Source organism: Cricetulus griseus, assembly GCF_003668045.3.
Source record: "Cricetulus griseus strain 17A/GY chromosome 1 unlocalized genomic scaffold, alternate assembly CriGri-PICRH-1.0 chr1_1, whole genome shotgun sequence".
In the NCBI taxonomy this organism is placed as follows: domain Eukaryota; kingdom Metazoa; phylum Chordata; class Mammalia; order Rodentia; family Cricetidae; genus Cricetulus; species Cricetulus griseus.
The window spans coordinates 40,091,371-40,235,549 of NW_023276807.1; the positions used below are offsets into that span (position 1 = coordinate 40,091,371).

The following is a 144,179-nucleotide window of genomic DNA, read 5'->3' on the forward strand; positions in this document are numbered from 1 at the left end:
ACTTTTTCCAGACCTAACCGGCACTGTGCCAGCCTACATGACTAAATTAGTCAGCCCAGCACCTCATGAGTTTGCAATCTCACGTGTTTCAAATTCCATTCCCAGCACCCTGAAGGGCTAGGAGGGACTGCTGATGGAACCGATGGAACAGTGGTGGAAGCAACTCCACCCAAATACAGGGTTTCTCTAGCCTCAGAATAGCCTACTCACTGGCTTGGGACCATTTTATTGAGAGACAGAGAGAGAAGGAGGGGGAGGGGGAGAGAGGGAGGGAGGGGGACAGGGAGGGGGAGGGGGAGAGGGGAGGAGGGGGAGGGAGAGAGGGAGAGGGAGGGGGAGGGAGAGAGGGAGAGGGAGAGGGAGAGAGAAGCAAAGAAAAATAAAGATAAAAACAAAGTCTCTACAGTAGAGGGGTCTCCACAGTGCTTCTGTAAACCATGGTCAGAACTTTCTGGGCTTGGGGATGTAGCTCACTAAGAAGGCATTTGCCTAGCATGTGCAAGCCGCAGCACTTTAAATCAAAACTTAGTAGGAAACAAAATATTTCACCTTTTCAATAACCTTGCTCATTTGGATATGACTTTTTGGTTAGCCTGAGAATATTCGCATTTGCAAAGCCAGCCTTGATTCAATGGTTCCTAGCAACTAACTGCCCTCAGTAGCTCTTTCTGCAGCCTGGCCTGGTGGTGCTCACCTGTAGAGCCAGCACCAGGAAGGCAGAGGCAGGCAGATCTCAGTGAGTTCTGGATCATTAAGAGCTATATCGTAGATCCTGTTTCAAACACAAACTGAACAAACCGAACAAACCAAACAACAACCCCGCCCTTTCTGCTCAGCTGAGAATGGGACTGGCAGGATAAGCCTAAGGTACAGTCAACAGAAAGTTTCCATCAGATGCCTTCCTGGTTGGCACAATACCCCTTTGTAAGATCTTCTATAAGATATAAGCCCCTCATAGCCAGCCCTCACAACCCTTTAACCTTGTTACTTAGTGTAAATCAAGATCACAAATGCTACAAGCATCACTTTCTCTGAGCTTGGAAAAGAGAGGCTTTGCTGGAGGAAGCGACACCTGAAATCCTGCTGAACTCATGAAGTAGGTGCCCGCTAGGCCAGGGGGAAAAGCATGGCATGTCCAAAGGGTGTGCAGGGAACAAAAGTGGGATGCATTTTGGGAACTGTTCAGTGTGGTTAGGACAGCACTGACCAGGTGGCAAAAAATGAGGCTAGAGAGAAACAAGTGTCCCCGACTTATTCCAAAGTGCAGGGCAGAGACTGGCATCATTATCACTGAATATCCACAGATGTGTAGAACTGTTGGCCCAACTCCTGTCTTTATGTGCCAGAGTCTTCAAGGTCAACACATGGTGTGGTGTGTTGTAAGGTCTCGAATGCCCTCCTCAAAGGACTTTAGGCAGCTCAGAGTGGAGCGCAATAGGCCTCTGAAAGATCTAACAGAAATCACATGAAACTAACGATTCTTGCTGCAGAGTGGGTCAGCAAAGACCCATAGAGGGGACAGAAGTTTTGCCATAGGCATGTCTTCTTTGTTAGGAAAACTTCCTAGGGCTGAAGAGTCGTTGGGGAACAGTATCGGTGGCTATGGGAACACAAGAGAATGAGAAGCCAGAGCCTTTTTTTGGCACATGTTGCCTAACTCAGAATGTAAGCAAACTGGTTTTGGTCTACGCTTTACACGTGTCACATGTGCATAGTGCCCACACACGCCTGTGGCAGGGCACCACTGCCAGGGTTACTCCCAGCACTCTTCCTTCTCCCTCCCTTCTGCACAGACTGCATGTAAAGCCGGAAGCCTGCAAGAGTTATCTGGAACCCCAGAAGCCCTGTGGTATTGAGCAAGGATGATGATCTGTCAAATTTGGCTGTCAGAAGTGTTTCCCTTCTCCTGTTCAAAACATCAATACAAGAGAGCTGCTAGGAACTTCTATGCAAGCCAGGGGTGGGGTCGCAGACCTTTAATCCCAGCACTCAGGAGGCAGAGGCAGGTGGATCTCTGTGAGTTTGAGGCCAGCCTGGTCTACAGAGTGAGTTCCAGGACAGCCAGAGCTACACAGAGAAACCCTGTCTCAAAAAAAAAAAAAATCTATGCAAAATTTCTTGGGGGGAAGGATTCTACTTTAGGCCAAGACCAGAACATTCCAAAACTCAAGACCATGATATAGAAACAAAATCCAACTGCCAAGGCTTCTCTGAGGGGCTGAGATAGATGGCTCAGTTGGTAAATGACTGCTGTGTAAGCATCAGGACCCGAAGCTGAGTTCAATTGCCAGCATCCCCATCAGAAGCTTGGCAGTTCTGATGGCATGTGTGTGTAATAATGTTGTGCTTATAATCTCAGCATGTTTGTAGCCCCACCGATCTGGGTTGTTGGAGACAAGTAGGCCTCCTGGACTTGCTGGCCAGGTATTCTACCCACTCAGTGTGCCCCAAGTCCCAATGAGAGACCCTGTCTCAAAGTGAATGGCTCGAGTTTGACCTTGGCCTCCACATGCATTGGTATACATTACACACACACACACACACACACACACACACACACACACACACACACACACACACTTCTTTTTAAGCAAGTCAAGGCACAAAGGGTTAAGAATCCAAAGTGGAAAGGATTTGGATTGCCCTTTAGCCCAAATATATGGATAGTTAATATGACAGGCCATTTTAGCAGAATTACCCCCTGCTGAAAGAGAAGTGAGTGTAATGGGAACCAGTATGGATTTTGGCACCTTGTCGGGGAAACAGTGGTGAACTGATAACTTGGGCAGGTTGGGGAAAATGACAGGTGGTCTTTTGGGATCACCCATTCTGTAGGTCCATGCTAATTTGGAGCCAAGGTTTCTAATCTGTGGCCACCTGGAGCCAACATTTGAAGAACCTGGAGCCAACACTGCAACAACCTGGAGCCCACACTGGAAGAATCATCTCTGCACTGAAACCTCAAGAGCAACCCCTGCAGCCAGACTCCTCACAGCAGAGGAGGGGGCTTCAGAATGAAGAATCTGAGGGATGCTCCAGGCCTGCGCAGTTTAGATCTGTCACCTTCACCAGCCAAGAAGGTAAAAGAATGTCTTCCCTCCACCTTCTGCTGTGCCAGGGGGCAGGCTGGTGGGCTTCCCTACTCATTCTGCTGTGAAATGAACCAACAGCCAGAAGAGCTCGTGAAAGACAAAAAAAGGAAATTCCAGACTCTATGGCATTTATGGTCCTTCAGCTGATGGCATCACTAATAAAACTGAAGAAAGATACACTGGCAGGAAGTGTTCATTCTTTCTGAATACCCGCTAATTCAGAAAAACACTGAGCTGTGACTAGGACATCAGGCTCTGGGCCTCACATCCCAGAGAACAACAAAGAGGTGAGATGGGTACAGAAAGGCCTCTCTCTAGACGTCTCCACGCTGGACTACTTAGCCAACCTCTCCCACTCTTACTTTCTCATGCAAAATTGTAATTTATCCATAACTGATCAGTAAAAGTACTCAGATGCACCCCCATCTTCCTATGCAGTCACCACACAGCTGCCATATATATAGCCAATGTTGCCTCACCCACAGCAGAGTCTTATTCCCTCCTAACTTGGGTTCTAGTCCATTCTTCTGAGCAGAGAGCTGATTTCCTCCATTCCACTTTCTTTCTTTCTTTCCTTCCTTCCTTCCTTCCTTCCTTCCTTCCTTCCCTTTTCCTTTTCCTTTTCTTTCTTCTTCCTTTCTTTTTTCTTTCTCTTTTTTTTTGTTTTTCAAGACAGGGTTTCTCTGTGGCTGGTCTCAAACTCACAGAGATCTGCCTGCCTCCACCTGGGATTAAAGGCATGCACCACCACCGCCTGGTTGGTTCTCTTTCTTAAAGCATGGCTTTCTTCTCTTTCTTGGGTGGTTCTCACACATGCCATTGTCCTCTAGTAGCTCCCACCCGAAGGCCAGCTACCACTTGCATGCAGAATCAGATCTCTTGCCTGCTTGGCTCTGCTCAGCCAGCATCAGTTTATCGTAAGTCCTTCATAGTAAAAAGACACCCACTGTTCTGCCCTGAGATCGTGCCTTAACTCACTCCCCAGACTCTGTCCTCCCAATTCCCCAAGCGATGTCCACAGCCTCTGCTGTTTTTCCTGTGTCCCTAACTTGTTCTGCCTCTCAACAGTATAGGATCAGTTGGAGACCCTTCTCTATTTTCTAGATATCCACCACCCCCAGGTTGTCTGGGATTATTCACAGCTCTAACTCCCTCCCTGGTTCCAGCTGTGGCTGCCAGATCCACAGTGGACCACAGACTCATTTGTATCTTCAACTGCTTAATAGAATCCTCAAGTGAGGAGAGTTCAAATCAAGGGACTGGAGAGATGGCTCAGGGGTTAAGAACACTGGCTGCTCTTCCAAAGGTCCTCAGTTCAATTCCCAGCAACCACATGGTGTGTCACAACCATCTATAGTGGGATTTGGTGCCCTCTTCTGGCATGTAGGCATATATGCAAGCAGAACATAAAAAAAATAAATCTTGGGAAAAAAAAAAAAAAGGAAAGAGTTCAAATCAAGGCTCAAAGTCCCCTCTCTAGATCTACGTGGCTCTGAGTCCTCTATAACTCAGTAAGCAGGCTCCACCCTCTAGATCACCTTGCATGCACCTATGCTCTGCTCTGATTATCCGAATATCCTCTCAACACTGACACCAGCTTGTTTGAGCGGCCACCTTAGTCTCTGTGGTTCTTTTGTTTGATTCGGTTTTCCAAGACAGGGTTTCTCTGTGCAGCCCTGGCTGTCCTGGAACCCACTCTGTAGACTAGGCTGGTCTCAAACGCACAGAGATCCTCTAGCCTCTGTCTCGAGTGCTGGGATTAAAGGTGTGCACCACCAGGCCCAGCTGACTCCCTGGTTCTTATCTGGTTCTTAGTCTTCTGTTTTCACTCCTCTGCAGCAATTGCTAGAACAGCCAGCTGTTCCTCAGGGAATATGGCTCTTTAGTTTTTAGGTTTCCTTCTGAACCTAGAGCACAATCAAGACCATTTGCACAGCATCACCTCAGGTAATCTGTTATACTTTGTTGCTTAGGATGCTGAAGGCACACTGGCTCCCTTCTGCTTCCTTGAACAAATCAGGCTTTCTCTCTCACCCCAAGGCCTTCACATTGTTTCTTCTATTTGAAACCTTCCCAGAAGCTATGGGAAGCTGTTTCCTGTCCACCAAGGTTATCACCTCCAGTGTCACCTCCTGACACAAACCTCTTCTGATAATGCAACAGTTCTCAACCTGTGGTTCTCAACCCTTTGCGGGGCTCAAACAACCCTTTTGCAGGGGTCTCCTAAGACCATCAGAAAACACATTTACTTACACTTCATAACAGTAGCAAATAAAGCTATGAAGTAGCCACCAAATAATTTTATGATTGGGGGTCCCTACAAAATGAACTATATTAAAGAGTCACAGCATTAGGATGGTTGAGAACCACTGTGAAAATGGAAAATCAAAGGGCAGACCAATACAACCATTTTTGCTTAGTCTATCACATCTGAATTACTGCTTTGCTTCCTTATCCATTGCCTGCCTCTCTGAAGAAGCTCCATGGAAGTATCTTGCTGGCAGGGAGGACTGTGTAACACTACAGAACTGATCCAGTCAGGAGCATGGCAATGGCAGATAAGTGGTTACAAGTTGGTCACTTGCCTTAGGGCTTTAAGGATATTAACTAAGAACACAAAGAGCACTGTATAGGATGGCCTATGGTTCCCAATAAGTGTGCTCATTGGTGATTTCTGGGGGTTCTGAGACATGTAATCTGTGACCCAGCTTCATGAATATTTCCCCCTCACATATGATGGTGGCTTCCATCAAGCTGTTGGCTCCCAATGGATTGGGGGTTACCAAAATTGTGCATACATAACTTTTGTCATCATGAAAACAGAATAAAACTCAAGCAGCATTAGCTGATGTATGATGCAGAAAACCCATTATGTAGAACCCAAGGCAACCTGTTCTCTAAGGTTCAGTCTATGGGCCCAGAATGCTAGCTAGCTCTGTCTAGAGTGGGACACTGCTCTAATTATTTTCACTTTAGTTGTACCTGTAACCTGGGGATAAAAGCAGAAACTGGCTAAAAAGATGAGCTAATCTGGCTTGGGTTACATTCCATACAGTCTAAAACACTCCACACAGTCTAATACACTCTGTACGATATGATCTAGTCATTAGTCTGTACAGATCTAAAGGTAGGAAGCAAGTCAAAATATTTACTAAAGACCAGCTATCCTTAAAAACAGACTGCCCCCCATTGGGGGTTTGGAGATTAAGTGAGGGTGTGTCCTGACTGGCCTGGAGGGAGGGGTTGGCCTGAGCTTCCAGGGCAGCAGGGTTGCATGCTGGACTGGCCTTCCCCGCAGACATGCTCTTCAGTTTCTGGCTCCTGGCCCCTGGCTCAGTGCCTATTACAAGACCAGCTGTCCTGGCAGTTGCTAAGATATTTAATATGCAGTGAGCCTGGAGGGAAGAAAGAACTGCCTTATGGTTGGGCCAAGACACCCTGAAGGCACTCATCTTTCTAGAGAGACAAGAGACAAAGCCCAATGGGCTTCTGAGGTACATCCTTTGTTTGTGGGGAAAAAGACCATGGTAGAGCCAGCACTGCTGTGCTAGGGCCCACCCTCAACAGAGCACAGTAAAAGAATTAAAAGTGATGCTCAGGGACTAATACCCTGAATATGTAAAGAACTCTCACAGTGCAATAACAAGAAAACCCCAAAGAACCCAATTTTTTTTAAAAAATACTTTTTATTCTATGCAATGCATGTTTGCCTGTGTGAATGTATGCACAGTACATGTGCACCTGTTTCCCAAAGGCCAAGGTGGAATTAGTAACTCCCAAAAGTGGAGTTACTGACCGTTGCGAGCCACCATGCAAGTGCTGGACACTGAACCTGGGTCCTCTATAAGAGCAACAAGTGTTGTTAACTTCAGCACTCCTCCCCAGCTTCATGAACTCAAATGTTTTAAAGGCAGAGGGTTTTCACTGACTTCTCCATATAAATGTCCTTGGAGCAGAGATGCTCAGTATCCATGGCTACCTAGGGAATGCAAACCCAAACCACACTCAGACTATTATGAAAAACAAATGATACTGCTCATAGAAATGTAAAATGGTGCAGCCACTGTGGGTAACATTGTTTTGGTTCAAAATAAATATAGATACACACACAATTATCATTCTGTCCAGCAATTCCACTACCAGGTACGCACAAAGAAGTGTTGAAAGCAGGGACTCAAACAAGGTCTCAAAGGTCTCCTTTGCCCAAGCTTTGCTCACTGTGACATTCAGCCCACTTCCTGTTTCAAGATGTAGAATTCTCAGCTCCTTCTCCAGCACCACATCTGCCTGCATGCTTCCATTTCCTACCTTGATGACAATGAATTGAACCTCTGAACTGTAAGCCACACCTAATTAAATGTTTTTCTTTATAAGAGATGCTGTGGTCACGGTGTCTCTTCTCAGCAATAGAAACCCTAAGACACATGCTAAGTGGAATAAGCCAGTCATGAAAGGGTCAGTGTTACCTGCTGCCACTTACAGGGGATACACTCGGAGTTCAGAGAGGAAGCAGGACAGTGGTCTCTAGGAGCTGAGGTGAAAGGAAGCATGGGAGCTATTGACTAACAGACACAAAGTTTGTACTCTGCAAGACAAACATTTCTGCAGGAAGGAAGACAGTCAGTGACACCACAGGAATGTGAATGTAAGGCTCCTCGGAGCTGGCCAGTTAAAACAGGTTGAGGGGAGGCTGTCTGAGCACAGGACAAACCCAACAACCTGTTTGTTAACCTCACAGCATTTGCTCTGAATTTCAAAGGCTTATTTGGTAAATATTCACTAGCTTATTTATTTATTTATTTATTTAAATTAGAAACAAGCTTCTTTTACATGTCAATCTCAGTTCCCTCTCCTTCCCCTCCTCCCCTGCTCCCCACGACCCCCCATACCAACCCCTTTCTGCTCTCCAGGGAGGGTGGGGCCTCCCTTGGGGGATCTTCAAAGTGTCATATTTGGAGCAGGGCCTAGACCCTCCCCAGTGTATCTAGGCTGAGAGAGTGTCCCTCTATGAGGAAGAGGGCTCCCAAAGTTCATTTGTGTGCTAGGGGTAAATACTACCAGTGGCCCCATAGATTGTCCAGCCCTCCAAACTGACTTCCTCTTTCAGGGGGTCTGGAACAGTCCTATGCTGGTTTCCCAGCTATCAGTCTGGGTTCCATGAGCAACCCCTTGTTCAGGACAGCTGTTTCTGTGGTTCTCTCCAGCCTGGTCTTGACCCCTTTGCTCATCACTCCTTCCTCTCTGCAACTGGATTCCAGAGTTCAGCTCAGTGTTTAGCTGTGGGTGTCTGCTCATGCTTCCATCAGCTACTGGATGAAGGCTCTAGCTGATGGCTCTAGGATGGCATATAAGGTAGTCATCAATCTCATTATCAGCGAAGGGCTTTTTTTTTTATCTGAAACTTTTTTTTAAAATTTATTTATTAGTTCTAGTTAGGGAACAAGCTTGTTTCAAGTCCCTTCTGCCCTCTCCCTCCCCTCACCCCTAACCCTTCCCCCCCACCCCAGCCTACCCCCACCCCATCCACCCACCACTCCCCAGGCAGGGTAGGGCCCTCAATGGGGGCTCTGCAAAGTCCACCAAATCTTCCTGTGCTGGGCCTGGGCCCTTCCCCATGTGTCCAGGGCCAGAGTGTAACCCTTCACGTGGGATGGGCTCTCAAAGTCCCTTCTTGCACCAGGGAAAAATACTAATCCACCACCAGAGGCTCCCTGGAGTGCAGAGGCCTCCTTATTGACATCCATGTTCAGGGATCTGGATCAGTCTTATACTGGCCTCCCCGACAGCATCTGGGGTCCATGTGCTCTCCCTTGTTCAGGTCAACTGTTCCTGTGGGTTCAGAGAAGGGTTTTTAAGGTAGCCTCTCGACTATTGCTTAGATTGTTAGTTGGACTTTTAAGTCCTAGGTTTGGTGCTGTAAGTAAAGCAATACCTGCTCTCAAGACCCTACACTTCAGTCAGGGCAAGAGAGGAAGACAGAGGCAAAATGGCATTTATAAAAAAAAGAAAGGCAGTCTGGACTAGGAGCCATGAATTCATTAGAAATGTAACTCCTAACACCCTATGTATTAGGAGAGTTGATTGGCTCTGTTGTCACTAATGGGTTAACCCATTTGCATAGCAACGAGTTGCTAGTTTTTACAGGTAGGTCTGTTAGAAAAGCAAGCTTGCAGGACTCAGATAGCTTGCTAAATGTTATGAGAACCAGAGTTCAATTCCCAGAACCCATATGGTGGCTAACAACAGTCTATAACTTCAGTTCTAGGGGATTCAGCACCCCTCTGGCCTCATCAAACACTGTGCTCATATGGTGATCTATGTAGGCAAAAGCACTCATACATATAAACTAATAAGATAATTTAATAAAAGCAAGCTTGGCCACCCCTCATAGGCCCCTTTGCCACATGATACCTACCTACACCACCTCAGGACTCTGCAGTGTCCCCATCAGTTAGATGACATCTGTTCAGATGGGTCCATGAATGGGAATGTCTTTAAACCCACAACTGTACACTTAAACATTAAGCTAAGATGGTGGCTGCTATGCTCTCAGGCTTCCCAGTCCCTAGAACTGTAAGCTAAATAACCTTTACTCTTTACAAATTACCGGATCTCTGATACTTTGTTATAGCAACGGAAAATGGAATAAAGCAAGCTGTGTCAGATATTTATATATCTGGCTTTAGAGGAAGAACACAAACTTAAAACAATAACCACATAAACCTGAAAGAACAGACTAGGCCTAATGTCACAAACCTGTATTCCCAGCTATTCAGGAGGCTGAAGCAGGAGGAGTTCAAGCCAGCCACTGGCTGCACAGTGAATTCAAGGCCAGCCTGGAGTGATTTAATGAGAACTCATAAAAAGAAGAGAGTACTAGGAACATAGCTCAGTGACAAAGCACTTGCCTAGCATCTATCAGGCCCTGGGTTCAAACCCCTATAAGACAGGCACTTTTTTGCTCTGGCTCTCTCTCCTTCCTCCCCTCCTAAAGCACCCTCCTCCCCAACCCTCACAAAGACAAACACAAACTTGAAGAGATTGGCATGGCAACAATGGCAGTAGAGGAATTAAAGAAATTGGAAGTAGGTTAACGCCTGTTAACACAGAGCAGGTCAGGAAAGGGAAAGAAAAAGGTTGCTGTAAACAAGAGACCTCTAAACTAGTCCTACAGAAAAAGAATTAGTCTAATATAGTCGAATTAAGCCCACCACTGCAGACCAACAGCAGCTTCCTGACACTGTTGCTTTCAAGCAAAGCAGCTAATAAGGCAGAGACCCTTGACATTTATCATATAGATTCTATACCATGGTGTTCTTCCCCCCAGGATGTGAGGACTGTAGCCAGGCTGGTGGAGGGGTGGGGGCAGTGTAAGAGTGTCACTGAATGGGCTGAAGAAAGACATCAGGGTTGGGAAGAAAGCAACGGGAGGGTTCCCAGAAGGAGGGCCATCCAAAGTCAGGGTGCACACCATGGGCTGTCTGTCCCGAATATTACACTGCACTTGAAAGACATTCTCCACTCACTCGAAATGCAGAAATATTTATTTTGGTTTCCTTCATTGTTTTTGGAAATTCTGTTTTGGTTTATAAAACATAGAAATAGCCAACACTGAAAGCAAACATTCAAAACCCCGTTGTGAAAATTATCGACTTCTTGTGCAATTAAGAATACAAGTATGAAGTTAGGCTACCAAATAGTGTTATTACAATGACGATTCTTTAGTGCAAACCCTGTTGTGCTTCAATAATGCACGCACTGTCACACAGCTAACAACAGTGGCTTCAAATGTATAAACAACAGCTTGACTAGGTCAAATGTGGCAAAGACTCTCAGTAGAGTGAAATGCTGCTATTTTCCCAAATTAACTTTGCCAAAAAAAAAAAAAAAGAAAAAAGAAAGAAAGAAAAAAGAAAAAGAAAAAAAATCCCTTGAGAAGTTAATCCCAGGATTTCCCCCAGATTTCTACATCCCAGAATTTTGGCTTGTCAAATGCATCTCACAGAAATCAGGTAGTTTTATATTTACTTACGACTGTCCATTTTAATAAGTACCCATATTTATCAACTCCCTTAATAGTTTTGAAGACATGCTTTGCCTGAGTTTAATTGGGAAGAAAAAAAAGCAAGTTGATCAGCATATCATCATTTGCTAGAAAAACCATGTTTGGAGCCCAGTGGCCCTCAAAGACATGAGCTGGTTCCACAAGGAGCAAGTGGACAGGGGTGGAGGCATCACAGTTGAGTATGGCCTATCCAGGTCATTCTCTGTAATACCATCTTCAATGCAGAGTCTAAGGCAGGATTTCTCATAACCCCTGGGAAGGGGGGGAAGGGACCAGATCTGGAGAAGAGTCTAAGAACATCCTGCTACGTGAGCCAGCGGGAGGCTGCTGGCTCTCAGGAGCCACCATGTTTTCTTTTCTTTCTTTTTTTTCTGAGACTGGGCACTCACATTGTTCTGAGGAGGATCTGTCCTTTAGTTTACTGGGAACCTTGTATCCCAGCAGGCACAACAGAGACCATTTGGAACCCTTACATATCAGATGGGTTGTATGAGTGCGTGTGTTGTATATGGGGTGGAGAAGTGCAGGGGGGAAGGTTTAAAAAGAGAAATCTGTGGTCCACCGTGACTTTCTTCAGCCTGGACACTTGTTCTTAGTCTTAAAGGGACAGCTTCCCTCCAGTGCACTGTACTCTTCAGAGCAGCAGACAGCTGCAGGCTGTGCAGCAAGTAGCAGACATACCAGAAAGAGTGAAGTCCTAACCCTCAGTTAGAAAGACAGAGTTTTCACACCCACCTTATTGGTTGAGGAAGTTTTAAATAACTTAGCACTTTTACGGGTTCTCCTTGACAATATTTAAGGCTCGTTTTGGAAATTGTGTATCACCAGGTATATGGGCTGCAACACAAGTGACTGTAAGGCAGTGTTCCGTGCCCTCTAATATCCCTACAGTGAGACCCTGTGGACAAGTCCGTGGCCATTTCCTTTCTTACACTTGCTGCAGGCAAAGTTACCAATGAGAAGGCCATTGGTACAAGGAGATTGTGGAGGTGTGCCGTTTCTTCCAAGTAGTCTTCCTCACGTTAAATCTTGATGGTGGAATACAGTTCATCTATCTGTGGCCTGAAATAGTTCCGTAGCTCTAGCCTTTTTGCCTTCATTGTTGGAGTCAGAAGGCCATTGTCAATAGAAAATAATTCCGTGTGCATAGCAATGCCTTTGACCTGCAAATAAACAAGGCTGTTAAAATGAGGGGAGAAGAGGGCAGACACTCAGACATAGCCTAATAAGTTCTCAAAGGGGATGAAGACCCTTAAGTCATCCCATCTACCCTCTCATTTCATTGTGCTGTCTCAACAGCGGACATGGGCCCCATTAGGACAGAATTTGGGAGTGTGTGCTAACCTCAGGGAAAAGAGCAGTCGCATACTAAGAAAAACCCTATCACTGGAGAGATGGCTCAGCAGTTAAGAGCACTTCCTGCTCTTCCAGAGGACCCAGGTTCAATTCTCAGAACCCAAGCTGGGCAGCTAATGACTACCTATAACTTCAGCCCCAGATCTGACATCTTTGGCCTCTTGGGGACCTGAATGCATGAGCATGCATACACACATAAAAATCTTTACAAAGAAAACCCTTCTGCATCAAACTATTTCTACTATTTCTTTAGATCTGATCTTCAATCTCTAAAATCTATTCATTAAAAAATCTTCAAGTCAGGTTCTGTTCTGTACTGAACTCCTGTACTTGGCTCAAAGTCACCTGTTCAAATGGCTTCAGGCCAGCTTCCTTCCCAAGTTTCACCATGTCTTCCAGGATAGCCTTGTGGACATCCTAATAATGCAAGAAAAACCAGGTAACTTTCTCTCATCCCTATAGATGCTGAGGATAGAGTGGTGAGGCAGAAGACACTGGGACACTTCAGAGTCTTACCTTGTTTCTGCACAGCTCCTCAAAGGTGCCATGAAACCCTCTCTTCGAGGCCCAGGAACCCAGGTTCTCCGCGTCTGGTACCACAACAGCTATGAGAAATGCCTACAACACACACAAGTGAGTCATTACCAGTTGATTTTTCTATACTGCAGGCCTATGGGATTATCTGATAATATTATGGGTTGTGGCTCAGAATGTATTCTTGCCACACCCCTTCCCAGGGCCACCTGAGCCCAGGTGAGGAACTACCAGCCATGAGATACAGACACCGCCAGTCACTGGAAATCAGAATCTAACAACAAAGCAATTTTTATTTACTTTGATACAGACTTTTTTACTTGCTTATTTTCTTGTTTTTGAGACCAGAGTCTCATGTAGCCTAGGCTACCTTTGAATTAGCTATATGGCTGAGTCTGGCCTTATACTATTGATTCTCTCATCTCTACCTTCCAAATGCTAGGACTACAAGTGTGCACCACCATGCACGACTGTGTATACTTCTGGAAATTTTTTTTTTTCCGAGACAGGGTTTCTCTGTGGCTTTGGAGGCTGTCCTGGAACTAGCTCTTGTAGACCAGGTTGGTCTCGGACTCACAGAGATCCGCTTGGCTCTGCCTCCAAGTGCTGGGTGGGATTAAAGGCATGCACCACCACTGCCCGGCTACTTCTGGAAATTTTATAAATAATTAGAATGCTAATTTTGGTTTTCACCAGTGAATATGCTTGACTTACAACATAATTTTCTCAAAAAGATATTTACAATATCATAAATAAGCAAGGCTTAGTAGTAAGTTTAAAAATGTAAAACTTTCCCCTGGGTCCTATCTGGCCTATCTGGTCACAGGTTCAAATACCATCACTGTATTAAAGGAATGCAGCAATAAAATGACTCTGGTGACATTCTGCTACACTCATAGATCAGTGCCTTGCTCAGCCATCATAAAAGAAGTTTCCTCCTGCAGCAGATGGGAAACCAAACACAGAGACCTACAGCTGAACAATGTATGGAGAATCAGAGACTGTGGAACACTCAGTCCTAAATGGGTGGTCTCCATCAAATCTCTCCCCTTAGGGTTCAGGGAACCCTGCAGAAGAGGAGGCAGAAAGAATGTAAGAGCCAGAGGGGATGAGGTACACCAAGGAAAGTAGGCCTTCTAGACATAGAAGGACCAGCACACATATGAACTCAGAGACTGGAAGCATGCATAGGGCCTGCATGGTTCCAAACCAGATAGGGTCCCAGCACTGACAGAGAAGTGGACACACACCCCCATCCTTAATCCAGAAGCTACCTCTAATTGATAACCACCCACAAAAGAAAACCTAGTTTTCTCCAAGGGATCTCCCTGGGGAAACAAACCATATTTAGGGTAGGCCCCATGCCCAGCAGTAGATGGTCACCACAAAACTCAGTGACATTTTTGGAGGTTCTTTAATAACATATTGTCAGAACCTTTTTTAAAACCATTTTTTTCCTGTTTGCTTGCTTGTTTTGTCCGATTCCAGTTTGTTTTATCTTATTTTATTATTATTGTTTAGATGCTTATGTGTTTTCTAACAAGAGATAGAAAAGGTATGAATTTAGATGGGAGGAGAGGTGGGGAGGATCTAGGGGATTTGGGGGAGGGGAAACTGTAATCAGAATATATTATATGAAAAAAATCTCTTCTTTTATTGTGTTTTTGTTGTTGTTGTTTGAGACAGGGTTTTTCTGTGTAGCCCTGGCTGTCCTGGAATTCACTCTGTAGACCAGGTTAGCCTTGTACTCAGAGACCCACCTGCCTCTGCCTCCCAAGTGCTGGGATTAAAGGCATGTACCACCATACCCAGTTTTTTCTTTGTTTGTTTGTTTTCATCAAAACACTATTTTCAGTAAAAGACAAATAGAAAAAAAAAAAAAGTAAAATGTGCCAGGGGTGATGGTGCACACCTTTAACTCCAGCACTCAGGAAGCTGAGGCAGGAGGATCTCTATGAGTTCAAGTCTGTCTAAAAGTGAGTTCCAGGAGAGCCAGGATGATAAAGAGAAACCCTATCTCAAAACAAAACTTTAAAACTTGGGGCTGGAGAGATGAAGTTATGAGCACTTGTTACTCCTACAGAGGACCTAGGTTTGGCTCCCAACTCCTACAAAGGGGCTTACAACAACCCATAACTCCAGCACCAGGGGAGTAATCCAATGCCTTCTGACCTCCAAAGGCACTAAGTGGTGCATATGTATGTGCACTCATACGTATAAAATGATATTTAAAAATGGAAAACTGTGTTATATTCCATAACTATTAATATTTTCATTCATAGTTAAGTTGGAAACTTACTATCAAACCCCTAGTATCCTTACCCAGTTACTATTGATACACAAGAGCAATTAACTAGAGTTAAAATTAAAATGAAAATTGAAGAGAAAACAACTTTTGGGGATAGTAAAGACCAGTGGAGCAAAACCCAAGAGTAAATCGGTGATAAAGCAGCCTACCATACATGAAGGTCAATGGCACAGATTCAAACTGTCAGTCACCTATCCACTTTGATTTTCTGAAACAAGGTGTCTAGAAGTAGTAGTCCAGGTTGGCCTCCAACTCATAATCCCTCACCCTCCCAAGTACTGGGATTGTAGGCGTGTCCCACCTGCCTGGCTGTCAATCACCTGTAGAGTCCCTGTAATCTTGCAGTGCTTAACTGTAGGGAGCCTTCCCTGCATTCTCCATTACAATGATGGTGCCTGCAGGCACTGAATGTAAATTATTTCGCAGGCGCTGGGTGATTTTCCATTCCTTTGATCTCTGCCTATCCCGTGGCTCATATGGCCTGAGGAGCTGAAGCCATTCATAGGGTGACACGTCCCAGGCGGCCGCTGCCAGCCTTTATTAGGGGACGGGATTCTTGGCTCGGGGTCTCCGCTCTGGTAAGCTTATGCTCTCCTCTCTCAAGATGCATTAAAGCTTTCCTGCAGAAGGATCCGAGTGTCCTGTGTGATTCTTGACGGCGAGAACATAGCGCGGGACACTTAACAATGAATGGTTCTCACCTAGAAAGAACATACCTGCAAGCTTTCTCCATGGACAAACACTTGGGCCAAGGCTTCGCTTCGCAGGTAGATATTTTCAATCTTTTCTGGTGCTATGTACTCTCCCTGGGCTAGTTTAAATATGTGCTTTTTCCTGTCAATGATCTTCAAGGTGCCATTCTGTATCAGAAAGGAAAGGACAACGGGTGAGTTCTAGGTTGGTTTTCCCACCATCAGTCACAGTACAGGGTATCTGAAATTGCCTAGGCTATTTATCCATGTGGAGAGAATTCAAGAGCCGATGTGATGTCTACTTCCCCACTTAGCAGCAGACTTACCACTCTACTTCACTTAGCCTCCTGTCTGAAGTGGGGACACACATATCCTGCTCACCAAACGAGGTGTGTTCCCTGACAGCCAGGGGAACAGCCTTACCCTTCCACAGCACTCTGCAGACAAAGGCTGAATTTGCATGGCCACCATATACAAACCTGTGGGGGTGGTAGCCAGCACCCAAATCAAGGTACAGACTCAAAGTTGTAAAAACCCAATGTTTTTTTTTTTTTTTCCAAGTCAAATGGGAGGCAGCAATCAACTGATTTAGGAAGAAAAAAAAAAAAGGCATTGTGCTGCAGTGAAAAATCAAGATTTTAATCAAGTACCCTGAGAATGTAGGCCTGTCTCCTGCAGGATACAAAGGATCTATAGTACATCATTCAACAAATAGAGGGGAAGGTACAAAAGCCACAGGCTGTGCAGCAGAGGTGGAGAGTGGGAGATTGGGGTTGGGGGGGGGGTGGATCCCTCTCTGCAGCTAGACAAATCTGTCTGTAAAGAGGACAGGTGACAACTTACTGGCAGCCATTTTCCAATGTCTCCTGTGTGTAACCAGCCATCTTTATCCAGGGCTTCTGCTGTTTTTGCTGGGTCCTTCAAGTAGCCTTTGAACACATTTGCCCCCTTCACACACACCTAAGAAGAGATGTCTATTAACACTGACTAGGGATTCTCCGAAGAATTCATGTTATGTGTGTTCCAACCTTTATCTGGAAGCCTTTGGATCCATGCTCTAGAACGAATTACCAAAGTCCCAGAAGGACCTTGGAGCCATTTCCAGTGTCCCCATTTCACTTGCTACAGACCCCAGGATAGTCAAGCCACAGGGGTAATGCAAGCCTCAGATGGAATGACATCACTTGTGTAATTAGATTTTCCAAACAGCACAGGCAGGGCCATTAGCAGACTGGAGACAAATCCCACTGGGGCTTCTGTAACATGCTCTTGGGCCCAAATCCCTAACTGTCCCTCAGAAGGAAGGACTAAAGGGTCCTGCCCCAACCCCAAGGGGGTCAAGCAGAAATGTAACTTTGACCTACTTGACTCCAAGATCCCAACAGACTCAAGCTTAACAGCCGTATTGAGCACTTTCCGGAACTGTGCTCCTAATAGCAGCTGTTACTGGAGATGCTACTCATCATTGACGGGCAGGTTTTCACTCACCTCACCCTCGCCCTTGGCAGCCATGTAGTTCATTTCTTCCACATCAACAAGCTTTACATAATTACAAGGCATGGGGGCACCAACATGGCCTACATATAAAACAGAGAATCACTTCAAAGTGCACTATAATGGCCCCTGTCCAAAGCATTGTCACAACCAGTAAGCCTCCTCATAGTGACAGCTGTTATAAATTTCTGGCTTTTGCAATTGCAGCCTGGTAAAGTAATTTAAGAGGGCTTCCTTCTCGAAGAGAGGTGAGAATACCCCAAGGTCTATTTAGAACCTTTCCCATTTCTGAGGCTTTGAATACATCTCCAAATTTCAACCCCAGCCACTGATTTGAAGGTGGGTCCAGATACTTGGAGGCATGCCTTCTAAATAAAACTGTTGCCTCAATTCCACGATCTGGCTGGATTGACCCTACCTACCCATATACAAACTTTTTTGCATCCAACTCCTTATATAGCTGAGGATGGCCTTGGTTTTCTGATCCTCCTGCCTATACCTCACCAGTGCTGGTACAGGCATGCAATACCACACCCAATTTCAAACTCTCAGAGAACACAGGTAGCCCTGTCCACCTTGGTGACACTCTGATGCATCCCTTGGTTGTGACTGACACAGCCGTTGTTTTTAGAGGAGCACGTTTTTACACTTAGGTCTATTAAGACATTTCCACAGTCAATTTAACTCTCTTGTATTAGGGATTGGATGTGTGCTGCTTAGTGTTTTTGACAACTTGACACAAACTAGGTCACCTAGGAAGAGGGACCTCAACTGAGAGGATGCATCCATAACATTGGCCTGTAGGCAACTCTGTGGGACATTTTCTTGATTAATGATTGAGGTAGGGAGGACCCAGACCACTGTGGGCAGTGCCACTCCCTGAGCAGGTGGTCCTGGGCTGTATAAGAAAGCAAGCTGAACAAGCCATGGATAGCAAGCCAGCAATATTCCTCTATGGCCTCTGCTTCGGTTCCTGCTTTGTCTCCTGCCTTGACCTCCCTTAGTGATGGATTATGACTCAAGCAAATAAACCCTTTCCTTCCTAAGTTACTTTTGATCCTGGTGATTTATCATGGCAACAGAAAGCAAACTAGGAAGGGCATCTTTTCTAAAACAAAAATAGGATGCATTTTAAGAGTCTCATAGATAATACTGCCTATGTTTTAATAATCTAATATTAGAGATTGTTGTTCCAAATTCTCTGGCAGTTAAGGAATATGGTGTTAAAAACTAAAGGTATAAAGACACTTTCAGAGTGTCAGAATTGGTGCCTACAGAACTACATTGTGAGACAGTGCTAGATGCTGGGGTCTATGTTGCTAGATTATAATACACCAAACAAGCTGGGGAAGTTCATCCATTGCTGTGCAGAATATCCTACATTCTCTACCTAATATTGTCCCTGTCCACATGTTATGTAAGGAATATTTATAGCTCATCTCCCCACAGTATCGATAGGAGAACACTCACATGGTGTCCACAATTCATCCTTCCTACAGAGCCGTATGCACTGCAGAGGCTCTTAGGATGTTGTCCTCCCTGTTAGCTTGAGACAAAGGGCTTGTGTGCATTTTCTACTGGCAGTAATTCTATCCTATAATTCGATAGGAATCAATGTTGACACTCTGGAAGCATCTTTATACCTTTAGTTTCTAACACCACATTCCTTCACAGCCAGAGAATTGAGAACAATTTCTACATTAGAATATTAAGAGTCTGTGAGACTCTTAAAATGCATCACCCTTCCTAGTTTGCATTCCAACAACTGGCAGAGCACACAGTATAACTGTGGTACCTACTTAGGGGTTAAAACCACCAGTAAATGAAGAGACCCTGTTTGATCACTGGCAAGTCTGTGGAGGCAGCATCTTCTCTGAGACGTCTCTGTTAGGATGTATCACAGTCTAATCACATTGGGTACAGGGGACATTTTCTACCCAGCTCACAGAACTGCAGGGCTATTTGCCTGAGTCCTAATTCCTTGAGACATGTTATGCACTGCTGTGCAAGAGTCTAACGAACCTATCAATGAGGAACCTATTTCCAGGCACCCCACCCTTGAACTCCAATGAGGAGACTCTGGAAATGGCTCTCCTGCCAACCATACCTGCTGTCCAGTCTCCAGGTAAGCTCAGGCAGCAACCAGCAGTGCACTCAGTCTGTCCGTAGCCTTCGTAGAACTTGGTCAAAGATAAACAAGACATTATTAATGTGGGACAGCTTTGTGTTTGCAGGAAATGCACAAGAAATTCAGTTTTACTAACTCCCGAGGAATCCCAGCCTCTGAAACCTTTTAACTTTTGGTTTAGTATGTTTACCCAAGAGCATGAAATGCACCCAAATTTCTTCACCCCCCATGTCAAAGACTGGCTGTAGTCCATGTTGCCTTCCTTCTCAACTTTCTGCAGACAGGCAATGGGGAGCTCCCACAGGATGGGTCAGTACCCATCCTGCTCTGCTAAGCCAGGATATCTATACATGACTGTCAGCATGAGCCTTGGCCTCCTCTGTAATAGCTTCTCAAGCATGGAGTGTGGGTAGGCTCATCATTGATGACCCATCCCACCCCTGCAGCCACACTCTAGAGGCATGGCTCACACATCTTGACTAGGGCCAAACACACACAGATTTATTTCCCTAGGAAATTTGGCACTAACCTATTCCAAGCAAAACCAAGACATACAAATGAGGGGCCTGGAGGCCTGGGAAGACTGAACATGTGAGTTCAAGGAGGAGTGAGCTCAAATGATCTAATGTATAGTGTGGTGAGTGAGCTCAGGGACAACTGCATGGAAAGCACCATCCGCTTGAAACTGTCTGAGTTGTTTCTAAGTGTTCTGACCACACACAACATTGATAAGTATGTGAAGTGATACAGTACTTTAGCCATTACTCAATGCATTCATACGTCATGCTGCATAATAACAATGCATATACATTTTTGTCAATCAAAACATGGGCCCACAGCATTACAATGCCTGGGATTATCAGGTGGTGTGATCGACCTCACCTGACAGCCGAGAGCTGTCCTCAGAAACGTCAACACTGTGGCGGACACCGGGGCCGCTCCTGTGATCATCAGCCGGACTTTCCCACCCAGGCTCGACTTGCAAGACAGAGAGAAGCAGGGTTACCTATGCAGAAGTCAGGGCTCCTCTGTCAGATACGTGCTTGGGACCCTGTGTCCCAGGTGACCAGCTGTCCTGTGTCCACAGCAGGACCCAGGACTAAGCTTATTCCTCCCTGAGCTGCCCACTTCCCCTTGCAGACCTGGCACTAAGCCAGCACTCTGCTGATGGCTGTCCTAGGGATGAGATTATGTCAACTACCACATTTTTGACATCTGGGCATTTGGCATTCCCAGGCTTAAAACATCACCACAGGAGTGGCAGACTTGTTCCAGAGAAGCTAAAGGAAGGCTAACACACCTCGAATTCTTCCACCTAGAACAACTGTAGCATTGACTGGATGTAGGTAGAGAATTGGGTTCACCTAAAAGTCATATCTCTTTCAGACAGGTGTCAGAAAGAACAGAAGTGTGTTGTTTTCTCTTGGCTTCATACCCTCCCAATCCTCAAGTGTGTGTGTGTGTGTGTGTGTCTGACTGATCTTTCAATGCTGTGAGATCATGTTAGCAAGCATTCCACCACTGATCTGTGTCTCTACAAGTTGCCCAGGCTAGCCTTGAACTTGTAATCTTCCCACCTAATTACAGACCTGCACCATTCAGCTCTCCTCTCTCTCTCTCTCTCTCTCTCTCTCTCTCTCTCTCTCACACACACACACACACACACACACACACAAACACGCACACGTGCTCCCATGACTTTACATGAGATATACATGAGGTGCAGTCTTTCTGCTACCTGTATCTTGTGAAAGATGAGTTTATCCCACAGGCTGTTGTTTCTGATGATGCCACTGCGAAGCTCGGCTTCTTTTCTTTTGGAGGCAAAGTCCAACAGCCATCGCTTCACTGCAGTGTTTGCTTGTCCAAAAATCTAATGAGGCAAGAGGTAAGGTTTGCACATCTTCCAAGATAGCTAAAATCAAAAGGGCAGACAACAGTGTGGTGGTGGAGCCTTGTAGCTGCTGGAGGGGTGGACACTGCTTTGGAAAAAATACTGACCAGGCCCCTCTAGCTATTAAGTATAAATCTGCCCCAAGACCCAACTTTACAAGAAAGGACATGTCCACAGAAACCTACACAGAAGTGTTATATTTACAGCAGGGTTATTTGAAGTAGTCAAAAGCTGAAACCACCCAAATGACTGTCAATAAAGGAATGGCTAAATAAAATGTGTATGACCACACAGGGGAATACTATCTGGCTTTAAAAAGTTAGGAAATACTGACATTTATATTTTGAAGGTATGATATTGATTTCTCAGGATCTAGCAGGTAGGAGGGTGGGAGGTGATAAAGAGCAGGTAATAGGTTCATTTCTGGGGTATTGAAAGTGACTGTGGTGTGCTTAGAAAACTCTGACTGCACTTGGGATCTTTGGAAGGCATCCATGCTCCCCACTGTAGACCCACAGTGACACCCTCAAAGACTTTTACTGCTGGGGTTGAACACATGTACTTCACTGGGAGCTCTACCCCCAGGCCCTGTCCTATACAATTCAAAAGGACAAATTGTATACTACATGAATTATATCTCAATGCAACCATATCAAAGTTTTTTTTTTTTTGAAAGGATGAATTTAAAAACTAACAAGGTTTTTTAGAGATGGCAAAAGAAAAGGGGAAAAGTATTCACTGTGCCAACTAGAAACTCAGTTTGAAGACTGGCCATGCCCAGCTGAGCAGTCTATGCTGAGATAGCAGATGCCACATCCTCTCAATTGGCACTGTGGCCTGGACACGTCTCTCAGCAAGGTGAAGTGATACTTCATGAATGCAAGGGTTGGTGGAACAATTAATAAAACCATCTCATGGTTATTTGTGTGTGATCCACTTAGCACCTTGATGAAACAGGGAGATGGTAATATAGTCTGTTTTGTAGATGAGGAATGAAGATCAAAGAGCAACTTAATAACTGACTTGCAGCTTACAGGTGAGCATCTACAGAGTGTGGTGTGTGTTCCCTTACCAACAGGTCTGTGCAGTAGCTGAGTGCAGTCTACACCTCTGCACAGGTGTAGACTGAAGAAGTTCTATGAGACTGTTGATGGCCGGAGAGGGATATGTGGCTGAACCCTGGTCAGACTGGCACCAGGCCACACAGCCCCACCTTCTCTCCCCCACACTTCATTGTTTGGGACTCACTCTGTCAAACATCCGGTTCAGCAGCCTTGGAACCACAGGGAAGATAGTGGGCTGAAGCACCTTGAGGTCATCCATCAGAAGCCTGATATCTCCTTGGAAAAATCCTATCTTAGCTCCATGACACAGCATTACACACTACGAATAAAAACAGACAAGCTTCAGCATGACAAGGAGGGCTCCACTGCACCCCAACTCACAGCAAACAAGCCTGCAGCATTAGTGTTTGAAACCAGCTTCCAGAAACCTTAACATTCCTGAATATGGGTGGTTTCTTTAAAACCGGGTCTGCATTTACTTGGCACTGGACAAACATGGAAACTGAGTGTTTCACCATCCCAATGACACAGAAGTCAGTATGAGTGGGGTGGGTGAGGAGGGCTTTCTAATGGTAATGAGATGGGTTATCTGGGGCTAACAAGCAACATCTATCTGTTGGATGAGTTATATGCTATTTTATAAACCCCCAATACTTTTTTAACCTTCCGGGAACTTGAAAGCTTATTTATTCTCAAAATAGAAAAATGTTGCCTCCAGACCATGCTTATTAAAATCTCATTTCTATTTTTGAATCTGAAAAGACACTGAATTTAGTTTGGGTCAGGATTCCAAGTGGCTGGCTACATGATTATCCCACATGATGCTTTCCCTCTGTCCTGCAAATGGTGCTGGTCACCCAGTCAGATTAGACAAACCATATACTTGCCTAATGAGATCAAAATAAAAAAGACTCACCGGGCAGTGGCCACACCAGTTGTGGTGGTGTGTGCATTAGTGAGTCCAGCATTGGTGAGGCAGGCGATCTCTGGACCTGGGACTTACTGATGAGACTAGGCTGGCTGACCAGAGAGTTCGAGAGCCTTTTCACATTGGTGTGGGAACCAAATTCAGGCCTTCATGCTTGCGGACCAATCACTTTACCAACTTTCCCTGCCTTGGTCAGGTTTTAAACTATGTGCCCAAGGAACCCAGGCAAAGGTCAATTAGACACCATCCTTCTTCCCCAAGGCATATTGAATGTTTGTGCAAAGATCCAGCTAATTTGTACATTATCGAGAAGCATAAACAAAGAGGGAGGCATCTTCCAAACAGGTACCTCGGAGACATCAGATTCAACGAATTAAAACATTTCCTTTAGAGACAGGAAAAATATGGAGACCCACAGCTGAACAATGTGCTGAGTATGAAAGACCTTGGAACACCCAGTCCTAAAAGTAATGTCTCCATCAAATCACCCCCTCAGCTCAGGGAGCTCTACGGAAGAGGAGGTAAAAGATTGCAACAGCCAATGGGGACAGAAGACTCCAAGGAAACAGTGTCTTCTAGACACAAAACATGACTAATGCACACATGAACTCAGAGACTGTGGCAGCATGCACAGCGCCTAACAGGTCTGAGCCTGATGGAGTCCTAGTACTGAGGGGAACTGGGAAAAAGCTCCCATCCCTAACCTAGAAGCTACCTCCAATTGACAAGTACTCCAAAGGAAAAATTAATTTTCTTCAGTGGATTTTAACTGGATATACAAATCACACACAAAGGAGGCCCCATTGCTCAGAAGCAGAGGGCCAACACACTACAAAACCAAAGGTACTTTCTGGAGACGTTTTGTCTCATAATTCTTTGGGATTATTATTTTTTTTAATTTTATTTGTCTTTTGCTTATCAATTATGATTTCCTATTTTGTGTTTTTATGGGTTTTGTTTGTTTTGTGTATGTGTGCCTGTGTATGTGTTTCTGGCACTTTTTTCCTCTCTGTGTGTATCTGTTTGCTTTATTTTTTATTTTTATTTTTTTTTAAACTGGAATGTTGGTTTTTTAAAGAGAGAGAAAGAAGGCATGGAGTTGGGTGGGTGGGGAAGATCTGGGAGGAGATGAGGAAGGTGAAACAGTGATCAGAATATATTGTATGGAAAAAAAGTTATTTCCAATTAAAAGAAAAAAAAGTTCCTTTAGTAATAGTTCATCTGCAAGTGTGTCCTATGTACATTCTTTGAATGTTCAAACTCTCAACTTTAAACTGCAGGGTTAAAGTTCAAATACCCAGTTTTGGACCTAGAATAAGAATTCATATTCTTCCCAATGATCTGCTGCTGCAAATGGGACCAAGTGAAGAATGTTGGGAGTGCGGATGGCGGCTGTGCACCACACTTACCTGTAGCAGCTGCTCATACATGTGTGCCAGTGGCAAATACGAAACGTGTGTGTCACTGGCATTCATGGTCAGTGCTTTCTGCAAGACAACAACAACTTAGCAGGGCACACACAGACAATCAGGGAAACACAGTAGATGCCTACCTCTACAATGGTCTCAAACATATGGGCAAGAGGCAAAAAAGATATCAGAATGTCATCTGGGGAAGCGTTGAATGAGTTCTGAAAGCAAGGACACCAGCAAGAAGAGAAGAGTTAAGACTTCCAGCACATCCCGTTTTCCTTCAGAGCAGGGCACATAGCCCCTCAACACTCAGCAGAGCCTTCTTCTAACTCGAGTCTGCAATTTTTTTTTCATGCCAAAGAATCAAAAGTAACTTTTTATAAAGTATTATTGGGAATAACACTAGAACACTGCACACGCTAGGCAAATGCTCTAACAGAACTACATCCCCCCTCTCAAAGCAACACCAGTCAGAGTGGAAGTCATTCCTCATGATTAGGCACAACCACTTCAGAGCTGTTTCCCCTCTGTAAAGAAAAATTTGCCCAAATTGGAGTGTTGAGGGATTATGTACTCTACTTGTTCCATCTTTCAGTTCCAACACCCCACCACCACATAGTTCCCACTGCCCCTCAAGCAGCGTTCAGACCCACTGCCTGTCAAGACCGCAGTGCTCTATTGCAAAGGGAAAGGAGAGAAAGGTTTCCCAGGTCCTTTTATTTCCAGTGTAAATGTTTCTGCTGGATAAGTTGGATCAATATTTTTACCTTAAAGCCTCTCTGAAGCTCAGGAAAACACTCAACAGTATTTAATGCAACCTCAAATCTGGCTTGAGAAAATTTGCTCTCCTGTAAGATCCTGACCAAGATGAGCCTACAGGCAGATTAAGAGTGGATGCCTAGTCTTCCTCAGAGGTTTTCCTCAGAGAGGGACTTCTTAGGGATGGGTGCAGTAAGGGCTGGCATGTAAGTGCCATGTTGTTAACACAAAGAAAGCTTGCCAACACAGCTGCAGCCATGTCAACCAGAAATGAGGAGTGCATGTGTGTGGGTGTGCGTGCATATTGTATGTGTGTGAGCTTGTGCAAGCGTGATCTGCAATAATTTCCAGTCATATACTTTTATCCCCAAAGCAACATCAGTCTTAGTAACAATGCAACCCTAAGTGGGGTCACTGCCTATGGGATGGACAGACTATAACTTAGGTTCAATCTAATAAAGTTATAAATGCATCTCAATTAGTATTTCTTACTGTGAAATTGTTACATAATGAGAATTCAGACCTGGTAATACCCATTTATGCACGTGTTTTTATATGTATGTACGTACATTTGTGTGTGTGTTAATGTGGACTGAACCTAGAGTTTCAAACATGGACAGCTTGCTTTCTGCTGCTGAGGTACAGTCCCAGCATTCATACTTTTAAATTTTCTGATATACCACACAAAAAAAATAACACCAGTGTCACTGTTAGAAGTTTTACAAGTTGAGTTTGCTTCTTGACAGTGTGACTATTTTCAGTGAAGTTCTGTCATCACTGCAAGTACACTAAGTTATCTCTGAAGGCTTACAGAAAAATTTAAATTTCATTTTTGGTGGGGCATTAAGTGTTGAGCTCTGTTTATAAGCAACCCACCCCCCAAAAAAGGGTAGGGACTGAGAATAAGAAAAGTGACAGTGGAGTAAAATTAAGTGAAGCACCCTCAAATATCAGTCTTCAACAGCCACCAAAGAAATATGTCCACTCCCCTAAACCATGAGGTACAGACAGCCTCCTGCCACAAAAAGTAGGGCTCCAGAATGCTCCCAAGAGGCTGCAATAGCACACCTTGTTAAATGGGAAAAGAAAATGCCTTTGCAAAGATAAGCATGCAATCTATTTTTGGAGTTACAGACTGAACTCCTTCCCAAATTCACACTCAACAGTCCTAAGCCCCATGTATCGGGAATAGGGCCTTGAGGTGACTGGATTTGGGAGCAGGCTCCGACCCAACAGCCTGGTGTCTCATTAGAAGAAGACACGCTGGCACACCCAGAAAGAGGCAGCCATCTTCCAGCCAGGGAGAAAAGCCCTCACCAGAACCAAACTTGCTGGCAGCTGGTCCTGGACTTTCAGCCTCCTAAACTGAGGGAAATAAACATCTGTTGTTTAAGCCACATGGGTTGTAGTGCTTTGTTAATGGCAACCGTGCAGACTATGACCTGTGAACAGAAGCCTTCAGATGACAGGAAGTTAACTAGAGTTTGAGACTTCAATCTTTCTCATACAACGGGAGTCAAACCAACCACAGGACAGAACAGTGATTTAAAACCTTCAGCTGTCACTAACATTCACTGGTAACTTAAAGAAATTAGGTTCCTAATGCTAAAGATGTTGAGGTCTCTCTTTTGTCTTTTCCTAAAAGTACTTATCGAGTGACATCCAAATATCACCCCCCCCCAAAAAAAAGCCACCATGAGTTCCATCTGGTGATTCATCCTAATGTCACAGTAAGGTTTTAAGGATTAGGTCCACAGGTAAACCATCTGAGAGAAGGGGACTTTGGGCCTTATTTATATTTCATTGCTCTTACATGCAGTGTGGACCTAATGGGGGAAGAGGAGAAGGGTTTTACTACTTACTCTCTTGGGGCCTAAAGCAATCAGTGAATACAAAGAACCATGATAATACTCTCAAGAATTACCTCTGTCGTTTTCACAAAAGCTGAGCAGTCGCTAATAATGTTTTGGTGAGTGATCATTGCTCCTTTGGGGTTGCCTGCAGAGCACACAGGAAGCAGAGCAAGGTTAGATACTCCACCAGAATAGCAGAAACCTCTACCATTGGGGCCTCTGACACCTCTGTTGGATACCCACTGGGGGGGGTCAAGCACTAAGTAATACTAAATTTCTGAGCAATCTACCATCCTTTCAAGGAAACTTGCTATCAGGAAATTACCTTAGATATTCTTCATTAATGTCTTTTTGTGTATCAGCAGGGGAAGAACTAGGAATTTTATTCTTCAGGGACCCTGATAGAGTGCACCTGAGGTCACTGTCTCATGGAGCAACAAGATGACCTCACTTGGTCCACTTCTGTCTCTTGCTTTCTTGCACCCATCTATAATTAGTCAATGCATTACCCAAAAGGGAGGCAGAGAGCAGAGACCTCCAGATACCACTTTGAAGAGGCTACATCTCAAAAGGTACCTGTAGTTCCACTTGTGAAACAAATTATTGCAAGGTCTTCAGGTGCTGGAGGCTGAAGAAAATTTTAAAAGAGATGGTATACATCAGAACAGAATATATCAAGCCTTAAGATATCACCCCTCATTCCCAACAGTCTCCAATATGACTCGGTATTGCAAAGAGCAAAAGGCTGCAACACCGAAGCTTACCTGGGGCTTCTTTCTGTTCACTTTTCCAAGGTCCTTAATTAGAGGAGAGAGAAAAAAGACCCTCAATATTAAGATTTTCTAACTTTATTTATTTATCATGTATACAGAGTTCTGTCTGCATGTATCCCTATAGGTCAGAAGAAGGAACCAGATCTCATTACAGATGGTTGTGAGCCATCATGTGGTTGCTGGGAACTGAACTCAGGACTGCTGAAAGAGCAGCTAATGTTCTTAGCCATCTCTCCAGCCTGATTGACTACTAAGAGTAAAGTCAGGAACTGTGGATATGGCCCAGTGGTTAAGAGCACTGACTGTTCTTCCAGAGGACCTAGACTGGATTCCCAGCACCCATATGGCAAAAACTGTAATTCCAGTTCTAGGGGATCTGATGTCTTTTCTGGACTCAGTTGGTGCATGCATGTGCTTCACTTGACATACATGCTGGGAAAACACTCAAACTCATTCAAGAAAAAAAAAAAAGAGTAAAGTCCCACAAGTTACTGCTTTTACTGCAGATCTTACTATCAACTGGCTGAAGTACCACCTTTTCACATTAAGTGAATTAGAGTAATGTTAATGAATAAAAGCCATAGTATTTATTGTTCTAGGAAGCCATTTTCCAGTTATCTCTCTCAAGTAAAACCACATAAATGGTCTTAGAAATAGGATGGATTCCAAAGACAGCAAAGTCCTCTGCATTGTATTCCATCCCTGCTTCCTTTTCCTAGGATGGCACTTAACAAAGCCCTACTCTTGACCTTCAGCAAAGACCTGCTAGTTCTCAGCACCCTCTCCCATCAGAGAATGCACTCCCTGACAGCCTGGCTCCGCCTCAACGACCTCTTCACAGGTACAAACACTCTTTGCCCGATTTAAACGCTAGTGGTGTTAGGGAGGCTCAGACATCTATGTTCCATGTGCAGGGGAAGGAGGACTTGGGCAACTCTGAACTGAAACAGGCTGCAAGGAGGATGGGAGGCTGCTTCAGGAATGGTCATCAAGTGGGATATAAGCTCTGTCCCTAGACACAGCTGTTCCCAGTGCAGACTTCTGCTACCAGGAATGTGCTTCAGTTTATCGCATTAAGTAGCCTTCCTACCTAGTCACAAAGAAAAAAGAACTTATACTCTTTTCCTAGGAGAAGTAAGCAGCCTGAGAATGTATGTGGAGTGAGCTGGCATTTACTTCAAAATGGAAATTAGATGGGCACGTACAGAGCTCTACCTAGCATACTTTTAAACAATTTTAACTACATACATCATAATCAAAGATTAAAAACAAGAACACTGATGTCTAATTAGAAGTCAACTAGGGTTGGGCACTGCAGCACACACCTATAATCTGAGGCAAGAGGATAGCTTGACCCAGGAGTTCCAGATCAGCCTGGGCAACATATAAAGCCATCAGCTTAAAACAAAACAAGACAACAACAAAAACCACTCCACGGTCAACAAGGAGCTGAAGCATAGTACTTCTACAAATTATTCTTCAAATAACCATTAATAACTTTATTGATTTCTTCTCATCTACTCAAAGTTTTCTCCATTCTGTTGTTGTTGTTGAGGAGCTCACTCGTGTAGGGCAGGCTGACCTCAAAATAGCTAGGTAGCTGAAGGTGACTTTGAAATGCTCCTCCTACTTCCACTTCCCTAGTGCTGGAACTATTGGCATGCACTGCCACGCCTAGATAATCTGTTCAAAATTCTTAAATGACCTCTAGAATCTTCAGGTGATGTTGAGTAAGATAAAGCCATAGTCATATATGACTTAGGAGAACAAACACAACCTCCATTGGTACATTATTTGGGGTTGCAGCTTCAGAGACTTAAGTCTGTCTGGTTATTTCTTAGACCAAAAATACAATGATTACTTTTAAAAGTAACCACTTTAGGTTAAAAGTGAATAAAACTGAATTCTAGTGAGTGACAGGCACATTTGGGTACTTATGAGTAATGAAATCTGTTACCTAAGAAAAGAATGGATGGGTAAGTGAATATAGGAGTAAATTAATGCTGAAGCAGATGTCTAACCATAGACTCTTTAGTAGGAAGATGGGAATGTGGCTTGTATGCTGTATTACTCAACAGTTTGTATGTTTCAAATGTTCATAATTAAAATATAGAAGAGGCAAACACTCCAAAAGCCTAGATTCTACAAATATATGTATTAAAATGTAAACATATATTTATGTAAATGAACTCACAATCAACCATATGTAAACTTTACATTCTTCTAATTTTTGTTCACAAACTGTCTAAAATGCATAAATCCCATTAAGCAGGTAAGTGTGAAACAAGATTTCAATATAAACTCCGTGCTACAATTGTCATTCATTCATCAGAGTAATGTTTTAACTTTAAAATTACCTCTTTATCATGCAGTGGTTAAAGAAAAGCAAAGAAAAAGAACAACGATGTGTGTGTATCTTGGAGGAGGGGAGAGAAAAGCAGGCAAGGGGGAGATGAGATTCCAATAGTATGAAAGGAGACCACAAGTTAAAAACAAAAGTTCCAGTGGAAAATGTAGTTAAAGCTAGGTAAACTGTAATTCAAAAATGAAGCCTAGGTAAAAGTGTGTATGGAGTTGTTCTGCATGCTGGGTGTGTGCACACAGTTTCGTGTCACTATTGGAATGAGTTTCCCTCTGACTGCAGATTCCTTGGGAAAGGTCCCACAGACCCTGCTCTGTAAGAGCCTCTAATTCTCTGTAGAAGGAAGAGAAGTAGACATTAAAAACCAAAATCTTATTTATAACAACTTTCTCAAAAAGATTAAATCTTCAGCTACAGTGCAGCTTCCTCTTGGAATGTACTACCTATGTTGCACATGTAAACAGGACCTCCTGCTGGATTCCATGCTTCCTAACCTAAGGCCAGTGTTGGGGTCAGATCATATACACCTGCTGATATTCCTAGAATGGTTACCGTTAACCTTGTGCTTAAGCTGAAAATAAACCAATATCGAAAATAAAAACAACAAAGAGATAAACAAATGAGTTGTGCCAGATAGTTTTATGTCAACATGACAGAAGCTAAAGTCATCAGAGAGGAGGGAACCTCAATTAAGAAAATGCCTCCATAAGATCAGACTGCAGGCAGGCCTGTAGGCATTTTCTTAATTACTGATTGATGGAGGAAGGCCCAGCCCATTGTGGGTGGGGCCATCCCTGTGCTGGTAGTCCTGGGTTCTGTACTGAACTAGCCATGGGAAGCAAGTCAGTAAGCAGTACTCTTCTATGGCCTCTGCATCAACATCTAACCGCAGGTTCTTGCCCTGACTTCCTTCAATAATGAACAGTGATGTGGAAGTATAAGCCAAATAAACCCAGCAGTAATAACCCTGATTAGAACAAAAATCAAACAAAAATCCATTCTGAAATTCACTAGAATCTATAGCAGAAAGTTGGAGGAAGAAATGACAAGGATGGGCGAGATGGCTCTGGTTAGTAAAGGCACTCGCTGTCAAGACTGACCACCTGAGGCTGATTTCCCACTGAGATGGAGGGAATCAACTCCAGAAAACTGTCCTCTGACCTCCACACATCTGTGCCATAACACACACACTCTCTCTCTCTCCTTTCTCTCTCTCTCTCTCTTTCCCTCTCTCTTCCTCTCTCTCTCCTTTCTTTCTCTCTCTCCTTTCTTTCTCTCTCTCTCCCTCTCTTTCTTTCTCTCTCTCTCCTTTCTTTCTCTCTCTCTCCCTCTCTTTCTTTCTCTCTCTCTCCTCTCTCTCTCTCTCTCTCTCTCTCTCTCTCTCTCTCACACACACACACACACACACACACACACACACACACACACACGGAGGGGGGCAGGGGGAGGGCGAATAACTGGCTTGGTTTCAGAAACCAATCCCTTTAATGGCAGCCAAGACCAACAAGAGCATACAAACTAGTTGAAAATCCCATGTTTACTGGCATGGTTCACTAGTGCCAAGGATAAACATGAGTACCACTTTCGTGAGACTTCTGCAGGTGATACATTAACACTGAGCACTCGTTATGCTAGCGTGCTGGTCAGTTAACTTGACAAAGCTAGGGTCATCCGGGAGGACAGAACTTCAGTTGAGAAAATGCCCCCATCAGATTGTCTATAGGCAAGTCTATGGGGCATTCACTTGATTAATGACTGATATGGGAGTGCCCAGCTCACTTCGGATGGTGCCCATCCCTGGGCAGGTTGTATAAACAAACCAATCGAGCAAGCCATGAGGAGCAAGCTAGTTGGCGGTTCCTAAGGCTCTCCTGTCCTGATGTCCCTTCATGATGGACTGTGATTGGGACATGCAAGCCAAATAAACTCTTTCCTCCCCAAGTTGCTCTTGGCCATGATTATTAACAAAGCAAATAACACACATTAATTAACACACATTAATAACTGGGACAAATGACGAATTCCTGTGATCCCAGCATTGGAAAAACTAAATCTGCTACAAGTTCAAGGCTAATCTGGGCTCCATAGTGACTTTTAGACCAGCCTCAGCTAATAGAGTGAGACCATCTTAAAAAAACAAGCCAGGTAAAACAGACAAATAACTTGGTATGTGATGTTGGTATCCTGGCATTATGCTGCCCCTGCCCCTGACAACTGGCAAGGCAAGCACTCATGCTGGCATTCAGGCAGATACTTAGTCAGCTTAAAGGGCCCTGTGTTTCATGGTTGACTAAGGGCTCAGGCATAAGCAAACTTTCCCTTTAAAGGGACCCCCCCCCCCGTTCACCCCTTCTTTCCCCTTCCTCCTTCTTCCTCCACTTTCCCCCTTCTTCCCCTTCTCTTCTCTTCCACCTCTGTTCCTGGTTGGCCAACACCTACCCCTCCCTTTGTTGAGTTTTGTGGTTCATGTTTCCTTGCCTGCAGCTGCAACTGAGCAAAATAACATGGGGGCCAAATCTTTGCCTAGTAGGACGATGGGAATTTTGCCCTGTATCTTTACCGTGGCTGACCAGCATGGGGATGACACAGTGTCTTTGGGTACCACATCCAGCCCTTCAGAGAAGTGGGCCATGAGGGAGAGCTCACCTCCAGATCTTTCAGGCTGATGATTTCCACCCCACACTTCTTGCCTTGTTCCACCAGATCACTGCCGTAGGAGTCCATGATGACTATGATTTTAAGGCAAGGGGTTAGCTTATTTTCTACACCTTCTAACAAGAGTTTGGCCTTGTCTGGCTTGTCAGCAAAAATCACAGGGAGTTCAGCTGTAAATGAAGAGGTGATAAGGAATGAGCCCTGGGATGTCAAAAGCTTGACTGTAATATATGACATACAGATACTAAGCATGCCGGAGTGATACAGATTTAATCATAACACACACACACCCCAGAAGCAGATATACGAATGTAAAGTCACTAAACCTAAACCCAGAACTAGGACAATGGTCATGCCAAGACCAAAGACATACCTTTGTTCACTATGTAGGTGATGGCATCGGTTCCAAGGGTATCATAGAGTGGAACAACCACCATCGAATAAGCAAAGCATCCCTGCTCGATGATCACCCACTAAACAATAAAAATCAGAGAAAGAAAATGGGATGTCTCACCAGAATCATTGCAAAGGGCAATATTCGGAAAGTCAAATCAAAGGCATCTACTGTAGCAAAATTAACATCCGTCTACCACTGTGCACCAGTTACCAGGAGAGTTCAAAACAAATACTTGTTCCTCCTTTTTATTTCTTCTATTCTTGCAATCTTCTCTTTCCTTTAAAATTACATTTTAAGTTATCATACAAAAATCTGCCCCTTCTTAAACCAAACTGCAATTTGCCTAAAGAAGAGAGACAAGTGTGTGGGGACAGGACCATTACAAGACAAGACAGTGACTGGCTTAGAGAGCAGGGACTTGCTGTAGATTCTAGATGGCTGCAGAGGCCTTGGTGGGGAGAAATAATTTGGAGCATGGGGGAGACAGGGAGAGAGAACAGCAAGGGACTTGCAATATCTAAGCCTGGGAGATCAGTGAGCAAGCAGGCTAGATAGAAGCCTGATGGTAGAGGAGGACTGGGGCGAGCCTGTGCCACAGGGTCTGGCTCTACTCCCCGGACCACCTGGAACTACTAAGGTATTCTGGGTAGCACAATGGCTGTGGTGTTTGAGGAATGTTAATCCCACAGCAGTGTGTAGTGTGGCCTGGGAACTGGGGAGGAAGAAAGCGGCCTTGAAAACAATCCTCCCTAAATATAGGGAAAGTCGGTGATACACACTTATCACATTTGAGAGAAAGCATCAGTAATTTTTCCCTTGAAGTAAGGGGTTTGTTTTGTAGTTGTATGTGGGTGATAAAAATCCTACGGAAGCAAAACTTTTTGATATATTTCTGAGATATGATAGAAAACCAAATCACTGCATGAGGCCAAGTGCAGGCCAGCTGTGGACCATGCTACTTCTTGGCAGAACATGACAGTCGGTCTCAGAAGACATTTTAACTTATGAAAACAGGACACACAACACAGGGAGAGCAGAATCAAGATGCCTCTCCAGACACAAGCAGATATAAAATAAATCTGATGCTTGGATTTTTCCAAGGCAGCTACTGCTGATATGACTAGCTAGCAGTGCTCTAAGAGGGACTTCCCATGTCAAACCACCTTATTTTCTTCAGTTATTGTGTGTGCACTCACACACATGCTCAGGGGTACCCATGGAGACAGAAGAGTTGGATTTCCCTGGAGTTGGAGTTATAAATGGTGGTGAGACACCTGATATGGGTGCTGGGAATCAAACTCAGGTCCTCTGGAAGAGCAGTGTGTGCTCGGAACCACTGAGCCACCTTTCCAGCCCCTCAGGTCACTTTTCTAAAGTACTAAGTGCAGGCCTCTATAGCCAATAACAGCTGTATACTGCCACCAAGGCCAGCTCAGAGTGGGTATTTTGCAGTTTGGAAATCTGAACAGAAGAAAGGCTCAGACCCTTCAGGAAGAAAAGTTCACTACTAACAAAATGTACCCACAAATTCTGTTCCAATTTATTATTATTAATAACTTATTAATGCCTTTTATCCAGTCATAGAGGTCGCCATCCCCTGATCTGACATTTTTATTAAGAGTTTTGTTTAACTAGCTGAAAAATGGGGAGGGGGGGCTATGATTTTCTTTTAAGAAATTCTCAGTTCAGGTTTTCATACCTATAACTTTCTAAGGAAGAACCACAAAGCCATATTCCCAGCAGAAAACAAGACAACAAAGTCTAGTCCCCATCGGCTGCAGGCATGAAACCACGGAGATGAGTAAATGGCTCATGGTTAATACCTCAGGTCTGTTTTGGGCAAAGATGCCGATGAACTGATCTGGGGAGGCCTTGAAACCCTTCTGGATCAGTGCGGAGCCTATGCACTCAGCCAGTTCTGCAACCTGCAGAAAGGGGAGGCAAGCATTAGCAAAGAACAGCATTCTCATGGCAAGGACTTTATAAAAACTCACCAGCTGACACTGTGTCTCAGCTGCAAGCAGAACTATTCAGAGAAGGGGAGCAATGCCTGTTAAAAAATGTTTGCACAACACAGGTTTTATTCACCAACTCAGCATTAATGGACCCGGCTATAGGACTCCTTCTGCAAAGCAAATTATTTTGTTTGCAGGTCCCAGGTGACTACAAATCAAGGCTTCCTATATATGTATGTTTCTATTTTATGTTACAAAATGACAAAGAATAAGGAGATACTGTTTTATTTTGGGGGGGTGGTGTTGCTTGTTTATAGTGCTTGGAGGGGAACCGAGGGCCATGAACAAGCTAGACAAGCATTCTAAAATGACCTGTCTCCAGTACTTGACTTCTCCAGCTGGTTCAGGCTGACCTCAAATTCACAAACCTACTGCTCCAGCTGCTGGGATAACAGGTATGTAGCAAGAGGCCTGGCTAGATTTTTTCTTTCATTTATAAAAACACTAGAAAAGTGACCAAACCCATCAAAATCTGTCATTAGAAACAGCTTTTTAAAAAAAGAAAGAAAGAAAAAAGACTAAGCTTTTATTTGTTTTTTGAGACTGAGTTTCTCAGTGTAACCCTGCCTGTCCTGGAGCTTGCTCTGTAGAACCAGGCTGGCCTTGAATTGGTAGAGCTCTGCCTGTCTCTGCCTCCCAAGTGCTGGGATTAAAGGCATTGACACCACACCCAGCTAATACTAAACTTTTACTCTACATTCCCATTCTTCAGAATTTCTTTTTGGTAAATAATACAATCTTAGGAGGAGATTTTTAAAGGCCTTATGTGCAAAGATACAAATTTCAAAATTACCTAAAGTTGAATAAGTCCAGGGGAAAAATAAAAAGAACAGCTGGGTGGTTAAGTAAATGGCGGTAATCCCCAGAAAATGACAGCAGGTAGCTGGCAAATAGTACAACTCTGAGAAATGCACAGAGCCTGGGGCAGTGTTGGTGATAATGATGAGTAGTAAAAGTAGATGAAAACCAACAGTACAATACTTAAGCAAAAACAGTCACAAAACTTAGGAAGACATATCCATGGCTACCGTCTCGACACTCCTACTCTAAATTAATTTTTAAAAATTTAAACCTTAAAGTGGTAGGCTAGGCAGTGGTAGCACACTCCTTTAATCCCAGCAGAGGCAGGGGATTTCTACAAATTCAAGGCCAGCCTCGTTTATAATGAATTCCAAGACAGCCAAGGCTAAACAGAGAAAACCCATCTCAAAACCAGCAAAACAACTTAAAAACAAAGAGTTCTTTATTCTCAATAGTACTTTTAAGGCATATCATGCCAATAGGAAAAGCAGCCATACTATCCTTGCCAGGAATCCCATCGGTTCTGGTACCTGACACTATCCCAGGCCTACCTAAGAGAATCAGAGTGGCACTGGCCCAGTGACAGCACAATGACACAGTATCTTCTATTCTTGACTAGTTCACAACTCTAAGTTGAATTTAAGGAATTGGAATTTAAGAAAGAAATGCCACAAAACTGTTTGCAGGCCTCACTGGGACAAGATACATACGTTTATATCTCTAGAAAGACCATCTATTTTGCTCTTGGGAAAAGAAAAAAGAAAAAAAAAAAAGCTCAAAGAGACTTATTTTCCTAAAAGTCAATCTTGTTAGCTGAGTAAAAAGTAAACTGAGATAAAGATCTCTACAAAGCCAAAGCTGGCTTCAGTTAAATTCAGCTCTGTGTCTTTGCCAAGCCTCTGGCTGAACTGTGCAAATCACCCAGCGACACCTTCAGACACTCCAGGGACTTTCAGTGTGCCCTGAACACCAGTCTGCATCAGATGCCTTTCTTTTTCTGGCCAACAAATCTAACAGAAATTATGCAGAGAGCACTAGGGGAGTCTGTGGGGCCTGGGGGCTGTCACACAGTGCCCTGTGCCCAACGCATAGTCTTGCTATAGAGACTCTGGAAGCAACTGTCTCAGTGGTTTGAGGTGGTCTCACTCTGAAGTCCAGAGTTGGACTCTGCCTCAATATGTATCCAAGGCCAGCCAGGAACTCACAGTGATTCTCTTGCTCCAACTTCCCCAGTGCTGGGTGTACCGATGGAGCCAACACCTACTGATGGGGGAGAAAAAAACAACCAACCAAACAAACAAAAAAATGGATAGAAACTGGTGTGGGCTTTGGTAAAACCAAATAGAAAGAGGGAAATCTCTCTGGTCACGTGAACTCCTGGCTTCTTCCACAGGCAAGGTATTATAAGCTGATCTCTCTTGTTTTTCTTGAGAGACACATACTACCCAAGCAGAGTGTTGGCCATTCTAGTCCACCCTCTGAGTAGGGAAGAGGACATATCTAGGGCTTCAATCCAAGAAGCTCTGACAGGTGCTACTCCCAGGCTGGGGTGTGCTGCTCCAAAGGACAACTCCCCCCATATCCACACCCTCAGACAAGCCAGCTACAAAAAACAAAGAGGGAGAAAGTCAGCTTGTGTTCATGAGCATCACAGGGTTACCTGGCCCCAGAACAAGCAGCAGTGGAGCGCAGGGACAGAAAGCCATTTCCTGGACAGCTGTGTAGGAAAAAGGAAGGCAGCTAAACTGCACTCACAGCTGCGCCTGCCCATCTTGAGGTCAGACCGGAAAAGCAACAACAACAGCTTGATTCTGTGTAATCATAATGAGAATAAAAGAAATAAAAAGGTGACGTCTTCCTGCTCTGCCACCCACTATTACTCACAAACTGTGCTCAGTTACAGCCACTAATGAGTGGAGATGACGGCATTAAGTGTTCGAATATCTGGGATCCTAGCTTTAGGTTTATGCAGACAGGCAGGGGTCTCCTCTGAACATCTGGGCTCTTCCCTATGGCTGCTGAGGGGATGAATGTCACACCCTGGAGAGCTGGCCAACGACAGTTTTGAGGATCAATGAACAGATGCCAACGGCTCACCCGGCTGTGGTCTGGTTTCTGCCACTCACATGTGTGCGCATGGGCAAGTTACACTGTTTCCTGGGACATGTTTTCCTCATCTATAAAATAGGCAGACACTCCAAACTGGGGTTTCTAAGTTTCCTAGCACTCCTCAGGCAAAGACAAGTGGGGTCTCGGTAGGGGGACCATTTGCTTCTGGAGACTTCTAAAATATCTAAAAAGTTATACTTCGCAATAATCCATATAGGTTAACAAGTGCTTTAAGTTATCCGTTGCTAGAGTTTCCCAGGATTTACTATGCTCTGTTTTTCCGTAGGTGATCTGGAGTTTCCAAAGTGCAGCATGTTTCCTGCTACAGCAATCTTTCACCAGGGTGCTGGACAATCTACAGAGCTGTTCTTATGGTTTGAGTTTGAAATGGATCTCACAGGCTCATGTGCTTAAACACTTGGCCCCTTCCTAGTGGAAGAACTCTGGGAAGAGGCAGAACCTTTTCGGACATTGGGTCTAGCTGGCAGACACAGGGTCACAGGGACTGGCCTTGGGTTTAGGCTAGCCCTGCTGCAGATCTGCCTTGACTTTCAGATCTGCTAAGATGTTAACAAGCTGTATAATCTACATACACAGCCAGGCACCAAGCAACCCCCACAATGGAGGACTGAATACCCCCAAACCCAAGCCCAAATCAACCTCTTCTCCATTTATGCTGATTATTTGGTTGAGTATTATGTTTAGCTTACATTGAGAATTTGGTCATAGATATGAAGAGAGCTATCAGAGCCAGGGAACTCACCTGTTTGTAGGAAATCCATTCATAGGGCTGGTTTGGCTTTCTAGAACCTAAACAAGGGCCGTTGTCTACAAAAAGAAAAAACAAAGATGAAGCAAAAGATGGTCTTGACCGTTAAATATTCCTGCATTTTGTTTGTTTCTTTATTCCTTAAAATATCAGGTAGACTCTAGTCTTGAAATTAGAAACAGTGAGTTCCTATTAGAAATGTTTTCTTCTCCTGGAGTCTGAAGTGGTTTTTATGTTTGTTTATTTGCTGTTTCTTAAACACAAGGGGATTGGAGATAGAAGAGAAAGGCAGATATTAATATGACTGACTCTTGTTGTTGGGCTTGGGTTTTTGGGACAAGGTCTCTCTATCAAGTGGCTCTGGCTGTCCTAGAACTTACTTTGTAGACCAAGCCAGCCTTGAACTCACTGAGATCCACCTGCCTCTGTCTCCTGAGTGTTAGGATTAAAGGTATGCACCCTCACCACCCAGTTAACATGATTTTCAAGAACATTTAACCTGTGACTTTCTCCTCATGCCAGTGGCTGAGTGTAGAGATACTACTGTGGGTTTTCAGAAGAGGTAGCCACCAGAATTTCTCATTCCAACTCAGAATTAAATGTCCCCCAAAGGTCATATGTTGGATGGAGGCTCAGGTGCCAGCTGACCGGCTTCTGAGAAGTGATGGAGTCCTGAAGGTTCTGACCCAATCACTGGGCTAATCCCTCGATGTGCTTGTAATATGATGGCAGCATTGGGTAAATATGCTTGAGGATAACATCTTGCCCTGGCTGCTTCCTGTATCCTGCCCCAGTCCTGCTAACTTTCTATCTCTCACCCCAAAGGGAGGAATGGAAGGAAAGTGAAGATGCTACAACATCTAGGTTCACCAGTCCAAGTCTGAACTGTAAAGGTGTTCTGATTGGGTATGGGGACATGGGGGAACTGGCAAGGAAGACAAAAGAATGGTTTCACCAGGGGCTGTGAGAAGCCTGGTTTATGACTAGAGCAGTGTGGCATGCAAGTGGATTGATTCAACTGCCAGTGAGTGGTAGGGAAAACGGGATGAAATGAGCTGTGCTAGCTGAGCGTTTCCTAAAACAGACCTGACAAAAAGAGTCCTTCTTCTAGACTCTTCAGTTTGCAGTACTGTAACCAAAACAGAGTTCACAAGAGGGTCAGCAGCTCTGCTTCTCAGATGGAAGACCCCTCAGCTACAGGAACGATGCCATTTTAATCCTCAAGAACTACGACAGGCAAATTGCAGCCAAGGGCCATAACGAGCCAATGGCTGTTTTTGTAAGCAGTGTTTTGTAAGCAGTAGAACACAGCTTTATTAAGTCATCCTCCTATATCTGAAGCTGCAGAGATTATATGGCCCCAAATGCCTTAAAGCCTAAAGTATTTACTGTTTGGCTCTTTATGGGCACAACACACCTATCCCTATCCCATCTCTAAAACTGTGGATAAGCAGCAGCTCACCTGCAAACTTGAAAACCATCCATCACCAGATTACCATACCCAGCTTTAGTACTTTTTAAAAAGCATCCCAAGGTGACATTAACATGCAGCTGGGTGCATCTTAAAGATAGTAGGTTTAAGGGGGCTAGAGAGATGGTTTGGCAATTAAAACCACTGGCTGCTCTTCCAGAGGACCCAGGCACCCAAAGTTCATCTCTAACTCCAGTTCCAGGAGGTCTGATGCCCTCTTCTGACTTCTGTGGGCACTTCATGTAAAGGGTGCACAGGCAAAAAGGATGCATAAAAATAATTTAAAAAATTAAAATTAGGTTTAAAAAGCTCTAGGCTAGCTTCTCCTTCCATTGAACAAACTTCTGATCATCTCCGCAAATGCGGGCTTTATTCTCTATCGTATTTCAATCCCGAGTGATCCTAAGAAAGTTAAAGTTTAGGGTAAAATGTCTCTTGGAGGAAAAAAGTTAACATCGACTTAAAAAGCAGCTGCCTTTAATCAATGCTATTAAGAAAACTTACATTCGAGTTTTCTGTGATTTACCGAAGACAACTCACTTTCCAATTAGACAAATAACAGAACAGAAAGATGCCTATGTGCCAGAAGTAGTGTAAGCCCCCAAATCCTTGATACACCCCACTTTCTGCTTATAGAGGAAAGGCTGTACGTAACTTACAATACATATATTTTCACATAGCTTGATGCTGGTCTGCTCTACCTCGGGGAGATTTACTGTCACAGATGAACTCAGACCTGGATGCTAACTTCAAAAGGTTCATGTGGTAAATGATACACAAGGAAGTTTGCTTTCTCTTTTCAACGGGCTAATGTGCCTTTATAGACATACTCTGCTGGATACAATGGGCTGAGTAATCAGACTACACTGGTGTCAGGCAATAAACAGCAGGTACTTCTTGAGTGCACACATGTCTTGTGGGGGCACAGAGAATGCAAGCTCCCCTGGTTCCTGACTGTAAGATCACAATCTAGCTGCCAGTGACAAAAAACGGAAGCTGACATACAGTATGTTAAGATCTATCTTTATAGAGGAATCTCAGAAAAGCAAAAATCACCCTTAAAAAGAGTGTTCCTTTATGAACAATGTATTGAGTACCCTGTGTCAGAGCTGTGGGGAGAGCGAATGGAAGGACATGGTCTCAAGCAGCACAGGCTGGAGGGCAAAAGGTAGGGCTTGGCAGGCTGTAGGCTAAGGGGTTACTGCAAAAGCAGATGTGAGATATGCTGAGAGGAAAAGGGGGAGATGCCCCTCTGAGATAGGACTGAAAATGACATGCCAGGAAGACATTTATAGAAGCAGTGAAATGCAGCAGGGGGTTAAAAGGGTACCAACGTGTCAAGAACGCTGTGAGGGTGGGAAGAGCAGGATTATGATCCGGAAAAGGGGAGTGCAGGAAGACATGAAGGGAGAAACCAGCAGTGGTCTCGCTTGAGGTCTGATTCAATGTGGGGAGATGGAGAGAGGCTGCAATGGAGGCAGGTGACTGGACAGCAACGGTTCTCTAGGGTGTTTCTGATGGGGCACAGCTTCCCTGGGAAGTCAGTATTTCTCTCAAAATATGCATGCTAATGGCTCAGTAAGCCTGAAAAATGATGGGCCGGGTCCAATTTTTTTTTAAACTATAGGAAACATTGGAGCCTAGTATGTGTTATTCTCCATCAAATATAGGACACATTTACTGACAGAGGACATCTGGAGGGCCCTATGAGTTTTGAGATTGGCTCTGACAAGTTACAGAAGGAGACAGGACATGAACACTCAATGCTGGGTATGTGAAAGACTGGCAGATGTGCCTTTTTGAAAGGAAGGCTGGTCATTCCTCATGAGAAACAAAAACAAAGTGTCAGTTACAACAATGCAGCTACGGGCTTACTTGACACATTAATGCCCCTCTGGAAGCCTTCATACAGTGTTCTGACATCATCGTAGAAGTATACCAGGAGATTGTCACTGTCGAGGAGCGCTGATCTTCGAGCACCATCAGTACCCTATTGGGAAGGACAGGGGCAAGCAGATTGTTAACAAGAAGCCCACAGCATCATGCCTTTATAGAGGTGCATGCTGTGGCCAAGGGAAGCTAATCAACATGTCTGTTTTTCCCGAGACTTGTCATTTGTCATACAAACACTTAAAATCTCCTGTCCTAGCCATTCTCAGGCAGATAATAAATACACTGTAATGAATGACGGCCATGATGCTGTAAAAGAGATCTGTGAGCCTATTTTACTTACTGTACACCATCAATATATGCAATTACTATTTGTCAGTTAGATGTAAGATAAATACAAACTGCTAGGCAGTGACTAGCAGCTGAATGAAGAAGTGCAGAATTTGTAAGTTCCCTTGAAGAACCATGGAAGACCACTCAATTTTATTTCCATGAATCACCTACATGAGGGTACTGCCAAAGCTCTCTCATTACCAACTGCAATACAGTCCACGAGACCCTTCAGTTCCTGAGTGGCACCTCAGGTATCAGCTACTAAATAAGTGTGAGCATATGCAAGTCTTTCCAGGTGTTTACGGGCAGCTTGGACAGGTGTGCATGTCGCTGTTGACCACTTTCTTCTAAGTTGTCTCCACCTGCTGGGGCCTAAATACCACTACCATGTACATCAGTCCTGATTGTGAACAGAATGTCAGTTCCTAGCTCCCCCTTGCCCCACCCACCCCCTCCCAAGTAGCAGGAGGAGCTATTGAGCTCTCTAGGACCACAAAGACACTACAGGGGGTCCAGAGAGCCACAGAAACCCCTCAGACATTCTCTCTACACTGGTAGGTAAGAGTAACCACTTGGTTAGAGCCTTCTTCCCATTTCACATTTCAGAGAGGGGCCCTTCACATTTACAACATCCAGGAAACCCTTGAGGGAAATCAGAACATAATAGAAGAACTTCCAGCACCACAAGAAAGGATTGGCCAAAAAAGTGGAAGAGATCACTTCTGGCTTGAGGTTTGGTGGAAGAAAACAGGAAACCACCCCAGTAAGCAGGGTCAAAGAGCAGTCAGAGTTGAATTTCAGGTACCCTGCTGTCCCATGCTGTCCTCAGGGAAGTCCTATGACATGGCATTCAGGATGGTACCTCTTATGCCACTCATCCACTCTTCTTATATATACCATATATATACATACATACACAAACACACCATCATATATGTATATTTGGCATGAAGGTAAACATGAAACTAGGAGAAGGCAGATGACTCAACTACATTTTATACTTGTGTGAGACGTGGTACCAAGTGCTGTGAATACACACCAACACTAAAGAACTGAGTTTAATGAAAAATAAAACCTCCTATGTCTAAACCGAAAAACTCACTTTAAAGACCATACTTTAAAAAAAAAGTTCTCTGTGAAACAGGGTGAGGGGGACATCTCACCCATTAGACAAAGAACTCAGGCAACTAAGGAATGCTAAGAGTAGAAAACATAGTCCGCCATTGGGAATTAGTCCCATAATTGATTATCCAATACCAAGTGGCCAACACTAAATTAACACTATATGGTCTGAGCAGGTTTTATTTATATATTTAGGTGTGTGTATGTGTGTAACAATAACAATGAGGAAAAGGGGGCCACAAGCCATGATTTTGAGAGGGAGGGATAAACAAGAGGGGTTGGAAAGGGAAGAAGGAAATTATATAATTATATTTTAATTAAAATAATTATACAAAGGCAATATATTTTTAAAGCTACATCACTTTGTAGATACATGGATTCCCTTGTGAATAAATGCAATTAAAATGATAGAGGATGCTAATGAAAAAAATGAGTAATATTCATTAAACTGTGACAACAATAAGTTTTCCTAGGGTGCTTGACTTACACAGAGCTACATAAGAAAGTGTTTTCCAAGGTTCTCCCTCTCCTGGAACTCAGAGGCAACTTCGACCACAGTGCAAGGGGGCACGGCTACTGCTCAGGCTGACAGCAGAAATGTTGTATTGTCCTCATGGTACTAGCTGTGTGGCCATACAAAATGCTAGGATTATGGAACCATGGCAGCATCACAAGATTTAAGGATATCTTGTGAACCAGGCAGGGAATATAAGCATCAGATTTGCTGCAGGGAGCCCCTGAGAGGTCTGCAGATGAAGCTATGGAGATGAAGACTAAGTTACAACAGAGTTTCAGGATGTTGGAGAGGACAAGAACATAGGCTGTCTGCCAAGGAAAGCTTTTGCACAGAATAGAGCCATCCCAGGATGGAGGCTGTGTGTGTAACTTAGGGCAAGGAGAGGGGCTTTCCTAGACCACTGGAATGCACATCATGGCAACATGTGCCTCTCATGCTAGGCCCAGGGCTACAGGATTTGATGCTGGCCCTGCTGGTTTTGGGCCTTGTTTTAGTCTTGCTCCCCTACCCCCCCCCCCACCTGCTATGCCACCATCCTTCCCTTTCAGAATGGAGGTGTTTACTCTGTGTATATGGGAAGTATATAGTTTCTGTATTTTCTAGGAGCTCTTAGCTAAAAGACTGCTTTGGGTCTCAGCAAAGATTCTGGATATAGACTTTTGGACAGTGACAGGACTGTAAAGGCTGTGGGACTCTTAAGTTGGACTAAATGTATATTATGTTTTGAGATGGTCATTAGCCTTCAGGGCCCAGGGGTAGAATGTTAGGGTTTGAACCTGGAATGTTACCCCACAGGCTCATGCTCTGACTTCATGTTCTCTAGCTAGTTACTCTATTAATAGAGGCTGTGGAACCTTTAAAAAGGTGGGGCCTAGTAGACAGATGTGGGTGGTGGTATAGGTGTTTTAAGGTATATCTGGTCCCTGGCTTCTCGCTGGCTCTCTGCTTCCTGTCTGTGGGAACACAAACACAAACTTCTTCAGCCACCATGAATGGAGTGATCCACAATGCCTTCCCTGCTGTGATGATGGAAACAGGTTGAAACTGTGAAGCTATAATCTTTCTTCCCTGAAGTAGTCAAGTCAGGTGATATGGCCACTGCGGTGCAGAAGTAAATAATACGTCTTGTCCTTGAGTGACCAAAGACTCCAAGGAATATTGCCTAATCAAAACAAAAAAAGGAAGTCAACAGGGACAGACAAGAGTAGGTCTGGACCCTGAGGGGCATGGACTTAACAGGTTTGTCTTTGTCAGAAATAAGTTCTGTGTCTCAAAGAAAGAGACCATCATTCTAACTGGACTATCTAGACAACGTAAACTTTACTCTTGACCAAGAGGTCAATCTTAGAAGAGAGACTGGAAATGCACCTGAGGGGTGGGGACTGTGTCCTTTCCCCATTGGTGGGAGTTGGACTTCATGGTCTCATTCCATTAGCTATTCTGTTTTAAGATTATAAAATTCCTGGAATGCCATGGGGGACGGGGTTAAACTTTTCCTGAAAGTTTTAAAAGGTGGAGAAGACAAAAGTTTTATAGTATTTAATAGAAAAGACTCATATTTAACATTTCTTAATCTTAGAAACAAGTCTATAAAATATAGACTGGGGAAGCAACTGACATGTGTTGAGAAACAGTAATGCAGGCTGAAACCTGAAACTCTGAGGGTGTGACCCAGCAATCAGGGTTTCAACAAGACTGTCAGGAGATCCTAGTCCTGCCCTATAGTCTGAGAAGCAGGATCCCAGGGACAAGTCCTAAGCAGGGAGTGGTGACAATCAGGGCAGCATTATAGAAAGAAACCTATCACAAGTATAGTGTATAGGAAAGGCTGTAGGAAGACGATGTCATGGACAACATGAAATCTGTCATTTAACATAGGAAAGGGAAGAATTAAGGTACAGAGAAACAGTTCCCAGTCCATAGGGAAGTCTGACAAACAGATGGGGTTTAGTGATGAGCATAAACCTCAAGACAAGACAACCCCAGCTCTCCAAAAACTGCCCAAAGCTTTATATAAACAATTCTTTAGTTAGGCTTAAGCTTTTGGTGTTACCTTGTCTTCAAGACTTGGGGAAAGATGGAGGTAAAACTATCAAACCAAACCTAAACAAGTTCATTTACTCCTAATAAAGCCATTATCTTGACAACATAACCCAAGGATAAGGCATTTATTATTAGTCTAATTATTAATTAAACTAATTAGCAAAGGCTTGAAAATAAAGGGAGAGATACTAACTACAAGGGACAGGTGAAACTGGGCAAAAGGTCCCACTGTCCTTCAGTTGTCAGGGAAACGCTATGACTTGGAGAAGGGGGCACTAGACAACAAGTGCCATGCTTTGAAATTTGTTCTATGAACAATCACAGATTCCCCTATAAGGATCGTCATCTTGGATGGGCAGGAGTGTTCCCATTCTTCCCAAATAGAAATGCAACATGTAAGTGGTGGGCACTCATTCCCTGAGTTATACAAACCTACAGCAAGGAGGACTGTACCCTGCAGTTTGACAGCTGGAGCCCAGAGTGCCCATATGTGCTACAAAGCAGAGCCTTTCATTACTGGGTTATCCAAGCCCACAGATAGATTTCTAGGAACAGCTGCTACTGAAATCAAATGTTTCAAGTGTGGCCTTCTAAGTTAACCTGCAGAAACAAGGTGGGGTGAGGAATGGGCTGTGCTCAGAAAATAGGTTCACATTGCAGAGCCTAATCAAGACTGGAAAGCAGGGAATTATGGGTCTGCTTCAGTGTGGATATGGTTTTCCAAGTTTAAAAAATGAAGGAAGGTGTGTCTAAAGCACAACAGTCAAGGCCCTTGCTACCAGCACATTCTCCAGCATCTACAGGGCGCTAAGGTCCCTCTGGGATCAGTTTCTCTATGCACCACATTGGTAAATACAGTTGAGGTTGACTTAGGCTAAATTAGAAAGAAAAACGCAATTCCCCTTGAGGGCAGGAATGAGGAAAGGCAGGAAATGGGAAACAGGGAGATTCTATGTCTTACATGGTCCTAGAGACTTAACACTCTTGCTAGTATTTGGCAGCAGGAACCCAGGGTGGTGAGTTATTCTAACCTACCTTGATATTTAAAGAATAGCAAATTATGTCCCTGAGGATTTCTGAGAAGTCAAGGGTCCAACTTCACATTGTAGCTTCACTAATCTCTTATCTATAAAATGGGTATCTACAGTAATATAAATAAAAAGCAACCCAAGGAAACCAGAGGGAAGAGAGAAGAAAAGGAAGGTGTGGGGGGCCAAGTAACTTCTCAGGAAACTACCAAGGCTCAGATTTTAATGCTCAATCAATCTATCCTAAGGGGAAAGGCAGCAAATGGAAGCACAATCCTGGCAGTGAAGGGGCTGCACTGCTGCTTCCAGAGTCCACCCCTCCCTTACACCTGACATTCGCCACTTGGCTGATTGGAGCTTCCCTGCTCAGCCCACCAACACACATCTTTTCAGAAACAGGATGAAACTGCTTTTCAGCAACACTGGGTCTTGACACAATGAGGTCTCTGAAAGGCCAGCCTGTGGGAGGCACCCACAGTCCAGTGACCTCTGAATGATAATGGACAAAGTATTTAAACAACACCCCTACACTGCCTCAGTAGGTGAAGGGCAGAGGCTACAGGGCAAGGGTCATGTTTACTGTTTAACTGGATAACAACCCTGGCTCTTTATTCCCAGAGGCAAAGACAGCAGTGTCATCCAACAGTCTGTGCTGGATTTCCACTAGCTGAGGGAGAATGTGTGGGGCCTCTCAAGGCCAGCCACCTCCCAGGAAAGACAGGCTTGCTGACTTGGTCCCTCCTCACTTCCCTGTTTACAAGGCAATGAAGCAGAGCTTCAAATCTAGCTAGCCCAGTGAAGAGTTCTGCAAGCAGGCTCCTCCAGACTTGCCTTCATGCTTGAGAAGACAGGGTCCAGAGAAACACTGCCTTCTAATCCTAAAAGCCCTCGGGCACTTTCCAAACCTAGTTAATTGTCTACTTGCTAGTTTCCTTCAATGTCCACTATACCAAACAGAGGATTTGTTTAGGAGAAATTCAGAGGAGGGGGAGGCACATGAAAAAATATCACTAGAAAAACTCAGCACATATTGCTCTGGCAAAAGAACACAGTCTATAGGGTTTTTACCTAGCCTTGTAGAGAACACACAAGGTGCCAGGCTTCACCTCTACCTGGTCTAATGGGACCTCAGCTCTAAGTCCCACCCTATGTGACTCTGCCTCTCAGACGTTGGTGCTGATGTGCAGTAGGAATTTCTCACAGGAAGCTCAGAGTGGTGACAAAACTGTCATCCCTCCCAACCCCCCCACTCCCCCCGCCACCTGAGGCACCTGTTGGCCTCATTTGGGAGGGGTATTTTAAAACTTAAGTAAATATTACAGAGAATATTTCTGTCACTTCAATGTACATACATCTCTTGTCTAATGAGGCCTATAGCAGGTAGCATCATTTATACAAAATCACATGTGTTTTCAGAACAGGCTTATCACATTCCTATGCAATCAACCCTTGTTTTACTTGGGTATGGAGAACTCAGCAACATACCAATATGCAGGTATATTACATATTATATAAATTGTTATCTGGGATTCATTTATTTATGTATATGAGTGCATCTACAGATGGCTATGAGCCAGCATATGTGTGCTGGGAACTAAACCCCAATCCTCTGTAAGAACAGCCAGTACTCTTAACCACTGGGATATCTCTCCAGATCAGTATGTAGTTTTTTAAGATTAAAAATCAACTTCTTTCTTTCCTTAAGTCCCTAGGACACCTGCTTAATCCTTCTGCAGCCTGGTGTTGGTGTGAAGAACTGAAGCTCTGCCTCTAGTTCCCAGTAATCCCTGTGGTGACCCACAGCACCCACCCACTGTCACTGCTCATTACCAGCCTGACACTTCCTCCTCCCACTCGATTCGAAGCTCCAGACTGCTCACAGAAACACCTTATATTCAGGTTCCAAGACAGTGAGTATACTAAGAAAACAATATTAGAAAGGTTTCATAATTTATCAGAAAGCCTATTAAGTTACTTAAAGGCATGAAACATTGATGTCTGCAAACTTCCTGGAGGCTCTCTGAACAGAAGCACCCTGGATATGTTTTCTTTCCCTCTTATCCACACTGTCCTGTGAGAACTGCCAGCTAAAGACACTCTTAGATACAGAAACACCTTTTGGGAAAATGTGTTCAGGAAGTCTCTGTGTTTGTGAGTATAGAATTGTGAGGGCAAATCTTGGTGTCTCTTTATTTGACCACTGATGGGGGAGGTCCTTCTGTGTGTTTGTCTTATTGGTTGATAAATAAAGTACTGTTGGCCAATAGGAAAGCAAGATAGGTGGGGCTAGGAGTCAAAGAGGATTCTGGGAAATGTAGTAAAAGGAAGTCTTGTGATATAGGCAGGAAGTGACATAGCAGGCAGACTCATACTTAAGCAAGAGCAAGAAGGAAGTCGTTCTTTTCTCTCTTCCTCCTGCTCTCTGCTCTGCAGTCGCCATGTGACCCATAAGAGGAGGCCAGTGGAAGGCGTCCTCCCTAAGATAAGTCTTATGATTATGGATGATAATTAAGACTGAGCTAGCAAGTAAGAAATCCTAGGGATTGGCCAGCAGTATTGTACCTAATATAAGTCTCTTGTATATCAAGTATGGAAGTAGTTTAAAACAAACAAATAACCCACCCTCACAAAGCCTGTTTTCATGTCTATTCAAAGTCATGGAGTAGCAGAAGCGTCAATCTGCAGCAGGTGGGCGGTCCCCCTAGCCCCAAGGGAGAGGTTGGTCTTTAGGTAACCAAGGCTCACAGGTGAGCTGCAACAGAACACTATGGGACAAGGTTCTTGAAATGGAGTCTTATTAAACCATCCTCAAAATTTCAAGATCCTGGTCACAAGCCTGGCCACTTTCCAGAGCTGTACTGCCTTTCCTGTTGGGTCCACAGAGATAGACTCACATCCTCTCCCCTGCCCTGAGTGGTTATAGGAAACTTTAAGATGTAACTTACCCTGAAGTCCTGGGTCAGTACTGCGCAAACTAGAGCCAGGAAACAGCTAGAGTGGGCGGGGAGAGAAGCGTCCAGACCAAAATGTGGACTCCTCACCTTAACATTCGTGTAAGGTTTATAGGAAGGGAAGTGATAGAGGCTGCGTGAGCTGGGAGGAACAGGGTAAGGACTAGAAGGCAGATGACTAACAAGTGGTACTCACTCGCTTTCAAAGTAGGAACAACATAACAGCACTTGTCCCTGAGAGACAGCCCCAAAACTCTTGCCAGGTGTCAATAATACTTTAAAAAAACAGTGCTATTTGTCTTTCTTGCCATCAGAAGCCCATAGAACAATGCCTCCTAGAATGTGTCTATAACTACTAAATTACCAGACTCTGTGTTTAAACTTCAAATTTTATATTTATTTTTAAAAAGCAAAGCAAGTTCATTATTCCTAAGACCACTGAATGGAAACTCGGATGTAAATCTAATTCTTATAAACAAAGAGAAAAATCAGAAACTTCCATATACTGAATAGTAAAATTATAATCTCATTGTTCTTTTCATCTGTAATTTTCAACTGTCCTTAGGGAACATGTGTAACTATTTTAATAAGGAACAATCACTTCATGCTAAGATGGAACTTTAAGAGTACTTTCTGTTCTTTCAGAGGACCCAGGTTTAGTTCTCACACCCACATGGCCACTCACAACCATCTATGACTCCAGTCCCAGATATGACCTCATCTTTTGGCCTCTGAGAGCACCTGCATGCAATATGGCATGTGTATATACATGCCGACACAAACTCATACATGTAATAAAAATATAAATAAATCCTTTTAAAAAAAACACATTGCAAGTGTCCCCACAATGTCTCTCTAATGGCCATTTCCAAGAGTCACTGGTGAATTATTGGTGTCTAAAACCTGTACTTGTCACCTACCCTTTTGATAGTGACAACAATGGTACCAGGTGCCATACAGAATTTAAGGAACGCCACAAAGTCACACCGACTCAATGAAAAGTTGACGCCTCCTCCCTGGAGTATGGTAAGCCGGGTGGAATGCCATCACCTCCCCATGGAAATGAAGCAGAGTGCCCAGCTTTCTCAGAAACAGCCCTTGCCTGTATCTGTCACAAATCACCGACATATTTGGTATATTTTAAGAACTTCATATTATCGGATCTCAGAACTTGTTTAAAATAAAACCCCATTAGCATCACAAAGCTATTAATCTAGCCAGGGTTTTCTACATAGGGCACACTAGTCGGCCACAGCAACCAATCTGGGGAGCAGTTGGGGGACCTTTCACCTCTCCATCTAAAAGCAGCAAATGTCTGTGTTTGCCAGCCTTTTTCTGTGTTGAAAGTAATAAAAACTGGAAGCTAATTCTAGTTAAAGCAGAGGAGAGAGAGGGCTGTGCACTAGAGTAAATACCCTGAAGACCTGGCTTCTCCGGCTTTCCAGTCACTTACTGTGACTTTTCTGTGAACTTTGGAAATAAATCAAGAAGCAAAGGAAGAAGAGACAGGAGTGCAAAGGAAGGGTATTCATTGACAGGTATAGAAGCTCCCTACGCAATCCCACTCACTATTCCTTATCACACACGATGGCTTTCACATTCATAGCTTCTTCATGGCCTTCAGTTTACCCCAGCCACAGACAAGATAGTGTTCACAGTGCAAGCACAGACGCCTCTTGAGTGCTGGTTCCTCATGCCCTATCCTTGATGCTGCAGCCTTGCTACTCCATTAAGTGCCAATATTATAGCCTTAGCCTGGGTGAAACCACAGAGTCCCTTCCAACAGTGTGAGAATGAGTTCTACAGATCAGATGTGCCACAAATAAAACTTCCAGTAACATCAGTGACTCTTCCCTACTGAACCAAGCTCCCTGTTCTCTTAATTTTCTATTCCCACACAGAGCCTGGCACAGGGAAGCTCAATGTGATTTCTGGAACTATCTTCTGTGTAACTATGGAGAGACAAGTAACCTACCTCCTGTTATCTGTCTCCGTGCCTCGCCCTGTAATTTAGCTTCTTCATGTGTTTACTACCAACAACTTCTTTTTCTAAACTGTCTTCAAAGACACATCAGTGAGGTTAAACTTATCAGGGAACATGAAGAGAAAGCCCACAAGGCAGGCTGGGCCACCACTTACCGCTACTTCCACAGACTGCATGGAGAGGTCACATGGCGCCTTCAGAGCCTTGGGTCTGGTAGCATACCAGAAGGTGGTGAGCGCTGCAAAAGCTCCAAAGCCCATGAGTGTGTTGGTCGGAAGGGTGCGCACATACTGCCGGATGTCAAACAGCTCTGGCATTCGAAAATACCGGAACAGTTCATGGACTTCCATGGTACTGTACTGTTGGTTCTCTAGGCAAAATTCTGTAGGAGAGAAAGATGCCATGTTCATTCCAGGGGCAGAACACTTCTCCAGAATTCCCACAGCCAGTCACCAGTTCTTGGCTTGCTGCTCAATCAAGGCATTAAACCGACAGCCTAACGATGCATGTCTTTCCCCACAGTCAAATTTCATTTTTCTGGTAACACTCTAGTCATTTAGCTGTGTTCCATTTCTCTATTGTGTTGTATATAAAAAGTCTTCATTAACTACATTAAAATTACTTGAATTTTTGCCATAAGATGCTCAAGTGACTCAGAAAAGAAGGAAACACCATCTTTGTTCCCTTCTACCTAATCAAAGGCACTCAGTCCTCATTGTCAAGGCTAACAGGGGTAATATGAGTGAAGAAGAGTGAACAAGCCCAAACCACCTAAGGATCATGAGGTACTGCTTCTGCCAAGAGATTCCTGAACAAGTTTCCCAACTGGTAAAACAGACCAGCCTAAATTTCAACATGTCTCTCAGCTCCCCAGCAGAAGTGGCTATAAATGTCAGGAGATCCATAACCAGCTGTTCTAATTAGATCACTTTCTTTTATATTCCCCAAGATAATATACCTAAGATGAATAAATAAATCAGTGCTCATAAACTTTTAAACAAACACCAGAAGTCTGCAGAGGGGTTATGGAATTGTATTTGAGACAAAGGTAAGAAACAGTATTGAAGACTCTACTCTGGAAGAAAGGCCTGCCTTTCTGCTTTCCTGGCTTCTTTTGCCTTGCTGAACCTTGGTTTGTGTCTCTGTAAATGGAGATGAAAATGGTACCCATTCCAGTGAGCTTTCAGGACTACTAAAGGATTCCCATCTACAGCAAGGATGGTGCCACAAGAAATTACTCAATAAATTTTAGATGTTGTTATCACTTCTCCCAAAGATCTCTGACGAGTTCTGAGCTCAGAATACTAAGTTGCTGTGGTGATAAAAATGCTTACCTGCATATTTACAGAGCCAAAATAGGAAGCCAAGATATACAGAAGAAAATTAAATGAACACTAATATATGCCAAAGTCCCAAATTGTATCTTATAAGCAATTTATATAGTGACTAGTCTAAAATAATTAAGTGTTCACCAGAAGGCAAGAACAGTTTCAGTTTAAAAGCGTATGAATGAATAATTGCCCTCAAGGCTGGCACACAGCAAAGGAAGAAATAAGAAATGAGCCTAGAGACTGCACTAAACTCCACAACAATGCAACAAGTGCTCACGCTGCCACTTTAGTTCAGATAGAATACATTCCTTTAAAAGCTAGGTCACAAGACTGAAAATATTTTTTTGAAATATAAAAATCATCCTTTTAAATCAAATCTATACAATTATACTATTTCCCCCTACAGAGTAACAGAATATCAAGCTGCTTTTCTGAACCAAGAATATGACAGGACCCAACAAAATACGTTTGCTCAGCTAGTTCAGGTTTGTGCTATCACGGCTCGGGGCAAAAGTAAGCATGCATGTGCACGCTTGCTCGCGTGTGCGCGCACACACACACACACACACACACACACACACACACACACACAGAGAGAGAGAGAGAGATCTCAAGGTTAACATGATAACAGAGAAAGAAAGACAGTCAAGCGTCTTCAGATTTTAAATCTGGAGAGAAAGTAGTCGTGCCTACTCACCATCTGTGCCATGGACAGCTGACTGCTAGGTGACACACCACAGCAGAATCAGAAAAAGGCAGTGAGGATGGGGGTGGGGTGGGGGCCAGGGCAGCTCAGCGGGTGCTTACCAGGCCTGCCAAGGTCTTTCAGGGCATTAGTCACATGCTGAGTTCTACCCTGCTGCCCACTGGGCTAAAGGTAACTAGCAGACAAAATCCATACTTGACTTCTCAGGGGAACAGAGGGTGGAGGATGGGCCAATGAGGAGCTGGGAGTAGAGTCACCCCACTGCTCCACCCATGGGCAGGGACCAGCATCAGTGAGTGTTGCTGCCAGGGGCAGTTCTTCAAACAGACACTGTTTTCATTTTGCTCAGCTTCCCAATAAGAGGAGACAATAGATAGGTTTTTGGTTTTTTTTCCCAACCATTGAAATGAAGGATAGGCTACTGGGTGGTGTGTCTAACCACCATGAGACAGCCCGGAGAGAAAGATACCAAAATATACTTGCAGCATATTTGTTCTCAACGTATTCATAGGTGCTGAGCTCCTCCCGTCTTGCGTATCTGAATGCCCAGGATGTACCAAGCACTGTGCTAGGAGCTAGGAAGATAGTGTTAATGACCAAGTCAGCCTTTTAGTGGGTTAACCGCCTAATGAGCAATAGAATGAAATGAGCAAAGTCCACTAAGCATCGAGAAGGGCCCTTCTGAGAAATGGCTGCCTACACCGAGATGGCAAGGATAAGCAGATAAAATCAGGCCCAGGTCTCATTGGCACCAGCCACTGAGACTGCACAAACAGTACTCTAACTTGGCATACATGCTATCTTCCTCATCTAACATGCAAATCTGCCTTGCTCTCCAATCATTCTATTCCACTTGCCCTTCATCATTCTAAGTCTGACAAAGCATTATCCACCCCTTGAATACACACCCAGGCCCTCTTCGGGGAGTCATTTTCATAACATCTAGATTGTGTGGATTTATAGGAGTTGAATACAGAATTACATCTGTGAGTGAGACTACCAATTCATCTCTAGACAAATAGAGTCACACACAGGGGACTAACTTATCTATTTTAAGCAGTGGCAGCCAAGATATAGAGTGCATTGTGCAAGAAAGTTTAATAAGGTTAGAAAGAAAAATGTTTTAAAAACCTTCTGAGACTCATATTAATAGCATGTATGCAAGAACCCCATATCGGGTGCTGATCTGTAATGGTAAGGATTTAAATCCACCCAAATTCTTATATTTAATTAGTGATAATGACCATCGATAGCCATTTAATGCTAGGAGCTAGGTACCAATCTGCAGACCTGCTCTACTGTGTAAACTGATAAGGCTGTATACCGGAAACTATGCATGATGAAGGGAATACATCATTTAGTTATGTCAAGAACAAATATTAAGTACCGACAGCATTATAAACCTTTCTTCCTTCTACTTCAATGCTGTTAAGGAAAAGGTGTTCAAATATTTAAAATGTAGAGGTAGGCTTACCGTCAAACAAAATGATACACTGTAAATAGCCATTTTATGAATATAGACACCATACTTAAGATTTAGTCCTGCTAGGTTTTTGAACACTTCCTAATAAATGGTTAAAACTAAGACACATTGTGTTCTTAAGTCAATCATATTCTGTTGGGAATTTTCTTGGATTTTTTTCCAAAGTAAATTTCCCTATCAGCAACTAGCAGAGCTTACGGCTCAGACATATACATCACACTGCTATCTGCTAATAACATGATTCAGTTGGCTTAAAGTCTTAGGAAGGCACATGTCTCAGTGTGGAGCATACTAACTTGCTGGCGGCTAGCTGCTTCTTTAGCTACAGCCACTTCTGTGCACCCCTCCTTCCCAGTATGTGTAGGCTGGAGAGGACTCAGCAGTTAAGAGCACTTGCTGATCTTCTAGAGGACTCTGGTTCCGTCCCCAGCACCCACACTGGGCAGCTCATAACCACCTTTATCTCCAGCCCCAGGGGACTTCACCTTGTTCTAGCCTGTAGCACCCACATACATGTATCCTACAGAAATACAGACAAACAGAGACTATTTTAAAGAAGTGTGTTCATCTGGCTTGTTTGAAACGCTGTTAATACTGAGTAAAAAACCACACAGTGACAGGAAACTAGCAGTCGTGGAGAGCCTTACAAACTTGAAGAACAAGAATGGAGGCTGCCTCCAGGTACATGTGAGTAAAGACAGGTAACAAGGGAGAATGATGAAAACTGGATAACACAACTGTCAAAAACCCAGAAATGCTGGGACTCTCTGCCCAAGCTTTGAACAGAATCACCATTTAGCAGTACTTAGTGCTCTAGGGAGTTTTTCATATTCTGCATCTCATTAGAATGCCACAAGACTCTAACCTGACTCTAAACCCAAGTCATATGACTGGCTCTTCCTCTTGGCTGTCCCCTGATCTGTTCATTGAGAACATATACATGCTTATCTGCACATGGACTCCCAGTCCCCTTCAGTCTGGACCAAGTTAGGAACAAAGAGAATAGGATAGAAGGGTCCTTCAAGCAGTAATATTGTTTGGTGTTACGAGAAGTCCAAATCTGAAATTCCAATTGAACTTGCTATGTCTTACATAAATGCTACCATTGATCCTGTCTCCTTGGCCTCTGCACATGTGGGTTCAGTGCCCTCTGGATACAAAGGTTCACCTCTTGTGTTTGCATTATAAAAAAAAAAAAAAAAAGGTAGCTCAGAGCCAGAGGTGAGCCACAAGGGCATCATTCTCCCTAGGGACATACTAGGATGGATACATACACACATGCACGCACACTCCTGCAATTTTGCAAAGTAAAATTCTTTTACTTACAGCATCATTTTATTCTCTTCTTGTGATCTACAGCCTTGTGTGTTTCTCTCCTTCTGACGTTCCTCGAGCTCCCATCAATCTGAGTAACAGCAGTTTGATGGAATGCTCTACTAGGAATGCAGACCTCAAACAAACCCACACAAATTGCACACTTGCCTGACAGCAGCAAATTGAGAAGTCCTGACATCTTTCCTTAATGCAGCAAGCCAAGCTGGCACGACACTGCCATTCCCTGCCCCACCTCCTTCCCTGACACAAGAAGCTATTTACAGGGCTGAAAGTGGCCCCTTTGTCTGGTGCTAGCTGGGCAGAGCGAAGGCCCCAGGAGGAACAAGAGAGTGGCAGCTAGGCCATTTGCTGCTCTTTCAGTCTGCCATTCTAGAGTCACTGGAGTCGTGCTCCTTAACCCAGTCTGGCAAACCACCTAAAGCTAGATTTGTTTAAGCCAAAGCCTAGGAACCAAAAGACAGTGGGGATGCCCCTAGAGAGAAGAAAGTCCTGAGTATCAAACAAATGAGAGTCCCCAGTAGAGGGGAAGCAGGGGCTGCTGGCCAAACCCCATGCCATGGGAATCTCCAACATGCTCACTTCTTTTGGCCCATTTCATTAACCCAGAGGACTATGTAGGTCTGGGACCCTCTGTGCAAATATACAAGTGGATCCACAGAGAATCCATCATTGTCACCCACTACTTTAGGACTTTTCCTCTCAACCAAGTATAATAGACCTTAAACCAATAGGGGCTTTCATTTTCATTTAAGTGACTGATCCATGGACTACCAGGTTAATTTCCATGAAGATTTTTAAAGGAAAAACAGAGATGTCTTGCTTTTAAAAACGATTTATTATTATGAAATACTGGAGTCAAGTTGAACACTTGCATACTCAGGCTTCTCACCTCCTAACATTCTCAGAGGAAGATTGAACACACAAAACATTTAAAATCAAATATAATGAGGTACTACTTTTATACAGTATGGGTAAGGTCATAATAGTGGCTATAGGTCACAAGTATCACATATGCAACACCCCCAGTAAAATATCCCAATTATGGCACATTAACTTGAAGAGATAAATTTTTAGGGATGAAGATGGGACTGGTCAAATATCTGTCCATAATAATTTCCATATTCATTAAACTCATATATAGATAAGTCAAATGACAAATTACTTTAGAAATATTACTTAGGCATGCTTATCTATCTATCTATCTATCTATCTATCTATCTATCTATCTATCTATCTATCAATCTATCCATTCATCTTATTTATCTACCTACCTACCTATTATAAAAGGTCTTGCTATATAGCCCAGGTTGGCCTCAATCCTCCTGCCTCAGCCTCCCTAGTAGAGTTCTAGGACTTCAGAATTATACCACCATGCCTGGCTCTGAGGCATCTTTCAGACCACCTTTTCGGGCTCTACAGTTTTCTGTGAGGTATCTTCATATTTTTCTCTTTCATATAGCTTATTTAAATTGAATCATTTTTGAAATCATGCATGCATCTATCACTAGACACAATGCCCCTCAGGTTACAGAATACATTTGATTATGGATCCATATTTCTAACCTTGGTTGTCTTCTAAAGTGATTTCCAAAAGCCTTAGAACAATAGTCAACATTTTTCTCTGGAAGGAAGGACAAACACCAAGAGGTAATTAGCTAGCTTGTACTACTTTTCTTTGCATCGTAGAAAGTCCATCAGTTATTTTACAAGACCCCGAGACTGGCTTCAGGACCAGGTGCTTGCTGTACCTGATGCTACACAAAGTAGCTGACACTACACCTCATAAGAGAACATTGATGGGACTTATAATATAAAGCCTGAGTAAGGGACTGGAGAAAACCCTGCCCTTGTAATCAAGAATTATTTCCTGAGAAAAACTTAGACCTGTTCTTGAGATTTGGAACACAAGCCCAAGAAAGAGGGCAAAACGAGGCAGCAGTACAAGAGATAGTGACAAGGGCCTTAAGGGGAGCTGCATGATAAAAGTAAAAAGTGGCCCTCAAGAGGTGGAGACAGAGACAAGACAATGAGAAGCAAGTCCCTCTTAGGTCTAACACTATTGACAGATGAATCTAGAACAAACTGACAGAATTAAAGTGGATAGAAAAGGGGAAGGAAGGTATTCAGGGAAATCAGTTAAGCCAGGATTTTTAAAAATGTATTTTTATTTTATGTGCATGTTTTGCTTGCATGCATGCATGTATGTGTACCATGTGCCTTCCTGGAGCCCTTGGAGGTCAGAAGAGGGTATTAGATCCCCTAGCACTAGAGTCACATGCAGTTGTGAGCCATCATGGGAACCAAACCTGGGGCCTTTGAAAGAGCAGCCAGTGTGTGCTGTTATCCACTGAGCCATCTCTCCATGCCCTACCTCCAATGCTCTTAAGAGTCAGTGCCAGCTGAGTACTTACAGTACTAGGCCCTAGGCTATGCAATTACACATGTGGCTAAATGTGATTTTCATCATGGCCTTTCTTGTTTTGTTTTTGTTTTTCGAGACAGGGTTTCTCTATGTAACCTTAGAGCCTGTCCTGGAACTAGCTCTTATAGACCAGGCTGGTCTCGAACTGAAAGAGATCTGCTTGCCTCTGCCTTCCAAGTGCTGGGACTAAAGATGTGCACCACCACTGCCCAGCTATCGTGGCCTTTCTTTATTGCACGAGGAGGTTATTGCCATCAAAGAACAGGACATTCCCTGCACCTGCTCTACTCAAGAACAGATTAGTCAAAATCTAGTCTGAAATCAAAGGTTAGGGACGTTGAGGGGTCAGCACTATGGCCCAGATAAAGGAACTCGAATCCAGGCAGCGGTGGAGGTCATAATGCCAATGACAAAAAGCCTCCATACACAAGGATTTAAAAAGCCAGTATCAGCCAGGCGTTGGTGGTGCATGCCTTTAATCCCAGCACTTGGGAGGCAGAGGCAGGCGGATCTCTGTGAGTTCGAGGCCAGCCTGGTCTACAGAGCAAGTGCCAGGATAGGCTGCAAAGCTATACAGAGAAACCCTATCTCAAAAAAACAAAAAAAGAAAAATAAAAAAAAGCCAGTATCTGAACCCAAATGCCTATCACCAGATGAATGAATAAGCAGGCTGTGGTATATATAGGTATATACAGCAGATCAGCATTCAGCCTTTCAGAGAAAATCAGGAAAATGCCACAACAGAGGGGATATGAACTAATGTAGAAAACACCAAGCTAAGTGATATAAGCCAAAGAAAAGGACAAACATGATCTGATATACATGAGGTACACAGAATCAGCAAACTCACTGACAGAAAGTAGAACAGAGGTTACCGGGGCTGGGGGTAGGGGAGAGAGATATGAGAGACATTGCCCAACAGCTGCAGGGGTTTTGTTGGGGGTGATGAAAAGCATGGAGCTGGACAGCAGTGATGCTTGCACAACTCACTTAGTGCCATTGGGTAACTGTACGCTTCACAACAGTTCAAATGGTAACTTTCACATCAGATGTGTTTTTCCACCAAAGGAAAATTCTAAATGATTTATAAAAAAGCAGAGACTTGGTAAATAACTGGCAATGGAGGATAAGGAACTGGAGAGCTGAGTTTCAGGGCCTGGGAGGATGAATGGTAGAACAGTGATAACTGTGGAGTTTGAAATTGGGAGTTCCCAAAGGGGCCAACACAGTGCTTAACACAGTGCCCAAACCAAAGTGGTACTTTCTGAGTATTTACTGAGTATTGATTTACTTCAGTTCCCTGGAAGAGACACTTAATACAACAGTGACTACAAAGAGGAAAGAGATGTCCATGGTGTCCCCAGACTTCAGCACTCCTCTTCTTCCGTCTCATCTGCAGTCTCATGACCCTATGGCAGAGAGTGAGCTCCACTACCCAGGTGATTTGGAGTGGGTAGAGGCTGGATGACTAGAGTCTGTATAAAAGTGTCCTCTTGCCCATCCCCATGCTGCTTTATACTTCTCCAAGCATTTCAGTTCCTGAGAAGTTGGTCAACACTGACAGAACACTCTAGAGCATGTAAGGATATGACTCCTCATTGGATTAAGATGATCAAGGCTGCCCACAGGGGCACAGATTCATGAGCAAAGAAGGGAGGCTCCCAGGGTGCCACATCGGGTAGTTTTCTATGACAAAACAGAATCCTGCAAACCAGAGAAACACATTGGGCTTCTAACCCTGGAGCTGGAGCAGTACAAGGCTGTGGTGAGGAAAGCATTCTCCAGACACTTTGTAGGCTGGGTGGGTAGCCCTCTGAGATGTAAAGGAAGCTGGCTAGAGGACCTGTCCAGCATTCCCCAGAGCACATATTATTCACAAAGTCAACACAACATATAGTTCCACACCCTCTCCCTGTCCATAAAGACACAAAGAGGATCTGTCTGTCTGGAGCCTCCTATGGAAGATACACAGGTCATGTGAAGGCCTTTATGTAGGACAGCAAGGTTAAGCTTGAGTCAGATGTATTGAAGAACATCCCTAAGGGAAGCCAGATTACTCCACTTGTCCTCCTATTTATTTAATACGTTAGATGAATGATGTCTGATGGGGCGGGGTATTTTCTTCAGTGGTGTAGCCATTGATAAGGCGCTCGTGCTCCTGTAAACAAATCCACATTCCTGTAAATGATACTAATGGAACTCACTGGGTCAGGAAAACAAACACAGGAATTTAGGAGAGGGACTAGCTGAGAAGAGGAAGGGGATTAATGAGGGTGGGGAGGAGATGAAAAAGGGTAGGAGGGGTGACTATGATTGCAACATATTATATACATGTATGACAATATCATAATAAACCCATTACATAGTTAACACAAGCTAATAAGATATTAAAATATTAATTGAATTAACACTGTTGCATTTCTGTATAGATGTCATAACAAAACAGGGATGCTTACAGATGAAGCCTAGGGAAGGAAACGGGCTTAGACAGAAGGGGCTGCCTCAGTCTATTAGCTTCAGTGGATGGAATGGGTAGACTGACCCATCTCTTCCTAAGGAAGCAGACAGAAGAGGCTTCAAAAGATTAAACTTCCTGTCATCAACTGCATCTAACAGGGCATGTTACCTCAGATACCACCTGACCCAAGAATGAATCCTAACTATGTCTATGAGATTGGAGGTTGAGGAGGATGACACCATGATCTCACTATGTTGGGAACACAAGTAGAGCTTGTTACTGTAGCAGGTAGAGAAGGAAATAAAATTCCCCTGGCTATGAAAATAGCCCACAAGGACAGACCCTCCACCTTACAAAGGAAATCAGAGGTGAGAAACCCCACCATGAGAAGGGAGAAGAGCTTAACAAGTGAAGGGACTCTATGTCTCTTACCACAGCAAAAGTTGGATCACAACTAGGCAAGACGGCTTCCTCACTAAGGGCCTGCAGAGAGGAGGAAGTAAGGTCCCTGTGTCTGAGAAGGGGGCCAATCCAATCCTCGAGGTCCCCTCATGTGTTGTGTTCAAAGCCCATATCTTCTAGTAGTGACTACGAAATTACACAGCCCAGAGACATGCAAAGAATTTAAAAGAGCCCCATTCCAGGCACCTGCTATGCCCAGGTGAGCTGCACAATCATTATAGGGCCTCTGCTGGGTGGGCTTTATTGGCACAAAGAAAGGGGTGGGGACAGTGCAAAATTGCTTCTCTTTGTGTCAAGAAAGCCATGGTGGACCCTCCAAAACAAAAAGATGGTGGAGTCATCTTATCATCAAGATCAAATCAAAAGGTTTCTACCCACACCTTGAAACCCAGGTAACAGGCACTGAGGAAAACATAAAAAAAAAACACCAATTCTGAGCTGGAGAGATGGCTCAGTGAATAAGAGCATATCAAGTTCTGTTCCCAGCACCACCTCTAACTCCAGCACCATGAGGATCCAATGCCTCTGCCTTGTGTGGACATAAGCAGTCATCTATACATACTCACACACATACACAGATACACACCTCATACCTCTGCCCTCTCTGGGCATTAACAGTCACCTGTACATAATCACACACAGGCACACAGACACACAGACACACAAACACACTTCTGACCTCCGTGGATATTGGTAGTCACCTGCTCATACTTCTCTGCCCTCTTTGGACATAGACAGTTATCTACATGTACATACATACACACACACACACACACACACACACACACACACACACACACACACACACCTCTGTCCTCTGTGAGCATAGGCAGTCACCTTTACATACATACACACACAGAGACACACAGACGCACACACACACCACAACTTAAAAATAAAAATCATAAAAACCATGATAGTAGGCCTGTAAGTGTTTAAGTATTATCATTTTATTATGCTTTACATTTGACTTTTCCCCAGATTTTTAATTATGAAAGCATAATATAAAATTTGCCATATCAATCACTAACTATATTTTCAATCAATTCTCAGGATAAACAACATATGACCAGGTTCAGGTTGGTTAATGTTCTTTTGTATTTATGTATTTTCCACCGGCTACACAAGGATTTAGGGTAGTAACCTGTCCTTATTAAGGAGTGACAGATGGGCTATAAAGCTCTTCCAGAAAACACAGCTAAGCCTTCCCTGTCTGTACTGAGCTGGGCACTGAACGCAGGCCCTCACCAGCCCTGGGAGCAACTTCCATGTAAGTGTCCTTTCGGAGAGGATCTCACTGCAAACCAAACAATACTCTGAACATTGTAGGGAAATAAAACTTGTCATTAGCCCTTTGCAAACAGAAGGTCATTGCCAGGAGGATGAAGCCCTAGCAATGTTTCCTCCACCTTCCGCAATTTCAGGAGAACAATGAAGGCAAATGCACCTGCAGGAGCTAACCCATACACCAGACAGCTGGGGATAACCTTTGGCTAGGAAGAAAGTGGTAGTGCTTTGCTGTTGCAAGCATTTGGAGGGGAGAGAACACACTATGTATGGGCTGGAGTCCACCAGAGGGCTGTGCAGAGGCCAAGGTGGAACTGGGCCAAATCTAAACAGTCAAACACAGGTGGGGGTAGGGAGACACCCATGAAAACCAGACCATATGGGGAGCAAGGAGGCAGACAGGAGCCCTACAAGAGGCAGTTAGGGGCAAGTTAGGAACTGGCAGCCTCAGCAACCAGGAGACTGGGGCTCTCTCCTAGGACACTATTCCTGTCAGCAGGAGTGCTTAGTTTATAGTCAGCCATGTCCTTGCAGGGGGTGTAGGTCAGTATGGGAAAGAGAATAGACTCAGTCCTTGTCCTCAAGGAGCCCACAGGGACCAGCGACTCAGAGGTCACAGCTATCAAATAGCAGTGACCTGGATAAGAAGGCTCAGGAGGGCACAGGTTGGATAGGGTTACTTACACCTCTTAAAATAGAACAAGGCTTCAGAGTAACTGTCAACTAGAGAAATGGCTTAGCCCAACAGTTTGAGTCCCAAACTGAATACAAACACAGACTCCACCCAGCCACTCACAAGGTTAGGGAAGTCACCTTTGAATTTAACAGACCTCAACAGGTAACTTAAAAAGCAGAGGCAAGCTGGCCATTGGTGGCACACGCCTTTAATCCCAGCACTCGGGATGCAGAGGCAGGCGGATCTCTGTGAGTTTGAGGCCAGCCTGATCTCCAGAGACAGTGCCAGGATAGGCTCCAAAGCTACACAGAGAAACCATGTCTCAAAAAAAAAAAAAAAAAAAAAGCAGAGGCAAATGGAATCTTTAAAATATTTTAAGTTGTGAGGCTCCTTAGAGTTGAACAGAGCCTTTAAAAGCCCCGGGGCCCTATGTCTTCGTGGAAGGTAGTGGTATTAGAAAAGCAACAGCTGAAATACAGGGTAGGTTAGGCAAAATTTTGCTCTTTGTGTGGGAAGCTGTGAGAGGTATCTGTGACACCATGGGACACCAGCTAAAATTACACCGAGTTCAGGTAACCATAAGAGGTGACTGGCTTAGGAGAGCTTACAGAACAATGACCTACTATTTAAAGGACAGAAAAAAAGAAAAACTAAATGCCAAGTTTGATTGTTATCTGCTTGGAATAAATCAGCTACATTAGGTTGGGATCTTTACATTTTAAATTCTTGCTACAAAAGTTCCCAAATCTATTCAAAAGTCCACACAGTACACTAAAATTACCATGTACTTTTTACCCTCCAGTCAGCTTCAATCACAGCTAACATTTTGCTAATATTGTTTTATTATGTTCTTTTGAAAAAATGATTTTTAAAGCAAATCCCACACATCCTGTCATTCAGGAGACACTCTGAGGTGCCAACAGGTCTCCAACTCTATAGGTTCAGGAACTATTTGTGGGGCGGCAATAACCCTAACTGGCACATGTAGCATATCCAACCAACAGCCCAAAGAGCCAAGGAGCCAAGTTAAATGTTGACTTAAAGCACCCAATCCAGCACAATATTCAATTTCCATGCAAGAAAAAGGTCCATGTATTCAGTTGGCAAATATTTATTGACTACCCACTACATACCAAGGCAGCCCAAGCCTCAGGAGACAAAATAAAGGATCTATCTAATTAAGGTTTCTACACCAACAAATCTACAGAACAAAATCCAAGCACTCTGGCTTTTGCTAACTCCCCTAAAGTCAGACACACATTCTGATTCAGAACCTAGTTCCAGAGAGAAGATTCAGTTTATTCCCCCTCAGCCAAACTGAGTCACCTTTTTAAGTGGCCCTCAGAGATCAACTGCCATGCTAGCATTAGAGGAGGCAACTTTCTGGTTCTCTTCTAGCACATCCCACTAAGTGACAAATAAATGCACCTGTAATGTGTACATGCTTTCATTCATAAAATATACCCATATTCTCTAAAATAATTTATGGTCAGGAAACAAATCTGGATTTAGAGAAAGACAAAATGGTATTGAGAAGAGCTCTAATATTTCCATCTTGCACCCAAACACAAGGTCCAGCTGCTGCCCCCCAACCAAGAGGGAATGTAACCCCTATTAGAAACCATCCTCTCTGGCACCTGCCTGGGGAGACTCACCTGTTTCTCCCAGACCTGCCACCAGTTCCTTCATATGAGCAACAACACATAAGCCCCTGAGAAGCTTGCCACATCAAAGAGCCTGCAAGAGGGACCACAACATACAGGATAAAGACACCCACCATCACCTGGGATGGAAAGAGACGTGCTGGGGACTGTTACCAGGCCACAAGACTGGGCTGGCTGGTCTGTAACAAGGAAATCTAAGGCCACAGAGCCATGCCAGCCTCAAAGGCTAGCCATGTTTGAGGAAATCTGTCCTAGCTGGGAATCCTATAGCTGTAGCCCCCAGCTCTGAAGCCCAGTCTTCTTACCTTGCTTATACCCTGCATCCCCAAATTATCTCCACCTCATGAAAGATGAACAGAGTAGCACTGTCTTCAGAGGCCAGCCCAGGGCTCTGAACTGCTCAGCTATACCCTCTGGGTTTTGGATCTGTCCTCTACAGGGTGCCTGGATGGACTGGTGACACATAAGATCCCTGTCAGCTCTACACCCTAGGATGCCTCATGGCTCGCCTGAGGTACAATGTGGGTAACTGTCCCACAAAAAGAACAGAGACCTATTTGACCTATGTACTCCTGGCACAGAAACAAGGCACACCTTTAAAGTAGGAATACCCGGTAAGTGAGGACTCTAGTACAGTTATGCAAGATTATCTAGAATTTGACACTAATCTCCCTCTCGCATCCTGAGAAACCCAGAACCACCTGTTTCTCATCCTCGATGAACTATAGGAAAGAGTTCACCTCCAGGAAGTACACGTTTTGGTCCACAGATTTTTCAACTCCTCGATCTTAATTGCTAAGATTTAGTTTAGTAGAGTAGATAATGTGTCTTACGGTCAGGGGCCATTATCTTAATGTCTCACAGTTTTGATCAGTCATCAAGACACTATGGGGTAAGGCACTGTATGAAATGCTGAAGAACAACAGGCTGACGCCATGCTACAGAAGACAAACTTAAAAAGAGACCTGGAGCCTGAGAGAGTCCTGACTATTTCTGCTCAGGAGGGATTTGATCAGAGTTGGGCTTCTGTGAAAGCAGCTATCATCCCCTTCTTTGCAGTACCCCACCCTTTTTGTTTTAACTAAGAGGCTTCACTGTCTATGCTGGAGGTGGCAGATTCTCAGTGCCACTTGGATGGTGGCACTGAGAATCAAAGCAAGGATCAGGTGTCCGATTGATGCTATTGTTCAGACAGTGCATGAAAATAAGCAGACTCTGCCCACTAACTGGGTTTGGAGACACAAGTCAAGGACAAAACCTCATTTCAGTAACTCTTCAGGTCAGTCCAGGGCCCAGGATCATTTCTGAATATACAGAAACAGCAATGACCCTATCTCCTTCTTTCCTAGAGGTCACACTAACAGTCACAGAATGATTGAAGTGCTCCTATAAGGATGAAAGATAGACACACATACCAAGAAACATGCAAGTCAGAGGCAGAGTACTTCCAAAAATATTAAGTAACCACTAAAAAAGACTCCAGTTTCTGAATTAGGGGTTGGGACACTTGGGACCACAGCTATTTTTTAACTGGTATAGACATACTTCAACATTAAATACCTCTGAGCAATAGCTCTCGGAGGGAAAAGGTTGAGAAAACGATCAACATTATAGAAAGATCCATGCAGACACAGACACACAGGATTTTCCAGACCTGTCCAGACTAGCAATTCAGGGATCTGCACAGCTCTCAGACTCTTAGGGTACATAGATCCTTCATCCCATGTGCCAGTGTCTTGTCCCAATGTCCCAGTTCATGGGACTTTGAGACAGGCAGAGAAAATAGTGCACTAGAGCCAGGCTGCAGAAGCCCTTGAAAGACTGACTAAATAAAGACTTGGGACTCCGATGGGTTTTGTCCTGGAGTTCTGCTTCAGAAAAACTTTCTTAACCAAATCACCTCCTTTTTTTCCCCTTCATTTTGAGATGGGATCTCATTCTCTAGTCCAGGCTAGCCGAAAACTCACTAGGTAGCTCAGCCTGACCTCCAACTCACAGTGGCTCTCCTGCCTCAGCCTCCCAAGTGCTGGGATGTGTCATGTCCAGATTTGTTTCTTTTTAGTTTTCTTAATAAGGACATGTGCTGCCTACACGGGAGAAAACATAGACTGAACTTACTAAGAATGCAAGGAAGAAACAGGTGCATGCTGGGAAGTGTTGGACAGAGCGTAGATTACAATAAGCAGAAACCTGCTGACTGCCGAGTCTCAGGACATTAAGTCAAGGACAACTCTAGGGGCCAGCCATTCCTCGAATAGGCACTGGGCCCAGGAACAAACTCCGTATGTGTGTGAAAGATGGCCAGAGGGTAAGGCAGGTTGTGTAACCTTGACTGAGTCACAGTCTGCCTGCACCACAGCTACTGCATCAGTGACATGAGGAGGCCTGGCTATTTCAGAGGCCAGGGATTGTCTGAAGAGACACTGAGGTGTCAGGAAATAGAAATGACTGTGTGTGGATTCCAGCCATGCTCATCACACCTGACTTCACACACAGCAGCCCTGCTGTATTTAGCCTACTGCTCCTAGCTCAGTACTTTCACCAGGAAAGATGCAGAATCACTGGACCACACCACAGTGCCTGCAATCTCCGAATATTACATTTTCAACATTATCACTAAACCATGCCAAGAAGGGGGTAAAAGTGCCCCTCAAATACATAGCAAAGAGCAAACTCATGTGTCACAGTGAGGTGACTCTCAAAGTGCTTGGCTCTATAATCTGTGTTAAACTAAGGACCAGTTCCCACCTGCGGTCCCCATATTCAGTACATGCAACCCATGCTCCAGGCTTCCAAGACCGAGTTCAAAGGCAGATGATCTTTAATCTTTAGTTACTTTTTAATTCTCCAGAAAGTCATAGCTATGCAGTAAATGGTCTCAGTCACACTCTGAGCTATGCTGAATCAAGCTGTTACCTCTTGGAACTGCAGTGTGAAAAAGAGAACATTTACAGCTAAGTGTAAATGGGACAGAGAAAGAAATCAAGGAACTGACTTGCCTTGTTACTAGATGAGTAGAGTAGAACTTCCCAAGCCTGAAAAACCTAGCTCCAGAGAGACAGAGAGAAGCATTTGAGAGCACAGGCCCCAAAGCTAAGCAGCAACCTAGGCTCAAATCCTGCCTTGGGCAATTTAATCTCTAAATATCATAGAGCTTCAATTCTCAACCTTTTCAGAGGAAGGTGAACAACTCTTTCACAGGGGTTGCATATCAGATATTTACATTACAATTCATAACAGTAGCAAAATTACAGTTGTGAAGGAGCAACAAATAAAATTTTATAGTTGGGGTCACCACCACATGAGGAATGGTATTTAAAAGGTCAAAGCATTAGGAAGGTTGAGAAGCTCTGTCACAGAGGCTAAGAGTAAGACTTGCCTTATGGGGCTGCTGGGGGACTAATGAATTACCATATGTGAAGCACCAAGAACAGAACCCACTGGCTATTTTTGTCACCACTCCTGCCCCTAAACTGGTCCTGTTCAGCCTAAAGGGAGAATCCAGTCCTGCTGTAGCTTTTTCTTAATTCTGTTTACAATGGTGTTCTGACCCCATGGCTCCAGACCTGTCTCCTACAACAAACCAGAGTGGGAAGTGCCAATTTCTACGGCAGCCAAAACTCTGCAAATGGGTAGATAATACATTTATCAGAAGTTGCACCCAAAGTGGGGAAACGTTCTGCTAGGTAAACCACACTTTCCTGATGCCCTAACTTCTTTCCATTTATCTTTCCAAACCATGAAATCCTTATTTCAACAGCTTTCCACTAAAATACATGAACCCCAAAGTCCATTAAAACCATTTATTTATAATTTTCAAATCCATTTTAAAACTATGAGGTTTTTGTTTTTTTAAAGAACATGTTTTATTTAAACATGTATATGTTTAACCAGAGAAAAGAGCTTGGTAAATTGTCCTGAAATCAACAAAAAGAGAGTAATGAATAAGTCAAAAGTAGTCATATTCAAAACTCACTTAAAACAAATCTGGGAAAAGATCACCATGTAACTGAGGTGGTTAAAAATGACTTGTCAGCCTGGAAAGATGGCTCCGCAGTTAAAAGAATTGGTTGCTCTTTCAGTGGACTTGGGTTTGATTCCCAGTATCCACATAGTGGTCCCCAACCATCTATAATTCCAGTCCCCAGGGATTCAAAGCCTTCTTCTAGACTCTGCAGGGACTGAATGAATGCGTGCAGGCAGATTATCCATACACATAAGATAAAAATAAAGGTTAATTTAAGAAACTCTGAATTGTCAAAATGTTCAACTTCAAATGACAATACATCCCTTAAAATTGTTTTTCAATTTCTTATAAAATTGGAAGAAAATGAACCCAGTTGTAATTTCTTCAAGACTTTTAGTTTTTATATGTCCAGGCATTTAATAACAAGTGTATGTTACTTTCATAATGTTAAAGAGTAAAACTACACTTTGATTTAGATATTTAGACAGTTTTCACATTTTTACTTAAAACTTGAAGACTAGTAAATAATCTATAAAGAGAACTAACTCAGGCTCCTTTGTGAATTCAGCCACTGGTTTTGAAATCTCAGACTTAGGACATAGGACATAATGCTGTTTTCTGACAGCCCCTCCTACTCTAAGGGAATACAGCCCTCACATAGACCTCAGGTTAAGGTGACACCCCTCCTAGCCAGGAACAAGAAAAGGACCACTCACGCTATGGCAACCCCTAGCCCACCACACCTTGATTCCTCAAAGGTTACAACTGACTAGACACTACTGCCCCAGACAGTTAAGAAATTACAAGCATCAGGATGGACAAAGTAGAAAAATTAGCATAACTCATTCATGTGATAGTTTTCTTTCCCTTGCCCACATTACCTGTTACCCTAGGATTACACAAACTAAAATTTCTTAGGCGTTGCCATGGAGCATTATATGAAGATGAGAGTTCTCAGAGTACTGTCACAAACATTGGTAAACCTGCCCCTCCTGTCTAGTTCATCAAGTTCAGCTACTACTTTTTAGGGCTTGCATCTCTTTAACTTTGCCCCTCAAAGTACTAAAGTGTTGAAACCTAAACTCAAGCCCTGAATCTTCATATTAGCTCTTTGGACTGAGAACCATCCTCCAGGCAATATTGCCAAAGGTATATTATGACACTAAAGTGTTTGTCCAGTTTGGACTGAAAACCTTCACTAAAAACTCAGGTACCTTAACTAGCTGGGCCGAACAGCCAGGCTTAAAGAGGCTTTAGGAAACTCCCAGCTGTAGACTGCCTTCAAGTGCATTTCTACTTTGCAGCAGGACAGGTGTGTACACTGCATTTCTAATGGTGTAACTCAGATAGAATTTAGTCCTAAGAGACTGTGCATGCAAAAGGGCAATGGTGAGCTTACCCAACAAATGAAACTGACCTTACAAACTAAATGACTGAGTATAAATAAATGTCTAGATGTAGTCATCCCACAGCCTACCCACCCCCCCCACACACACACCCCAAAAGCCACAGGGAGAAAGACAAAAATCCCTACATGTAAATGACAAAACCACCTGATCTTTCCCCAGGTCCCTACTCTAACTAAACACAGAACCACAGTGCACTGGATATCCTCATCAAAACTAAAACCATGCTAAAGTACATTAACTCACAACACTGTGACTGGTTCGAACTTCCACCCTTAACTCTGAAACCCAGAGGTAGCTAAAAAATACCTATGTGGTATAAATAGATAACCCATCCCTACCCATATTTGTCACATGGCATGTGTTAAATGTCAAAATGTGGAAGGCCCAGAGATTTCAGTCAGGCTGTCATACTAATACAACACTGACAAAATATAAATAACAGACACAGGAAGGAAATGTGTCAAAATGCTATAATGGGGGGGGGTAGTTTGTATGTTTAAGTCTCATCTGTTTACAGTAAATCCAGAAGAGGTGAGGTAATAAAGTGTGTTGCTTTGAGTTTTCTTTCACTAGTCACATAATTTTACCTCGACATATTTTCATCTCAAAGCAGACCTTTCACAAAAGAACCAGACTTGCACCAGAAAAAGGGATTTCTCAGGTGACCTGCAGAAAGAACATCTCCTAAGATCTGGTCCTGTGTGTTTTCTGCCCTCACCGTGTTGTTCCAAGCTGATGGTTCCTTTTGGCTCTATGTTCTCAACCTTGCTTGTTGCAGACTACCAGTTCAAACTTAAGTTCAAGTGGAGTTAACAGTCACAGACACATGAAGAAAACCAGATCAAGTAGAAGGGTTTGCGTGATTATTGTTTGGGTTATGCTAGTAATTTTCATTGGGATAACTACAGATTACATGTTGAAACGTGTACCAGAAAGACAACCAAATGTCAAGTCCTATGGGGAATACTCACATTCCAAGAAGCTTGAATGTCTCGGTAGGGCATTTTCCTAATGGCCATTCTTAGCTAGGCTCCATAACCATGAGCTTGGGTGCAGTGGAAAGATGGTCTGCAAGCTCTGGCATAACGCACTGATTAGATGGAGCGTCTGTCTCTAGAATCCAATCCACGTGGTCTTTTAAGTCCTCTTATCAGCACTCGCTGTCTACGTTTCAAGGTGGTAAATACCATTTTTGCTCCCTAATTTAAAAAAATTTCAAAGCCAGATTGCCTAAAATCAATGACTCCATCACTGCTGTGTGCAGTGGCTGTGGGTGCTCCTCTTGGAGACACCGCGAGAATTTCTAGTTATGACATCGGGCTCCGGGTTCTGCCTCTGACCCTCCTCGAACGCTCGGCGCAGGGGCACGTCACAGAGCTGCACTGGGACAGTCCGTCTCCACTCGCGGTGCGAGCGCACCTCACGGTCCTGCCTCTGGGGCACGAGGGGATGTGGTGACGGAGACGCCAGGGTCCCCAGTCGGCAGGACCACCACCTGGCACCTGCGCCCGGCAGGGCTCTGGTTCCTACCACCACCCCAGCCAGGGACCGGTGCTGCGAGGCGCGCCCCGACTCTGCGGTGCACCAGCCCCGCGCGCGCACGGCCCGCGGGGAACCCAGCTCCGGCACCGGAAGCGGCGGCCGCCCGGGCGGTCCCGGAGCCTCCAGATGCCGAGGGAAATGAGGCCGCCGAGCCCAGGCCGGAAAAGCGGAACGTCCCGCAGAGCTGCGGGGCGGCTCTCTAGTCTCGGCCCGGCTAGGGTCGCCGTGGCCGACACGCGGCCCCTCGCAGCTGGCGCACTCACCTCCTTCTCTGCCTAGGCAGCTCTGCAGGGAGCTGTCACTGCAGTCCACGAACTGCCCAGCGACGGGTTGCGATGCCGGCACGATGCTATTTAAGGAGTAGAGGCTGCAGCTGCTCTCTTGTCTGAGCAACCGGCGTTGCAGCTGCAGGGCCGGGCTGCTGGTAGTGCGCGTGCAGCGCCGCGCCACCCCGCCCCGCCCCGTCCTCAGGCCCCTCCTCACCCCATCTTCTAGCTCGCCCTCTCCCTCTCCCTCCTCCCCAGCTCCGCCCTCCTTGCCGCCCTGGTCTAGACTGTCCCGCCCCCTCAGATCTGCCGCTCCTTTCAGGCCTTCGCTCATCTGCTCCATTCCCGCCTCTTAAGCCCCGCCCTGTCTGGCCTGCTCCACCCCCTAACCCAGCGGCTCCCCTAAGGCCCGGCCCATCAGCAAGCCTCCCTTCCCCTAAGCCCCGCCTCCTTAATTGTTCGCTCCACCCCTCAAAAGCCGGTCCTTCCCCTTCAGGCCCCGCCCAGTCCTGCCGACCCCGCCTCTCGCTCTAAGGCCGCGCGGTAGGCGTGGCCTCCCTCTTAGGTCCCAGAGCGCGCGTGGCTGTCAGCAAGCAAAAGCCACTACAGTCACCCAAACTGCCCTGTTGTTTCACAACAAATCTGAGGAAGGGCAAAGGGTAAATCTGTGTCTCAACTCCAAAGTTTCCTGAACCCTGATAATGTGATGCTTTGGAATGTTGTAGGTGCCCTTTAGCTTTTCCATCCTCAACATTCTGCCCAGCTGACTTCTTGGCATGGCCTCTCAGCTAGCATCTCTGCTTCAAAGGAACATGGTGGTCAAAGACTCCCCACCTTTCTTTAACACCGATATACACGACCCCCTTTAATCCAATTTCACCACGGTCCACACACCAGGTTTCGCCACAGTCCTTGGCTAGGAAGACTGGACTTCTGCAATGTCCTGGCTATAAGACATCTCTGGACAACCCGGGCTCCGGGGTGGTTAGAGTAGAAAGCAGACTAGACATTGTTCAAGGGGGATATCCACTTGCCAAGTTCTAAAGGCTAGTCTGCCCTGCTCAGCCTTGGTTCGGTGGACTTGACAGATCCCTTGAGATGACCTTTTGCAGACTTCCAAGAGCCAATGCAAAGCCAGAAAGATGGCTAATTGGGTAAAAGGTGCAGACATGTCGAAGAGCCTGATGATTTGAGTACAGTCCTCAGGCCCCACATTATGAGTACCATGCATGCGTGTGCCCTCCCCCAAATAAACGAAATAAAAATTTTAAATACACTTCAAAGCTTTAAGATAATCTTTAACAAGGTCAAATACTAGAATGGACACAATTGGTCAGTGTCCAGAATTAGCCAGTGTGGCTAAATTCAGACACAGATCATGCTAGCATTTTGAAGAAAAAAGGTCAACAATTGTTTACTGTCTCACCTACTAAGAGCTACTTTCCCTATTGCCTGAGGCCAGTCATCCAATAGTGTTTGTATTCATACAATAGTGTTTCCCCCCAGAATTAGGTGGAAAGTTTGCTAGTATTGCTTCAAATTTGAGGGAAAAGAATATTTGTCACAGGGAGGCAGTGGTGGCACATACCCCAAACTCGGGAGGCAGAAGCAGGCGGGTCTCTGAGTTAGAGGCCTGCCTGATCTACAAATTGAGTACCAGAACAGCCAGAACTGTTACACAGAGAAACCCTGTCTCAAAAAAATTGTCACAATAAACACCTCTACCAACAGATATGGTAACACTGCTAATAAACTCTATGTAATGCTCATCATACTCCTATGAGCTGGTGTCAACATTGTTCCTCTTGTAGAAGAGAAAACTGAGTCAGGTGACAGTAAGGACAAGAGTGTTCTTGAAATTCAAGGTGGTCTGCTTTTGGAACATGGGCTTCACAAACACAGAGGCCTACACTCTGGGAAGATGACATTTGTACCTTCTATTCACAGGTATTGTCAGGTTGACTCAAAGTACTTTTCCTGGGTGTGTCTGACCTTCCTCCATGTACAATGCTGTGAGAGGCAACCCTCACATCAGCATCCCTCTATAGCAACTGGCTTCTAGATCTTTGAGATTTGTTCCTTCTGTTTATAAGGGGGAAAATAGACTCCACGTTCATTTTTGGTTTTCACTTGGCTTCTCTTTGAGTCTTTCTCCATCCATCATTTTACCCATCTTCTTCTCATCTGGCAGCAGGAAGAGAGAGAAACACTGGGCCTGGCTTGAGCATTTGAAACCCAGAAGCCCACTCCCAGCAACACACTTCCTTTAACAAGGCCACACCTCCCAATCCCTGTCAAGTAGGGCCACACCCTAATGACCACAAATTTAAAATTTTATGAGCCTATGTGGGGGAGGGGAGGCAACCCTATTCAGATTACCATATACCCATTTGCCGTTTGTAGAGCCAAGAATAGAAGAGTCAATTGGGAGATTACTCTGCGGAATCTGGGTCTCTTTTCAATTGTTCTAGCCTGTTACATTTTGATCTGGATTTTTAAAAAATGTGGCTAATTTCAGCTATATTTAAATCTATGTTTGTCTAAAACAAATTGGCCAGTCTTCTAGAGAAACTAAGCAGAACTGAAGTTCTCTGGGGGCACAGGCTGACTGGTGGATTGACGACAGCCTCCTGTCAAAAGCTTCATTCTGATCATCAGTCGAAACGTTGTGATTTTCACTGAGCTAGCATGGGCTCCTGCATCATAACCTCACTGATTAGTAACAGCTGAAGTTCTTATAATCCAGACCCTTTTGACTGTGTGGTTAGAGAAAGGGCTGGCATCGGTGAATATTTGATATTTAATCTTTGTGAAGTCCTGGTTGTCCTGACACTCACTCAATAGGTCAGGCTGGCCTTGAACTCACAGAGACCTCCCTGCCTCTGCAACCCCTGAGTGCTGGCTTAAAAATGTGTGCCACCATGCCCGGCATGCCAAATCACTTTTGAGGTCACATCTATGTTAGGAGCACCATGTTCTATTGTCTTAGGGTTACTATTGCAGCAATGAAACACTATGACCCAAAGTAAGTTAGGAAGGGAAGGGTTTCTTTGGCTTGCATTTCCACATCATAGTCCATCACTGAAGGAAGTCAGGACAGCAACTCAAACAAGGCAAGAAGTTGGTGGCAGGAGCTGAGGCAGAGACCATGGAAGGGTGCTGCTTGCTAGCCTGCTTACCCTGTTTGCTCAGTCTGCCTTCTCCATAGAGCCCAGGACCACCAGCCCTTGGCACTACCCACAATGGGCTGATGGGGGAAGTCCTTCTGTGTATATGTTTCTCTCATTGGTTGATGAATAAAACATGTTCTATTGGCTGATTGGCCAGTCAGGAAGTATAGGCAGGGCTAGGAGATGAGAATTCTGGGAAATATAGGTGGATAGAGTCCGGGAGTCTGGGAAGAAAGGACACACCAGGCATTCTCCAGTAAGATAAGGACACGTGAAAATACATAGATTAATAGAAATAGGTTAATAATTAAGACAGAGCTAGCTAATAAGAAGCCCTAGTCATTGGCCAACAGTTTAATAATGTTGTGTCTGTGTGTTTATTTGGGGCTGAAGGGCCACAGGACCAGCTGGGCAAGAAAACTCTGCAACAGTCAGCTATCACTATCAATCACTAAGAAAATACCCTACAGGTAGATCATATGAAGGCATTTTCTCAGTTGAGACTCCTTCCTTTTGGATAACTCTAACTTGTGTCAAATTGACATAAAACTATCCAGTACACCCATGAACCCTCAGAAGCTATCCCCTGTCTTCTCATGTCTCTGTAAGGCTTGGTACAGTACTTGTACATAGTGTTAGTCAGTTGTTTAGTTGAATATTTTCCTGACTATTCACATGGCATTAATGCCAATCAATGGTGTGTATAGGTTTTGAAAATCTGGAAGCTTATACAATTCTGGAAACATTTTAAAGAAAATTGCAAATTTAAATTTGGATATAAAAGTGAATACTTGCATTCAGGTCAGGCCTTTAAATCCCAGCTCTCAGGAGGCAGAGCAGATGAATATGAGTTGAGGCCTGGTCTACATAGTGAGTTCCAGGCCAGCTAAAACTACATAGTGAGACCCTGTCTCAAAAGCCAAAACAAAACAACCAAGCAAAAAGTGAATACGTCATTTGAATGAGAGAATAGAATTCATGGTATGATACGAATTTGGAATGTCTATTTCCTCTTAGGCTTCCCTCAAGCAGTAGGGAGGGAGGCAAAAACAAAACAAAAACAAAAAAAAACAAATCAACAACAAAACACAATGTTTCACATTATAATTGTACTACAGATTCAGCAAAGTTATGAAAAAGAACCTAAATTTTAAAAATTCTTCCCCTACCTGAATAGTAAGTCATCCCCCACCACCATGACTGTTCATCAATTACTTTTTACAAAGTATTTTAGAGAGTTTTACTTTTTAGAACAGTTTTCAGTTTATAGAAAACTTTTGGAGTTCTCATAAACCCTTACCCAGTTTCCACCTGACTGCGGTTTTACAGTAGTACAACACATTTATCACTACTAGAAAGCTAGTCTCAAAATACCATTATATCTAAAATGTATCCAGTGTTCAGATTTCCTCATTTTTTACTTATATTCTTCCTCTGTCCTAGGACACAATCTCATGTCCCTTTAGCCTCTTTCTGGCTGTGACAGTCTCTTGGATTGTTTGTTTGTTTTTGAGGCATAGTCTTACTATATACCCTTGGCTGGCTTGGAACTTACTATTTTCTTTATAGACCAGGCTGGCTTCAAACTGACAGAGATCCCTCTGCCTCTGCCTCCCCAGTGCTGAGAATAAAAGGCATAAGCTACCATGTATGTTGAGATTATTCTTCTTTATACTCTTTCAACTTTGAAGGATGCTGGTCAAGTGTTTTATAAAACATTCCATTGACATTTGCCTGACAAACTTGATTAGACCAGGATGATAGACATGTTGAGAAGAAAGCCAGCAATTTCATAGCCACCTGTGTGTGTGTGTGTGTGTGTGTGTGTGTGTGTGTGTGTGTGTGTGCGCGCGCGCGCGCACGCGCCTATGTCTGTGTGTCTGTCGTCTGTCTGTCTATCTGTCATTAAATCAAACTCATGGTGACTGGAACAAACTCACAGCTTTATGTGCTCTACCACTGAGTCATCTTACCAGTCCTTCACGGAACTTGGTTGTTGTTGGGTTTTTTTAACACTTTATTTTGTGTGGGAGAGAAGAGCATGGCATGCACACATTTAGAAGTCAGAGACCAGCTCTAGGAGTCATCTCTATTTCCACCACATGTGTTTCAGGAGTAAACTCCGGTTGTCAGCCGTGGAGATGCGTCTCCCTATTAGATAAACCATTTTATCAGCTTGGATTTTTTTTTAATTGAGAGTTTTGATTAGATATGGGTAAGAACCAAATCCTTTCTTTTCCATCTTCAGTGAGTGCCAGTTCGGAGACCTTTCAGGGGTATACTTTCATGCTATGCACATTTCATTCCTTGTTTCTCTTGTTTTTACTGAATGCCTCCAGATGTCCTATGGCAGGTTAATTTGGAGGGATGGCCCTTGACCTTTAACCTCCTGCCAGGATGACAGATGAGTTGACAGAGTGGGTGGAGTAGTATTGAAAGCATGGCTGTTAATGCAAATCACATAAATATAGCTCCCAAAATCCAAAGAAGTATGTGTGCAACACCAATTCCCCTGAGCTGGGTTTCAAAAATGACCTCTGCACCCCAAGCCAGGGACTAGCTGGGACAAACAGTGTTCCCTCTTTGAACTGATAGAAGTCAAATTGTCTTTTGCAAAATTAATCTCAGACACATTGTACTATGTGACCACATTACTATGACCCCTCCATAAGTCTCACAAGGGGCTTCTGTTAGTCTTTCCCCAAGCTAAGCTGTGTAAGTTCCTAGTTATTCTAATCCAGTTGATAAATCTTTATTTAATTTTTGAAGTCTTTTTACATTTATGTGTGTTTGTATATACACATTCATGATTAGATCAGGATTTACACACACACACACACACACACACACACACACACACACACACACACACACACACACACACGAGCCAGAGCATGTGTATGGAGGTCTGCAGACAACTTGAGGAAACAGGTTCTCTTCTTCTAATGAATGGGTTCCGGGGATCAAACACCTTTACCCACTGAGCCATCTCTTTGGCCCCTCCAGTTGGCAAATCCTCTTCTGCTATTTTTGTGCCATTGTTTGGATTTGCTGATAGAAATCTCTTGAGCTTGTTTTATAGCCACTGACAGCTGTCACATGGGCCTCAGTGGCCCTAATCAAGCCATAGCTCTGCCTTCCTCCACACTCCTTTTGTTTTTTAAATGTACTTGACCCATGGTCTTCATGCACTGTATGTGGAAGAGCTCTGCTGCAGCTGCTTAGGCAATAACCTCCCTGGATATCTCTCTTCTCCACCTTGGTCAGAGTCCACCAACTCTCCTAGCCTCCCTCCATGTTTAGCCTCAACACAAAACTGTCCATTCGGAAAGGATTTCCAGATGTCATTCTGTACCCCACAGCACCATACTTCCTTATCTTGAGGACATATGAAGATTTTAATTAGTCAATGTGAAAAGGAGGTTCTAAGTTCTTGATGTTTTCAACTCTGCAAGGACATTTGAGTGACACATTATTACCTATTCCTCCTCTCTTGACAACCAGTTTGTTTGCCATTCCCCTCCCCAGCTAGGTGGAATTATGTGTGGGCCAAGGCGCCTAGTTTAGTGTCAGACTGCTTATATTAATAATCTATGGCTGGGCGGTGGTGGTGCATGCCTTTAATCCCAGCACTTGGGAGGCAGAGGCAGGCAGAGCTCTGTGAGTTCAAGGCCAGCCTGGTCTACAGAGAGAGTTCCAGGCCAGGCTCCAAAGCGAAGCAATACAGAGAAACCCTGTCTCAAAAAAAAAAAAAAAAAAAAAAAAAAAGGAAAAGAAAAGAAAATCAAGAAAATCTAGGCTTAAGGCAAGCAACTCTCAAATCCCTAGTGGTTTTTTGTTGTTGTTGTTGGTTTTTTTTTTTTTTTTATCGGTTAAGTGAATCTAAAACTGCATTGCATCAAATCTAAATTACAATTAGAAGAGGCACTATTGTTTTATGCAAAGAAAAAAATGTTGCTCGTTTTAATTGCCACACATTTAAATCAAAACACAGGCACTGTATTGGTTAGCCTTTGCTGTGTAATAAATCACACCAAAACTTATTGCTTAAAACAATGATCATTTATTACTTCATCATTCTGTGGGTTAGTTCTTGTACTAGACTCGGCTCTAAGCGGTTCCTTCGCTGGTCTCTCCTGGACTTACTCCAGCTGATAGTATCAGACATAGGCTTATCTGTGGCTAGATGTTCTGGAATGGTCTCACTCTGCCTGTTTGATGGATAGGATGGTTTGCTGCCATCCTTATGTTCTCCACATGGCCATTCCAACAGTCTGGTTCAAGCATGCTCACATGGTGGTTTCAGAGTTTCAAACACAGACAGGACTGAGGACACATGCCATTATACAATCTTCAAACCTTTGCTTGCTATAATAGGAATAGGTGTTGGTGAAATCTAATGATATGATTGATTAAAAAAATCAACATGGCAAAGGACTAAGCAAGCATAGCCACCAGGAAGAGGAGTTAGGGTGGCACTTTGCAAACTACACAGGGCTATTAAACTCTAAGAAAAATTTGTATCCAAGAGTACACAGACAATAGTAACAGTGCTTACCTCAAAGGCTTACCCAGTGAGCTAATGTCTCTGAAGCATCCAGTTCAGTGCTTGCTTCCTAGGGAACGCTCTATAAATACTCCATTGCTTCTTTGGGAGAGAACTCTGACTCGGTGCATCTTCCTTATTTGTCCTCCCAAACCTAATTCAGATACCACTTTCCTCACAACATTCATATCTCCAGGATTATGCTGCTCTGCACTGCAGGCACACTGCCTCTGTTACATGTGGCAGGCCATCATCTTACTGCTTCTGGCCAGTGGGTCCAGCTTTGGGCTTGTTCAACGTATATTTTGCCGATAGGTTGAGTCTAGATACTTTCTGCATCCAAGCCAAAGCAAAGTCTGATGCTCTGGCTGGTATTTATGCAATTGAACAGCCACATTACCTCCAACTCAACTGCTTCTCATGCCCCCCCCACCATGCCAAAGTACAAGCTCTCTTGCCCCCAGGTGTGCTGGCAGTGCTTTATCCTGTGGCTTGTGTGGGTTTTGTCATAATGAGTTGTGATTACATGTGTGCGTAGCAGACACACACAGAGAATCCACCTGATTTTCTGTCACACAGAGCTCCCTCCCTAACATAATTCCTAGTGGTAGCAGCTTATATTCTAGAAATACTGTTTGAGGAATAAAAACAAAAGTCTCAGTCTCCATCTTCTAGGCACAAAGGCTGGTGACCTAGAAATCCTGATGAAAATTGGATATAGTACTTAATTCATCAGTGATGTTCCTGATGCTACTCCTGGAAACTCAGCTGTGCTGGTTTCACTCTCCACATTACAACACAGCTCATTGCCAAGCGCTACAGAGATTGAAATCAGGCCCAGTTCTGTCCCTACCTAACAATACCCCCAAAACAAATACACATGCTTACACTCTAATATCTCGAGTTCCTCAGAGTTGAATGTGGCTACAAACATGGTGAAGAGTGAGTAGGGTTTGGGACATGACAATTTTTTAATCCCTGAGGGTAGGATAAGAGAGTTGGCATGCCATCCTGGAGGAATACTACATGTGGGCAAGCAGAGCACATGTCACCTTTCTCCACTACCTTCCTCTTCGCCAATGCACTAGGCAAACAGCTCACATCTTTGCCTTCTGAAAGTTGTGGGCCACCCTAAGAACCCGCTGAAAGATCCAGAACCTCTCCTCATAAAAATTTCCAATATGCATTCTTTCAGTTTCTTGGGTTCCTGGTTAAGGCCCCTGGTAAAACTGAATAGGCCAGGGAGGGGCTGTAGTGATAAAGGACCTGACTTCAAGGCTTGATTCTTCCTCTCCTGAATCCTGTGAGTGATCTTTCTGAGGTGCAGTTTTCACGTCTGGAAATGAGATATCAGGACAGCTGTCACTGTGGGCTGTCAAGTGCCTGTCACATAAGAGATGCTCACCATCCTAGCTCCCAGGCATGCTGTAACCACCCGTAGTTTCTTGTCATCAGTAGTGGGTTATAGCTACTATAGTCTCAAATTTTGGCTGTCGTGTCTTCACTTAAAAATATTTATCCAGCATTTACCATGTGGTGGCCACAGAGGTAGGTGCTGTCATACAATGTGTGTATGTATTTGGAAGCACATACCAGGCCCTGATCACGAAAAGTATACTGAACACAATAGAAGAATTCAGAGAAGAATCCACTCATAGTGCAGATGTCCTGGTACCCATCTATCACTACAGAGAGATCTCTCCTGAAGTTTTTAGCATAAAATGTTTTTCCTACTTAGCTTACTAAGAGGATGTGGCACGGTTGATACTCGAATCACTCTGGCCACGTGATCAAAGTCTGGCCCTGGTCTGTCTCCCGCACATCTCTGAGAAAACAAACATTGCCTTCTTTGACTATTAAAATCATGTCTTCATCAAGGATTTGGGGGGTCAAAATTAAATGGAATGTATTTAGTTTGTCCATATTGATTTAACTTTTATGTTGATTTTAAAATTAGCTCAATATAATAAACATTGAAGCTTTCCCCGAATAAAACTGATTATAATTCACCCTGGGAAGCTGAAGGGTATTCAGATGTGTTCATGGGACACTGATTTTGTTTCATGATGACTTAAATTCATTTTTATAAGCAATACACTGGTCAGATAATTCCTCTGTGTAGTTCTAACTTAAAGCATAAGCAGCTAATGGAGTTCTGGTCATTTGAACTCATGTCCCAGGCTTCCATTTCTGTGAGCTTTTCTTTCAATTAACCAGAGTGTGCTAAATTCTTAGATGCTAGCGTTTTGGAGGTCATCTGGAAAGAATAGATTTAAATAATAGGAATGTCCAGACATCTCCATCTCCTCAGTTATTTCTACTGAGGCATCACTTGCCACAGGTTCCATTTTTCACAGGTTCCATTTTAAAACACACAGTTGTCTAGCCTCTGCTTTAGGCTAACTAGTCTGCTCCAACTTGCCTCCTTTTCAAGTGTGTTCATCTTTCCTATCTGCTCACAGTGTCTTTGCAGACACTTTACTGGCCCAGGAACCACCGAGTGTAAGTGGCTTCTTGACTGTGAACAACAAATCAATAATGACTGTTTAAAGTAGAGATGGAAAATGGAGAATTCCGGCAACTAAAAGATTTGATCTGGTGTGCAGGGGCCAAGAAGTAGCAAGGATTAATGTTATCTTTTGAACAAACAGCCTAGTCTGGATGCTGACTTATAGTTCTAGTAACTGTCTCCATGCTGTGCAGCTAGGAAGCTGCTGGCACATATAAATCCCAGCTGTCTTCCTCTCTCCAGGATACTCACAAGCGTCAAAACTTGAAGCAAGTGACAACCAACCAGCAGGTGACTTTGTTTTCCTTTGTCAGCTGAAGAATTAAAAGAAAGTAAAATGTGTCAGCACAAAGTTCAATGGCAAGTGTTACTAACTTCTTGGGTAGAGAGTGTCCCAAAGCTGGGTGCCACTAACTCTAAGGTGACATGGATTTTTTTTTTTATTTGAACGCAAGTACCCCTCTCCTGGTAAGCCTCCCTATTCTCCAATTAGGCTTAAGGTGTCCATGTGTCCCTTTTGGTGTAGGGATTGGCTATCCCATTTTTACCCACAAGGATGGAAACGTATTTGGTTGGTAAGGGTTTGTCAATCATTAGGGCAAATTCCTAGCCCTTCCTTTTAGTGTTACAATAACCAGGAAAAAGAAACTTAAACAGAGAAGGGGAAATGGAGACTTGGCTCCTCTTTTTTTCCCTCTGTCTTGGTTGGGGGCATGGCCTCATAAGAATCTTCAGTTGTCAGTTTGGGGGTCTGAGCCTGTGCCCTAGCCATCAACAAGAGAAAGAAAAAGATCAGCTCTCTCCACTGTGATACTCGCTATTGTAGCCAGGGTAACATAACACTCCTACCCTCAACTAGGAAAAGGGATAAAAAGACTGACATTACTCACCACATTTGATAACCAATGAGTCAAGCTCTGTATTAAAATTCAGATAGAAATAAAGTGAAATAATTTTTTTCATGGGCACATGAAATGAGAAAGTACTGGCAGGCCTCACAGTGGAGTAGACCCTTCAACAAAGTTTTTAAAGAATAAATAGACCACAGCAAATAATGAGCATAGGAACAATGAGAGCATGAACCGAGGCTGTTTTTTCGTATCCAAGACAGCAGAGTCCAAAGCTGAAGGAGGACAGAAGGACAATGGGCAGTGCTGCTGGCTTTCCTCTGCCAGTTTAGATGAAGGCACAGGATGATGGAGGGCTCCACCCAGGTCATACCCATTGTGTGGAAAGCTTTTGCATCTCCCTCTTCAGAGAGTGGGTGGCAGGGAGTGCAGTGGGTTGGCCTGAGTTTGGAGTAGGCCTGTTCTTAAGTCTGCTTCTTTTGTCTTCAGTTGTATAATTTTGTAGATTTGATATTTACCTGTCTCGACCTCATTATATTTTTTAAAAATGCCTTATTCAAATAAAACAATTCCAATGTGCTCTTTCCCACCTTTAAGTGTTTAGGACTTAGTTACTAGAAAGGCAGGTTGGGCTGGGTGTAATGGCACATGCCTTTAATCCCTATGCTCTGGAAGCAGAGGCAGATGGATCTCTGTGAGTGTGAGGCCAGCCTGGTCTACACAGTGAGTTCCAGTTCAGCCAGGGCTATGCAAAGGAACCCTGTCTGGAAAACAAACAAAAACATTATCTAGTAATATAAGATGGGGGATACAGGCTGTGTAGAAAGGTAAATCCAGGCTGGGAGTGTGGTTTAGACACATAATACTTGCCTAGCACTGGGAGGCCCTGTTTCTTGCCCAATCCTAGAGGGTGGGCCAGGAATAGTAAAGCGGCTTTGAGGGACCAATAGTGACAGAATGAGAGTGACATTCAACACCAGCCAGCAGGGATAGCTTCTCAGGGAAGAGAAAGAGATTTTGAGCTGAGATTTAAGAAGTTTCCATGAAAGGAAGGATTGAGTTTCCTGAAGATAAACAGAAATTTTCTTAAGTGAGAGATATGTCAAGTTCCCAGGTTAGCTTGTTTAAAGCCGAGTGGGAAGGTCGATGAGGGCAGAGCCTAAGAGAAGGTTTGGGTAAATGCAAGAGCAAAAACCAAGGCTGAGTCATGTTTAAGAAACACCAAGATTATCAATATAAAATGTGACAGAGTAGCTAAGAAAAGGGTGAGAGAAATGTTGCCAAGGGTTAGCCCTCCTGTGTGGGCTGCTCCTCCATTAACTCAGTGCAGCAGGCACTATACAAATTTCTAGAAACACAATCATGAGCTAGCAACATCTCCAACGAGCTAATCATCCTCTGATTAGATACAGGAGAATGTCAAACATATTTCCAGCCATCAGTGGTATTCCTATTGCTCCATATCTTGCCATCAGTCACCCAACTCTTCTGGCCCATTAAGCTTTTGGTTCAGGATGTTTGCTTGTTCTAGGTTTGCTCATATCATTCATGAATCTATATCTCCCTCAGCTGTAAAGGTTTTGATCCAATACTAGTTCCAGCAGGCGATTTCTAATAATGCAGGCCAAAACAAATCACTGCCACTCTGTGTCACCCATCCATCCGTTTATTGTCCCTCCCTAGTTATCACTTGCATTTATCCATCACATTCATCAATTTCCCCCCACCCACTAGACAGTGAGCCTGTCTGGGCACTGCTGAAACAGCACTGAAAGAACAATATACCACTTTTGAGTAAGCCCGAATGCAATAGTGAAGTTAGGCAGGAGAACTAATCACAGATGTATTGGAAAATATCTTATTCATTAAAAAAAACAGACACTTGATGTTTACTCAATGTCATATTCAGCAAAATGCATAGTAACATAAAGTAAAATATCAAATCCTTGCTGCAGAGCCCAGGAGTGTTTGGCATGCACAAAGCCCTGGATTTGATACCCAACATCGCATAAACAAATAAAAGCAAATTATCCTGATATTAGCATGGGTCCTATTTTACAAATAAGAGCTTGCAAACACTAATCTCCATGTAGGGAATAGATAGCAAGTATCTTCTCATGAGACTGAAGCAGCATGCATAGGGCCTACAGGTCTATACCAGGTCCTCTGAATATATACTATAGCTTTCAGCTTAGAACTTCTAGAAAGACGTGCCAATGATTTTGCCTCCTATAGCTCAAAGAAAGATGATTATGAATGCTGTATGTCTGGGTATTAGTGGCATTTATTGGGCCATGACAGTGATGGATACCATAGACAGTGTCATTGCATGAACAGAGAAGAAATACCGGTATTTATCAAGTCATGCCAACATGAGTGCTGGGGAATAAGGTGGACATGATCCACATCTTCTATACACTCTTAGTGATGTCCAGATTCTTACTCTGTATGTTAGTATTAATGGTATTGACATAAATAAGGTTGTGGGGTGTGTTCAAAGTCCGAGGAGGGTATCTTCTCATTAAAGGTTTAAGATCAAATATGGGAATTCGGTTGGGTGATTTTGTATGACATCAATAACGGCCTAGTTTCCTCCTATATGGTTTTCACCAACAGAACCAATCTTTTAAATACCAATTTTATAGTTTCTTTTCTTTCTTTCTTCTTTCAAGTGTCTTATATAGACCAGGCTGGCCTTGAGCTTCCCATATAGTTGAGGATGACCTTGAACTTCTTATTCTCTTGAGTCTATCTCCCAAGTGCTGAAGATTGAGCCCAAGGCTTCACTAAGAATACTAAGCAAGCATTCTACTAACTGGACTGCAGCCCCAGTCAAATAGCCAATTTCTTTATTTGTTAATCAGTTGACCAGAAATTACAATCCTAAAAACTAGATACTGAGGAAGAACACCCCCTCAAGATATTTTTAAGCTTATATTTTTAAGCTTATATCTAATTCTGAGGATAAGATTTCTCCAAGAAATCTTAACCACATTTTAAAAATAAAACAGTAAATGATAAGGCCCAAATGAATGGTGTGTAGGGAATCAATGCAATGAATTCGGAGGAATATTGATTAGGGAGGTCTTGAACTAGCCCTTCTGTGATGAGAAAAATTCAGATGAAAATAAGTGAAAGGAAACCCCAAACTGAAGAGGTAACAAGAGCAAAGATTTTTCTAGAAGCCAGTGACATTACAGATCAGATAGAAGAGCACCCTGTGTTCACACAGACATACAGAGTTGCTGGTGTGTTTTGTTATCATCCTGGGCCTCTTCTATGGCCTAACACAGTCGACAGTGTTGGATAACTGGAGTTTAAACCAGTGCATGGATAAGTTGTTAGGAAATGACGGGGGCGGGTGGTGGTGTTGTTTTGGAGCATGAGTTAAAAGGAAAGTGTAGGACAGGGAAATTTATGACACATTCTTTAAAGTCACAGTCCCATGGGGGCATAGTGATGTGAGCCTGCTCCCATGATGCCTATCTGTGTATGAAACATTTGAAGGATTGTATAAAAGCTGGTGATGGATGTGTGTGACCAGATAGACACTGCAGTCAAAGATGACATTGGGGACTTAGGAGATAGAGGAGGGTATTTTAGGAGAAGGTAAATTCAAGAGCTCCCTTGTAGACAGCGTTTTTTTCCAGCCCGGCCCCACATCCATTTAGCCCCCAAATAAACACACAGAGGCTCATATTAATTATAAGCTGTTTGGCAAGTGGTTTAGGCTTCTTATTGGCTAGCTCTCATAATTATTAACCCATTTCTATTAATTTGTGTATTTCCATGTGGTTTTGGCTTACTGGAGAATGCCCAGAATTCCTATCTTCCCCGTAGCTACATGGCATCTCCCTGGCAGCCCTCTCTCTCTGCCTTTCTCTTCCCAGCATTCTCCTTGTCTGGTAGCCCCACCTGTACTTCCTGCCTGGCTACTGGACAATCAGCGTTTTATTAAACCAATAAGAGAAACATATATTCACAGCATACAAGCAGGACATCCCCCATCACTCCCTCTTTCTAGTGGGAGCCCGTGAAGTTGTAGGTTTGCAAACCTAATTGCAAGATGAACATTGGATGAACATCTGCTTTCCCACTGTGCACAGAAGCAGGCCTAGGTCCTTCGGGAAAGGCTCAGTCTCTGAGGGTTCCCCTCCATTTCTAATAAGGCAAGTCCCTCTTCTCTGCAACTTTACAGCAACACAAGCTCATCACGCATCCAAATCAGTGAAGTGTGTGTGCAATTTAGCTCCATAAGTGATTTTGATTCTATATTTTTTCTGTGATCCTGCAGGCAAAGGCTGACTTTCATGTTTTGCAGGTTTCGAGTAAGAGGCAAGGGCTGTGTTTTACTTCTGAAATAGGGAACACCCTAGATGAAGTCTTAAAAGAAACCCAGCTGAAAGAGCCCTGGGTGGAGTGGGGCAATGCTTGCTGTAGATATCATTCCTACTTACTGAGGAGTGAAGGGGAGCAAAGCCTAGTCTTGGTCATCTCTTGACCCTACATCTGTGGAGAGCTGCGTATGGAGTGGGTTGCTGTCCAGACCACATAATGAAAACCTGCCTGGAGGCAAGTATGGATTTTGAGACATGATTAGGGGAGTGCTCCAGATGTTGTCCTTTTCATGGTCTTTTTTTTTTTAAAAAATCTTGTTATTATTTTCTGTGTGTGGAGGTGTTTTGCCTGCATATATCTCTGTGCACCATGTGGGTGCCTGGTGTTCATGAAAGCTAGAAAAAGGTATTGAATTCCCTGGAGTTAGAGCTGTAGTCAGTTATGAGCCATGATATAGGTACTGGCAACTGAACCTGGGTCTTTTGGAAGAGCAGCCAGTGCTCTTAACCACCGAGTCATGTCTCCAGCCAGCACTATCTCATAATCTATGTGCTCTATACTGAGGCATTTGTGAAACACAGATAAAAATCATCATATCATCTTACAGTAACCTGCATCAGGCATCCTGCTTTGCTTCATTAGGTTAATAGCAGCTCATAGAATTCTTGATGGTGATGTCAGCAATTCCTGGACCAGTAGGAACAATAATAGGTCAGGCACAGCTGTGGGATCAGCGACAGTGAGAAAAAATATGTAGACATTTAGAATATATTTTACATGTAGATAGAATTGCTTCTTGGTTGGATGGTTTGCAGTGATCAAGAGTGTATAAAAATAAAGAAAATTAAGAAAAAGTCCATTTTTTTAACCTGAAAAAGTGAGATTGAAGAAAACCTGGGCAATTGCCACCTTATGGGGGGGGTGGGGGGAGGCGGATAAGAAATTCTGGTTTGGAGATGGTAAGTTTCCTTTGCACCCTGAAGAGGGAGAGGCAAGTGGACAGATGTGGGCTGGGGAGGTCATGGCTGGAGTCACCGATGTGAGAAGTAGGGTGTTCCAAATCTTTTGACTCCCTCTCAGACTCCAGGTAAATATAATTAGGGAGTAGAACTGATTCGCAAGAGAAATAAATAACTCTTGTCCAGTCACTTATGCTTTCAGTCAGCCGCCAGAGGTTTATTGAGTGCTTCTCAGGCTTGGAGACCATGTTAAGCTCCAGGGACTAGATCAGCAAAGTCAGATGGAGTCACTGTCTCATTGAGCTTGACATCTAGACACCAGAAACAATGGAATAGACTCTATATTTGTAAGGTGCAACACTTATATAAATTGTATTGCTTTTGGGATATATGCAGGTGCACATATATGCCTATGAGACAGATAGAAACACATACACAGAGAGAGAGAGAGAGAGAGAGAGAGAGAGAGAGAGAGAGAGAGAGAGAGAGAGAGAGAGAGAACCTTGAGCATCATTTTTAAGGTGTCTTCCACTCATTTTTGGACAGGGCTCTCACTGGCTTGGAATCCTCCTGGGATTTGCCCCAAGTCCTCAAGGTTGGCTGCTCAGCCAGCTCCAGGCATCTTGCCTGTTGCTGCCTCCTTAACATTAGGGTTATGATCACCCACCCGCTGCCATGCTTGACTGTTCTCACATGTGTTCGGAGGATCAAACTCAGGTCCTCGATTGTGTGGCAAGCACACTGCTGACAGAGCTGTCTCCCTAACTCCTGTAAGTCTCAATCTTTTCAGTATCCACTTCACAGTGTTAAAAAGATACAGTGTGTGTGGGGTTAGCTTAATCATATATTTTATTCACGTAGTATGCCCCAAATTAGTATTAGTTCACTATTTAATCCACATAGAAGTTATTACTGGGATACTTTGCATTATTTTTGCCCACACTACTTTCAGAGTTCTTTGTGGATGCTACAACATATCTCAATTTGGATTAGCTACATGCCTAGCACTCAGTAGTGCATGTAGCTCCAACAGAGCGCAGATCCAGAAGACATGGTAGTTTTGCTCTTTCATGTCTAAATTGCTTTCTAATTCCAACGTTGGGAGACTGAAGCTCTAGGATGCTGTTAGATACTGAGGTAGAACCCCAAGGATCACAGCCCAGATCAAAATCAAGAGTTCACACTCCCCGAAGAACTGGCAATGGTAAGCCTCACGGACCCAAGCCACTATTATACAGATTGTTATCTAGTTGTCCCTAGCCACATTCGAACCAGTTAGTGACCCACCAGGGACACCAGGTGCACATGCTGCACCTGGGATCATTGCCACTCAGCTAAGTGTATTTGTCAGCAGTGTGACAAATGAATTGACTTTTGACAAAAAGCCATTTCAATAAGGCAGAGTTTCTGGATAATTTTTTTTGTCATGTTTCCTGGATATTTAGTGGTGACTCCATTCGATAGTATTTCTCAGAGTCACGCTATCTGCATTTATCCTGGCTCAGAATGTGTTTGGTGGATGAACACATACAGAGATGGCAGACTTGAACCATGACTCAGGTGAGGAAAGTGTGTGGTTATGATTCTGGCCTTGTCTCTTTCTTCCAGTGACACATAACCAGGCTAATGCTCTCTCTGATGTCTTCCTATCAGGAGGAATCTTCAAGTGTATTTCAGTGTTTAATAGGAGTGTCACATAGCAGAGTATCTCTTCTTCATAATGTATAGTTCAAAGGTCAACAAAACAAAGGTCATAAGGAGGCTGGGGAGATGACTCAGTGGGTAAAGGGCTTACTACACAGGCATTAAGATCTGAATTTGTATTCACAGGCCCCATACAAAAGCTGGATGCAATGGAATACATCCATACCCCAGTGTTGGAGAGGCAGAGATAGCTGGATCGTAGGAGTTTGCTGGCAACTGGCCTAGACATTCAGCAAGCTTTGGGTTCGGTGAAAGACTCTGCCTCAAAAAATAAGGTAAAAGGTAATAGAAGGAGACACCAGACCACTGAATTTCACATGTGCACACAGGGCTGTGTGTGACAGTATGTATATATGTGCACATAGACACAAATACATAGACACACACAAAAGTCAAGCAACAGCAAAAATAAGCCTTGAGAAGTCAGTTTAGGGCGCCTAAAGTGGATATAGAAGGCCAGGCAGGGATGTTTTGTTTTCCACAGTGAGATATGCTTTCTGGAGGCCCAAGGAACCACTGTGAGAGACCAGAGCTTCTTTGACCATGCCAAGAGGCTGCTTACACACGAGTCTAAAGCACTGTTACTTTCCTTGCCTAGCTTCCTGAGTCTGCCAACATCACAGACAGACCAAGGGCAGCATTGGCTTGCTCACAGCAGCCTGCCTGGTCTTCCTGACTTTTGCTTTCTTCATGTATTTGCCAATCTACTGGGATGTCTGACACTCCTGTTACCAACTCCCAAGGGTTTCCTGTATGCCCTTTTGGGACTTCAGGAACTCAGGCTGAGACAGAATGTGGCCATCTGGAGTCTCTGAGGAGTTGAAGTTGAGACTTTTGTTAAGGAGCTAGAGAAAGTTGGGAGTCCATCAGACTAACATGGATGGAAGAACTGATATGAAGTGATGGTCCCCCATTAGTCAGAAGGGGTTGGAGCTTTTCAAAGAGCACCTCAGGTTGTCTCATAGACAAGTCACATGGGCTTTATTCACACATTAGTGAGTAAGCACTACAAAACACAGTGGAAGATGCCCTGGAATTGGCTTCCAGCCTTGATCTAATACTTTACAGTTACATGTTACGTGAATCAATGAATGTCTGTTTCTATTTCTATAACTGAATGTCACAGACTAGGCAATTTACACACACACACACACACACACACACACACACACACACACACCCCTGAAAGTTTATTCTGCCTATGGCTCTGGAGGGTGGATGGTCAGAGGGCTGATTCTGGTGAGGGAGGGCCTTATTGCTGGTGGGAACTTTGCAAGAGGCGCAAGGAATCATATGGCAAGAAGCAGAGTCCAAATTGGCTTTTCTAACAGACCTGTTCTTGAGGTAATCAACTGACAATTCAATCTATCAACCCAAGACCCCACTGATGGATTCCTCATTCACAAGGACAGAGGCCTAGTTATCTAGTCCCATCTTACTGGTCCCACCTGCATCATCTCTTAGTCGCTCACAACAAGCATTGAATTTGAATATGTGTTCTGGTGGGGGCATATTCAAAGCACGGCACCAAATCTCTCAGAGCCTATGTTTCATCATCTTAAAACAGCAACTGTCTTTCCAGTGCTGTGTATAGTGAAATGACCTCACAGAGTAATGTTTTATGCAACATAAACTTCCCCTATCTCAATACTAGGGTTCAAACCCAGGCAGGGCCTTGGGCATGCTAGACAAGCAGTCCATCACTGAGTTACATCCCAGCACTACAAGGCCAGAATTAAATTATTAAGTGACAAGAATTCTGTGGCTTTCCTGTAAGGAGGATGCTCTGGCTAGCTTTCATCAACTTGATACAAAATAGAGTTACCTGGAGAAGAGGGAACCTCAGTAGAGGAATTGCCTCCACAGGGTCAGCTTGTGTGGGGGGCGCATTTTGTTGATTAATGATTTGACTGGGGATGGCCCACAGTCCACCGTGGGCAGTACCATCCCTGGGCAGGTGGTACTGGGCTGTGTAGGGAAGCAAACTGAGTAAGCCATGGAGAGTCAGCAGTCAGCAGCTCTCTTCTGTGATTTCCAATGAAGCTCCTGCCCCATGCTCTGACCTTGGCTTCCCTTGGCGATAGAGGATATAGCCTATAAGCCAAATAAACCCTTTCCTCCCTAAGTTGGCTTGGTCATGGTATTTATTGCAACAACTGAAACCAAACTAGGATAGAGGGTCAGTGACGATGATAGAGAGTCCGTGGCAATGGCAGAGACGTGCCCATCTTCTGGTCCTCATATTTTTATATAATACTGTATGCTGCCACATATGATGGCACACACATTTAATCCCTCTGCACTTGGAAGGCAGAGACAGGCAGATCTCAGTGAGTGTAAGGACAGCCCCGTCTACATATTAAGTTCCAGGCCAGTCAGGGCTGCATAGTGAGACAATGTTTCAGTCAGTCAATCAATCAATCAATCAATCAATCAATCAATCAATAAATCAGTCAGTCAGTCAGTCAGTCAATCAATCAGTCAGTCAGTCAGTCAGTCAGTCAGTCAATCCAGCATGCTTGTCCAGTATTCTAACTCTACAATGGCCTTAGTGACTCTGCAAAGGTCTGCTGTATCCATTATGTTCTTGGCAGATGTTTATAAAACTTTTAAAATGCACAAAGCCTGAAGAAGATGAAGACTGCTTCAGAAAGGCTTATAATTTTTACAAGCGTCTATTCTGCAGAACGTGAATAAGTCACAGCTGGTGATCACTGTAGTGAGTCAGCAGCACTCTGCAGTTTTCTCCCATTCCTTCATGTCTCTGTTTTGAAAATAAGGGAGCCACTGATGGTGCTTCGGCTCAGAGACATCCCTTAGTGTTTATTTGAGGGAACCCCAGAGGTCTGAGAGCCTGCAATACATCTAAGGGATAGGAAGCAAGGCAGTAGACAATGCTGGCAGCTCAACCCTCAGAGACCCAGCTCCCAGTCTCACTGGTTTTGGACAGATTCCAGAAGGTAGGTAGGACAAAGCTTGTATGACTCTGTGGGTTACTTCTAAACACTTGAGGGATTTATAACAGGGTTGATTCTATGCTGAAAAAAAAAAAAAGAAGACAAATGAGTTGATGATCTTGTGTTAGAAACTCAGTGTAGCCCTGAGGTTGCAATCAGAAATTAGATGGTAGAGGTAGGAATCAGAGACAAGGGTGGAGGCTCCCAAGAAATGAGTGAGTCATACCACTGACAACTTGATGGTGAGGAAACACATCACCCCATCTAAGAATACACACCCCCAAACAGGAGCTGCCACAGCCGGGCTACACACCCCCATTGTTGATTTTGTGAAGTGTTTCATCATTTATTTTTTGCCTCCACCCATGGAATGAAATGGCAGGGATTTCTCCCTCACATCCAGCCCCATATTGTGGCTTTCCCTATCTTTCTTTCCTTGTGGCCATGCTACTTTGACCACTCCACAGCAGTCCAGAAACCATGGGCAGCACAAAGAGCATGCATGTGTCTACAGCCTGGAGGAACAAATGAGAGGTTGGTGGAGCAGTGACCTCCCCAGTTTCTCTCAAAGTGTGGCTGATGGACTGCTTGCTGCATCAGCATTACAGAGAGAGCTTTTTAAGAAGGCTCCCTGGATTATGGGTGTGGCTCCTTGGTAGAGTGCTCACCTCCTGTACATCATGTCCCGGGTCCGATCTCCATCTACTGCAAAAACAAGCAAAATGGAAGGTGATGTCTTCTTCCTATAACACAGTGTGGTGGGCTAGAGGTCACACATGGATAGCATTTAGTACAAAATAGCCAGAAGAAAGGAGATTTTAAATATTTCTCCACAAGGAAATGATAAATGTTTAAATAGAACTATTTAACTCTACTTGAACTTTATACAATATACACATGTACTGAAACATCATGGGGTGCCCCATAGATATGTGCAAATGTTGACAATTAAAATGCAAAGATATCCTCAGGGTACAATTCCAGCACTTGGGAGATAGAGGCAAGAAGATTGCCATGAGTTTAAGTTCTGTCTGGACCACACAGCAAGTTAAAGTCCAGTTTGGGTTATATAATGAGAGCCTGTCTACAACAACAACAACAACAACAACAACAACAACAACAACAACAAACTCGAAAATATCCTGTGGAGTTTTTTTGCCCCCCATTTCAAGATTTCATCAGCTCCACCCAGACTGCCTTACTCAGAATGGAGAGGGATGGGATCCAGAATCCACATTCCTTCCTTTCCCATCTTCTCTGATTCTTTTGCAGACAAACTTCATAATCAACTAGATGCCCTAAGAGCCATCAGATAAAGTCTTGTGACTTAGTAAGCCCACCTCAGGAAATCTTCCTCAGTTACTGTAGATTTGAAGGTTTAAGCTCCTTCCTTTTTTTAAAAAAAATTCCTGAGCATCATTCTCACTGAGTCTCTAGACTTAGTCTCTTTGTTTGTTTATTCGTTTGAGACAGGGTTTTACTGTGTAGTTCACATTGGCTTCAAACTTACTATGTAAACCAGGCCTGCATTGAACTTACGATCTTCCTGTCTCCAGCTCTCAATAAACTATTCATAAAACAAGATATTTTCCCCATGATTCCCACCAAAGAAGTGGACACTAAAATAGCTGACATATCCTGGCCCAAAGGTGCTTTGGGGATAGCAGGGTTGCTGAGAGTGTGTGAAATCAGTTTTGTTGCAGGGAAGAGGGTGGGGCTGATCATTCTCTTCTGAGCATCTGATATTTGCATCTTGTCTGTGGATAAATGAATTGAACATCACCCTTGGAAATGGACAACATAAGTGATAAGAACAAAGTTCTCCATCATCTTAGAGGATGAAGACAACAGAACTAGTTAAGACAAGTAAGAGAGCATCACAGAAATGATACCTGAGTGAGACCTTTAAGGACAGGTAAGATTTCAATGCAAGAGGACATTCTGGTGGAAGAAATAGCACAAGAAAAGATACAGGTGTGGAGAATTGTAAAGCATATTCACGAACAGGAGACATTCAGTTTGGATTAAGCAGAGAAAGAGGGATGGTGTATCTGCCATCTTGGGCTGTGTAACAAACTAAAGGTTTATAACAACAGTTCTTCATTTTGCTTATAGATCAATAGCTTGTCTTGGTTTCCTTCAGTGTGGACCCACACTGGGATAGCTTCCTTACATGGCTGGAAGTTGGGAGCAGCCATCTGTTCTTATGTGGCTTATTTGCACTCTGTACTTCCTCATAGCAATGTGTTTCAAGAGACCTGTGCTAAAGACATACCAGTATTTTTGACTCAGCTTTGGGAGTCACTGTGATCACAAGTACACTTAACTCTAAAGAGAGGTGGTCTAATTATCAAAGGGTGAATGCTGAGGAGAATTGGGAAGGGAGACATTCTTGGAAGCATACGTAGGGCCAGGTGTGGTAGTGCACTCCTATAATTCTAGCACTTGAGGATCGCAATATCCAAGGCTATCAAAACAGAGGAAAGTAAAACTCACCCATCCCCCCAAAACAAATGTGAACAAACTGTAATGGTTCATTAACTAGTAACATGGATATTTTTTCAAACACACACAGCATTTGGGCTGAGGAGTGTAGCTCAGTAAGAAGAGTTTGCCAAGTTTATGCAAAGCCCTGGGTTCAATCCTTACTTTTGTAACATCAATAAACCATCAAAAACCCTCACAGAACTTTATCATCTGTCAAAATGCTGTTGGATTTGGGAAATCTATTCTTATTTTGCAAATAAGGAAACAAACTTAAAGATTTAAAGAAAAAGGGTGGGTTTTCTTGCCATTTTAAAAAATGCTTAATTCATTATTTACCTATTTTATGTATACGAGTGTTTTGCTTTTATGTATGTCCTCATTTTTTGCTTTAGTAATCTTTAAAAATTATTTCTTGTATTTTTGAGATTGTAACATAATTAAATCATTCCTACTTTCCTTTCTTCCCTCCAAATATTCCCTTATGCCTGCTCTTTCAAATTCATGGCAAACTCCCTGGCTCTGGCTCTTGCAATCTTTCTGCCCACTCTTCCACAATGTTCCCTGGTGATGACTACATTTATCTGTGGGTACAAGAATACATACTTAGATTTTACTTAGGGATCATGCTGGCTTAATAAAGTACTTGTAGCTTCTCCTCCGGGATCTGTGACTTCACTAGACCTGGGTAGCTAGCTACGTTTTCAGTACCAGGCTTGATTTCTCTCTGGTTGAACAGGTCTTAAGAGTTTTTTTGTTTTGTTTTGTTTTGTTTTTTATAACTCACCAAATCCAATTTGTGTTGCCCATAAACTCATGAAAGAAGTTCAGTAAGATTGCAGATAGAAGAACAATATTTTTTTTTTAAAAAATCAGCTGTACAAAGTCTGTACAATAGAAATGCATAAACCAAGAATTGAAGTAAGAGCTCAATTTTATTTATAATAAAAAGTCAAGACAATTGGGACTAAACTAGCAGAAGATAAAACTTGCTTTCAAAAGCCCAGTTGGAGCAAACACGCTGATCCTAAAATTCATATGCAAATTTAGTGGACCCAGGATGGCCTGTGGTGATTTGAATGAGACCCCCCTCATATTTTCAGACATCTGAATACTTGGTTCCCCGTTGGTGGCCCGGTTTGGGAGACTTAGGAGTTTGGAGGAAGTAGGTCCAGCAGAAGTGGGTTTCAAGAGCTTAAAGACATGCCATTTCAAGTTTGTGCTCTCTGCTTCCTGTTGTGGTTTGAGATGTGAGGTGTCAGATGCTGCCCCAGACACCATGCCTGGTTACTGCCACCCTTGCCCACCATGATGGTCATGGACTCTTCTTCCTCCAGAACTTTAAGATGCCCCCCAAACCCTTTCTTCTATAAATTGCTTTTGGTCATGTTGTTTTATCACAGCAATAAAAAAGTAACTAAGACATGACCCAAACTCTTATGAGTTAAAAAGAAGACTAGATGGCTATGAATGGTAGTTCTATAAAACAAGATATACAAATGGCCAACTGGTATAAGAAGAGATGCTTTAATCATTCACCTTTAGAGTAGCACAAATTACCTATACAATTGAAATATCGCTGCGATGGCTGTCATTAAAGACAACACGGGTGACAGCATTTGGATGCTGTGGAGAAACTGGAACTGTCACATTGCTGGTGAAGATGGTAAATGGTCAGCTGCTCTGGAAGACAGCCTGGTGGTTCTTGTGTTTACACACAGAGTACCATTTCAGTTCAGCAATTCCATAGCTATTCTACACCAGAGAAGTGAGAACACATGTCCCCACCAAAAACTGTAAATGATCACAGCAGTGTCATCTGTTATAGACAAAATATTGGGGGTGGGGTGGGCAATCCAAATGTCACAATGGTGACTGAATAAGCAAAATGTGGCATAACCTATACAATGGAGTATTACTCACAAATGGAAAGAAAGTAGTAGTATTCACATTTCCACGTCCCTGAATCTTGAAACCATGCAAATAAATAAATAAATAACTGGACATGCACAAGAGAATTTAATGATTAAATTTGTATGAAATGTCAAAATAGGCAAATCTAGAGACAGAAAGGACATGAGGACGGTTTAGGCCATGGGATATGGGGAGTTGAAGAATGATGGCTAAGGAATGCATGGTTCACTTTGGACTAAATTAAAAATCAATTGTGGTAAAGGCAGTAAGATGACTCAGCAGGTAAAGGCACTTGATGCCAAACCTAGTAACCTGAGTTTGACTCTTAGGCCTCAGTGGTTGAAGGAAAAAACAGATTCCTGAATATTAGAATCTGACCTTTAACCTGCGTGTGCGCGCATGTGCGCTCACGCACACACTCGAACAAATAGAAATAAGCAAACTTTTAAAAGGATAGTTGATAATGGGGACAGGTAAAGACTCTTTGAACATGTTAGCAGGTATTGTATTTTGTGCTTTAAATGAGTGAATTATATGGTGTGTTGTGCGAACCATCCTGATAAACACACTCAAAAAATAAATGTGGGGAGACCATAAAACTTTTTCTGGGAAGAATCAAAATGAGCCTAAGTCTCTTTAAATGATGGAGGAAGGTGTATCCCCAGTGAAGAAAATCAGGTTTTTAAAAAATGTTTTTCTAGCCTAAAAATGACTAAGATACTAAAAATAAAATTTGAATTCTACCTAGTAGGCGTGTATTTCAGTGCTGTGGAAGTATAAAAATTGCACAGCTATATTAATGCATTATCAGACAGCAAGTAAATGAATCTAAAGGTATTCGAAGTGAGTAGAGGACGAGGAGTACAAAACCAGAATGTGAAAGGGTAAGGAAGGTCTCTTTGAGGTCAAATTCATGTCCATCTGCTGCAGTAGGCTCACATAAACCAGCTCTGGTTGCTGCATGGTCCAGGAATGATGCTACTCCAGCAGCAGGAAGTACACACAGCATCTTGTTTTTGGCCTCTAGGTCTCTCTGCTCACTAGGAGAACTCATGTATCTCAGAGAACTAGACAACTCTGAGACTGCAGGAGGGGAAGTACAAGAAGATCTTCAGACTTCTAGATTATCTTGTTTGTTAAGAAAGAAAAAAAGAATCGAAAAAAAAAAATGAAGACATGTCAGGAGGACATAGGGGCTAAGTGAAATAGACCCCACTGATAGACTTTGAGCCAATTAGACTACTGTGACAGAAATGGATTATAACTCATGGGATACAATATGATCGCATTTCCATATGAAACTACCATGTTAAGTATACATATTAAAATGTAACTAAAGCACAAAATGTGAGTTAGCAGTAAGGGTCTGTGAAGGAACCTCCAAGGCCACTTTCACCAGAATATCAAAGGTGACAACAATAGTAGACAGGGCAACATTTAGTATTCATGCAGGACAAAGGTTCTTACCTGGATGTCCACAAACCCTCCAGGAACACATAGGTGCACTTTCTGTTTCAGTTTGTTATTTGAAACACGTTCTGAAATAAGACTCCCCAGAAGCCATGGGCTATTGTCCTGAGCTCATGACACAGCACTCCTGCCCAAACTTGTGACCCACATATTCATAAGGAAATGTCACATAAACCAAAACATCAGGTCATCCTGGGAGGTAACTGGACACATACTACAAAAATAGTATCATAAAAGACAATACAAAGCCAAAGGATGCCTCTGAGTTAGAGGAGACTACAGAAACATGAAATGCAGCCCATGATTCTGCACTTGCTACTGTTCTGGTTTGAATCTGAAATGTACCCCCCCCACCCCCGACACACACACACACACACACACACACACACACACACACACACACACACACACACACACACACACACACAGGTTCAAGTTCTGAATACTTGTTTTCCAGCTGGTGGCATCATTTTAGGAGCCTGTAGAATTATTAGAGCATTGAGCCTAGCTGGAGGAAGTAGACTTAGGGGTGGGCCTTTGAAGGCTATGCTTGTCTTTGTCCTCTCTGATACCTGGTCCACTGTACTGTGAAACACTTCTGTCACACACATCTGCCACCAAGAACTGAGCTGTCTTGCCATAGCTTACCTACCAGAATGAACTGAAAATCCCTGAAACTGTGAGCCAGAATAAATATTTTCCTCTTAATTTATTTCTATCAGGCAGGATGACCACAGATGCACAAAAAACAACTAATACAGAGAGCAAATGGGAAGAAATTGCTACAGAAGGCATAACTGGTACAGTTGGTGACTGGAATTATAGAGTCTAGATTAGATAACATTATATCCTTATTAAATTTCCTGGATTCAATGGCATGCTTTGTTACATCTCCTTTCTTATAAAAGCTAAACTAATGTTTAGATAAATGGCACCACAGTATATTCTCAAATGATACAAAAAAAAAAATTCAAGCATGCTCACACCACACACAAAACATGACAAAAATAAATTAAGCGGGTTTATTGTGTGTTTGTTTTGTTTTTGTTTGTTTTCAAGGCAGGGTTTCTCTGTGTAGTTTTGGACCCTGTCCAGGAACTCAAGCTATAGATCAGGTTGGCCTTGAACTCACAGATATCCACCTGCCTCTGCTGTCCAGGTGCTGGGATTAAAGGTGTGTGCCACCACTGCCTGGCTAAGCAAAGTTTTTTTTTTTTAATTGTTAATTTTGGACAAAGAGTATATGTGCACTGCTATACCATGCTTATAATTTTCCTGTAAGTTCAAAAACACTTCCAAGTGATGATTTTTGTGAGCAGAAGGAAGTGCACAACCAAGGGAGAAATTTTCTCTTCCCAAGAATATAATTAATCATGCAGCACAAATAAGTATAAGTGAAGCATATAACACAAATACTTTCCATTGTTTCCAGATAATATATATTACAGGGGAAGAATTGTCAAAGGCTAGAGAGGTGCTCAATCAGTAAAAAACTTGCTTCGCAATCACGGGGCCTGGATTTGATCCTTAGTGCCCACAGGAAAAGCCTGGTGTGATGGTGCGTGCCTACAATCCCAGCATTCAGAAGGTAGAGACAGGAAGATCTCCAAGGCCTGTTGGTCAGCCAGTCTAGCTGAGTTGGTGAGCTCCAGGTTCCCTGAATGGTCTTGTCTCAAAAAAGACAGCTGGTGTCGCCCCCTTGTTCCCATGCACATGCTTGCACATGCATCCTGCACACAAGTATACCTGCAAATACACCTGCACACGTACACTCCTCACATGTGCACTAGACACACAACACACACATACAGTGAAATTATACAAAAAAATCACAAACTCCTTAAGACAGATTTATATGGTTTAGGTAAAAATAACCAGAAATTCTTTGGCTTATTCCACAATGCCATTAATGAAGAGGAGGAAATCTTAATAATATATTGGAGAAAATAATCTCGGGGCTTTAATGATTTGTCACAAAACAGTGACTTCAACAAATTTAACCGGGAACTAAGCACATTGAGGGAACTGATGACAGGCTGGCTCACATGGGGACTTAGCCCCAAATATTTGTTATTAATCACTACAAAAGAGAGCCCCCAATCTCATGGAGACTTAAGAAAAGCCATTTGAGTTTCACAATTCTCTGAAAGCACCCACAAGATACTGTAAAGCTGAAAGAAGCAACTATGAATAACCAATAAGTTGGCATCAATAATATTAATCCAGCTTGCTAGAAATAAAGTTGAGTCATCCTTCTACATACTCCCTGACATACTATAAAACAATTGTCATACAATCAAAATAAAATTAAAGAGCCTAAGATGCACACTTAGTTTCAAATATTATGTTAATTTTTCTGCATTATGTTTGTCATGTCGGCTAGTTTTAAATCCATTTCTAAGCAATTGTCACTTTTGTATTGACTGTTTTATTTGTGGGTCTATACTCACTCTTGCATGCCACAGATATGGTTCTGTCCTTCATAGAGAGTCAATGCTCCTGCCATCATTTCATTTCTGTTCTGACCGATTGATTCTCCGCCACAGCCATTTAGAGCCGGGAGTTTGAATGGCATTTACTGGAGGTGCTTGTGAGGGGAGGGAAATGACTTCCAGTGCTTCCAGAAGGTTCCAGGAACCACAGTGCCCTGCACCAGACTGAAGTGAATAGGCTTAGATCACAAGCTGGAGGGAAAGGAGGTCAGTGAGACTTGAAAGAAAGGGATGTGAGAGCTGTCTCAGTCGGGTACTGACAGGAAATTATGGAGTAGTTTGTTATCATGGGGCCCGATGGTTTAAGTTCTTACTTTTGTTTTGTGTTTCAACATTGGAGGAGGAACTTCAGAGATTTCGGTTACTGCAGGGAATAGAGATCAAATAAATAAAGTGCTGGAACTGTGGAAATAGAACAAATATGAAGTCATTTGTGCCCACCCCTAACCAAAAAATAATGAGTCAAGATACTAAGTTCATGCAGAGATGTCTGATATCCAAAATGATTGTAAAAGACTTTGTCAGAACCACAACACCACACAATGGTCATTGGGACCTTATATAGAAGATAATTTCTACAGGACACCTGTCCAACAACTGCCTATTTAGCCTTGATCTGACACAGTCCTTATTATTGATCCTGGTATCAAAGATGGTTTAAAATAACTTATGGACTCTTTCTCATTTTGCTTTTAAGAACTCCACCTTTGCCCTAGCCTCTTTGATATACGCACAACTTATTACATCACACATACACTTATGGCAATGCTAGTCTCAACTACTTAACTTTTAGAGACTCTCTGTTATTTGCTGTGACAGCTATATAAGAGATGTCTGCTCTCCAGGGCTTCCCAGGGGTTTAGAGATAAGTAAAATAGCTGACACTTAATCCAACTCCTTTTATTGCCCATGTCCAATGGAGGTATAACAAAGGTGTCATGTTGACACTCCGTGCAGCTAATGGCCGTGTGACACGGTTCTGAACAATGAAATGTCTGTTAAGCATGCTTATATTGGAAACAAACATGACCCATGCCACTTTCTTGTGCCTTGAATTTTTAAACTAGTCCAAGTGGCAATAGTCACTTTGTGACCTATACTAAGCATGAGGGAACAGCTAAGAAAGTTTTTGAGACCCTGTTGAGCTACAGAATCAAAGCTAGCATCCCCCTGTCTCTGCACTCCCTGCTCTTGACTGTAAAGCCTATGTAAGTCACTTTTCTGACCAGAATATTTCTAACTGAAACACATTTCAACTTTCTATTATTGTTAAACACAGCACAAGTTTTACAGTTTGATAGTTTCATGTGGCCACATCCCATTGCTATTTCCAACTGACCAGTGATCAACTAAACAAGACATCCACGTACTGTTAGCACCCTCCAGCTATAGAATTTGTGTAAATATAAATCCACTCATCCTGTTAAATATTAAGCCATTTTTTCCTCTTGAATTTTTCAGACATTTACAGTTCTAGTTAGTATGCTTTGCTCAATCAATATCTGTATTTAAAAAATCATGAAACCGGGCATGGCGGCATGTATCTTTAATTTCCAGCACTCAAGAGGAAGGGGCAAGGAGATCTTGAGAGAGTTCAAAGCCAGATTGGTTTATGCAGTGAGTTTCAGGACAGCCAGGGCTACAGAGTGAGACACTGACTCCCCTCACCCCCAAGAAAGTCATGAACCAGTCCCTCTTTGGAACTTTTAAGAACTAAACTTTCCTGTTGTAGATGTTTCCTGTATATTCTTTTCCTTCACACCAGCCTGTCCCTCCTCTCAGGAAGACTCTTCTGTGTCTGAGATGATATCTAAGTTCAATTTCCTTTTAGTAAGCTGGCAATCTTTTGGGTGATGAAACAGAACGTGTCCATATATAGAAAATGGTCACCATGTGTGTCACACTCTGACAAAGGGCAGGCTGGGTACATATCTCATATGTTGAAGGTTTGGTTCCAAGCTGATGGCACTATTGAAGGTTAATTGCATCATGAGGCACTAGCCTCATCCATCAATGGGTTAACCCACTGAGAAACTCATAATTGAATGGCGTGTAAGGAGGTAGGACGTACTTGGAGGAAACAGAGCATTGAAGGGCATGCCTTTGAAAGGGTTATCTTATTCCTGGACTCTTTCCCTCTCCTTCCTTCCTTCCTTTTTTCTCTGTCTCATATCTGACCATCCCGAGGTGAGCAATTTTGCTCTGCCATGGCCTACCACTATGGTTTCCTGTCTCAGCCCAGCTCAGAAACAATGCAGCAGCCAGCTGGCCATGGATTGAAATCTCAGAAACCATGAGACAAAATAAATCTCTGCTCTAATGTTGTTTCTCTCAGGTGTGGTGACAATTGATTTCCATTGTCAACTTGATAGGATCTAGACCCACTGAAGAGTAATGCCTTTTGATATATCTAGGATAGCACTTCCAGAAAGGATTAAGCAAAGGGTGAAGACCACCCCTTAGAGTGGATGGCACCTTTCCACAGGTGGCTCAGATTTAAAGAGGTCCAAGAGCTAAAGCAATCCGCACCTGCCTGCTTTTGCTTCTTCTTGAGCAAGTGTGTGTATTGTTGCTGCCATCCTCATCAGACTCCAGTTTCTTCAGTCTTCCAACATGGACCGAGTACCAGAGACTTCTGGAAACTTCCAGGTCTTCATTGTTGGATTGTGACTTCTGAAGTACTCAGCTTTGTGGAAAGAACAGCTATCAAGCTCTCTGTATTTCTAAGGTATAGGCAGCTATCATTTGACTACCCAGCCTTTCTTGTGTGAGCCAGTCTAACACATCTCCTTTTTATAGTAACATTTATTCTATCAGTTCCTCCAGAGAGCCCAGGCTAATAAAGATATTTTGTCAGAGTGACAGAAAAACAAAACACTGTGCTTAATTTCCAACAAAAAGTGGCATTTATTCCCACTTGGCTCCTCCCAGTCTGAGCTCCATGATGCCACTTAGTGGGCTAGAAGTCTTTCCCCAGTCCTCAGTCATCTGTGTGCCCTGGGCACAGCAGCCCCTCCCCTCTGGGCATCCTCTTTCTGCTCTCACTCCTGTGGTCTGCATTTCCCACTTGCTTGCTCTTTCCTCAACGGTTTATTTTCCAAATCATGTTCTCCAACTATGAGCACTCGTACATGACAGTTCTAGCCCTCTAGTCTTCTCTCTTGACTCTAGACACTAGATCATCTCTATCAATGCTCTTACACTGACCTCCAAATCTACTCTTCCACTCACTCTCAAAATTTTGGCCAAGGCTTCCAGTGTATACTTCTTTATGTATTATTATCATTCAAACCTCAAAACATCCAAACGTAACTAGTCATCCCCCCAAATAGCTCTCGTCCTCATTTTCTATTTCTGTTATGTTGTTATATTTCTCAAATTCCCCTAAATCAGTCACTATGTTCTGTCGTTTCATTTTTACACATTTACAAATTCATTTTGATCTATCTCTCCTTAGACCAAGAGCCCCAAGACATCTCATTAACTCTCTCCAAGAAATAAAAGATTTTCTTCAGGCTGACATTGTTGCAGCAGTAGTTAAAGGTTAGCTACTTAAGTAAACACTTAAGAAAAAGGTTGAAAGACTTTATCCCATTTAAACCTTTCAACCTTGTGAGTTGATGCCACTGCTAAGCACATATTACCAAGAAGAAGGCCAAATATCAGAAAATTTAACTATAGTTTCTAGAGTCACACAGCTACCATGAAACATAGGCACAAAGACAGATTCTGTCCGATTGCCAGGTTTGTCATGGTATTTATGACAGACTACAACATTCTCCTCTCACACTAGGTCAAGCCCATCATCTTCAACATCCTCTAGAGTCTAGACTCACAAGTCTGCCATCTAGCTTCCCTACTTTGCAAAGTGATACCTTCTCAACTGCCACACAACATCCTGTGTAATTGGTGAAGCATAGGCTTCCAGGATCATATGATAAGCATAGTACAAGGTTATAAAGCATGCATGATGAGCAGGACCCATGTGACTATTCTAATATCCTCACTTGTGTGCTTTCATTCATGATAATCCTCACATGTATGTTTGAATTCTTTACTTCTCCAGCACAACTGTTTTCAAGTACAAAACTCCACCTTTACCAAACCCTTTCCACACTACAGTGCATATTGATCATTTCCCTCTGCAAATCTGAGTGAACTGTTATCAACAATGGATATCGTGTATTATACAATATTCTGTTCTTAAGTGGTTTCAGGTAGATGGGTCTCACCAATAAGCTCATTTACATTTTCCCTATTATTATCTGTATGTTTTTACCTCACAGCTCCTGACAAAGTGCCTAAGAGTGTTCTATGCAGTCTTTGATGGGAATATTTAAATATTAGGCCGAGTCAGAGAGAGATAAAAGAACAAACTGAAGATGAATTTGTTTTACTTCAGCTGACAATTGATGGCTTGTGTTCAAATTATCTAGGAAGAGAACTGAATCAAGAGAGAAAACCAGGCAAAGCGATGGTGCCAGCCAGTTGTATATGGGGAAGGAAGAACAGGCCTCTGTATTCCTAAGCTGTCATCTTACAGTTCTTTCTCTTAAGGAAGCGACACATCCAAGAGGAAAAGATTTGAGATAAACTTTCAGGGAAGAGTGAGAGAGACTGCTCACAGTAAAGGTATACAAATTGATGTGAAGTGCAGTGGGCTGGAACAAATGAAGCAGTGAACCACATTCTCAAATCAGAGGACCTGGGTTTGGTTCCCAGGACCCACATGGAGGTTCATAACCATCTGTAATTCCAGGGAACCTGACACCATCCCCGACCTGTAGGTACCCAGGCATGCTCGTGATGTACATAGAGACAAGCCAGTGAAACACTTACACATAAAATCAAGTAAATCAAAAAAACCAAAACCCACATAAAAGAAAACAAGAAGAATGTTAAAATAGAGGAAGCCCAGGTGACATGAAAAAAAAAAAAGTGAGATTGTGGGTGTTATCGGCAGAAGAGGAAAAGCCTTGAATTCAGGAACCCAGCAAATTAGGTTATGCAAAGTATTGCCTAACTATAACAAAGGAAATTAGATAGTCATATTATTTTGAAAGATCAGATTATCTTAAAGGACGATAAAGAAATGAAAGCTAGGTAGAAATGTTTTGTTTGGTTTTCTGAGACTGAATCAAAGCAGGGAGTCCATTTAAAAATATTTTTATATTACATATTTTTATTTTATATGCATGCATGCACACACACACACACACACACACACACACACACACACACACACAGAGAGAGAGAGAGAGAGAGAGAGAGAGAGAGAGATTGAAAGGATAGTATTGCTGCCCTCCAGCCCCCTTTCCTACCCTGTTGAGAAGATGCCTCTTGTGAGAGGAGATTATTTAATAAGAGCATTGTGAGTCACCTGTGAAGGAAGCATTAGCAGTAACCATGTTCCACAGCAAGACTACAGTAAAGATCCTAGAGGTGCAACAGTCTTGGGTTTGCTTGATTAAAAGAAAAGGAGTGGGTGTCTGTTAAGATCTCCATCAAACAGTACAAGAACTCTCCTTAGATGATTGGAACAGATCTGAGCATTGGCCTGCATAAGACTCAGGTCAGAGCTCACTGAATGCACTCCTGACACTAATGTGTGGTTTGCAGATCATTTTAATGTCATCCAGATGGCAGAGGGAGGAAGAGGGAAAGAGGGCATCCTTGGCCCCCGAGTGGCAGTATCACTTCCACCACACTCAACTGCTGACGGTGAGTCAGACGGCCCCAGCCAGAGTCAGCAGCGACTGAGAAATTCACTTGACTGTTTCCAGGAAAAGAAGAAAGCACAATGAGTCAGAGAGATTAAAAAAAAAAAAATCCCAGTAACAATTCATACTTCTCTACCAACCCATTTGCCCATATTTACAAAATGACTTCATTTCATATAGATGTTTCATATTGTAAAGACGCCCACCATATAATCTCTATCCTGCCTTCCTCTGTCTCCCTCTTTCCCTCCCTCCTTCTCTCCCTGTCCTCCTCCACCTCATAAAACCATGCAAACAGATGAGGATCATAAGATACAAAGAGAAGGGGGCTTTACAAAGGTGGATTTAATTTTAATCCAATTGATTATATATTTATTTATTTTTTTAGCAATGGGACCTCTCTTTGTAACTCTGACTATCCTAAACTTACTATGAAAACCAGGCTGGCCTCAAACTCGAAGAGATTCTCCTGCTGGGACCAAAGGTATGCACTAACATGCCTGGCTAATTTTATTTATACATTTATTTTTGCATATGTATATGTGGTGTAAGTGTCTATGTGCATGCTTGCATGTGCCTGGATGCTTGCTTGTGTGTGTGTGTGTGTGTGTGTGTGTGTGTGTGTGTGTGTGTGTGTGTGCAAGCGTGCAGGTGAAGGCCTGAGGTTGATGTTGGCTGTCATCTAAACTCTTTACCTTATATATTGAAGCAGGGTCTCTCACTGGAACTCAGCTCACTGATTCAATTAGTCTAGCTAGCCAGTGTGTCCCAGAGATCCCCTGTGCTCCTTACAAGTACTGAATTACAGGTGAGCCACCAAGCCTGCTGGCTATTTACATGTGTGCTGGGAATCCAAATTACGATCCCCAGGCCTGTATGGCAAGCACTTTCCCTACTGAACCATCTCCCCTACCCTCCCCCCCATGTTGTTAAAGAGCTTATGTCAATTGCACAAGGATGTGAACTAGAAATAAAGACTGGAGCACTTTACCTACGGCAGAGAAACTGTTCAGAATCTCTTCCTGGAGGACAGACTTACCTAAACACTGAGTGATGTCACCCCAATAACCATGTTTCCCCTCTCAGAATGCCCAGGTCACACCTTACGGCATGACAACATAATATAATTTAATGCCCAGTTTAACTCAGGGTGCTGAAAAGATTTAGCCAATGTCACAATTGAGAGACCACAAAAAGATCTCAGCCCTAAGATTTGTTGCAAGCAAGGGTACTTAGATACAAAATATGGACTTTGACAAGATAGGTGATGAAGGAAGAAGGAAGAAGGACCCTCTGGGGATAGTATAAAGATTCTGGAGATTCCATAAGCAGATAATAAGGGACCATGGGACTCAAATGGCAAGGCCTGGGAGCAAGGGGTGCAGGCAGCCTTCAGAGACCAGGACCCAAGAGGACAGTCTTTTAATTCCAGGAGTTGATGATGTAGGCTGTTCAACTTCACAGTGTGGGGACAGGTTGATTTCTAAATCCTCAGAAGTAAAGACACCAGCCCAGATGCCATGGACCCTTGGTCTGGGCTGGTGACTTGTTCTCCAACCCTACCAGCTATTCGGTGGTGTCAGAGGATGGGGTTTGATACTCGTCAGGAAGGCAAGGAATAACATTGTGGCCTCCACACAACCCATAATGCAGCAGCTCTGAACATTTGGAATCTCAATGCAACTTTATCCCTGGTTGCTTGATTCCAACAATGTATCTATATCTTCAAATTACAGGAAGGCGAAAAGGAAATTACAGCCTTTTAAAAATGGGGACTGGATATGAATTCAGTGGTATAGTACTTGCCTGGAATGTGCAAGGGCCTGGGCTCTGTCCCCAGTGTTACAAAAATACAAAGATGATAGATGATAGATAACGGATGGATGGATGGATGGATGGATGGATGGATGGATGGATGGATGGACAGACAGACAGGTAGGTGGATATAATATATATATATATATATATATATATATATATATCCATATATATGTAGATTTAGATAATGGATGGATAGATGGATAGATAGATAGGTAGGTGGATATATATGTAGATATAGATATAGATAATGGATAGATGAATAGATAGGTAGGTGGATGGATAGAGAGATAGATAATAGATGGATGGATAGATAGATAGATAGATAGATAGATAGATAGTTGAGGGGAACTGTTGAGTATCGGTGCTGTATCTCCATGAATGTGTTATTGACTGACGCTCACTTTGAGCACATGCTCAGTTCATGGGGAGTAGAGAGGACTGTGTATATATAAGAAATGAAGGGTGCTGAGCAAGGGGTAGATGATGGTACTTTCAAGTCAACCTGTCTCTGGCATAAACCAGCTGTTTCTTTAGATTTCATGTCACAAGTCCACTATGCATTTTTCTCAAGTCATAGAGAGATCATAAAGAAATAATTGTCCAAGAGAAAGAAGTAGGTAGATCTCTGTGTTTTTGAGGCCAGCCTGGTCTACAGACTGAATTCCAGGACAGCCAGGACTACACAGAGAAACACTGTCTGAAAGAAAGAAAGAAAGAAAGAAAGAAAGAAAGAAAGAAAGAAAGAAAGAAAGAAAGAAAGAAAGAGAAAAGAGGGAGAGAGAGAGAGAGAGAGAGAGAATTACAGGTCTGGGCAATGCCATGTTACTGACAGTGAACTGGTACTGAATCCTTCTGTGGGCAGAGTGTACATTGTGTGTTTTGTATGTGTTATTCTTTCCATAATAATTATGAACCCAGTTTACAGATGGTACCACTGATGCAAAGAAAAGTTACAGCTACCAAGAACTGGAACTGGAAATTAAGCTCTGCAGCCTGCATTTTTAAAGTACCAAGTGTGCAGATGTCCCTGGGGGAGCACACTAAGCCATGAACAAAGGAAGAAGGAAGGCCAAGAAACTTCTAAGGGAAGAGCTGACAGCTGGAGATCTGGGGGAGAAGATGAAAAGAACTGAAATGGAAACACACACCAAAAAAAAAAAAAAAAGTGTCCATTTTTTTTTTTTTTTTTGTGGTGAAGTTGAGACTGTGATTAAAATGAAGGCATCCAAACTGGTTTTATTCATTCATCATACTCTAGTCAATGAAAAATTCATTGGATGGCTTGAATTAAACATGCTATCATGTTTAGTTTAATTTTAGCTAGGCTAAAATTCAGATGTTCTTACACCTCCAGAATCTGGTTCAATAATGAATGAGGCTTCTGACAGTGAAGTAGTGGCAATTACTGCCTCAAGCAGACCCCGAGCTCACTGTGTAAGCTTTACAGCATAAAGTCCAATGCTGACAGAGACCAGACTATCGTTCCTGGTGCCTTGGCACACAGAAGTTGTGAGATCTCTTCAATACCATTATCAAGAAAACAGAGTTAGTTCAAGTAGGTCAGACTACCCCACCACTCATGATCTTAGGCAACGTCAGACAAAAGTGAACAAAACCTCAGTGTCAATTTCTTGGGGGTGGAGAAGGTATGTAGAAATTGAGCCATTGGGGACTTCTTACATTACAAAACTCTAAAATTATTTTCAGTTTTCCTATGTTGTAATAGGAGTCCCACATTAGCAATTTCTTAGAGGGAAGGTACAGAATGGGTGCCTTCACTAGCCCCTGCCTGGTATTTTCAGTTAGATTTTGAGAATCTTTGAAAACTTAGTGGGTGGCTAGAAAGATGGCCCAGTGGGTAAAAGACTTATGCAAACACAAAGACATGGATTAAATCTGCAACAAAAGCCGGATGCAGTAGTGTGTATCTGTCAATCCAGCACTCCCACGGAGAGATGGGAGGCAGAGCTAAGATAATCCCAGAAGCTTCTGGCCAGATACCTTGGCTTACACAGCAGCAAGCAAGAAGGTAAAGGGCAAGGACCAGTGTCTGAGGCTGTCCTCTGATCTCCACGTGTGCAATACAGCATGCATGCACCTACATACATATATACAAACACATAAACACATACACACATCACATATATACATACATCACGCAAGGCACATTATACACATACATTACATACAACATGTACACAGGCACATACACATGTATACACACACCACATGCATATACACACTACACACAGACACATGATATACACACATAACATACAACATACACACTTAAATACATATACATACATCACATATACACATACATCACACAGACACATTATACACACACTTTACATACAACATATACACAGATACATAAATGTATATACACATATCACATACATATACACACTACACACATACATACAATTCACATACAACATATACACAGACACATAAAGACATATACACAGACACATTATGCACACACACCACATATAACACATACACAGATACATAAACACATACACACACATCACATATATACACTTACTATACATAGACACATTATATACACACAACACATACAATTTATACACAGATAATAAACACATATACACACATCACATGCACTTACTATACACAGACACATTATACACACGCATCACATACAATATACAAACAGACACACAGAGATTTAGAGAACAATTAGTCATGACTTACTGCAGCACAGTGTTAAAGGAATAAAGTGTTGGCACTGCAAAGAGAGGGAGGGATCGTCATCATTTGAGCATCTGTATAACTCCCCATCCTCATGGAGCAGAGCAAGGCAGGGGAAACACTTGCTAACTCAATTGATGAAAAAAATGGGATCTTGTTGATTTCACCTGCGTTAGACCAATTGATTTCCCTTAAATATATTCTCTAGTCTCCATGAGTGTCTTCACACGCAGGTCTGATTCTAACAGAAGAGGAGTTTACAGTGTGGAAGACAGAGTGGCAAGTGATAGGGTGGAGGGGACACAATGGGAAACAGGAACCATCATGTTTGTGTGGTTAGGTTGGGGTCTGGTGAGTTACAGCCCATCTGCATTTGGAACTTACCACTGGATAAGCCCCTCCTTCTGCAGCCATCTCACTACAGACCGAATCCTTTTCTCTGTCTCTAGATTTACAGGTTCACTGCACCTTCTCTGGAATAGTGAATGGCTTCTATATAATTCCTTTGGCTCACCAACCATTGGAGTTACCATTTTGCTTTTTCATAAAGGAGAAGACCAAAGCTTAGATATCCAAGCACCAAGCTATGAATTAAGATTATTTAGCTACATACCTTTTCTGTTGCTTCCACACTTGAAAATTAAAATAATGTCAGGTACCCAGAATGAATATTGATTTCTGCTATTTTATGGAGCACGTCATTTTTATAGTATTTTCTTTAAAAAATGTTTTGATGTGTATGAGTGTTTTGTCTGCATGTATGCATGTATATCACATGCATGTCTGGTGCCCAGGAAACCAGAAGAGGATATTAGGCTCCCTGGGACTGGAGTTACATATGGTTATGGGCTTCCATGTGGGTGCTGGGAACTGAACTGAACTTGGGTCTTCTGCAAGGGCAGCAGCTGCTCTTTTGCACTGTGACATCTCTTCAACCCTCAATTATATGCTGTTTTCTAATAGCTGAGCAGAGAGCCCAGATGAGCTGGTCAATGTTAGAATTATCTGTATTTAAAAATCTTGGATTCTGAAAGCATGATGGATGAAGCTGACACATCAGATCCACCAGTGGTTCCCCTATCTCTACCCTCCAAGCACCAGGATTACAGGACATGCAGTGATGACACCCAGCTGATTGCATCGGTGTTGGGATCCAAGCTCATGTCCTTTTGCTTGCACAGCAAAAATTCTTACCCACTAAGCTGTCTTTTCAGTCTCTGGTGCTTTTTGGTTGTCCTGCTTTGTTGCTGTTGTTTTTAATGACAGGACTTATGTAGCCCAGGCTACCCTTGAACTCACTATCTAGGTAAGGATGACCTTGAATTCCTGATCCTATAGATCCTCTGTCTATGTCTGTCTGTCTGTCTGTCTGTCGGTCTGTCTGTATCTATCTATCTATCTATCTATCTATCTATCTATCTATCATCTATCCATCCAGAGAAATATGTAATATTTATGGGACAGAAAATGCAACATTTGTCTTTCTTTTATAAATATATTTTTAGACTTATCTGACCTTCTGCATATGAGTACTTTGCCTACATGTATGTATGTGTACTATGTGAATGCCTGGTACTTGCAGAAGTCAGAAGGGGGCATTGGATGTCCTGGAACTGGAGTTAAGGATGATTGTGAACCACCATTTTGGTGTTGGAAACTGAACCTAGGTCCTGTTCAAGAGCAACAAGTCTCCTAACAGCTGAGTCATCTCTCCAGCCCATGTGTGTTTCTTAATTTTATCTTGCTTGCCCCCTCATTGCCCATTTTTGTTCCTTCTCCCTAGAGGGACAATTTTTTGCTCTTAGTCATAAGATATATATGTCTTGTAGGAACAGTTATAAAATTCTAATAGTTTTAGTTATTTGTAGAAATTCTAGTCATGAATATATGTTAAACACTGTCAAATTCTTTTTTTAACATTTACCTAGGTTGTAAATGTTTTCCCCTGCATGGTATTAATAAGAAGGATTTTATTTATTCTTCAAATACTAAGCCATTCTTGCATCTTGAAGTAGACCAATTTCAACACAGCATATTCACCTTTTTTAAGGCATTTCTCTTTATTTCATAAGAATAATTTTAGTGGTAAAGTTGATTTGAAATTATCTTTTTTGTTGTTACATCAGTGTAAAACATGGTCACAATTTGACTGTGGAAAGACACCCATAGGCTCAGGTACTTGGTTGAGTATTTGGTTCCTAGCTGAAGAACAGGCTTCTGTCATGTATGTCTGTGGCCACATGCTCCTGCCTTCCCACAGCTTCCTGTCGTGTCTTATTAACATGATGAACTAACTATACTCTGTCAAGCTGTGAGCCCCCAAAAACCTTTATTCCCTTCAGTTGTTTCCATCAGGCCTTTCATGGCATCAACAAAAGTGACTAATGGAAACACTATTCTATATTGGCCTGTAACTTTCCTTCTTTTTTTTTTTTAGTTAATGGTTTTTTTAGTTTTGGCTATCAAGGTAAGCTGAGGCCTTGGATGAAAGTTGAGATGTGTCCCCACTCTTTCTGTTCTCTGGGAATATGTAGGTATAAGCAACTTTATTTCATTCTTGAGTATCTGGTGAAATTTATCAGCCATTTCATCTGAAGCTGGAGTTTCCTTTACAGGAAGTTTGAAGTGATGAATTCCACGCAGTTCAAGCTCATCTCTGTCTCCTGCTTGGTAATGCAGGACCTGGGATCCTTCTGTGCATTTTTTTCCAGCTGGTTCCCTCCTAGGTTATGCCAATGAGGAGACTAGGTAGGCAGGAAAGAGAGAGACACTTGTCTCTTGCTGTGGTTCCCTGGGGCTTCCTGTCTGTTCCGGTCAGCTTCAGCGGCATCCCCCCTTCCCTCCGTAGCTGATGGTTTTCTAGATGGAGCTGGCTGCAGCTCCTTTGCAGTTAGACAAAGGCATTTAGTGCCTCCCTGTACTCCCCTCAAAGCACCAGCCACTGGCATCCCATTCTCAGAGGACTGGATTTTGTCTCTGTGGGTCCCATCTCAAAGCTTCTAAGAATACCCATTTCTCTAGTGGGGGGGGGCGCTTATTCTGTCTATAAAGTGTAAGACCTTAATGTTTTGTTTTTGCCTTGTGGGTTTCTCTAGGACAACCCTTCTCCAAAGAGGTCCTGATCCCCCCAAACTGTGACTGTGTTACCTGACATGGCAAGTGGTGCTTTGCAGATATGATCAGGCTGATCTGAGACAGGAAGAGTACCATAGTTCACTTTTCTGGGTCATCACAAGTCATCACAGGGCCCGAGTCATCTCAGTGCCCTCATTAGGGAAAGGAAGATGGTCAGAGTCAGAGCAAAAGAAGCGGGTACAGAAATATGGGTTAGAGTAATGGGGAAGGGGGGTGATGACACAAGAGGTGCAGATGGCTTCTAGAAGCTAGGGTAGGCAAGGAAACAGTTTGTGCTTAGGGATTAACTTCAAAAGGAACATAGTGCTGTCAACTCTGATTTAACCCAGTGAAGCTATTTTAGACTTTTGACTTCAGAGCTTAGAGAGATGCTTCAGCAATGAAGAGCATTGCTGCTCTTATAAAGGACCCGAGTTCATTTCCCAGCACACTCTGGTGCTGTAACAGAGGATCTGATGCCTTCTTCAGGAACCTGCACTCAGGTGCACACACCTTCCCTGTTCCTCACCACACACACACATACACACACACACACACACACACACACACACACACACACACCCGATTAAACATCAAATGAATTCAATAAATCTGGGTTGTCTAAGTCACTAAATCTGTGACAATTTGTTGCAGCAGTAACAGAAGACTACTTCATTTACATGGTTAGTATGCTGTATCAAATTCTTTCTGATGAAATAGCAACTGTAGCCTGCATGCTTCTAGTTTGTCTTCTATTGCTGTGAAGAGACACCATGACCAAGGCAACTCCTATAAGAGAAAGCTTAGTCCATTATCACCATGGTGGAGGCATGGAGGCATGGGGGCACACAGGTAGACATGGTGCTGGGAAAGTAGCTGGGAGCTACTTTCTGATGTGCAGGCAGCAGGTAGAGAGAGACAGAGAGAAAGAGAGACTGAACCCTCAAAGCCCACCCCAGGGACACACCTCCCAATCCTTCCCAAACATGTCATGAACTAGGGACTAAGCATACAAATATATGAACCCATTGGGACCATATTCTCATTCAAACCACAACAGATGTCCTGATTTAGGCCTGTCTTTCGGTCTCAATGTGCCTCCACATTTAGAGGCCATGTTCTCTCTATGTCAAGCAACTAGTTAAATTACTTTCATCAACTTACTGAACAAGAAAAGAATTAGTAAGTGATTGAAGGCTATGAGAAAGGATCTTGCTTACCTAAACCACAATAGGACACACCTGCTAAGGTCCTGGACTGAATACAAAGTAGATGCCAGTGGGTCACCAGCATCCATGTCTCTTTGCATCCTGACTGTGGTTGCAATGTGACCGACTGCCCCAAGCTTCTGCTGCTATGTATTCCCTGTCATTATGAGTTAATCCCTTGTGGTGATTTGAATAGAAATGGCCCCCATAGGCCCATAGGGAGTGTCACTATTAGGAGGAATGACCTTGTTGGAATAGGTGTGGCCTTATTGGAATAGGTGTGGCCTTGTTGGAGGGAGTGTGCAACTGGGGGCAGGCTTTGAGGTCTCAAAAGCTCAAGGCAGGCTAGTGGTTCACTGTATTTTCCTGCTGTCTTTGGATCCAAATGTAGAACTCTCAGCTCCTTCTCCAGTATCATGTCTGCCTTCAAGCCACCATGCTTCCTGCCATGATGATAATGAGCTAAACCTCTGAACTGTAAGCCAACCCTATTAAATGCTTTCCTTTATAAGAGTTGCCATGGTTATGGTGTCTCTTGGTCATGGTGTCTCTTCATAACCCTAACTAAGACAACCCTCAAACTGTAAAACAAAGAGTGTGTGTGTGTGTGTGTGTGTGTGTGTGTGTGTGTGTGTGTCACAGTAATGAGAAAAACACTAAATATAACCTCCAAAAAGAAAAATTCATCAAGTGTATAGGTGGAAAAGTAATTTGTTACTGCTGTAATTTACATTTCTTTGCTTGCATTTTTCTGTTTGTTCAGATCCAATCTGTAAAGCTGTTAAAGATGTAACAAGAAGCCAGGCATGGTGGCACACACCTGTAATCCTGACAATTGGAAGATTAAGACAGGAACATCTCGAGTTTAAGGTCAGCCTGGAGTACATAGGAAGATCCTGCCTCAAGGAAACAAAAAAATATAAAATAAACAAAAAATGTTATGAGAAAATAAATCCATTGTCTCTTTTTCCCTGGTCCCTATACCATGCCTGATCTTGTTCAATGGGTGTCTTATGGTTTCTATTGGCTGAAATAAAATATCATGACCAAAGACAACTTTGAGAGTAAAGGATTTGTCTCATAACTGTCATGTGATAACTCCATCACTGGCAGAAGTCAGCTCAGGAACTCAAGGCAGACACCTGGAAGCAGGAACTAAGGCAGAGGTCATGGAGGAGTGCCACTTGCTGCCTACAATGAGCTGAACCTACCCATATGAATTTTTTTGTTTGTTTGGTTTTTGAGACAGGGTTTCTCTGTGTAGCTTTGGAGCCTATCCTGGCACTCGCTCTGGAGACCAGGCTGGCCTCGAACTCACAGAGATCTGCCTGCCTCTGCCTCCCGAGTGCTGGGATTAAAGGCCAACGCCCGGCCCATGTGAATAATTAATCAAGAAAATGAACTATGGGTTTTCCTACAGGGAGGTATCATGGAAGGTTTTCCTCAGTTGAGTGTTGCTCTTCCCAAATGACTCTAGCTTGAGTCAACTTGACTGAAAACTAACTAACACAGTAGGCTTCCCTACAAGGATTGTCAGCAACTGAGTGCATAGGAAGCGAGGCCCTGGCCAGGCTGAGAAATGACAGCACTGTGTCCCAACTATTTCCTTCTTGCACTGAAGCCATGAACTTTCACAAGACATCACTATGGCATAAGCCCGAGGAAATAAATCTCCTATAGGCAAAGTTCACCTAGTGACGAAAGGGCTTTGCTAATGGAACATATTGGAAAGAAGACAATCCAGAGAAAGGAGACTGTGCAATTGCCAATTTCATGAAAAGCACTTAACAACAGTAAGAGGCTCTCCATTTCTGGGCCAAAGATAACTCAATCGCGTAATCTTTGATCTGTAACTTCAGTCTGTAGCACTGTGATGCTGAATGGCTTTCTTCTTTGGTTGGAGGTTTCTTCTTGCTCTCTTTGTGACTGGTATGCTAAATGAGAATCTATTCAGTTAAACTGTCTTACTTTTGTTATTGTCAATTTTGCACCAAGGTTTGCCTAGGTCAACAGCAGTTACATTGTAAGATGTTAGGGTGTTAGAAAATTGCAAATACCTACTTGATGGGGCTTTAAGAATGATAAAGTAGCATTTTCTGACAGTTAATAAAGTGCTTCTGTTCTTTCCATAAAACAACATTGTCATATCGCACATGGTCATCTCTCTCTTTAAAATGTAAGGAAAAGGGAGGTCGCTCATGGCAGACTGCTGATCTCACAAGCATGAGGACCTGAGTTTGAGATCCAGAATCCATGTCAAAATGCTAGGAATGGTGCTGTGTACTTGCAATTCCCATGTTGGGGAGGCAGAGATTTGTCAGTGAGTGCTGGGTTTGGAGAGAGGTCATGTCACAAAGGACATGGACAGAGTTCTTATTTATTTATTTATTTATTTATTTATTTATTTATTTAAAAAATTTGAGGATTTTACATATAAGTACTATATTTACATCATTTTAATCTGCTTTTTCTCCCCCTCCAACTCTTCCCATGTCCCTCTACTCCCTCTCAAACTCATGACCTACTCTTTAATTATAGCTGCACACACACATATACACACATGCACACACATGCATGCATGGCCTGCTGAGTCCATTTAGTGGTGTGTGTGTGTGTGTGTGTGTGTGTGTGTGTGTGTGTGTGTGCATGTATGTTTTTGGAGTTGACCACTGAGGAGTGAACACCCACTCCACCAGGAAGTTCTTCCCTGGAGAAGACTGAGTCTCTCTCTTAGTGGTTTACTAATTGTCTGTAGCTCTTCATCTAGGGGCAGGACCTATGAGATTCCCCCCCCCCATCCTCATTGGAATGTCAACTTGTGTTGTCATTGTGCAGGCCCTGTTAAGGTGAACATTCATTTTGAGATTTCATGGATACAGTTTCCTTGTCATATATAGAAGACATTTTCTCACAGCAGACATCCTGATACTCTGATATCTTACAATCTTTCCATCCCCTATTCCATGATGTTCCCTGAGTCTTAGATGTAGGGTTGTATTGTAGATGTATCAATTTGGGTTGGACATCCCATAGTCTGTTTTTCCCTGCATTTTGATCAGTTGTGGCTTCCAATAATGATTCTCTTTTGCTGCAGAAATGCTTCTTTGATGAGAAGTGAAAGCAACACTTACCTGTGGGTAGAAGTATTTAGAATACAGCTTTTAGAATAAAATACTGCTTTTAAGAGAGTAACAGTAATAGGTTCTGCTCTATGGTCCATGATCTTATGAGGCAAGGATAGTTGGCTAGGTTTACAGTACCGGGCATGAATTCCTTTCTATAGAGTTGGCCTTACGTCCATTTAGACAGTTGTTAATTACCTCGAGATGCAAGTGCCACTATTGCACTCTTGTGGGTATCTTGACATACTAGTAGGCATTGCTGTGATTCTTAGGCTTCACAGCTGAATAGGAGTGTAGATTTCCTTTCCCTATTGGTAGCTTGCATAGCACCTTTGAATACTATGAAAGCTAGTCCTCAGGAAGACTTCTTACGTCTATTCCAGCTCAACTTCTCCAAGTCTTATGGTGAACAGAATTCTTGAGGATGATTTCTAAGGTTATCCTCTAGCATCCACATGCATGCACAATCAACATACACTCAAACACACACACACACACACACACACACACACACACACACACACACACACACACTTACATGTGCATTTAAAGAAGGAAGAAGCAATCTTCCAATTCAGGGTGGATAGTTGTCACTTACATTTTTGGAATGTAAGTGCTGTACAAGGTAGAGGAATCAGGACAAAAGCCTGGTGAGATTAAGAAGCCAAATTGTGAAAGGTTAGAAAACTCCAGCATGGTAAGTAAAAAAGTATCCATTTGTATCAAAAATATGTTCAGAGGAGCTCACATTAAAGTTACCATCTTCCAAGGTCCATACATGGTCTCAGGGAAGGTCATTCCCATGTGGCCCTTGCATAGCTCAACAGGGACATCCCCTACCAAATACAGGAAAGAATCTATGACTAAGCACACATGAACCTTAGAATGAATGGTACCACCCCATTGGAATGACACCACCCAGGACAATACACCAACTAGGCCATCCTTCCTTCAAAACACTCTTTTTCCCCCATAGAGCCCTTGGTATCATCTCTCCCTTATCTACTTCTCCATAGAAGCAGGAAGAATTCTAGGAGCATTAAAATACATTTGCACTTGAAAATTGTAAATGGACTACCTGAGGTTTCCAGAAGGTGGAGGAGCATTGGTTGGGGACAGAGATGAAACAAGATTGACTGTGAGGTAGTAGTCACTGTATCGTTATGTTGTGGTACTGGGGATCAAACACAGGGCCTTGTGCATGTTAGATAAATGTTCTACTACTGGGCCATGTCCCCATGCCTTGACAGGTGATAATGGTTAAAGCTGGTGATAAATATATACGGGCTTCTACTACACTCTCCTTTTACTGCCACTCACCCTGGAAACTTTTTCACAGGAAAATAATTTTAATGAGGTGGGGAGAAGGAAGGAGGAAAGTTCAAAGGAAGGAAGGGAGGAAGGAAGATTCTTTGGAAATCAAAGCAAGAGGAGCATTGATCTTTGAGGCCCAGTGCACGTCATGGCTTTTGTCAATGATTAAGGAACACAGCGTTGACAAGCAGAACAGTGACAGAGACTGGAAGAGAACTGAAGAGTCGCTATCAAATGCATTCTAAGAACCCACCTGTGTCAATGATTCAGCTGCAAGTTGGCCAAGCACCTCACTTAGAGAAAATTTTCATTCATTTGCTCAACACCACTGCCTAATTTTTAGTTTCCTTTTCCTTTATTCTAGCAGGACCACTTTAACTACAGGATGTGGGCAATTAACTCATCCTACCTCATTAGCCAGAAGGGTTTGGAAAGTGTGATTATAGCTAAGACAGTACTTCCCTGCTGCTGTCACTCTACTTACAGTAATCCCAACATGTATTTTGACAGAGTGATCTTCCATAGTTCGAATAATCTTATGCAAACCCGGGCTACCTCAGCCTCGCTAGCTGGGAGTGACAGCTCCATGGTAAAATGCCTGCCTCTCAAGTACAAGGCCCTAGGTTTAGTCTTCAGTATAATAACAAAAATCTAGCTGGGTAGCAGCTAGATTGTTGGGAAATTCAGTAGAGAACTATTCAGCGGTGGGGAAAGAAAGCCAGGAGAATACAGGAAGTTCTTAGTGTTAATGAACACATGTGTATTTTTTTTTTTTAAAGAGTATGGTTGTGACTCTGTTGAATAAATGGTCACTGTACTAGCCTGCTCTGGCAAATCTAGGGAGCCAGGTCTGGTTCTGGGAATCAGATAAGTCAAGAATATTCCCTGCTGGGTCACTGTTTCTAATTTTGGATGAAGTCATGTCGCCTGTGGGACATTCAAGAACACAGCTATAGGAAAACATGAGCTCTTGAGTCTCATTTTTGGAATTACACTTGCCGAAACAGGAATGGAAGGAAATTTGGGGAAGTCCATCCCAATCACCGAGGCATCTGTCTTTTGGCCCAGCACCCCTCCTTCCAAGTGTTTCCTATTCCCTATAGACCCACTTCCACACATGCAACAACAGCACTGGCGCCCTTCGTGGCCACAACTGGAAATAGTTCAACTGCTTTGCCATCCATAACTGACTGGGTCATAAGGCACAGTCATTTGCATAGTGGGTGTCATGTGACTGTAAAAGAAAAAAAATGGTGAATGAGGACCATCTCTACAAACAGTGGGACATGTCAAGAAAAAAAAATTAAATATAAATCTGCAAATCTTCCCCCCTCCCCTTAAATCTAATCTTAAAAACCTTTCCCTGCCTCCTTTTAAAAATAAAATCCAACAGCAAAATTCCTGTTAAGGATGGAAATTCTATATTTAAAAAAGCCAACATTTAAAAAAATTATGATTGAGGAAAAGAGAAATCTTGGTGTGGTGGTTCACATCTGTAATCCAAGAACTTCAGAGGCCAAGGCAGGAGGCTCAAACATAAGAAGCCACCTTGGGCCAGATATCCCTGCTGCTTTGGTTGGCCTTGCTTCCCATGGTGCAGTAGCTCTCAATGTCACCACTTCCAAGACTTCTTTTGTTAAGTTTGGTTACTCTCGCCGAGTTAACTGTCCCTGTTGTTTTCTGTTTCCTTCATAGTTTTCAGGATTTGGGCTGAACGTAGCAGGTCAGTAAAACACGAGCCACGTGCATCCTGTATCTCCAGTGAGTCTACCATTGGGAAGTAGTTGGTTCTCATCAGGCTGTGTCAAACAGACTTTTAAAAATGACCCTTTTATTTGTTCATGTTCTGACTTCTTGAGTGGAGCAGGTATTCCACACATAATCGCATAAGCTCATTTCTGACATAGGTGCCACTGAGCCTTGGGTTGGACTTCCTAAGCCTTTGGCATGATCCAACCCCTCCATGATCACTTTTGTGGGCAGGGAGGCTGCACACCTTAGGTTCAATGTAGGGCAGACATGGAGACATGTTTTCCAAGTCTGCATGTTTTAGAGTTTCAGATCCCGTAGGACACTCGCTTCTCTGTCTGTATCTAATTTTTGCTGAGCCAATACTTATTTATAGCAGTTTATCTAACTGACATACAATTCTGCTGGGACTAAAGTGGCAGAATTGACAATACGCTTGCCAATTATGCATTATTTTGGGCCTTTCTGTACAAATCTATTTTCTAACAGACCAAAAATTATCTTCATTTAGACCCTCCTTTTTGCGATACCTCACCCCCATGTCTGCTTGTGAATTGAACTTGAGTGATCTCATAGAGCTGAATTTAGCAGTAACCACTTTGAACCTACCGTACACTCAAGCACAAACTTGTCTCATCATTCATTTTACCAATAGTGTCATCCAAGTTAGGAATGAATGCTAAGGAAAAGCCAGTGGAGGGTACATGTTAGGTTTTAAATTGTTGAATTGGGCTGAGTAGATCAGTAGCAATTTCAAAAATGTTTTCCTAATCACCATTATATTCAATGTATTCTCCTCTTGCTTTTGGCTCATACCCAGATCTCTGAAGATGTCAAAGAACCATGGAGCATGGAGGGATAGCTGCAGCTGCCACCAGATATGCTTCAGGTTACAGTGGTTTTCAACCTTCTTAATGCTGTGACCCTTTAATACAGTTCCTCATGCTGTGGTGACCCCAACCATTAGATTATTTTCGTGGCTACATCATAACTATAATTTTGCTACTATTATGAATCATAATGTAAATATTTGTGTTTTCAATGGTCTTTGGTGACCCCTGTAGAAGGTCATTCAACCCCAAAGGAGTGGTGACCCGAAGACTGAGAACCACTGCTCTAGAAATTCATTTGGGGAGTCTAAAGAAATGGCTCAGTGGTTAAGAACACTTGCTGCTCTTCCAGAGGACCAGAGTTAAGTTCCCAGAACTCAAGCTAGGCAGCTTGCAATTGCCTGAAACTCAGCTCCAAGGGATCTGACAAACTCTTCTGGAGTCAGCAAGTACCTGCCTGTATGCCCATGGTGTGCTCTCTCGGGGACACATGACATTTTTAAAACAGAAGGAAAAAAATAAATTATTCGTGCTGGCCATGACATAAGGACCTAGATGGTAGAGTGACTTCCTTGTGTCAAGGACAAGCTGTGGCCATGATCAAATATTGCTGTGCTGTGCTCACTCAGGCTCCACATTGCTCTTCTGTATCTCCCTATCAAGCTCACAATGTACCATGTCTAGCTCATTCATCTTCACATCCCATCTGTCAACCCCTGGGCAAGATGAAGGCTAAGTTTTATATTTTCTACCCAAGTCAGTGTGCCCACCTTATGTCTGTGCTAGCTTTCCAGGGCTTCTGAGATGGCGCTGTGAACTGTGGTCTTGACCAAAGGAATGTCTCCCTACCCTGGAGGCTGTCATAGATCATCTGCTGGTTCCTTCTGAGAACTAAGAGGGAGTATGTGTTCTTTGCCTCTTCCAGCTTCTAGTACTCCCAGGAATTCCCCGGTTGTGGTACCATCCCTCCAATGTTTGCCTCCATCTTTGCGTGCATGCCCAACTTCTCTGTGTGCGTCTTTGCCTTGTCTTCCCTCTGCTTGTGTCTGTCTCTGTTTCTACATTGGAGTGGGGCTATCTTAGTGACCCAATGTCAGTTTGATTATCTCTGTAAAGGGCCTATTTTCAAATAAAGTCACATTCTAGGGTCCTAGAGACTAGGACTTCTTATCTTTTGGGAGTTGTGCACAATTCAACCTAAGACACCATCCAAAGCATGTTCCCTGTGATTTAAACTGCAAAAATACCCTCTGATGGAAGCACCCGTGCAAAGGCGATAAATAGCTGAGGGAATCTTTCTGCATCCACATAGTGTTTAAACAAATATAGAAAAGCACACCCCACTCTCTCCACTGGACAGAAACACCAGACAGAAACTTAACAAAGAAACAAAAGATCTAATAGAAGTTATGGCGCAATTGGACTTAACAGATATCTATAGAATATTCCACCCAAATACAAAACAATTTACCTTCTTCTCAGCGCCACCTGGAACCTTCTCTAAAATCGACCACATACTTGGCAACATAGTAAACCTCAACAGGTACAAAAAACTTGAAATAACCCCCTGTGTTTTATCAGACCACCATGCTTTAAAATTAGAATTCAACAACATGAACTACAGAAAAACTACAAACTCATGGAAATTAAGTAACACCCAATTGTGCAATTCATTGGTCCAGGAAGAAATTTAAAAAAAAGTAAAGATTTCCTAGAATTCAATGAGAATGTGGACACAACATCCCCAAACCTATGGGATACTTTGAAAGCAGTGCTAAGAGGAAAGTTAATAGCACTAAGTGCCCACATGAAGAAACAGGAGAACTATCACACTAGAGAATTAACAGCACAACTGAAGCTTTAGAAAACAAAGAAGCCAATACACCCTGGAGGAGCAGACGCCAGGAAATAATCAAATTGAGGGCTGAAATCAATAAAACGGAAACTAGGAGAACAATACAAAGAATCAATATAACAAAAAGTTGGTTCTTCGAGAAAATCAACAAGATAGACAAACCTTTATCCAAACTTACCAAACAACAAAGAGTGAACATGCAAATTAATAAAATCAGGAATGAAAAGGGGGTCATAACAACAGACACAGAGGAAATCCAGAGAATCATCAGGTCATACTTTGAAAACCTATATTCCTCAAAATTTGAAAATATAAAGGAAATGGACAATTTTCTGGACAGATTTCACTTACCAAAATTAAATCAAGAACAGATAAGCAACTTAAATAGACCTATAACCTCTAAGGAAATTGAAGCAATCATTAGAAGTCTCACAACCAAAAAAAGCCCAGGGCCAGATGGCTTCAGTGCAGAATTCTACCAGAAATTCAAAGTACAGCTAATACCAATTCTCCTCAAAGTATTCCACACAATAGAAGTAGAAGGGTCATTGCCAAACTCTTTTTATGAGGCCACAATAACCTTGATACCCAAGCCACACAAAGACACAAATAAGAAAGAGAAGTACAGACCAATATCCCTCATGAACATTGATGCCAAAATTTTCAATAAAATATTGGCAAATCGAATCCAAGAACACATCAGAGAAATCATCCATCCCAATCAAGTAGGCTTCGTCCCAGGGATGCAAGGATGGTTCAACATACGAAAATCCATCAATGTAATCCACCATATAAACAGACTGAGGAAAAAAATCATATGATCATCTCACTAGATGCTGAAAAAGCCTTTGACAAAATCCAACATCCCTTCATGATAAAGGTCCTGGAGAAATCAGGGATAACAGGAACATACCTCAACAAAATAAAAGCAATATACAGCAAGCAAACAGCCAACATCAAATTAAATGGTGAGAAACTCAATGCAATTCCTCTAAAATCAGGAACAAGGAAAGGCTGTCCACTCTCTCCATACCTCTTCAATATTGTCCTTGAAGTTCTAGCTAGAGCAATAAGACAACAAAAGGAGATTAAGGGAATACAAATCGGAAAGGAAGAAGTCAAACTCTCACTATTTGCAGATGATATAATAGTTTACATAAGTGACAAGGGAACTCCTACAGCTGATAAACACCTTCAGCAAAGTGGCAGGATACAAGATTAACTCAAAAATATCTGTAGCCCTACTATATACAGATGACACATTAGTGGAGAAAGAAATCAGAGAAGCATCACTCTTTACAATTGCCACAAACAACATAAAATACCTTGGAGTAACACTAACCAAAAAAGTGAAAGACCTGTACCGTAAGAATTTTAAGTCTCTAAAGAAAGAAATTAAAGAAGATACCAGAAAATGGAAAGATCTCCCATGCTTGTGGATAGGCAGGATCAACATAGTAAAAATGGCAATCTTGCCAAAAGCAATCTACAGATTCAATGCAATCCCCATCAAAATTACAACACAATTCTTCACTGTCCTTGAAAAAACAATTCTCAACTTTATATGGAGAAACAAAAGACCTAGGATAGTCAAAACAACCCTGTACAATAGAGGAACTTCTGGAGGCATCACCATCCCTAACTTTAAACTCTATTACAGAGCTATAGTCCTGAAAACAGCTTGGCATTGGCACAAAAATAGACAGGTAGACCAATGGAATAGAATTGAAAACCCTGATATTAACCCACACACCTATGAACACCTGATTTTTGACAAACAATCCAAATATATACACTGGAACAAAGAGAACATCTTCAACAAATGGTGCTGGCATAACTGGATGCAAACATGTAGAAGACTACAGATAGACCCAAGCCTTTTACCCTGCACTTAAGTCAAAATGGATCAAAGACCTCAACATAAACCCAGCCACACTGAACCTACTAGAAGATAAAGTGGGAAATACCCTTGAATTAATCCATACACGAGACCGATTCCTGAACACAACACCAGTAGCACAGACACTGAGATCAACAATTGATAAATGGGACCTCCTGAAACTGAGAAGCTTCTGTAAGGCAAAGGACACAGTCAGCAAAACAAAAACGACAGCCCACAGACTGGGAAAAGATATTCACCAACCCCACATCTGACAGAGGGCTGATCTCCAAAATATACAAAGAACTCAAGAAGCTATTCCGAAAACACCAAACAATCCAATTAAAAAATGGGGTACAGAACTAAATAGACAATTCTCAATAGAGGAATCTAAAATGACTGAAAGACACATGAGAAAGTGTTCAACATCCTTAGTCATCAGGGAAATGCAAATCAAAACAACTCTGAGATACCATCTTACTGCTGTCAGAATGGCTAAAATCAAAAACACCAATGACAGTTTATGCTGGACAGCATGCGGAGAAAGAGGAACACTCCTCCACTGCTAGTGGGAGTGCCAACTTGTATAGCCACTGTGGAAATCAGTATGGCGACTCCTCAAGAAAATGGGAATGAGTCCCAAGATCCAGCAATTCCACTCCTAGGCATATACCCAAAAGAAGCACATTCATATAACAAGGACATATGTTCAACCATGTTCATAGCAGCATTATTTGTAATAGTCAGGAACTGGAAACAGCCTAGATGCCCCTCAACCGAAGAATGGATAGAGAAATTGTGGTACATTCACATAATGGAGTACTACTCAGCAGAAAAAAACAATGGAATCTTGAAATTTGCAGGAAAATGGAAGGAACTCAAAGAAACCATTCTGAGTGAGGTAACCCAATCACAAAAAGACAAACATGGTATGTACTCACTCATATGTGGACCTGCTTTATGATACATAGTAGTGACCATGCTTTATTAGAGCTGTTTTTAATTATGTTGCTCATAATGGTTTCCTCCCAGATGGTGATTGAGAAGCTAATTTAAAAAAATGGTGCCAAGTAACACAAGAGTAACAGAACTGTGCTGTTTTCTGGGATTTTGTTTTTTACTTTTTTGTTGTTGTTGTTGTTGTTTTTGGTTTTTTTTTTTTTTTTAAATGGAGTGTGCTGGATGTCTCTACAATTTTGTTCAAATGACTGAAAACCTGGAAAAGCTCTTGCTGCTATTGATGCATGACATATTGCCATTATTGATATATATATATATATGTGTGTATATATATATGTATATATATCTATCAGATATATATATGCTAATTGAAACTCAAATATGTGATGAATCCAAGGTGTTTCAGTGAGTGCTCACCTGTGCATGCAAATTTGATTTCATCTTTAGTAAGAAGTAAAGTTATATGCTAGCCAAAAAAAAAATAAGTGACACACTGGAAGGCAAATGTCACACAATTTCAATTTTATGTGTAATCTAGAAATGATGAACTTATGGGAACAGAGAGCAGAATTGTGGCTATTAGTCTTCAGTGTGAGTCTTTTAACAATGGGAAAATGATTGGTTTAATGATATAAAACTGCAGTTGGACAAGAGGCATGGACTCTGTGAAGTCTTGAGGTCTACTGAGAGCATGATAAATATGGTTGATAACAATATGCTATATTTTAAAAGTTGTGAGATAGTATACTTTAAATGTTCTCAAAACAAAAATGATGAATATGTGTGATATAACATGTTAATTGGTTTAATTTAGCCATGCCATTGTGAACATACTGTATTATGTATCATAATTGTGCATGACTTTATTTATGAGCTAAATAAATGAATGGAAAAAAAAAGAAAAGCTTGAACTTAAAAGTGCCATTATTGAGCCAGGTGTTGTGGCCCATACCTTTAATCCCAGCAATCAGGAGGTAGAGGCAGATCCCTGTGGGATCTATGCTAGCCAGGGCTACATAGTGAGGGCCCTTTTCAGGAAACAAAAGTGTGATTATTATTGCTGTTCTTGTTGCTACTCTCTACATTCTCCTTCTTCACATTTTTGCCATTTACCTATTCATTCACTCATTCATTCATTCATTTGTTGTTAAATATGGTAGGCCCTCTTCTAGGGCCATCAAAACAGACCCAAGTACTTTATTACTCTGGTTTGTATATGGTTTAATTGTGTCATCTGAAGGCCCATGTGTTGGAAGTGCAGTGCCTACTGTGGGGGTACCATTCAGGAGGAGGTGGGGCCTTTATGAGGTAGGGTACGGCTGGAGTTTGTTAAGTATCTTGAAGCGTTCCCATGGATGTTAAAGTAGCAGGCTTTCCCAGTTTCTTGCCTTGTCCTGTGATCTCTCCTTCTCACACAGGCTCCCATCATTATGGTGTTAGCCCCACAAGGTCTATAGCAGAGCCAAATGATGCCAGCACCTTGTCCTAAAATGTGTGTGACTATGAGCTAAAAGGGCACAGCATCAGAGATTTTATTACAGTTATGGACAATGGACAAATATACTCATGGAGCTTATATTCTAGTTGCAGGAAACAGATGTGAATTAAATATACAATTATGTTAGACTAACATAAATAGTGTGAAGAAAAAGTAAGCAAGGAAGGGCAAATGCCAAGAGAAATAGTGATGCATTTTGGGTTGGGTGAAAAGCAACACTCAGACTGTAGAGGTGATATTAAAGATGCAGGCCTAAGGAAACTAAACCAGTATCTGGGGGAAGTGCATTCCAGACAGAAGAACAGTGATTTCAGAGGCCGTGGAGTTACAGCATGGCTGGAGCAGCTGACAGTAACAAGGAGATAAATAAAGCTAGACAGGGAGGAGCAGTCAGAGAGAGGTCCAAAGGAGATGAAGCCGAGGAGAATGGAAGGAGGAGGCTCATGAGACCACTGGCATGGAAGGATACCGAAGAAATGCTGGCCTTTCACTTAGATAGGGCCCCCAAAAGAAGGTCTTAGAAAGGGGAGTGATTTAATTTCACTCAAATTTATGCTTGTGCCATAGGACAGAAGCGGGGCAGTCATTCAGGGACCATAATGGTGACCTTAGTAGGATGTGATGAGGGCCTGAACCATGAGATGAGTGGGAAGGGCTTTTATTGAAGAGTCTAGAACTGTCAGTTATATACAGGTAGTTCTTCCCAGTGGACTGGGTGTGGTTTGCTAGGGTGGGGGGGGTCAAGAAAAATTCTATGAATTTTGAGTCTGAGCATGTAGAGCTATAGTTATCATCAACTTGGATATGAAAAACTGGAATTCAGACCTCAGTCTGGAGCAAGTATGAGAAGCTCTTGAGAGTCCCCACATGGAAATGTTATATATTACATATGTATATATATATTACATATATATATATACAAGGTCTGTATTTGTCAGGCCCACCCAACCACTCAATATTATCATCCCTTCCTTTCCCAGTACAAACCATGGCATTTTCCCTCACTCCTGCTTCTAGGGCCTCAATGACACATCCCTCTTATTCATTTCCCTGGAGTATCATCTCAACTTGTCGCTTCATATCTAAAGTCAAACAAGCCCACTGGCTTTATGTTTTCATTCTGCAGATTCTGGGCTAGACACCACAGAAGCTGAGGTTTGGGGGCTTCTCAGACACCTTTCTCAGCCTCCTTCATGTACATGGTACTCCTCTGACTTCAGCTGTGGACTCCTTCCAGGCATCTGGCACCTTCCGTGCGCTCTCCCATCTTCAACAGTGACTATTATTGAACAGTTTGTTCTGAACATCTTCCATGATGAAGATATAAGCTCTCTGCATAGAGCACTCACTTCACATTCAGTAACTCCTCCTGGAGGTGGATGGGCAGTTCTGGCTCCTTTATTTCATCTACAGATGACATGTGTTCTCAGGTGTATCATCAGACCTAGTTCAAAGCTCCTCCATCTCTCTGGGGTCTCACCTCTCCCAGACTGGTAAAGAAACAGGAAGGGGGAGGGGAGGAGAGAAGGCCAGGTGGGTCCTGGCAGCATTGAGCTCTTGACTTTGATCTAATGAACTGTTGGCCTTTGATTCTTCTCTGGCTCCCAGCCCTACCCTCCTGAGCCCCGTTACTCATTAGTGTGTTTCTAATGAGACTGAATTGTGTTATATAAACACTGTGAAAAAAGAACTAAAGCCCAGTTCAACCACACAAGTTTATCTGAGCAAGAAATGGATTCTAGAACCAGGTAGTACTCCAGCCAAAACTATGGTTCACCTCATCCTTTCCCCCACCCCATCCTACCCTGCTGCATACACACGTGCTGTGGGAATCTATCTTAATAACCAGAGAGACAAGAAAGGACAAACAGATATTACCTGATGGGAGTCATCTGGTGTTTATCTAATTGGGGCATAATTTGATATCCTTCATCGTGGTTTAACTACAGGGTTAACTGCTGTGATTGGCTGAGGCTCACTTACTTAGCTATAACAGTTTCTCTTTGGTTGGGTTAAAACCTGCTTGTACATCAATTTAGATTGTAATTCATCAGCTATGTGGTTTCCTTAAAATCAATATATTGTTCAAATACAGGGGCTGATGTGGGCCAATTCACCCCAACAGTAGCAGGCACTCTGCTCTGAAGTTCACTTTGGGCTCGAAATCTAACTCTACTACCTGCTTGGCTATGCTGGGCAAGCCACTTATCTTCAATCATTCTCATATTGCTGGTTTCTACAATAAACATACTGGAGGTTTCTGTAAATACACACACACACACACACACACACACACACACACACACACACGTATGTCTTAGCTAGCACAGTTCTATACATAGAAATCCGGGTAATAAATGCCATCTTCTCAGGGCATTCTGGGATTTCTGTGCTGCACTGTACTAGTTTCAGCATAGTGTCACCTCCTTGTTTAGTGGCCTTGGTCAATTCCTGAAGACAACATCCACAGGATTCATAAGTGAGTTCAGCTTGAGATACGTTGTCCACAGTGTTAGATGACTGGTATGTCCCGGAGGCAATTAGGGCCAAAGGTTCCTAAGGGAGAGTCACAAGGAGCTCTGGGGATCCCATGTGAACCTCATTTAAGACTTGGTCTTGAGTTAATGGCCTAATTAACCATGGGATCAATACTTATTTCAGTCCTTGTTGCCTGAATAGCATATGTTCTTGAACTTCCAAGCAACCATGTGTGTGTATGCATGTGTCTTTGTGTGTGCATGTGTGTGTGTGTGAGAGAGAGAGACAGAAAGAGAAAGACAGAGAGAAAGAGAGACACACAGAGAGAGGCAGAGAGAGAGAGAGAGAGAGAGAGAGAGAGAGAGAGAGAGAGAGAGCATGCTTGCATCTGTGTGTGTATCAGTCAAGGAGAAAAGGAAAAGCTTGGTGAAGTAGTAGTTAAAAAGCAAAAGAAAACTCTTTCAATACTGACCCTGTACTGTAACCAAGCAAGAAATTCAACAAGAATTTCATTTTTCTCAGTGGAGGTGGAGTAAAGAGTCAGTGACGGAGAATAGGATAGACAAGGAGAAGGTAGACACACAGGAGAGTATTCTGTAAGAAAGTGTGGCTAGCTTCCCAGCCTTTACATTATCAGTTTCCGTCCATTCCAGGTTAAGAGTGGGTGCTTTGGGGCTTTCTCTGTTGTTTGCACCCAGTGTTTAGCCCTGTCTCCTGGTCTTTCCTTCTTTCCTAGGTTCTCTCGGGGATGCTGATCCTTTGTTCACATGCACCTTGGACTCACTCTTACAAGTCTGTGCCTGTTCAGGGTAGATGTTAAAAAAAAATAGTTATTGGATAATTAGTATCCAATTATATTCTTCCTCAACTGAACAGAAAGAACCTTTTAAGGTTTACCTAGTACAGCTTTGCAGGAGCAAATGATCAACTCAATAAATACTTGTTAAATGGATGAATACATCCATGGACTAATTAACCAACTATAAGGCACAGAAGTCCTTCTTTCCAAATACGTCATTGCCATTCAGATCTCAGCGGTTCCCCCAAAAGGCACATGTGTTGAAGACTTGCATCAATGTCCAGAGTAGAGCTTGGTTTTCAAAAGTAGAGTAGATGGCTGGGATGTCCTGGCACACGCTGTCTTTGATTCTCTCTGTCTCACTATTTTTTTCATTTATTTTTATTTTTATTTTTTTAGCTTACAAATATATGTATATATATATTTATATAAAAAGAGCAATAATGGCAATATGTTATGCATCAATAGCAGCAACAGCTTTTCCAGGTTCTGCAGTCCTTTGAACAAAAATGTAGAGACATCCAGCACACTCCATTTTTAAAAAAACAAAAAACAAACAAAAACAAAAAACAAACAAAAACAAAAAACAGACAAAAAACAACAACAAAAAAGTAAAAAACAAAATCCCAGAAGACAGCACAGTTCTGTTACTCTTGTGGTACTTGGGACCATTTTTTTTTATTTTTCTTATTTTTTTTAAATTAGTTTCTCAGTCATCATCTGGGAGGAAACCATTCTGAGCAACATCATTAAAAACAGCTCTGATAAAGCATGGTCACTACTGTGTATCATAAAGCAGGTCTACATATGAGTGAGTACATATCATGTTTGTCTTTTTGGTCTCACTAGTTTTTATACATAAGTTTTATAGGCTTAGGAATACAAAGGTGTACCACTTTGGATCTTGACTTGGTTTGGTTTTGACTCAATCTGAAGTGGCTGACACATAAATTGGCCCCATACTGAATCATAATATCTAAAAAAGGCTCTTAGTCATAGTGTACCCTCCATCTTAGTGTTTTCTGGTTTTGTTTTCATTCCCCTCAAAATTGAGCTAAATGTGAAGGTATTACTATTTTTTTAACCTATTCCCCATGGCTTCTAATGCATGGCTAGGGGTAAAAATTGTCACTACAATCACATGGGCACTCATTTGCTTTTGTTTATCATTCATTCAGTTAACATTTCTTATTTGGTTTTACTTAACCTTTCCATATTTGCGTATCTGATGTAGTAGTTGTCTTTCTCACTGCTGGGATTAGAGTATTATAAAAAATTTAAATAGGCCCTCCATCGAGGAGAATGTGAGTCCAACAAGGCGGGGAAGGCATAGTGACTGTAGCTTGTTGCACAGCTGTTTCATCTCCATAGCAGGAAGGAACCAGAGAGTCTATAATAGGCAGCTTCAGAATATAACCTTCAATGGCAGCTTCCCAGGAACCCACTTCCTCAAGTTAAGGGTTCCTCCTCAAGATTCCACAGCTTCCCCAAACAACACGACTACCTACTACACTGCTACACTACTAGACTCATGAGCTTAGGAAGATTTTTCCCATTCAAACCATAACATCTGATAAACACTATCTCCATTTCACACATGTTCTTAAATTAAATCTCTATGGCCAAGAACAAACACATACTATTTTCTTCTGAGTAACAGATAGCCATCAACTCCAAAGAAACATTCATTTAGCTAGCTATGAATGAACTCACCATCTTTTTGTTGATGTTGTTTGTTTGTTTTTTTTTTTTTTTTTTCAAGACAGGGTTTCTGTGTGTAGCCCTGGATGTCCTAGAACTCACTCTGTAGATCAGGCTGACCTCAGACTCAGAAATGTGCCTGCCTTTACCTCTGCCTCCCAAGTGCTGAGATTAAAGGCATTCACTATCCCTGCCAGACTCAACATCATTCTTAAACAGCATGTTCATTTCCTTCTACAAGACATCTCTGAAATATGCTATGTCCCATGGAAAAAAAGGATGTCATTTGACATGACTTACTTGGTCCCAATAATTTTGGTTTTGGCTAGTGAGAGGACAGCTAGCTTCTTTGTTCTCTAAGAGAGTAAATGTAAGAGCAGACACAAAAAGAAGGTGTTAGTTGGCTTTTAGTTACTACAAAAAAATACTTAAGATAATTAACTTACACGGAGCAAAGGTTTATTTTGGTTCATGGTATTGGAGGTCCGTGGTCTCCTGGCCTTTTGCCCTTGAAGCATCACTGCTGTAGAGTACAATGGAACAAAACCATTTACCTCATTGCTAGGTAACAAGAGACAGGGAGAAGGACCAGGATCTTCTATACCCTGCTTCCAACCACCTAAAGGCCTCCAAATTAAGTCCCATTTCCTAAAGTCTTCCCCAGTGCCATTTGGGAAATAAGCCTTTAATATAAGAGAGTTTGGAGAACATTCAATTCTAAATCATGAATATGAGTTATTAACAGAAGGGCCAGGCACCAAGCTCTTGAGTGACATGCCAAATCAAGTAGGGCATACATGCTCAGCCAAGAATGTCTCAATACCAAAGCAGGAAAGAAGGAGTGATAGACTTAAATTGCAGGAGAATGATTCTCTATGATTCCTTCAGAGTATATGCAAAGGCATGATTCTACTTAGTTCTTATCTTCCTGTGGGATTATAGAGTTATTTTTCTCTTCATTGTGATTAGATGCCTGACAAGAACTTAATGAGGCAAGGTTTAATTTTGGTTCCCAGGTTAAGAGGAAGAGTCCACTGTGGCAAGGAAATCACGGTGGTAGGATTATGAGGCAGCTGGTACCATTGCATCTACAGGCAGAAGGAAGAGGGAAATGAATACCAGTGTTCAGTGAGACCTCTTTGGAAATATCTCCACAGACATAGTCAGCCGTATGTGTCCTTGGTAATTGCAAATCCGGTCAAGCTGACAATGAAGATTCATAGAGATGTAGAATTGAGGGTTATGTATGAAAACAGTGCCTCCTAATGCAATCACAGCATTGAGCCCAGTGTTCTGACCCTGCCATTAACATTGTCCCTTCTCTAGTCTACACTGGGCAACAGTCCTGAATACTAAGAATATGCAGCAATGTCTCGCTAACTGCATTGCACATTTTGCTCAGTCCCTACTTGACTTTTTGAAAGGCTGGCTTATGATATATGTATATTAATGTACACTTTCCAAGGATTATGAAAGCTTTCAGCTCAGCCATTGAAGAATGTCCCAGAGGGCCATGGCTTCCCTTTGCTTCAGTTATCTGATGCGCTATTGCCACATGTGGGTAAACACAACTGTTCTTTCCAAATAGCGACAGCAAATGAGACCCTTATACCACTATTCTCCCTTCCATACAAGGTACAAGGGTGAAAAGCCTCCAGCTTTGTGGAGTGGCCAGCAGATAAATATTTGATGGAAAAGAGCACTGGGCTAAAAGTCAATGCAGAAGTCTGCCTAGCAGCAGCCTTCACCTTTGTCCCATTTCCACTCCCCTTCAGCACCCAGAATCGGTGGACTCAACCCTGTCTGGCCTCCGGGAGCCTTGCTAATGTAACTAGATATTCTGATATCATTTCTGGCCATCTCGTTGTGTTCTGCAACCTCTGTCCCGTCCGCCACTGACAATGAACCCACCTTTGTCAAGACCATTCCATTCCAGTTCTGTTTCTTAAACTTAATTCCGAGTGCTCATCATTGCCAGCCACACTTGTCCTGGTGACTCTTGAGTTTCTCACTCAAGCCACCCTCCCAGGGACAAGAAACTTGTTCCTGATAAGGGGGGGGGCATTACTTGGAGCCCCACTATTTGGGGCCAGGTACCAAATACTCAAAGCAAGTATTTCTTGGGACTCATTTTCCACATGGCCCTCCAGGCAGTCAGAACCAAAAGGTCAAGAACTACAACTTACAGCTGTCATCCCCTAGAGCAAAACCCACTGTGGCACTATTACCCACAGATACACTGTTAGTAACTCTCCAAAGACAGCCTAGATGGGGCAAGGCTGCTGTACAAGGACAAGATGCTTGCAGGCGGCCTGCTTCCATTCTTCACCCTCCCCAGCCTCCTAGGTGCCGTGACTTCAGGCATTTGTTGCCACACCTGACTCAATGGATTCTTTAACTGATTTTCCTTTTTATACATGGAATATATGTATTTTAGTCTACAGATGAATAGAGGGCACAATTTTCCACCTGTAAAAACTAGCAAAGTAGGGGTAGGTAAAATGCTTTCTGTGCAAGGATGAGGATCTGAGTCCACATCTCTAGCACCCACATTTTACCATGCCTGAAAAAAAAAAAAAAAAAAAGCAGGCATGATAGCATGAGTCTATAATCCCGGCATTGGGGAGAAACAGACTAGAGGATTCCTGGCCAGTGAGTCTTCCTGAATCAATGGACTCCAGATTGTATGAGAGACCTTATCTCAGGTAAGATGGAGGGCTAGTGAAGAAGACACTTGTGAGGTGTGAATGAAAAATGTCCCCCATAGGGTTGGGTATTTGAATACATCATTCCCAGTTGGTGGTACCATTTGGGGGAAGTTTAGAGGGTGCAGCCTTGCTGGAGGAAGTTTGTTACACCAGAGGTCCTATAACCTCACCCAATTTCCAGTTTGCTGTCTCTGCTCCCTGCTTGTGGTTGAAGTGAGATATCTTAGCTCCTTCCTCCGGCCACCATGCCTTCAGCTTGCTGTCATGCCTATCTACCATGATGGATGCTCATCCCCCTGAAACTGTGAGTCAAAATAGACTATCTCTTCCATAATTTTATTTTTGTCATGGTGTTTCTATCCCAGCAACAGAAACAAATACAACACTGGATATTGACCTCTGACCTCCCATATATGTGCACACACATGCATGAACCTGTACACCTACCTGTACCGCACACAAGCACATATAAAACCTAGCAAAGTAGGTTTTCTTAAAAGTATGCATTCAGCCTTTGTTCTCTAGCTTTGAAAAGCTAAGTTAATTTTTAAAAACCAACTAATAGGAAGTCCTGCACATGTTCCCCCAGGGAGTGGGGTTGGGGTACTAAGCTGGTGGAGGGGTTGGGATGAGAGAGCAGGCTTCCCTTCTCAGGCCCTTGGTAGGTCCTGGTGTGTGCCTTGCAATAGTGTGACATTTGTTAGAAAGAACACATTCCTCTCAGGCACTCTGGTTGTAAGATGCAGATAGAGTGAGTACTATTGTTATTTTTTCAAAGAGGAAGTTAGAATTTGAGGAGGTTGAAGGCTTCCTGAGATCCTAGGATTTGTTTTGATGGAAACAGAATACAGTGTCTGATGTGTTCTGTGGTTCATATGGAGACTGTGTGACTTTGGCAGTTCTGCTTTGACATGGCTGTGTCCCATTCTGCTGTCTTAGTTAGAATTTCTATTGCCTTGAAGAGATGACATAGCTATGATAACTCTTACAAAGAAAACATTTAATTGGGGTTGTTCTTTTACAGTTCAGAGGTTCAGTCCATTATCACCATGGTGGGACATGGTAGCATGCAGGCAGGCATGGTGCTGGAGAAAGAGTCCTATATCTTTCAGGCAACAGAAAGTGGACTGAGACACTGGGAGTAGCTTGAGCACAGGAGGCCTTAAAGCCCACCCCCCACAGTGACACACTTCCTCTTACAAGGCTATACCTACTCCCTCAAGGCCACACCTCCTATTAGTGCCACTCCCTTTAGGGCCCATTTTCTTTCAAACCACCACACCATCTCTATGGGAAGTTTTTGCACACAGTAGTATTGTATTGAATACTAGAGCATATGACCAACAACCAATCCCAAATTTAAATGTAGCTTCAACTGTGTGATTCCCCAGGAAAATGGGTAGGAGACCACAGCCTTAGACTACACAGGAGAGAGAGAAGTTCCCATCCTCCACAAGGTCAAAGCCTGTCAATCAGACAAGAAGGAAGCAGACTTGATGCTTTAAAGTGGAACTGAAGCAGGCGCTGGAAGTCCACTGGGACGCCTGTCAGATGGAGTTCCAGGATCTGACAGTTTTCATACCTACACTTGCTATTGAGTGGCATGAGCGAATCACTGAAGCTCTCCACCCCTCTCGCTCTTCATCTACATAAAAAGGATACAAGAAAATCCACACGGGCATAACTATGAGGGTGAACAGAGACAGCACACATTGTAAACAATAAACTTCTAGCAGAACTCACAGTTATTATTTTTAGGCCACTGGACATGGAATATAAAAATAACAGATGGCTTCCTTTTCCCCCTGAACTGATTACAATCTGGGAGGGATGCACATTATTGCCATATGAAAATGTTTCAAAGGTAACTGCATTCCTCAAGAACTATCTCACTTGAAATTCCCTTAACCCTTAATCTTCCTATTCTCGCCAGACATGGAGGAGATGGGCTCTGGACTGCATATATCTCTACTCAAAGTAGCTTTTTTTGTTAGTGGTGCTTTTAAAAAAGTCTTTGTATTGTCTTTTAAATTTTTCCATCTATCTATCTATCTATCTATCTATCTATCATCTATCTATCTATCTTCATCATCATCTACCCATCTATTGAGTGTTTGTGTGTGTGTGTGGGGGGGGGGGTGTTCAGGGCTTCTTTCCTTCCATCATGTGGGTCCTGGGGATTGAACTCAGATCATCAGGCTTTGTGACAGACTCCTTTACCCACTGAACCACTTTGCCAGCCCTGAGCTGTCCTTTCTAGTTTTTCTGCTTTGTTTTATGTGTATGAGTGTCTTGTCTGCACATGTGTATGTACATGTACCATGTTGTCCAGTGCCCACAGAGGTTATAAGAAGGCACTGATCTCCTGAAACTGGAGTTTCTGATATTATGATGTTATGATGTTATGTGGGTGCTGGAAACTGGACTCAGAACTGCAAGAACAACGAATGCTCTTAACCACCCAAGCCACCTCCCAGCACCCTGCACTGACCTTTTTTTAGCTTGAGTTTTTCTCCCAAGTTAACTGCACTGTAAATGGATGACGAGCAGTGCTGGTCTTCCTTGTCTGACACTTCTCAATCATGACGTAGTTGGGCATAGGACACTTCCAGAATTACTAATTTATAAAGGCTTAGCTGATTCTGTTACAGGATTAGAAAGATGATAAATTATTAAGAGCAATGATTTTTTTAAACAAGCCCCACACCAAAACCACTCACAAAAGCCTCTGGCTCTGGCTCGAGGCCTGGAGAGGCTTGTTACCACACTGTGGGGGCAGTCACAAGACAAGGGACTAAGTGTGGAGAAATTGTCTCTTGGTCAGGTTGACCATATTGGACACATCATGCCAATCTTCAAGAAGTTCCACTATTTCTAATTCTGTTCTTTCAGAGATGCCTCCTTATACTTTTTAAAGAAAAGCATTCTTTAAAATAATCCTAATTCAAATTAGCATGAAATTTCAATCTATCATTTAAATGACCTCCAAGTCTTCAGAATAAGAGTAGGAAGCATGGACAGGGTGAGGCTGCTAACTGAGGAGTAGTTTTTGAAGGATGAACATTTCATTTTGAATATGTTGAATAAAAATACATTTTGAATATGTTTGGATGGAAAGCAATTTGGGATGCGTTGAATAGAAGATGTGTCCTAATTACTATAATGTGCCAATTCAAGGGTACCACTGGAAATTGCTCAATTTCAGAATCAATAGTTCTGATTGCTGCACTTTTGAAAGGATCTCAGAGCCATTCTGTGTTGAAAGCTCTGGCACAGCCATTCTTTGAGGTTTATTCTAAGGACCCAGGGGGTAGAGAACAAAGCCGCTCTCCAAGGGGAAGCTTTTTGCCTGACATTCCTGGGGATTCAGGGACTCAAACCTGATATGTTGATCTCAGTGCATAGATGAGATGGTATTTCTCAACAGCTACCAGTAATCAGCAATACTTTCCTAAAGGGAGCCTAGCATGAGAGCTCCATGGTTGCTTGCCAAAGGCTACATCGGACCCTTTTCTGGTGCGTGTTTGGATATGAGAATAGATAGTAAGGTTGCCTAGCTGAACACAAAGCATGTTTTTGTCCTGAATGAGCAGTTAGAATTCCTAACTTTCAAACACAGTCAAAATTCCTTCTCTGCTTGAATTAGCACACCAACCAGTAAATCAGCAAATATTTATTGAGATCCTGCAACAGAACCTTGGACTTCCTTGTTTAATAACTTGGCAAATTCTCTAGCATCCTGGCAAAGAAAACATTCCCTCTACCAAAACTGTGTTAAAAACATTTTTATTTTTCCATTTCATCTTTGTACTTACTGAAGCTTCCCTCTGTTCTTTTTCTTCCCAGGCAAGGACACTATCAACTTGATGCTCTAAATTCAGTTAAAACAAAGCAAAGCCTAGCTTCTTCCTAAGGTCACTCTGAAACCTCATTGGGGTGGGGGGAGGGGTGCGTACAGATGTGTGATCTAATATACTTAACCACTAGTCCCCAGGATTTCACGATGGGGGGAGGGGAAGCACAGTTGAGGAACACCATATAGGTGGTAGAGCTGGATCAAGAAACATTGAGCCCTTTCCTGATCTCCACTCCTGTCTTGTATGTATGGAAGCTTCCATGACATTGTGTAACTCTGAGGACTGTTGTAGCAAACGTCCCTCCATGACATTCCATGTCGATTTTGAACATATCCATTGTAATTTTTCCTTACATTGCTACTATCCCTAAGGGCTATATTAGATGGTAAGTCCTTTAACAGCAAAAGTTACCAACTGCAAGAAAGATACCACACACTTGCCCTCATACAAAGAGCCTAGACTTGCCTATATCCATGAAAGCAGATGAGAAAGTTTGGGGACAAGTGAAGGTAGGGAAGTGGAATGATTGGGTAAGAGGGTGGACATGAGCAAAGTACAATGATACACATATCTAACTTAAAAGTATCAACTTTAAAAAACTGTCCAGAGATAGAGATGTCGCTCAGTGGAAGAGTGCTTGCTAGAAAGGGCAAAGCTTTGAGTTTGATCTCCAGCAGTGAAAACAAAAATTTTTTAATGACTTCTTTTATATCATGGGAGTTCTACTTCTACAGATTCGACCAAGTACATCTTGGGGAAAATAGTACATTTACTAATATATGCAGATATTTTCTTGTCCTTATTCTCTAAATAATAGAAAGTGATGATTATTTATAATAGCATGTACAGTGTATTAGACAGTATATGTAATCTACAGATTATTTGACATATCCAGAAAGATGTGCACAGATCATAACTAGGTTTCATTTTAGGTATACATATACTTAGGCACACTATTTTATATGAAGGACACAGCATCTTAGGGAGTCCTGGAAAACATCCTTCATGAAAGCAAGGGCATTCTCAGTCAGTAATAATAACAATGGACCCAGATCCATCCTATTTGAAAACTATTGGATTACTCTCCTTTTAATAAAGGCTCGATGTTTGCATGCCTCTATGCTAGGTTCTCTTGGAGAACAAGATTTTAAATGGAGGTGTCCCAAAGGAATTTGCATCTAATCAAAGAGAGAAGACTGTGCGGAGCTAAAGAAATCTTGAGTGAATATGTGGAGAGCAGATGAAGTCTTGAGTGAATGTGTATTGTTGGCATGGGCACAGCCTTGCCAAGGATCCCCGATGCCTCAGACCCCATGGAAGTGTCTCCAATGTGAGTGTTTACAAATGATTGACCAATGTGTGCAAAAACTATGAACTGCATGTCCTCCTCCCACACATTTTCAGACTGTTGGCCCACAGAGACCTACAGAGACTGGCTAACCCCACTCCCACCCCCACCCACCCACCTTGTGCTGTACATGATAAGCACGCTGATGCTCTGAGTTGTGGAGGTTGTTGATGTCATTCTGAAAGAGTATACACAACTTTTCTGTCTGTGTGTCTGTGTGTCTGTCTTCATTCCCTCATTGCCAATAGTCAGGTTTCTAGACCCAAGCCATACAAGTCTTGGAAGAAGACCCAAACATA

At 42.9% G+C, this 144,179-nt stretch overlaps 1 protein-coding gene across 5 annotated transcripts; it reads right to left on the reverse strand.

Annotated features, from left to right (window-relative positions):
• Window positions 1-10,618: 10,618 nt before the first annotated feature.
• On the reverse strand, window positions 10,619-73,994 carry Acsl1 (acyl-CoA synthetase long chain family member 1). 5 transcript variants are annotated; one of them, XM_027391099.2, is made up of 21 exons: window positions 73,805-73,994; window positions 52,955-53,181; window positions 42,807-42,921; window positions 39,455-39,519; window positions 35,590-35,691; window positions 33,743-33,842; window positions 33,361-33,539; window positions 28,344-28,376; window positions 28,156-28,207; window positions 27,651-27,724; window positions 24,965-25,042; window positions 22,812-22,946; window positions 21,408-21,542; window positions 20,552-20,647; window positions 19,649-19,721; window positions 17,536-17,624; window positions 16,891-17,007; window positions 16,072-16,215; window positions 13,030-13,131; window positions 12,859-12,930; window positions 10,619-12,320 (listed from the first exon to the last, which is right to left on the reverse strand). In XM_027391099.2, exons 2-21 carry the CDS (start codon window positions 53,147-53,149, stop codon window positions 12,180-12,182), a joined length of 2,097 nt encoding a protein of 698 aa, XP_027246900.1. In that variant the 5' UTR covers window positions 53,150-53,181; window positions 73,805-73,994; the 3' UTR covers window positions 10,619-12,179. The 5 variants fall into 5 exon arrangements, with proteins under 5 accessions (XP_027246900.1, XP_027246897.1, XP_027246899.1 ...); XM_027391096.2 differs by lacking the exon at window positions 24,965-25,042 and adding an exon at window positions 25,108-25,185 and having other exon boundaries at window positions 73,805-73,992; XM_027391098.2 differs by lacking the exons at window positions 24,965-25,042; window positions 73,805-73,994 and adding exons at window positions 25,108-25,185; window positions 72,971-73,236.
• Between the last annotated feature and the right edge of the window lie 70,185 nt (window positions 73,995-144,179).

Coding starts and splice junctions, on each gene's coding strand:
- Acsl1 (XM_027391099.2), bottom strand. CDS start 53,149: ATGGAAGTCCATGAACTGTTCCGGTATTTTCGAATGCCAGAGCTGTTT. Junction 33,540..33,742: donor CACCTACATAGTGAACAAAG/GTATGTCTTTGG, acceptor CTTCATTTACAG/CTGAACTCCCTGTGATTTTT. Junction 19,722..20,551: donor GGACAGCTCTCGGCTGTCAG/GTGAGGTCGATC, acceptor TCTTTGACCAAG/TTCTACGAAGGCTACGGACA.